Raw genomic sequence first — 144,179 nt, forward strand, 5'->3', positions numbered from 1 at the left:
AGGCACAAGTAGCAAACCTTCGAATTCCTCACTTCCATCCCTCTAGCTGTTGTCCTCCATTGCGTAGGTTGTGCAACAGCTTAAGTTTTACATCTGTCCCTGAAGAAGAAGGAGGAACTACCATCTTGACAGTGACTCAAGAAATACAGCAGATAGTAATGGGATTCTGTTGATCATAGAGAAGGTATTGAGCTATGTAAAAATACTTTATATTTGATTTGAATATTGCATTCATCAGCAGATGACGTTTTTAATTATACAAGTGATTAAAACAAAAAATATGGCTCTATATTACTCTTTTGGCTTAATTCTGAGAAAGGGAATCTAGAATAGAGTTCAGAAGTATTCTCTTACCCAGATGTCATTGGAGTGGAAATGAGCGTTGGATGCTCATGATTTTGGATGTTAATTGTTTAACAAGTGTTGAACAGCTAGGCACTATGTTAAGCTCCAGGGATATAAAGATGACTAAGGTATGTCCCAGAAGAATTCCCAGTATAGTGGGGAAGCAGACACAAAACCAGTTAAGTTAGAATAATGGAGTGTTAGAACGTAGGTATAAACACAGAAGAGGGATGGCTGAGAGTTGGGCGACTTGGCAGGGGAGTCAGACTTTCATTCAGCAGAGGAGGCAGAGAGCAGCCCATGGAAGGGCATGGGGGCTCCCTGTTCATTTTGCCTGGAAAGTAGAGGGAAGGGGTAAAAGGAGATTCTGGAGGAGTAGGTTGCCACCAGGCCGTCTCTCCTGCTAAGGAGTCCTACAGGAAAAAGGTGGCTGGTGGAGCTTTATCAGCAGGGGAGAGAGACATGATAGGGAAAAAAAAAATTTTAATTAGGAAGATAAATCAGGTGGCAGTTGGAGGAGGATGGACTAGAAATGGCCAGTCTGGGATCAGGAAGACCAGGCAAGACTTCTTCAGTAGTCTCCCGGCAGGAAATGATGAGGGCCTGAACCCGCAACCTGCCACATTTAGTGACTGCTCTGCTGGAAGTTCAGCCCTCCTCCCAGATGAGTTTTAAAATTTATGAATTTATTAAGAAAAAAAAAGCGCGAGAGAGAATTGAGTGAGCAAGTGCCAAGTGAAAGGGCCTTTACCAATCCTCTTCCTTTGAACTAAATTCATTAGTGAAATTTGAGAAACTGTGGAGTTTCAAAGAATTTGAAACTGGCGTCTCCCCTTCTCTGCCTGCAGTCAGTTTTTAAGTTGCTGTCATCTTAGCTGACAGAAGAAGAAAGCTGTCTTTCGGCAGGTGAAGGCAGCCAATGAGAGCTGTGAATCAGGCTTTCAGAGTAGGTGGTGTCCCTGGACCTCCTGGGAGGCAAGACTCGGCTTAGGAAGGGTACATGAATCAACTTGTTGAAGCTTTCTTACTTGTCGAAGCACCCTTAAATAGTCCACACCTGGAGTTGTTTCATCTTCATACGAGAGAAAGTGAAAATGGCTCCCAAAGGTCCAAAATCTCAAATAAACTCTATAAAACGTAGGCATGGCTTGCTTCTGAAATTGAAATGCCTCAAGCAGACAGAGACAAACAACGTGTATGTCCTGCTGCTAATAGGTTTGTCTTTCGTTGTCTGTAATGGTTGTTCTTTGAAGCTGACACAAATGAAGACAAAGTGAATTACATCTGACTATTCTAAAAGACAAGATGGCCAGATTATTCTATTTTTTGGTTGTTCTATAGTTCAAAATGGTTTTCTTCAATTGCTAGGAAAGAGGCAGAGAAATCACATTTCTGTGGACTGATGGTCCTTGTGGATGAGTTTCGTGGTGGTGTGGTGGTGGTAGTGGTGGTGATTTAGCTGGCAAAAAGCCCTGGCAGTATTCGCAGGCTTGTGGAGAGTACTATAGCTGTCAAACCAGCTCAGATGATAGTGCAGTGTTGTCGACAGTGTTTCGGGTTTCTCTCCCTGCAAAAACCCCTTCCTTTTAAAACAAACAGAAAGACCATCCTGTTCAGTAGTTGCCTAATGACTGTGTACAACAAAATGCAACGACAATGAGGCAATTAATGCATTTATAATTCCATGTCTGACAATTCCAGTTTTCTCCTCTCCAAGTGGTGAAACAGGAAACATCCCATCAGGAAGAACCTGAAGGTGCTATCCAGTAACTTTGCCTCGCCTCACTGATTGCCCTCAGTCAGAAATCTTGACTTGCAACTTTAGAGGGTGGATCTCTGAAAGAATTTCAGAGCTTACACAGAGATGAGGTGTGTTGCTCTCTGATGAGAAGAAAGCTGGCTGGAACGCTGGAGATCTGGCTGTGACTGCTCTTCACAAGCAAGGGGCATCTTTTGTGGACTGAAGTTTCAGAAAGGTAGGCACCGTTTCATTGATGTTACTACTTGAGAACTTTCAAAACCAAGTCGGCTTTGACTCTGTGTGTGTGTGTGTGTGTGTGTGTGTGTGTGTTTGTGAGAGAGAGAGAGAGAGAGAGAGAGAGAGAGAATGATCAAAATGCTCGTTTTTGGCCTGGTGCTCTGGGAGAGACGCAGAAGAGAGAGCTCTGAAGCCCTTTGCTCCATGAACTTTACTTCAAGAAGTCTTCAGTAGTCGAGAGTTAATGTTGAGTCCAAACTTCCACCTCTGTCCTGTGCCCCTTGCTCTTTGGCAAGTTTAAACTGATTCATTGCAAGGATAGGAATAATTCTTCAGAGAGTGAAATCACATGAGCCGAATGCTCAGGTGGCATAGCTTGGTTTCTTAGAAAAGCTTTGACTCAAGGTGAAATGAAAAGGGTGACCCCAGATCTCCAGGCGGCATGGCAAAGGCCGTTTCAGACCATTTCAGAATGTCTTAAAGTTGGAACAAGGCAGAACTTGGTCACCACACAGGGCAAACTTTTCTAAGCTGATTCTATCTTGAGGAAGATACTCTCAATGTCATGTCCAGGAAACGTTAGCTGATTAGTTCTAAAACTGCCAGCCTTGTACAGAGAAACAAAACAAAGCAAAACTTTATTTTTTCTAACCCAAGCACATGTTTAGTGAGGATGTTCTCTTAAGCACTTTTATTTCCAGAAAAGCCTTACACTGTGCAAGGGAAAGAAATTTTGGGGACTCACCAGATGATGAATATTAATTTATGCATTAATCCACAATGCTCAAGTGCCTTCTATACTATGAGTGACAGTTCAGATTTAAATAGCACCTTTTCGTTCTTCTCTCTTTTTTTAAAAAGCGATTTACACTTAAAATTTCATCAGTAGAATTGCTGGACAGAGGGACAAATTCTTTAAGGGGAAAATAGGCATGTGTTCATACAGATAATAATTATATAGTCTTCGCATTAAAAATATTTTTGCCTTTTCTAAAAGCGATCCAATCAATTTATATAAGTTTGAGGATAACTTTGGCTTAATAATAATCTACATTTATTGAGTCCTTGCTGTGCTTATATGCATTTAATGAGATAGGACTCATATTATGCAGTTTTCAGAGGACGAAATTTAGGCTTAGCAAGACTTATAGTGGCATGGCAGGGAAGTGAGAAAGCCGGAACTCTGTTGCCTTTCTGCACACAGTGGTATGTAAGATTGGAGACTATCCTATTCCACCACCTTTTCACAGAGTCCTTGTTGTGTGGATGAATTTCTGAACCCATGATAAAATGCAAATATGCTGACTTGGTATTTTATAGCAGAAGACCAAAAGTCAGTCTATAATTTTCTTGTCCTGTTGGGTGAAGGCATGGTGTGATAGATGGAACATGGGCTAGAAAGGCAGGCAGATCTGGATTTGAATCCTTGCTTCCTGTTTACTATTTATGTGACCTAGGCAAGTCAGTGAAATTCTTCAAATCCCAGTTTCTTTATTTATAAGCTAATTATTATAACATCCATCACACAGGGTTGTTTGTTATAAGGAATAGAAAGATAAAGTGTACAAAGTGCCTTCTGCATGACTGACAAATGGTAGGCTTTCCACAAATCATATTAATTTCTCCAGTTATTTGCTGATGCTTCGGTGTGCTGGATCCTGTTCTGGGCGTGGGGGTATCAGCAGTGAACAAGGGAGGCAAGACCCTGCCCTCAGGGAGCTGACTGGTGCTTATTTCTTATGTCATAGAGTGACTGACTTTCTTTGATAATCGCATTGTGGTTATTGCGATCCTTCACGGCGGAGCTGATCCAGCTTTGATGTAGCCTCAGAAGCAGGGTTGTAAACATCCTTTGCTGAGAGTCCTCCAAAGCAGAGTAAAATCAGGCAAAAAGGGAAAACACCAGATATTTCTTTTTCAAAAGTTAGTTTGTTGTGCTAATCATTGCAGAGTTACAGGTCAGGAAAGATATGTTTTTATGTGTGTATTCATACACACACACACAGAGTTCGTCTGTTTCCTGGGCTCCCAAAGCCACAGCAGAAGCATTGCCAGCACAGTGCACATGGGAGGAGGGTCTGGCTCTAAAATCTCATGGAACAGAGTGCAGTGTGGCAACCATTCATTCACCTTGGGCCCCAGCCCATCAACACATCAGCACTGGGCTTTCTAAGGCCTCCCCAGTGTGAATTTGGGGATGTAGTACAAAGATTGAACTGGAGATAATACGCGTTTATAAAGATGGATTTGAGATTAGAGTGATTGACTTATTTACTAGCTAAAAGCCAGCAGTCAGGTTTATCCAGTAGGCAAGTTGGCATCAAGAATGGTGTTTTGGTAATCTGTCCCTAGCTTTGAATCCCAAGGGACTACAGATCATAGCAGAGAGAAAGGAGGGGAACACGGGAAAGCTCCCACTGGAATCAAATGCAACTGTATTCTTCCTTTCCCTGGAAACACCTGTACATCCAGTACACTTACTTATTGGTCTGACACAGCCTGAATTTCTAATTTTATTTACTTGGTGGACCTGGAGTGATTGAAGAAATCTTTGTGTCAGCCCTAGACAGACCGGAAAATTGGCACAATGAAAGAAGACATTCTAAAACAGAAGGAGGTATTTTTCTAAGTGCTGTGTAACAATCAATCTCATCATTTTATGGGTCATACTATATATGTTGCTTTAAGATTGTGTCTTATAGTGGGGACTTTAAGTGCTGAAAACATAAACTAAGCTAAAAGCCTAATTAAAATAAATTAGGACTTAGGTATAAAAACCTCAGATGGCAAGTGAACAGAGAGATTAAGAATCTTTGACCTTTTACAACACTGTCACCGCCAAAATTCTCCACAGAGGTTGTGGATGGTTGACAGATGTTCGATTGCAAATGGACTTCAGCCATCACTGTGTTTTTAAAAGTTGAATTATTTCCAAATTTCATTATTATCATACCTTAATGTCTGAGGAAGCCCATTAACAAATGGAAGATAGCCCTAGTGGGAAGGAGACTTGACCTTGAGACACACTTCACCTTTCCCAAGTATGAAAATTTAAGATTTCTTAGGCTGTGAGTGTCCACATGCTGCTCAAATACAAAGTTAAAGGTTTTGGTTTGTTTTAATAACCATTTCTTCTTTATTTTTTTTTTTCCCATTTGGTCACTGGAAAGTCTTTGGAGTGGGTTTGTGCTGCATTCTTAAGGAGAGTAAACCAAACAGACCGGAGGCCTTATGCATAGCTGTTACAGTACAGAAGTTCCAAATCAATGGAAAGTTTCCTTTTTATTGTTTCCTCAATGATATCTCTAGGAAATACCAGGAAACTAAGATATTTAACCAAAATTTCCAAATCCGTCTGTTCAGGGTTGGTACGCACACCACACACACGCATCATGTGCATATGCACAAGGAAAAACAAAACCAAAAGATACATACTTTTTGTGTGTGTGCAACAAAGGTTTATTTCTTCTCCTGTCACAGACTGTGCCGCCTTCTTCCATCTCGTAGCTATGCCTTCTCGGACATGTGTTACATGGTCACAGGGACCGGAGAAGGGAGAAGTGGAAGCATTTTTTTTTTTTAAGATTTTATTTTTCCTTTTTCTCCCCAAAGCCCCCCGGTGCTTAGTTGTATATTCTTAGTTGTGAGTCCTTCTAGTTGTGGCATGTGGGATGCCGCTTCAGCATGGCTTGATGAGTGGTGCCATGTCCGCGCCCAGGATTCGAACTGGCGAAACCCTTGGCCGCCGAAGCAGAGTGCACAAACTTAACCACTCAGCCACGGGACTGGCCCCAGTTTTTTTGTTTTTGTTTTTTTTAAATTGAGGTGTAATTGACATATAACATTATATTAGCTTCAGGTGTTACATAATGATTCAATATTTGTATATATTATGAAATGATCACCAAATACATTTCTCATTAATTGAAAACTGTAAATTTCACAGCTAAGGCACATGTTTAGGTTATTTGAAGAGATAAAATATTACATTAAGGGGCTTGAAATCATTTTTATTTATTGCATCCATGTTCTAAAATGAAGTATTTAGTGAGGAAAAATCATATGCCATAATCTATTTATTCTCTATAGAGTACTTGTATGCAAGAAAAAGGTCTATTTCTTTTATTTTGATTCCTTTGCCAGATTTGATTCCTTAGCAGATAGTCAATAAATATTTGTTGATTAGATTGATCTTGACACAGGCTGAACAATAAAGTAATCATTTCAAGATTTAAGCAAAAATTCTGAGAGCATTTTCTTCAATAATGAAGATTACTTGACATCGTTTAATAACTAAATTGACTTCAATTTCTTCCCCTCAAATTTTGTTTTCTTGTTTGATATCCGATTAAAATGTTAAAAACATAGGATATGCTGATGCTGAACAAAAGTCAAATTGTGCAGATTAGCAATTTTCACTTGTAATGTTCACATCACAGGCTTATTATCATATTCTACTTTGGGTCAAAGTTACAGGGTCTCGTAATGTCTCTTCCTGTTTCATTGGCTTTAATTGGCCTTCCCTCACTTGTTTCCAGTGGAGATCTGCTTTGTGTGGGGTTCTGGTCTATAACCAGTTGTGGAAGAGTAAAACTGCAGAGCATTTCTAGATGATGACTGTAAAATAATATGCAAGTTGGTTGATCCTAAGTAATTGTTCCAAAGATGATACTATTGCAGTGTTTTTCAAAGTTTTTTTGACTATCACTGATGGCAAAAAATACTTTCTACTTCTCAACTTAGAACACACACACACCTTAACTGAAATAAAAGTTTCACAAAACAATACTTGATGCATATGGATGTTTTCTCTTCAATTCCATTCAACTCTATAAAATTTGTGGTCATGACCTACTAATTAATTTTGTGACCCACTGATAGTGGTTCTCAATACTCGCTCAAAATAAAAATCAACTAGGGAACTTAAAAAAAAAAAAAACTAAAGCCAAAAGCATAGTAGACCAATAGAATGCACTAGAGATTCCAGAAATAAACCTCCACATATTTGGACCCTTGGTTTATGGCAGTGTTGATACTATAAGGAAAGGATAGCCATTTGAATATCCATATGGGAAAAAATGAATCTTGATTATAACCTCAAATTTATACAGATCTAAATGTTAATATGGATGTGACAGGTGAAACAATATAACTTCTAGATCTATACTCTCCAATGTGGTAGTACTAGCCACATGTGGCTACTGAGTCCCTGAAATGTGCTGGTCAATTAGAGATATGTTCTAAATGTAAAACACACACCAGATTTCAAAAACATGCTATAGAGAAAGGATTCAAAATATCTCATTAACAATTTTTATATTGATCACATGTTGAAATGATAATATTTGGGATATATTGGGTTAAATAAAATATATTACTAAAATTAATTTCACTGTTTCTTTTTGCTTTTTAATATGTAGCTACTAGAAAATTTTGCATTACATATTTGGCTCTCATATTTTTCTATTGGACAGCATTATTCTAGATGATAAAACAGAATATGTTCATGATCTTAGGGTAGGCAGTAATTTCTTTAAAAAAAAGTACTAATATAATGAGAAAGCTCTATAAATTGGACTATATTAAAACTAAGAACTTTCTATCAAAGCATACCATTAAAAGAGTAAAAGACAAGCTGCAGAGGGGGAGGAGATGTTCACCATACATATGACCAACAAGGAGTCATATCCAGAACAAATAAACAAGTCCCTCTAAAAAGATAGGCCAATACAATAGAAAAATGGGCAAGAGATTTGAACAAGTACTCCACAGAAAAGCCTATTCAAATGGCCAAGAAACATGGCATATGCTCAACCCTATTAGCCATTAGGGGAATGCAAATTAAAACCACAACAAAGTGCTGCTACTCGCCTACCAGAGAGGCTAAAATTTAAAAGACAGATGATAGAAGTGTAGACGAGGATGTGAAACAGTGGGAACTCTCATACACTGACGGAGGAGTGTAAATTGGCACAGCAGCTTTGGAAAACTGTTCAACAGTATTTATTAAACCTGAGTGTACATATGCCTTGTGGCCTAGCTTTTCCACTGCTATGTATATGCCCTACAGAAATGCACATATATGTTTACCAAAAGACATGTTCAAGAATGTTCATAGATAGCAGCATTATTTGTTGTAGCCCCAGACTCAAAACAACCCAAATTTCCATCAACAGTAGAATAGAAAAATAGATTGTGTTATAGTCATATCATGGAATACTAAACACCAATGACAATGCATCAACTAATGTTACATGCATCAGCCTGGATGCATCTCAGTCATAAATGTTAGGGAGAGAATCCAGATGCAAAGGAATGCATGCAGTATGATTCCATTTTTATACAGTTCAAGAGCAGGTAACATTAACCCACGGGGTTAGAAGATAGGATAGGATAGTTGGGGAAGGTGGGGCAGCGACTGGGAGGGGGTATTGGGGGGCAGGTAATATTCTGTTTCTTGATCTGGCTGATGATTATAACACAAATGTGTTCCCTTTTGTCATTTCTTACTTTGCTATTTGTATGCTGTACTTCAATAAATATATTTGTTAAGCAACAATAACAATACTGATGCCAGGTCAGCGTCTTCAGAGATCCTGATTTGGTTGGTCTGAACAAGGGGAAAGCATGGCTTAAAAATCTCTCCCAGGTAATTCCCTTGTAGAGCCAGGGTTGAGAACCCGTGCACTAATGTGTCACAACTGGCCCTTTGAAAAACTGTGTGCTTTAATATAAGCATAATCGTTATACCAGGCTGTGCTAGGTTCTTGTTGCCTTTACTCAAGTTACACTCACTTGGAAGACATAACTCACACTGATAAATCTTAGAGGGAGAAGGAGTCAGAAAGTTATACGCCTTAGAAAGCGAGTCAGGTAACAAATCAGCAGTGGGCCAGGCTAGAAGCTTATTGCTCACTTAATAATCCTGTGATTATTGCCGCTTCTTCTGATTTTTCAAGTGAAGCTGCGAATCTGGATTTTTCCGTGAAAATCCCTGAATTTTAAATGTTGGCTTGAGTTGTTTTCAAGCACTCTACAGGTCAAACAACACTGATTGGAAGGCCCGGTTTGACCGGCACCAAGTTCTACCACCAGTGTGTAACTCTGACTTAAAGTTTTAGAGTTAGATGACAACTTACAGGTAGAATTTTAAGTCTGGTAATTACTTCTCCCTTTTCTGCTTCCGCAGGGATGTTGTGAAAGTAAACATGACACTTTTTATATATGTGTATATACATATACACACACACATACGGTACGTCAGTTCCTTGGTAGTAAGCTATCGTATACGCTCAAGATAATTATCATGATTTACATTTTATTTTATTTTACTTCTATTGTGTTTTCTTAATTTTGATCTCGGAAAATTACATCTGTGACTCAAAAGTTTCTTATATGATATTGTTTTTCATGTTCTGGGGAGGAGTGGTGTTTGGTCAAGGCAAGGACGATATTATTCTCTATGAAATTTTGCAGATTCATGTTCTTTTCTTTCTGAAAGGAGAGGTGTTGAGTGGCAGTTTCACTGGACAGCACCAGGTGGTGAAGAGCCTCACAATCTGAGATGGTATTTGCCACCTGTGCTCTGGCCTCACCCCCGCCTCCCTCCTTCCCATTCCCGCATATCTGCTGCTCTAATCGGGAGGGAGGAAAGCTGGGTCTGTCCTGCAGGTTTCCAGTTTCCAACCTCTCACCTGTAAGAAAAGAACCTTCAAAATCATGATGATTTCTTTGATGATTTGTTTAAAATCATCAAAAATGACAATCAAATATGACAATGTATACATATGGTGAAGAGTTATTCACAAAGCATCTTCGCAAATACTGACTTGATGAAAGGCAAGATCAGGTGACATAAAGAGAAGCTGCGTTTTTACCCTCAATGCCTACATTTGAGTGTGGCCCTGTGTCACCTTGAGGAAGTCGCTTTATTCCTCTAAGCATTTTTCACCTGTAAATTGGGAGTGTTAATTTTTATTGTTTTGAGAATTCAGTGAGCAAATGCTTGTGGGAGAAACTTTGTAAACTGTGATATATTTTATAGTTATTAGTTATAATATTAATCATCTCATAAATTTCTGTAATGGTCTATGAAAAGGTGATGTTATTATTCCCAATTTTCAGCTGCAAAACCAGATGTCGATGACAGTGGGCATCTGACTCACATCTCTTACACTTTCCCCTGTACCAACAGTCCTTGCCTACATGGGGCTTTGCCCCACAGCCCCATCCTCCCAGGGTAGCCAATTCCTAGTGGGTCAGTAGAGAACTCAGAAGGGGTTCTTGACCAAGGCACACCCCCTTCCTTTAGCCTCTAATTTTCTACATCTTATTACCAAAACTGTTGCTAAATGTAAAACCACTCAATCACAAACGTGTTTCCCCTGCCTACTTTCTGGTCAAGTGAGAGTCAATAGTGAAGAGGTAGCCTGCTGGGGAGCAGGACTGGGGAGCATTAGTAAGCCAGAGTGAATAACTACTTCCTGCTAAGCAAGAAGGTGCTTTCTCTGGGAGGGAGTAGTCCAGCTGGACAGTCAGAAGTTATATGAGGATCTCTGTTTTGGTCAATCTACCAGCCCCTCTGGTGGCTACACAGCCTGAACAGATCCTTGGCTTCTAGAATTCCTGTCACCCAGTGGACAGGTGCACCCCTAACATTGGAGGGGCCTAGGCAAGATACGTACGAAGGCATCTGGCCCTCAGCCTGGCCCTGTCCCTCCTCCCAGCCCAAGTCCTGTCCTGCTCAGCTAGAAGCCTAGTGTATATGTGTGCAGACATCCCTGTGTGTGTGTCTAAGCACAGGTCCTTTCTTCCCCTCCCCACCTGTCTCCGTTTGGCCATCCCTAGGCCTACGAGTACACTGTAGTGTCACTTTTAGGAGGACAGACCTGACGAAGGGCCCATGAAGACCTTGGGTGTGGGCTCTGAGCTGTTTGGGTGGGGAATTTTAGGGTCCTCAGTACACTTAGCAAGTCTAGAAAGCATGGGGTGCAGTGGGCATGTCCCTTTGGGCCTGTGGACTCCTAACTCCATGGGAGGGAAGTGTGGCCAAAGGAGAGCCAGAGTAGGGTCTTTTAAAATAAGGTAAGAGTGTAAGAGTGGGGCTGCTCCTGGTCATCAAGCTCAGTGTCCTTTGTACACTGTTGGTGGGTAATGGTGTCACTGACTCATGCATCACAGAGTGACAAAGGATGAGCAGTTTCAGAATGGCTATGGAATATGTGAACGTAACTCCTCTTCTATTGCAACACCCCATAAACATCCACCTAACAGCACAGCAAAGTTGAAATTGCTTAGATTTCATAAGGTGGCAGATAAGTGACATTCCCAACCTCATAAACAAGCAGGAAGAAAAATTTGCTGAGAAACAGCTTCACTTGGCAGGGAAGAGAAGCAATCCAGGACTCCCTCCTCCTGAACAAAAGGGCTTCAGTGAGGCTCAGACAGCATCTCTTGGCATATTTTAAGAGAATCCACATAGATTTAAAGTAACATCTCTCTTATATATATTTCAGACAATAATTATACTTGGGTTATTTAGAGTTGAATATCATATGATCCATTTGTTCACTTTCTTTGAGAACATTCCCACCTTAAGACATTTATATTTAAATTTCACTAACATTAATGACCCAGAGGAACTCTGAATCCCCTCATACAGCACGTGGAGCCGGCAAGTTGGTCAGCTCAACTCCAATTCCATCACTCTCTCTTCTCAAGGTTCACATGTGGTCCTGCTTCACAAAATTCAGACTAGTCCTTCACAGTAGCACTTCTGCCAACTGTATTTTTTGGCAGAAAAAAATTTGAGGAAATATCCAATAAGTCTTAGTTTAAAGAAGAAGAAATTTTAAAAAGAAGGTTTAGGAACCCATAGACTCCAAACCAGGATCAATAGAGAAGTAACCAGAAAATCACATTGGACATGTCTGCCCTTCCCCGGGAAGAAGGAGTTGACTGCGTGCCAGACGTGGCACTTACCTAGGGAACTCGGTATTATTGTTAGTGCAGTGTTTTCTCTTATCTATAGCAGCTGATTTGCGTTAATAGGCAGAAATCAGAGAGACTAAGATGAAAATCATATAAATACATATTGGACAGAAATTTAAGGATGCCCTTGTGGAAAGAATGTATATTTGAAAAGTCTGGAAACTTAGGGAATTTTTATTTTTAAGTATGTTACATTTTCATACAATATACCCAGGACGTTTTTTCTTCCAGAGGCTTTTGCAGGCAAAATATCTCTAAATTTAAAGCCATAGATTTAATTATTAATCCAGAAAAAAGTATAATGAATAAAGGAAATCTTTTCTCTCTGTTCCACACTTTGGAGATACCCTGTATGTGTCTCTGTCTCTGTCTCTCCCCCATCTACTTAAAATCTGGGTGTTACACATTTTTATTTTCTTTAAGGGGCTACTTGTGTTATATAGAGGCTAGATGGGAATGACTAATTCTTTTCAGTTTTGAGATCTTATGAGTTATTTTCTCTTGGTGAATAAATAGCAAGGGTTCATGGCCATGGACAGAGGGAGCACTTGCCCTGGGCAAGGAAGGGAGATGACCCATCCCTATTTGCTCAAGGGAGAAAACGATGATTCCAGCAGGTCCCCAGTCTCCCAGCCGCATGCTAGCAGTTCTTGCCAGAGGAAAATCTTGCCTTTTATCGTTCTAACTTTTTTTATGATTTCAGTCAAAAAAGAAAGCCATTAAGAATATATAATTGAGATTATTTTTCTGCGCTCCTTCACCACCTTCCTGCCCTCTGCTGTCGGCCCTCACACCCACTGCACTCCACCCTCATCTGAAGATTACCAGAATCTTTGTCATCTCATTATTTCCCAAGGGGTGCCTCATTCTACGGGGGCAGCAGGCTGTATGACAGGAAACCCTGCCTTTAAGGATTACATAACATATATTTTAAACTGTTAAATTTGGAGCTTGTTTCATCAGAGTGCCTTAGTAACCCCAAGTCCTTCCTTAAAAATAGCTTGGCCTCCTCTTCATCTGTGAGAGAGACAGATGTTCCAAATTCCTTCTTGATCAAGATGTGGCCCCACACCCTCTGTAGATCTCACTCTCTTTCATAAAATGATTCCTTTGGTGACACTGCCCAAGACGAGTTCCCTGACGTAAGAAATCCTGCTGTCCCTAAGGAAATGAGTTACCCTGTCAAGTCACACTCATCCCTCAGAAAAGCTGCTCCCCCACCAATACTCAGTCTGGGTAACCTCAACAGTCATCAGGGTATTGTAGGAAATCAGTGAATGATGGCTGTCAGTGGTACCACCTGGAAGTCTACAGTGCCATTGATGAGAAAATGTAAATAGTGACTGTAGTACTAACACCTATAGTTTATTGGGCACTCACTCTATACCAGGCATCACATAAAGTGATTTAGACACATGACTTTATTTAATCCTGACCTAGACTTTCAAATATAAAAATTATTATATATAAGTGAGAAATTCAACTCTTAGAAGTCACTTGCTCTACCTAGATCATGCAGCTGGAAGCGGGTGAAGATGGGCATTCCAATTCCCAAACCCCTATTCTTGATAAGCCAATAGGCCTTGGGTTCCCACATATCCTGTCCTGTAAATTTTGCCCCAGTGTGTTGTGAGGGGAGGTCTGGACATCCCTCCAGCTGAGTCTGATCCTTGAAAAGGTTGGCACTAGACACTGTGCAGTCATCCTCTCCAGGACTTGTCCCTGAGTTTTCTGCTTAGCACAGTTTGTGCCCATTGTGTAGGCTTCCTTACTGAAAGAAGGATATAAAACCAGTTATCTTTTCCCAGAAGCAAGAGATGTGGAGATCACTGGGGGAAGGCGGCTGTGAAGGAGCAGGAGGGTATCCCATTGCTCTCCCTTTGGGAGTCTTTTTAAACTTAGTATTTAATCTTATTATTTAAACCAGCCTGACATTGGATTCTTGCCCACACCCGGTGAGGTTAGGATAATAAGATAATATTATTATTGATCCAGAACTTTCTGTGTTATGGTATTTGCATATACCTAGTTACTCTTAAAACATGTACAGCAGGTAGAATTAGCATCATTTAACAGGTGAGCAAATGAAGATTCAGAGATTGAGTAGCCAAAGACCTCTTAGCTATTAGTTGATAGGGATGGCCATAAAACCTGGGCTTTCTGACTCTAGAGCCATTGTTTTTTCTGAAGTGTTTCAGCTGTTTGAAAGACAATGAGCTCCTGGTGTGATGTGTGAAGCAGTTTCATTGACCCTTTTTACCTGGGACTAAATGGCAGGAAAGCTCCTGCAGGACCCTTCAGCAGGGCACAGAAAGTCTTTGCAGACATTCAGCCAGTCCTGTAGTCTCTCGAATGGGAAAACTTGAGACAGAATCAAGGCCTCACCTCAGACTGCTCTGTGAGTCACTGGCAGCTAAGGTTCCCAATCCCTTGCTTTTGCCAACATCACTCACTTGTGCCTGAGACTAATAACAGGGTAGTCTGTGAAGCAAGATGGGTGACTCACCAGGCAAGGGAGGAGAGCTTGCAGGGAAGGACTTGGTGGAGAGGAGCAAAATACTTAATAGCAATTAGAAAGGAAATGCTGATGTGATGGTAATTGGGTTAACATTTCTTTGCGTTGCAACACCATTGCCTAGTTACCCACCTATTAATTTACATTTTACACTTCTAAGGTTAACTTAAAAAAAAAGAGGTGGGGAAGGAAATTCTACCTTTGATGGCAGAATTATCAATTATCAATCCTATGTAACTTTAGTGTAGATTTCCTCCCAATCATCTTGGACCCCTTTTCTTTGCATTCCTCTAAGACTTATCTATTCTGTAACTTTGCTTTACATTCTTCTGACTTCGGTCATACCTGTTTTTCTGCAAGTTCTTATGCATGTAACCAAGTCTAAGTAAACTTCCTTGGTCACTTATCTCTCTTGGTCCTGAGCTGGGCTTTGGCGATCTCTGTCAAATAGTGACTAGAACAGAGATGAGCCAGACTGGATAAAGGTGAAGAGGCATCCGGAAGAACTACCTTTTGGCAAATACTGCTTCCTTAAACTGCATTTTCTGTCTTATCTTTATTACCTCCAGAATCTAAAGTCATTTTACAGGTAGATCTCAAGAGCCTGTCTTCCTATTGACTAAGGAAGCCATTTTTTATTTTCTTTGAAATTGTTAGAATACAATAGAATTCAATGGGTAGCTGTTTGTGTGTGTAAGAAGGTTTTACCTAAGTAACAAACTTGTCTTACTTCAAATCAGCTATTAGCTTTTGTATATGAGCATTCACTTTAAAAAATTAGCCTCTTAAAAAACACATGAATGTGAAATAAATCACCTTAATAACACCTTTTAGTCAGAGAAAGTTGGGTGTGTAGTGGGACAATAATAATTAAAAAATTTAAAACACGTAGAATTTTACCATTTAGCAATCAATTATTTTTATGTTTCCTTATAGTTTTTGTTTTCACATACATGCACAGACACATGTATGTATAAAATAGTATAACATAGTGAGATCATATACCATCATATGGTCATAGTATAGATAGAATCTTGAATTTTGGTTTTCTTTTTTTAACATGTTATAAACACTTTACATGTTGATAAATTTCATAATTTTTAGCATTAGCTGACTATTATTACATAGAATTAACATTGCAAAATGTACTTAAACATTCCAGATTTTAAAAAATCATTATTTCTAACAATGAAGTGTTATTTATTAATTATAAACATTTTTTTGTCCAGTTTTACATGTATTCCTTGGTAGGCTTGAACATTTTAGTGACTCCTAAAATTTATTATCCAATTTTCCAAAGGTCAATATCATTTATGTTGTCACTAGTAGCATATAAATGTAACAGTTTTACATTTATATGTAAATGATAATATAACACATTTATATCATAGTTATCACTGAATATTTTTTATTTTTTTATTATTATTTTTTTCGCTGAGGAAGATTCACCCTGAGCTAACATCTGTTATCAGTCTTTCTCTTTTTTTTGTATGTGAGCCACCACCACAGCATGGCCACTGATGAGTGGTGTATGTCTGTGCCTGAGAACCAAACCCAGACCTCTGAAGTGGAGTATGCTGAACTTAACCACTAGGCCACTGGAACAGGCCCCATTGAATATTATTTTTAAATTAACTTCTTCTAATTTAATAGGTGTTAATTATAGAATTTTAGGACCTGAAAATTCATTTAGTTCCTCTCTTTAGAAGGACAACATAATATTTAATAGTTTGACTCCAGTTTATCATTTAACAGGCATGTAATAAAGTGATTTACAAATATTTACTCATTTTATCATTTTAACAACCCCATAATGGAGATACAAGTATAATCTCTGTTTTGTAGGTGGGGAAACTGATGTGAAGTTAGTTGTCCCAGGTCACATAGCTAAGTAAGTTTCAGAACCAGGCTTTAGACTCAGGCAGTCCAGCTCCAAAGTCCATGTGCTTGAACTCTGTGTTAAACTGCCTCCCCTAATATCTACTGAGCACTTACTGTTTGTACACCAAATATATGCCAACTTAAGGATGCTACTGTAAGCAAAACAGGTGTAGTCTTTGCCCTGTGGATCTTGAAATTGGGGGAGGGAGCCAGACTTAAATCAGCGTACAATTGTATAATTACAAATTTGGTACCTGTTATGAAGAAGAACAGGGAGGGATGGCAGCACCTAACAGGAGTATTCCATTTAGCTGTGAGAACGATGGGGGAGCAGGGGTCATGGAAAGCCTTGATGAAGATCTTAGAGACTCTTAAATTGAGACTTGTAAGATAAGGAGGAGAGAGTGGGATGGAGATGGTTAGAGAATTCTAGGTATAAGGAATAGTCTCAAGCCTGGAAATAACTGACCATTTTGCTTTCAAGGGTCAGAAAGCAGACCCGGCTTGTGGGAGGACAAAGTGAGGGGAAAGGTGGCACAAGTGAGCCTGGAAGAACAGACCCGCTGCCGGTGGTCCACCCTGCAACAAGTTTCTCAGTGACAGGAGAGTGTGCGCAGGGAGAGGGCGGTGGGGAGCTGCCTCCAAACACAGCTGGAGTCACTTCGAACAATCAGCCTCTGGCAGAACCATTCCCAAGTGGGGTTTCTTCTGCACACAACAGCAAACAGTAACTCTGCCTTGGGCTTTTGAGGAATTAAACTTCACTGGCTCAACATTTAAGTTAGGAAGGGGTGATTTAAGTTAGGAATCTAGATCAAGGCCTATTGTGAAGTTTTATTACAGAGCCAAGAGAAACACGGCCTGAAGAGAATAGCACTAGGGGATAGCCCCGGCTTGAAAGAGAACTTGACCCCATACAGATGCCACGTGCCTGGTTGGCATTTTAGTGGTTTATTTGTTTTGCTGGAAAAATATCCCAATTATGTTTACTAACAATGAAAAAGTATTGCCCTAGTAGAAAGTGACAGCTGGCTCTTGGGAACATTAACCTAAGCTTTAGAATCAGTGGGAGCAAAAGGGCAAAACCACAGTTCCTGAAATATCAAGTCTTCATTTCATCTATAAGCAAATTCTACATAGAGCATTAAAAGGGAAAAATGAGAAGGCTCTCCCTTGTGATTTGAGTTTCAGAGGCCTTTTTGACTTGCTCAGAATAACTTTAGCTTTTGTTAATTAATGTTAGAGTAAGCACATAAAGATGGTTGGACTTTTCCATCAAGGCAGTCAGGGTCCAATCAGGATTGGAGTAACAAAGGACTGGCTAGTAGGAAGAACTCTAAGGAGTGTAGGAGTCCCAGCTGTAGGAGTAGGCTAGCTCCAGGACTATAGGAGTAGGCCCCCCCAGGGCTGATGTGCAGACCCTGATGGAGAGAGCACAGAGGAGTCACTGTGGTACCAGCAGAACTGCCTAGAAACCAGCCCTCTGGAACTTGCTGGAAATCTGCCCTCTAGTGTGCTGAGGAGAGCTGTTCATTGAGAAGTGTCTCACTGGAGACTCTGCCACAAAAATCCTAAGGGAGGTGCCACTGGAATCTGCTGGCTGCTGGGGCTGCTGGAGCCTTCCCTGGGAGCACACAGAGCCAGAAAGCAAAACCCTTTCCTCCCACAGTGTCTCTCCACCACCCTCTATGAAGCTTCAGGGCTAGCTGGCAAAGGGAAACAGGTAAAAGGACCAGACCCATTTCACAGAGCGGGCAGAAAAGGGTGAACTGGGAGCTGAGAGGCAATACATTGATAACTGGCACAAGCTCCCTACAAGGAGCCCAGTAGGCAGAGCAGATGCTTGGGATGCCCCTCACTAGGCAGAATATTAACGGAAACTCAGCCTCCAATGGACTTATTATGGAAGAAGTTGCTTAACATTTTTTTTTTAATTCAGTTGCAGGAGTTCTTTTTATATTCTAGATATGAGTCCTTTGTATTGCAAATATTTCAAGTATTTTCTCCCAGTCTGTAGCTTGCCGTTTTTTCTCTTAATGGTATTTTTTGATGAGCAGATGTCTCCAGATTTTATAATCTACTTGGAAGCAATATAAAGTATAGTTCTTGTTTACTTCTTCCTTGTTATTCTCGCCTATGTATTAATTAGAGTTACAGTCTATGCTGTTATAACAAAAAGGATGCAAAATTCAATGACTTACATAAGATAGACATTTATTTCTCTTGCATGAAATAGTCCAGATATGGGTGGACCAGGGCTAAAGTGCTAACTGGCTTCCAAGATTGCTCCTATCCTGTCATCCCCATTTCCAGCTGTCAGGAAAGAAGACAGAGAGAAATCAGGATATGCAGCTTGCTCTTTAGGGAGATTACCCAAATCAATTCCACTCCTGTGTCATTGACCCAGACATAGTCACTCACAAACACATCTATCCACAAGGGAGGTTGGGAAATGTTGTCTCACATGGCAGGGCAGCCAGGTGCCCAGGTAAAACTTGGAGGTGAGGGAAGGGGGGCCTGTAACTAAAAGGCAAAATGAATGGGTACTTAGGACATCCTGATACCCATCAATGATATCTTTGAGGCAATCCCATTTTTTTGCTACAAACACTCTGAATTTTTCTTTTTTCAGTCTCTCAGTCTGTTATGAATTTCTTCGAGCCTTTAAATTGATATAATTATAAAATTTAGTATGAGGGAATTACTTACAGTTGTTTTTATCTTGTTGTAAATTAATTACTTCTTTACATAAATATAGGATTTTTTTTCTTTTTCTTTTTCTCTTCAGTTTTCTTACAGCTATAAGCCCAGGCATTTATAGGCTTTTTACACATTAACTTAATCATAATAAATATCCTTCAGAGTTAAGTTGCTCTATCATTTACATCATCTCATCCATTTGAAATGGCACAATTTAAAATGCTTTCAGAATTGATATTTACAGTTGGCTCAGTCCTTACGGTGTTCACAGGAATCAAGTAGCTGCTAATGTTTTCCTTCATGTCTTATCTTAAAGGCATAGCCAGTTTTTTGGCAGAGTTAGTAGAGTTAATTCCACAGAAAACAAGCAGACTAAAGGTAGATAAACATATTTACCTAACCCCCTGCATTTAAATTTTGGAAATTGTTTTGCAGCTAATAAAGATGAAGTTGTTTGTAGATAATTAAATTAGATATCATTTTTGGCCATAGCATCACTCCTTGATTGTTCACAAATCCATTCCAGCCTCAGTAAACCTTCCATCCATTCATTCAACAAATACTTTGTGTCTACTGTGTGACAAGCTTTGGGTGTACAATAGTGAACAGGCCGGGCAAGGTCCTTGCTCTTCTGGAGCTTTCTCTTTGCCAGAGAACCCTGGTCCCACTCTAATCTAGCTGGTCACCCAGTCTCCAAAGCTCTCACCAACTCTCACGTCCTCCAACCATAATAATACTCAGAGATGGTGAAGATTTTCTGTTCTGTAGAGATTTTTTCTTGTCACTCTCCTCTATCCAAGAGATACATTCTATAGAGTTATCTTCTGAACTGATGTGGTATTTACAGGGGGATTGGGTGGATAATTAGCCAAAGCTGTCCAAAGCCTCAGCCTGACTTGGAGTGCTTGCCTCAGCAATAGTTCAAGTGCCACATTTTTAACACTTTACAAAAATGTTGTTTCAAATAGTGATAAACTTGTGGCCAAGATGGTTTTATTTCTTTACTCCTAAGGTCAAATTTAATGGTGTTCATCAGAGGGCATGGCTCAGTAGGCTTCCTTCACCCCGTTGGGTTCTGTATCCATGAGGTCAGAAAATAGAGAGTCATCAAACCTACATTAGTTAGATTGTCTTCCTGCAAACTACTGTCAGCTGGAGTTGAAAATCGCGTTTAAAAATTCCACCGTGTTGACAGGTGGGAAAACACAGCTGTGCCGTGATGCCATCTCCATTCCTGATGCTCCCCCAAAGAAAAAACATAGCTGCAGGTGTTTTTCTTGCAAATATTTCTTATTTTAAAAAATAACTTCATTTTTTTATATAAATAAAAATTGTTGGTCCTTCAGATATTTTTATATGAATAGGACTTGCAGTACTTAGATAATATACAAGGGATGAGAAAAAGGGGACTTCGACTAGTTGATGAGGAAAAGAGGGACCGGGAATGGCCAAAGAGTAAATAAATGCGTTTGCTTCCAAGAGAACACCAAGCAGAGAGACTGAAGAGTTATCAACAGCTGACAATGTTTCAGTTTCCAGAAAGTCCTAGAGTTGAGCCAAATGAATAAAGATGAGAAATGGGCTGTAAGTTTAATGTGACAGTCGGTGGGCTTCTCAGACTGTCCAAAAAGTGACAGAGTCACAGGCAGGTCTCTGAATGACAGATTCATTGTTGCAAATGCTCAGGATTTGTTTTTAGGGCAGTAACTTGTGGGGTTTTAAGAACGCAGGTCTCTCTCCATCTCAGTATTTTCTAATTCTCTTTCTATCTGGGTATTGTTTAAGTATTGCAATATGTAGACAGCTTACACAGTATAAAGGTCGTGTTCCACTCACCGTGTAGGTAATGTTTTGACATCTACCAAGCGTCTTTTTAAGGCTGTGTCAGGGAGGCCAGCAGCCTCTTTTACACTGGACAACCACCACCAAAGCCTTAAGTAGTGACTATGAGCGCCGCTGTGAGTCTTGAAATTGAGACAGAGCAGGAGAAAAAATGGGAGAGAAGAAGGAAGAGACAAATGAGTGCCCATTGTTGGCAAGATGTGATCAGAAACTAACCAGAGGGAGAAACTGACAGACGCTGCAGGCCATTTGCCCCTGCTCAGTCATTCAAGGGAGTTACTGCTTCTCTGTGTAAACTTTAGGAGAAAATACTAAGAATAGACACTTCCACTAAATTTAAGGTTCTGACAACTGAATTGGAGCTGCCAGTTTCTCCTCAAGGAGGGTGGGGAAAATGCTAGGTGTATCAGTCAGCGTTCCCCGTTGTAGGAAACAGAATCCACTACTTTCCATCCTAAACAAAAGACTGTATTGGAAGTGACTCGCAGCACCGAAGGAAGGGTGGTGGACCAGACCTGGTCACAGTTGAAACCTAGAAACCAAGGCGATCAGGAAGGCCAAGAAGCTGAGAGACAATGACTACTATCTTTTCAGCAGCAGCAGTCACTGCCTAGGCAGGATGCCATCTGCTGCTGCTGGATACCACTGTCTGTTCCAGATTCAAAGTCCTGAGAAAGCATCCAGCTGGCCAAGCCTGGGCCATCTCAGGCCAACTGCCAGTAGATGGAGAATTGTCCATCTTGACTTTCACAGTGGGAAAGACACTGACCAACACCCCAGACAGTGATTTCCCCTGCTACTCAGGGCTGGGTGGTGGGCTATCTCCAAAATGGCACATCCAGTACACTAGGGTCAGGGAAAGGTGACTAGGAAGGATGCCAGAGGTCCTGACACAGGCTTGTGGCCTTAGGAGCAGCTATTGGGAGGCTAAGGGAGTGTGACTTGTTTCTTGCTAAGAGACTCGAACGGCAGAGAGGGTTAGAGGAGAGGGTCTGTCCCAGTTCTCTTTACCTCATTTCTTTCTCTGCTTAGCCTCTGCTCTCATCTTGAGAGAAAATAAAGGGATGGTCCAGAGGCTGGCTAGAGGTGTAGCCTGGATTGTCGAAGCCCACTGCCTAGAGCTAAAATGTTGGCCTATGGATGTCTATTAAACATCCTTATACTCAAGGGCTGTCATCTAGGAGAGCCACTTCTCCTTCAGGAGAGACCGTCTGTTTTTGCTTTTTAAAGCCTGCTATTCTTTTTTCTCCTGAAAGTCATGAACTTGGAAATCGTGCTGAAGTCTGAATCCGGATATAGTATTTCCTTGATTTGTTTATTTTTCTGGGTTCGTGGGCACAAGCTTGACTCAGGTGTATCTGGGAGGTAAAACTTAAGTCCCATAAATGAAATAATAGGAAGCTTTAGCATGAAGTTTAGCATGAGCCATGGACTAAAAGGTGTAACGGTTAAAAAGGGATGAAGCTGGGAAGAAGAATTTTTAACTCTTTTTGTTTATTGAGATATAATTCACATACCATATATTTCACCCATTTAAAGTGTGCAATTCAATGTTTTTTAGTATATTCACAGAGTTGTGCAACCAACACCACATTCAATTTTTGAACATTTTCATCACCCCAAAAAGAAACCCTATACCCATTAGCAGTCGCTCCCCATTTCCCGCCACACCTACCTGCTACACCCTGAGGAACTACTAACCTACTTTCTGTCTCTGTAGATTTGCCTATTCTGGATATTTTGCACAAATGAAATCATCCAGTCTGTGACCTTTTGTGTCTGACTTCTTTTACTGAGCATGTTTTCAAGAGCCATCCACGTTGTAGCATGAATCCTTTCAATCCTCTTAAGTGTATACCTAGGAGTAGAATTGCTGGGTCATATGGTAGCCTTACGTTTAACATTTCAAGGAACTGCCAGACTTTTCCACAGCAGCTGTACCATTTTACTTTGCCACCAGCAGTGTGTGAGGGTTCCAGTTTCTCCACATCCTGCCAACACTTGTTATCTTTTTGATTATAGCCATAGTAGTGGGTGTGAAGGGTATCTCTGGGGACGGTTTTTATTTGCATTTCCCTCATGCTAATGATGTTGAGCATTTTTTCATGCACTTATTGGCCATTTGTATATCTTCTTTGGTGAAATATCTATTCAGATCCTTTGCCCATTTTTAAAGTGGGTTATTTGTCCTTCTATTATCAAATTATAACAGTTCTTTATATATTCTAAATACAAGCCCCTTATCAGATGCATGATTTTCAGACATTTTCTCCCATTCTATGGGTTGTCTTTTGATGGTGTTCATCAAGGTTTTGATTTTGATGAAGTCCAATTTATCTATTTTTTATTTTGTTGTTTTTTGCTTTTGGTGTCACGTGTAAGAAGGCTTTGCCTAACCCAACATCATGAAGATTTACTCCTATATAGTCTTCTAAGAGCATTATAATTTTAGCCATTATATTTAGGTCTGTGCTTCATTTTGAGTTAATTTTTGTGTGTGGTGTGAAGAAGGGATCCTCAACTCTTTTAAAGCAGCAATAATTGGTGTTTGGTGGCAGCACATGGAGAAAAAGTGAGTAATATATATTTAGTATTTTCTCAGTTTGAACTACGTTTTCCAGGGGGCCACCCTCAACTTCCAAATTCTTTCTATCTCCCTTTAAATCTTTTTGGCTGTTGGGTATTAAAGGTACTATGGCTTTCAACAGACCTTGATTCATTGCTTGCATGTGCTGCACAAGGGCATTGTTTGGAGTGACAACCTCTACAGAACCATTGTAAGCTATTTATTTAGTTATATTTCACTCTGGACAAAATAATCTGTACTGCCTGGAATTCATTTTAGGAGTGAGTCAACTACTTTGTATAAGAATTATTATAACAATATCAAAAGAAAAACTAACTCTCTGCCATTACTGTTTATCCCCTGAGTGCTAGTCTGTTAAATTTGGTGCCAATAAAGTAATGAACATGCTGAGGCAAACTTCTAGGAAAACATATGTTTGCCCTTGTAGGCATATCTTGTTCTGATACAGTGACGGACAAGGCCTGACACAAGGTTTGTCCATAACAGAGAGACTCCCATGGCCTGGGTTGGTTTTCATAATCTGTAGAAAGTTTGAATTTTAGTTGGAGTTTGACTCAGCTCTTGTTCTGAGCCAAAACTGTGTACTTCAAAGCCAACTTCCTGTCTCAATTTCCTCTTTTGGCCAGTTACGTCAGATGGCCCAGGCAACCAAGCTTGAACCCTCAGCTCCCTTACCAAAGTGTGTTAATTCTTCCTTCCTAACTATCAGCTCTTTCATCAGTCCTCACTGGGTCCTCCCAAGTCCAGATCCACATCAGTCCTGACTCGACTGTCGGCTCCCAGAAGTCTGGGCCCAACCCTTTCCTTTCTGCAGCCCCAAAGCCTGATAGACGGGAATTATTCACTAAATCTTTCTTGATTATCTTTACTCCACCATACTTGCACAACTTTGCAACTGTATTAATGGGACTTACTGTCCCCCAGGGTAGAAATTATAGTAAAATGATGAATACATGACAAACAAGGCAACTTTTGTCCGTCTCCACACGGGCCTAAGTTCATGCTACTTCGGATGAGCATGTCTCTGAGCTGTAATGAGAGGTGAAATGATGCAGGGAGTTATCTCACCAGAGTTCAGTTGTTGGTTTTGGTGGCGATTTTTCCGAAGGATATTGGGGTCCACACTCGGAATTCTTCCCTGTCTGAACTTGGAAGTCTGTAGGTTAGTATTCCACTCTCTAATCCTCACCTCTGAGTCTTCCCTTTCTCTCGGCCCTTCGTCCTACTCCCACCACACTTGTTCTTTGACCGTGGGTGTTTTGAGTATTCTGGGTTTTTTCTCTCACTGTCACTTCTGTCTTGGCCTTCTTTTTTTCTCTACCTTGTTTTGATCCCATAGGTAATCTCATGAAGGCTGTTATTATCAGCATGTTCAGTTCCCTGATCCCACTGCTCTAGTGCAAACCTTCCTACTTCTCACTGCGTCTCTTACTTTAAGCTCCTAATTGCGCTCCAGTCTTTCCACCTCCTGAAAGTGCTCCATAGCACTGCCAACAGCGCGGCTATGTATGTGCCTGGCCAGGAGGCTTGTGGGGGTTGAAATCCAGACCTCTTTTCACTGGGTAGAAGGGCTGTGTCTGCCCAGAGAGAGAGACACCATCCTCTAATCGGCACAGAGACTATATGGGCTCACAGGGGACCTGGCTGCCAAAGTGACTTTTCTAAAATACCTGACCATGTTATTCCTCTGCCTGATACTCCTCAGTGGGTTCCATTAGCTCATGTCCAAGCTCCTTAGCATGGATTTCAGACTCTCTATGACCAAGTCCTACCTGTCTCACCAGCCTTTTGATGAGAGTGACCATGTAATTTATTGCCCAAACTGGATCACTTCTGAAAGAAAGGAGGCGCTATTAATAATTATGCCACAGTGATAAATGGAGACTGTCTGGGCACCCATGTGCAACCCACCATCCCACATCTTGGATTCCTCTGCTGTAATAGTTCCAAACTGCTGGTAGTGTTCCACAGGCACCGTGTCGCATACAAATCAAGTGGTTTTGATAGAGTTATTTTGACCACCCTGTTGTGTATCTGAGGACATTTTGACTCCTTTCTCTGATTAACTATTAAAAGATGAAATCAAAACATCCTGAAAGTCAAAATGTCAAGATTAAAAGGGTCACAGCCTAATCAATGAGATTAGAACATATAATTCTGTGTTCTGTTTTTCTGGTTACTTGATCATAGTACTTTCTCTCCTTAAAACTCCTGTTCCCTCCTCCCCATTTTCCTGAATTTCTCTGGTTTATTTCCTCTTATTGTTCAAGACATCTCAAGGATCATCTGTTCCAATCATCTTTCCCTGACAGTTCCAGGCTGGACTCAGCGCCCATCATCTTGTTCCTACAATACCCTATATATACTTTTATTGTACCCCCAAAAATTGTGTCAAAGTTGCCTGTTCAGACCTGCCTTGCCCATAGGACTATAAGGTCCTCAAGGCAAGAATGCTGTCTTTTTAATCTTTGTATCCTCAGTGCCTAGCACAGTGCTTGACAAATAATAGAATCTCGAATATTTGTTGACACGGACTAATTTGAACTCCTTATTGTAATATGAAGTTAAACGTGCTTGTTCTTTATCTCCTAGAGAAGTTCTTAGGATACTAGTGAAGATTTCTACATATTTGGAGCTTTCGTGAGGTTGACCTTTGGCAACTGTAGAGATTATTGTTAAATTATTTTTTATATCACAAAATCGTATAAGAGGAAGATACGTACCCATACATTAATGTATGTTGTGCAAACAGTGAAAGTATGTACAGTGGTGTGTGAAACTTCAGTTTGCCGTGCCACGGCCAAAATTGTTCTGAGAGTATTGGCAGAATAATTCTTGTTTAATGCAATGAAGAGTCGTGAAACCCATTAAACAATAGTGTTCTGTCCTTGCCTTCTTTTCAGAACTCTCTGGTTTAGGTATTTTGAGTAAAAGGTGCTCAATGTTATCTCAATTTTAAGTATTTGTTTTACAGCCCTAATGTGTTCTTTTTTCATCTCTAGAATGTTTCAGACGATTAAAGAATGGTTTTGGTTGGAAAGACTCTGGCTTCCTCCGAAGATAAAGTGGTCAGATCTTGAAGATCATGATGGACTCGTCTTTGCAAAACCCTCTCATTTATATGTGACAATTCCATATGCTTTTGGCTTGCTGATTATCAGACATTTCTTTGAAAAGTAAGTGGTATTTGTGTGTCTTTCCTTCCCATTCCCTGTCTTTGACCCAACTCTAGAGCAATAGAATCTTGGTAAGATCCTTAAAGAATCTGTTGTTCCGAGGTGCCACCAGTGAGCTACAGATTCTCGGGGGAATTCATGAAATCAAATGTACACCAGACATTATCTAGAAGTGAACAAATAAAAACTAGAAACGTAGTCCCCTCAAATGCTTTAGTTTTACAGTGAAGAAAATTGAGCTCAAGAGAGGTTAAGGATCATAGAGCTTATTAGTGTCAAAGACAGTGCGGGAACCCGGTTCATCTTTCACATACCATGCTGTCTGGCACAGGATACACACGCCCAGAAAAGCAGCGTTAGAAGTCTGTGACCAGGGGATGCCGTATCATTTTAGGATGCCTATGAAATAACAAAAATGGCTCATTAAAGTCCAAACTTAATATTGCTGTCTAGCATAGTTTATTTTAAGGGTTTATTGAAAGTTTTAATAGCAGCACTTCATTCCAAAGTATAAGGAAATCAAAGGAAAAAATCAATTTGCTTTCTCAGAAAAAGTAAACTTCTTTTCTTTTTCGTAGTTTAATTTAAATATATATTACTTCCAACCTTTTTATTAAAACTGTACAGTGTTATGATAACAGGAGACAAATGTTCATCTATAATCTCTGTAGTTGTCTCTATTTCAAAAAACTGTTATTAGCACATTAATTTTTTTGGAGCAAAGAGAATATTCAAATATCGAGTTGGAAAAACTTAAGACAAAATATGATAAAGATCATTTTGTCCAAGACTAACTGTAATGAAGGTCATATGTTTGTAACCATTTGCAGGGTCCTTATGTCAAGAGTTAGTTTGACCAACTCTGTTTCGTGTGGACTCTCCCAAAGGTGGTTGTACAAATAACAACTTCACTGGGGCCAACAATGTGCTATTCCTATTGAGAGGAAGAGGCTTTCTCCCTGGACACCACTAAACCCTAGCTAAGAACACTTGAAAATTTTCTTCTTTTTTGACAGTTAATTCTACTTTTAACTCACGTTTGAATTTGTCAAAGAATTCTTAAATAAAGTAGAATTTTGCCACTGCACTTCCAAATTAGCAAATTACTCTTTACTATCCTGAAATACTTGCTTTTCTTGCATAGTGTCTGGTGATCTTTAAATGTGGCATCCAGGTGCTATACTTAATTTCATTGGAAATTTCCTACTTTTTGGTGGACAGCTCCAATTTTTACATTTTGATCAAGACAGTGAACTAGAAAAATTCTTTTTGGTTGCCAAAGCAGCACAGCTGTGGAGGACAAACTTATTATGTCTTGGTCTTGGCCTTGCCAGCAACAATCAGGAAGAATCTAATCCTCTTTTAATTCCTAGGACCATTCTTTCTGCGTCTCAAGGGCTTAAGTAGAGTCTATATCATCTTTCCTATCTTCTTATAACTTTAACTCCCAATAAGCTACTCTTAGCTTTTTCCATTCTGTGACTCTCCAGAAAACTATATGTTGTTCCGCTAGTCTCATATCACTGTTTTTTTTGTCTTTTCACTTTATTTTTTTAATTTAAATTTTTGTTTTTATAGCAGTGACATTGGATTCTAACATTATATAACTTTCAGATGTACATCATAATATATTTCAAATTCTGTGTAGATTACATCATGTTCACCACCCAAAGACTAATTATAATCCATCACTACGCATATGTGCCTAGTCACCCCTTTCTCCCTCCTCTCTCCCCACTTTCGTATCACTTTTAATGCGATAGAAGGAAGGAAAATTTAACATGGGAGAGAGATCATGCTTTTTGAAATATGTTTACATTTTTTTCCAGGGATTCTGTATCATTTGCATTAGATTCAACCACTTATAAATAAAACATTATTTATATCTTTAATTTTAATATAAACTTATAGTTTAAGAAGAATATAAAATTGCAGGTGGTATGATCTCAGTGGAGAAAATGAGAAGTAAGTGACCTGGCCATGGTCACACAGTTAGTATGTAAGGGGTAGATCTGGGACTTGAACCCATGTGTTATGACACCAGATTCAGGATTGTTGGGTTTTTGTTTTTCCCTAGACCAGTACTTTTTGGAATTTTACAATGAAATACTCCTCAGGGGAAAAAAAGAGTAAATTAATATCTCTTGGGAATGCAGAAGAGATGTCTAAAGGGATGATAGCAAATGTGAAATTTTCTGAACTATGTTAAAAATGCATGTAAATTTGACAATATGTTTCAGTATATCCTATGATATGTTTGTCACAAGAAGGCTTCCTTCTTTTGTTCCAGCCTGTATTTATTTTATACTTTCTTATTCTATGAAGTGACCAGGAGTTGTGATTTGGCTGGCCCATTTTTATCCTTTCTGCTAGTCAGAAGCTATTTAAGATCAAGAAGTATCGTCTCTTCCTAGAAAAGCAAGAGTAGAGAGACAGAACTAATAAAGAACAAACAAGTAGATCATTTGAAAGTGACTGACATTTGCTTTGTATTTAGGATTTCCTTTCCTTACAAGTTTTAGTTTGTGGCTTGTTATTTTGATTTTCTTTTTTTGCGGGGCGGAGGTGGTCTAGAATAACAGTTTCTAACTAGTTTATCCAGACTGTTCTATGCATTCTTTTATGTGTCCAAAGTGTGATTTAAAGGAGATCTAAGCTACTCAAATGTAAACACTTGTGGAATAAACACGTTATCTTGAAGTAAATTGTAGCCCCAGAAGGGTCCAGGGCAGAGGTGGAGTAGCTAAAATCAGAAGGTAATCTTTTTTTCTATTACTTACCTAGACAATGAATAGACTCCCCACCTCTGCCATTTCCGCTTAGCAACATAAGGGCATGATGAGATAGTGTGTCCATTATTCTTTAAATAAAGGTAGGTATAGCAATTTACAGGAGTTGAAAAAAGGATTTTTACTGACTGTCCGCAATTGAAACAGTCTCAAAATACGCACATTAGCCTTAAGTGTTACCTGAGACTTCGTTGCTCCAGATATTTTGTTCTCTCATATAAAACCCTCTGATTAAACTCTGGTCAAAGAGTCTTTGAATCTTTAGGAACTGGGAATCAATCTTATGCTAGTAGGCTATTATTTCTATTTAAGAGATGTATTTAAACTTCAAATACTTAACATCTGCCTAGGTCTGCCTTCCTTTTATTCTACGAAAGAATATCAGAAAAAAGAGTGGGGAGGGCCATCTGGGATTGCTGGCTTTTGGCTCACAGGTAACTGATGCAGTGCTAGATGAAGAGAGGGCTTCTGAAGGCTCAGTTCTGCATTAGTGGCAAACCTAAGAGACTCATTCCCTGGTAATTAACCTAACTTTGAACCATTGACATGGCAGCTTAAGTTTACATTCTTTTTTCTTCCTCTTGGACATTTTTTTTCTATTCAATGTCAATAAAATGAAAGTTCAGGCAAATTAACCTCTAAGGTCTTTCTAGAGCTAAGATCTGTCATTTCCCTTCTCTTTTCAGTTCAGTTTATCAGATATTTGTTGTGCTTCCTTCTTCTCTCCTTTTTCAAAATAGATTTTAAATTAAGTACCCATTCATACTTAGTTACACTTACATTGATGAAGTGATTGATTTTCTAGATTTATTTGAAAAGGAAGGATAATGCTGAAGTAGAAAACTGTATTTATATACTTCCTCTGTTCTATTGAAAATGTTATTTCCATCTTTGAAGGCTGGACATGTTAACAAACAGAACCATATTTCTCTTTCTTGTTTAAATTAGTGATTTTAATGTAGACGTATTCCTCATATCAGAAAATGTGCTATGGATATAAATGTTTATCCGCTGCATATGCTTATCCGTATAGTTATCCCTCACATGACCCTCTAGAGGGGAATATTATACTTCATTTGGCTTTGAGATTTGTCGTATTCCCTTTCTGCATAAATCTTCTTTGGCTCAATTCTGCTGTGCTTTTTTATTTTTCCTAATTTCTTCATTTCTAACCCTTGAGGAAATAGCATTGAGTGAACATGATTGAGAACACTTTCATATTAAACCATTCTGTATTTGTGTTATTCTGCTAATAAAAGCAATGATTGTTTTCCCCAATAAAAATTTTCAACTAGTAGGTTGGATAAGTGAACCAATTCCATTATTTATCCGAAACCCTGCCAACTATGTTTTTTGAGACTTTATTAGTTTTAAGGACATCTTAGTTTTATTTGGACCTTTTATGCAAAGGGAGAATTAATCATAATCCTCAAATCATAGCATGCTGTCTTTGGTCTGTGTAAGACCTCTTTTGATTGATTGATTTGAATTAACTTTTTCATTAATTACCTTTTATCCCCATTTCCTAGTCCCATGCACCTCCCTGCTAGCTTCTAATGTATTTGATAGCTTGTTTGTATAGCTCAGTAAAACATATGCATAAATATAAAGTGCAGGTATTGTTAGTTGACATAAATGATATGATGATAAGACCTTATTCTGTTTCTTCTTTTTCTTAAACACAGCACTGTGTTTTATGATCTATCCACATTGCTCTATGTACATCTGGTGCATAATTAGTTTGTTTTTATATGTCTCTGAAATGTATGGGCCACTTCCAGGAGAACTTAGTCCATCTGGAAGTTGGGATCTGGAAGTTCTGGATCTGGTGTATAAGTATATTTGGATTTACATAAAATGGATTTTAGACCTGTGTAAGTATTTTACCTTTTTAAGTTATTGCGTGTATAAAAGTTTTCAAACTTTGCTCTCCTTGAACTTTTTTTTTTTGAGGAAGGTTAGCCCTGAGCTAACTGCTGCCAATCCTCCTCTTTTTGCTGAGGAAGGCTGGCCCTGAGCTAACATCCATGCCCATCTTCCTCTACTTTATATGTGGGATGCCTACCACAGAATGGCTTGCCAAGTGGTGCCATGTCCACACCCGGGATCTGAACTGGCAAGCCTGGGCTGCCGAAGCAGAACATGCACACTTAACCGCTGCGCCACTGGGCAGGCCCCTCTCCTTGAACTTCTGCAAGGCAGGTGTTGGTTATAGATAGCCCAATGACAACATGAACCAATGACTGATCTTTCATTTGGAATTAAAGTTACTGCTTGAGTTTTCTGGTGTCATTGCAGATTCATTCTCAGATTTTGAACTTACTTCCTTTCATATTTTTGTAGGTTTATTGGTCTACCTCTAGCAAAAATGTTAGGCATTAAAGAGAAAGTTCGAAAGATTATACCAAATGCCACCTTAGAGAATTTTTTCAAACATTCCACAAGGCAACCATCTCAAGTAAGTACAAATTCTTTCTTTTTAGATTTAAAAGTCTCCTTTCTCAATGTTTCAGTCATTTATGGCTTTCCTCTTCTGTGCAAGATATCTGTTTCAGTTGACCGGCAAATGATTTGATTCATTTGGATTTTTTTCTCTATTGACAGGTTATACAGTGTTCTGAGCATAATATAAAATAACAAACATTAATGGTTGAACTATTGTGTTCAACTATAGTATTAAACTCTAACAATCAATGCCATAATTTGGGTATAAAGATCAGAATTTAATTTGTGTGTGTGTGTGTATGTATGATGAAGGCTGGTGCTGAGCTAACATCTGTGCCAATCTTTCTCTATTTTTTGTATGTGGGATGCCACCACAGCATGGCTTGATGAGTGATGTGTAGGTCCACACCTGGGATCCAAACCTGCAAACCCTAGACCGCCAAAGTGGAGCACACGAACTTAACCACCATGCCACCAGGCCAGCCCCTCAAAATTTAATTTTTAATGATAGGATATATACAAAGTATACTGATCAAAAAAGACCATTGCTAAGGCAGAGTAGCCCATATCTGACACTTCTGATGATTGTGGCTCCATCAATATACATTACACACATTATAAAAGTGTCCATTGGGATGGCTTTCATGAGTAAGGCCCTTTATTTCATCCAAGGCTTCGCTGCACTCAGAAATATGCTGTGCTCCTGCCCAATCTCCAGAAATAGAATTTCTAGGAGAGTCAGAATTGTCTTCACAATAGAAGATGCACTTTATGAAATATTGTGCACTGCATGTTTACGTACCATAGAAAATGTTTTAATCTAATAGTTATTAAAAAAAGTTTCTAGGGAGGTCTAATTTCATTATACCTCCATAGTTAAAATGAAAGATGAAATAAAAACTCTAAAATTGGCACATCCTCTATGAGGAATACAAACAGCTATCACCAGTAATTTTAAAAGAGTATATACTAACACAGTTTTAGGATAGATAGATTTTTAAAGTCCTGAACTTTATTTACTGGATTCACTTGCTTCTACTATGACCATTTCTTTTGTCGGCCTGGTGGGCTCTGCGTGAAGAAGGTACATTGAGATTTGACTGCACAGTGCAAGGCATCATGTCCACAATTGTTCATGGCTAGCCTGCACTGTCTTTTGATTTCTTCTGCCCCCAGCTTCTGTATTTGACTTCTTTTATTTTCTAAAATGAGGACAGTCTGACAAGCCATTGCCACATGTCCTTTATTTCCACATGCCCTAAAAGGCTGCCGTTGTTCATCTAAATGCTATTGTTGCCACTGGTGATAATAGTGCCTAAGCATCATTTTACATTTTTCAAAAGAGAAATTATTTAGCTGTGTTTATGAAGAATTAGGACTCTTTCAGAGTCTTTATTATCCTTCTCTGTTTGTGTTTGAGAATAACTAACTTTGGTAATACCTTGTATAAAATGTGAAGAGCAGCGCTATGCTGTGTGTCACTTGCTGTGCTCGCTATAGCAAGAGCTTCCAGTCAAATTTTTAGGATATTTAAAATTATGTAGAAAATTTGGTCCTGATCAAGTTTCCCTGCTACAGAGAGAAAATAGCCATGTGATAGTTAAAGAAAAACTAATAAAAGCTGGAAGAGATTTAAGATTAGGTAATCATTCCTCTTCCTGATTGAGATGAGGGAATTAAGGTCTAATAAGAGGAAATGAGCTTTCCAAGGTCATATGGCTAATTATTGCTGAATCCAAAGCTGGAACCTGCCCCATGACTGCCTGTCCATTGCTGTTTCTACTATGCCCAAGTGATTTCTTTATCCTGAATAAAATGTTAACAATGTATGTCAAAGACTGGAGCTGTGTTTGTATGAATTATTCTAACTCAATTGATAGGACCGTTAGCATAATGTAGATATGATTTGATCATTTACATCAGGTAAAAGAAGAAATGTTATACATCAACCCCAAAGTGTTAGAAAGCTTTATCTACTAAATCAAGAAGATGAAGGAAAATAATTAAGACTCCTAATTTATATTGCTCATGGATTACAAAATTGAGGCAGTGTTTGCATAGCAGATCAAGATAAAAAGATGGCCAGTAAAATGCCCATAGATTAAAAGTACTAAAACTTAGGAAGATAGACTATAATAGAGGAAGGCAAAGTACATGACTTCATAGTGATTTCAGATGTGGAAACAAAATAATCTCACAATATCTCCACGTATTAATTTGGCCAATGTCACACAGCTAGCATTTTGCTTAATTTATGGCTGAGGTAAGACAAGTTGCTGGGGAAACTAACAAAAGTTTTGTACTAATTCAAGATATGGGTATTACCTCTAACAAAGAGTTTCAAAGCTGTCGGGGCAGAACCTTGCATTGGTAATACATGGAGAAAACGCCTGTCTTTATTAGAACAGTTGAGCAAAGGAGTCCCAGGATGCTTCTTCAGCGCTATAGATTGCACCAATAAAACAAAAACATTTCGCTATACACAGTATCGATTCTGGACTGGTTAGCACAGCCACGTATAACATGGTGTTGATGAGGGCCAAAGTACTGTACCACCAGTGAGAGTTTTGATCAATGATTTCTCACAATTCTTTTATGATTGTGTATGTGCAGCTTTGTGTCCATTATTTATATGTGTGTGTGTCTCTCTATATATTTATATCTCAATAACATCTTTAAGATGTGTTGGGAAAGAGCCACAATAACAGATCAATAGCTCTGTCTACCGGATCAATTATTCTGCTATTGATAAAATGGAGTAACATCAGAATTTATTATCTAACCCTTTCCCTCAGCAAAAACACAATGAGAACTAATGCAGAACAAATAAGTATGTAGTTCTGGAGCAGATCTAAAGAAAATGTTGCCCTGTAAGACTGACATAAAGCCAATTATTATGGTCCATAGGGCATTCCAGTTTGCTAGCTTGTCTCGTCCACAGATTGCAACATTCTTAGAGCAAAAAGCTCTCTAGTCCAATTTATTTACAGGTGAGACACATAGGAGTTGGAAGTTGGATGACTCCTCCACCGTCCCAGAGGGTTTGTTTTGAGTCAGGGAGCCAGGTCTCTTGGCCCCACTCAGTGCCATTCCTTCAGGATATACTGCTCCTTGAGGGTCTGCTTGGGAGGCCTCCCTTCGCTCTCCATAGTGTAGAGGCTAAAAATACAGATTGCGAGGACAGACTGTGCGGTCCAGACTCTGGCTCTGCTGCAGACAGTGTGTGGAGATGGGTGGAGTAACTGCTCTGAGCCTCAGTTTCCTCCTCCGTGAATTGAGCATGATAACAGTGCTTCTCTCACAGGGCTCTTGTGAGGGTTGAATTAAGGACTTAGAATAGTGCCTCACACATGGCAGATGCCTGGCACATAGTGAAGGTCAGCTGTTCTTATTTGTAGTCTGTGCCTATCATACTCTGACTTCTGCAGGAGCATTTTCAAAGGTCTTCCCAACTTAAATTATTCCAAGGGAACATCATTTGTTTCTTAATTATGCTTGTTCCCGTAACATTTTGCACAATTTTCTGTGCTTTGTAGGTGTTCAATAAATACTATTTCATGTATTAATAAGAAAATACTTCTAAACACTTTTGTTTGCAAGAGGATTTCTATCCCAAAAATATGGTAGTGTACAAGGCCAGTGTGCCAAGACTGACTTTCAACCAGATTCATCTGTGCTCCAAAACAGAAAAAAAAAAAAAAAGCTTCAAATCATGTTTGATTGCTATCTTCTAGATACATTTTTAAAGCAGATATCTGTAGAAATGATGAGATAATAAAATTGGGTTGTTCTCAGATCTGGGAAAATTCTAGTATGAGGGCAGGTAGGGACTTTGTTTGCTCACTGCTGATTCTCTAGCGTCTAGAATAGTGCCTCGCACTAGTGAGTAGAGGCTCACTAGGTATTTTTAATGATTGAATGAATAAAACTATTAAAACAGTTAAGTTAGACCCAGAGCCCTTTCAGTCGACAACCTTACAGGATATAGAACTAAGAATTTCAGAACATGTCCTGCTGTGGACCAAGTGAAAGGATGTGAATTATGTCCTCTGTTTGGGGGATCTGTTTACGTGTGAATTATTTTAGAAGTAAAAGAATAGTTTTTCTTAAATACTTTTCAGTCTGTGGTCTCCTTTCTGGGTTCCGTTGTATCTCTAGCACTGACCTAGCACATGATAATTTATACATGGAGGGGAGGAAGACAATTCCTCTACCCTCTCTAGGTCCTTCTGGCTGGCCTAAGAATTAAATTGACATTAGACAGAATAACAGGAAAAAATCATACAAGGCTTTGTAACATGTATACATGGGAGAAACCCAGGAAAACTGAGCAACTCACCAGAACGGCTGAGGTCGCTACCTTAAATACCATTTTTAGCTAAAGACAAAGGAGGGTGTTGGGGTAGTAATCGGGAGCTTCGAGGGGGAGGAAGGAGGCAGTTTACATGGAGATGGACATGCAAATGTGCCAACTATAGACAATGTGACCTGGGAGATACATTTTCTATTACATTATAGTTATATGTTAGCTCATATAGCTTATGTAGGAGCTTATGTATTAGCTCCTTCCTGGAACAGGCCCTTCTCTTTTAAATTCTTTTAGGCATTTGGAGGGGGATGTCAAAGTTTCTTTTGGTCTTTTGTTCTTAAAAATGATCAAGCCAAAGAAACACATTTTGGAGTGGCCAATTCTGATCCCCCACATAAAGTACATTCACTTCCAGGAGCCCCCAGAGCCTGTACTGTTCCTGTGAGGAAGAAGTGAACACTCATTGTTACTACCCCGTTTTCCACAGGGTGTCAGAGTAATGCTCAAGACATTACTGCATAGCTAGAAAGTGGCAGAACTGGATCCTCTGTTTTCAGTTGCCTGCCATATCCTATTGCCTCAATATGTGCTGTGTTCTTTCTTCCTGCCGGGGAGTGTGATAAACATGGTCTGTCTGGGTTAGAGAATCCAAACCTCCAAACTTGTCCTGCCGTGAGGCTGGGGCCTTGCTGTGAGAGCAGAGGAGCAGAGGCCTGGGACAAAAGGGCAAAGTGGACACAGTCTCCACCTCCAGTCTCACTCTCGCTTCTTCATTCTTTACACACTTCAAGGGGGGGACTTTAAAAATACAAACATCCTATAACCCACAAGATAAATCCCAGACAATGCCCTCCTTGTGGTGACCCCGGCCACATCTTCCCTCCTCTACGCTTTGTAGGTTTCTACCCTGCGCAAGTGTTCCCTGCTCACCCATGCTCTCATCTCCAGACCACTGCACATGCTGGTCCCTCTGCCAGGACACTCTTTCTTCTTTATCCTCTCTTCTTGCGGCATGTTTCACGGTTCAGCTTAAGTGTAACTTCCAGGAACTGTCTACATAAAGCTAGGTCCCATAGCACCCTAATTGCCCCTTATTTAACAGTCGTTGTATTTTGTTAGAATTCTCTGTGGGTTTTTTTTTTCTGACTTCTTACCAGGTAGACTTTACCCTGCGAAGGGGAGGCCAGCATCAGTCTCGTTCGCTTAGATCTCCCGTGCCTAGCGCAAGGCCTGCAAGAAGTAGGCAGCAATCAATAGTTGCCAACTCAGTCTCCTCAAAACAAAACAACAGTGAGTGAACCCTTGACCTATAAAAGAATAGGAATTAGAGAGGGCAGTTTACAGGGAAACCAAGTGCAAATGGGCCATATCCTGTTTTTGTTTTGTTTTGCTTTCCTTATCTCAGTTTAAGTAATAGGCTAGCAGTTTCGTAGGCACATAGAAGCTGCAGTTAGTCTTCAGCATGAGAGCTTCTTTATGAATTTTATCTACCATTGCCATGTGCACCTGAACAATTATATGAGCTATGCACAAAAAAATAGAAGCTAGACAGCTGATGACAAACTGTGGCATCCAGCCATCAGGCCCTTGGGCAGGCTTTGTTTGGCCCTCGCAATGCAAGTCCACAGTTGGTTTAAATGTGCTTTGAGATATTGGTCAACGTTAAAAAAACCTAGCAACTTCACATCGAAATCCTGGGACTGCTCTTTCACTCCGGGAGCCGCCAGCCAGAGAGTGGTCACAGCTGCTCCCTGGGGACGGAGCATGTGCATTTCTGTTGGCTGCATCCATGTGGCTCCTGCTTATTTCCTCAATACAGAAGCTGAGAGTCCGTTTTATGCAATTTTATTTTTCTCATAGTAAATTTAAGAGGAAACTGAAATATTTCTTGTACTCACATTGGGAAATGAAAGATTAAGAGGGCTAGTGTTTCAAAAAAAAAAATTACAGAGCTTATTTCATTGTAGAAGTGGTGAGTACTGTAGGTTTAACATACAAAACATGCCTGTGTTGAAAGAACACAATTTAGAATCCCACTATGAAACAGACCTGGTCCATTCAATCATTTCTGTTTCTTATCTGGCCCTAGAAGAACTTCAAGTTTGTGACCTTTGAGCTAATCCATCATCCATATTGTTTCCAATTTTAAATCATAACCTATAACTTCTTCTTCCTAGAAGAGAAGCAATAATTGTTATTATATTCTTCAGTCACTATTTTTTGTGATAGGACTTATTTCAAATTAGTTTGAAATAGGCTCTACATCTGATTCAATGTGAGTGCGATGGCCAACACCTGTGTGAGGTTTTCCTGTGGGAGCTGTTGGAAAGGTTATGTGAAATAACAGAAAGCACACTAGCCTAAGTTCTTGTCCATACTTTGCTACTAATTCTACATCTTGGACAAGTTGCTAAAACTCTCAGGGTTCCACTTTCCTCATAGGAAAAATGGAGATTGGATTCAATGGACATCTTAAACTGTACTTCTCTGCCCAGCACCTAGGAAGCACTGAATAAAATTGAGCTGAACGAGTGTGCAACTTGAACTTATGGGTTGCTACCACCTTATGGAGAATTGATCTGACTTAGTAACTTAGAGTGCTGGGTTACTAACCTTCTCTCTCTTTTTTGTTGTATGTGTGTGTGTGTGTGCACTTGTGTTTGTGTGTGTGTGATTCCATAAGCAAAACAGGTAAATTCACTGGCTCAACATCTAATGCGAAATCTCTCTATTCCCCAGCATACAAGCTCTTATAACCCAAACTCACTGTCTCTTAAGTGCCTGCCAGTCTGATTCTGCTCTTCATCACTCATTCATTCGTGTCATCTCTTTTCAGGCTGATATTTATGGACTGGCAAAGAAATGTAACTTGACAGAACGCCAGGTCGAAAGATGGTTTAGGAGTCGACGGAATCAAGACAGGCCTTGCAAGGTGAAGAAATTCCAGGAAGCTTGGTAAGAAGGACAGGAAAAGCTTTTGAAATGATACAATTTTATACAAAGCAAAACAGTCATCTCAGAAAGAACACTGAAGTTGGAGCAGAAGAAAGGTTCGAGTCCAGATGTGTCACTTACCAATTAGGTGTTTTAGGCTATTTGCTTGTTGCCCTCTCTGTGTCAGTTTCCTTCTCTATGAAATGGGACAAGTTATGAACTCTCTAAGATGAACAGGAGATATTGTGTACTTATCTTGAAGTCCAGAAAAGTAATTAAAATGTCTTAACTGGTATTTACCTTTTCTAGGGTAGAGATTGACCCTAGTTCACAAGACTTTATCACCTGTTTCCAATCACATTGTAATTATTATATCACATTATAAGAGCAGAGAATGTCTTAGAGGATGTCTGTTCTCCTTGCACAACACTAACTGAGAGGACTTCTGTCTCAGTTGGCTCATTTTTCTCATCCCTTGCCAGTGGATTGGATGGCCAGTTCCTCTGGGTTTCCCGGTTTGTTTAGAAGAGGGGTCAGGGTGGGCTGGGACACCAAGTAGGATTTTTTGCCAAAGCTTGGCTACTTTGATAGGTTCTGAGGGCAGTGAAGCTGCCTTGCACTTATTTTTGGTTTCATTTGAGCTCTGTTTTTTCCCCTCTTGTAGAATATTGTGGTACTTTAGGTCACTCCCTTGGCAGAAACTGACACCTGTGCAAAAAAGGTAGACTAGGTTATTGCTCCTGCTTTGTTCCTGTTTACATCCAGACAAATGCGTGTTGGTTGGGTTGTGTTTAATGACACATTCTACACACCAATAGTATTCCTTCTTTCTGCCTGTTTCTTAAGGTCCTCACATTGCCTAATGACTTTCATCAGATATTTTTGTTTTGATGGTGAAATGAATAGAGAGCTGATGTAAGACTCTCAAATAAATAAACAGAGCCTGTGAGAGGCTAAGCTTTAGTGGCTTCCTTTAATTTACCTATACATTCCTGAGTACTCTCATCCAGCTGTGGTGCTGGTGATGTTTAGAGGCAAAGACCAAGTCTTCAGGGTGTCTCGAAACAAACCCTCATTTCTCATCACAGGCTTCCATTGCCTTCCCACAGGGACTCAAGGTGTATGGCCTGGTTTGTTTTCTAACTAGCTTCTCTCTTATTTTTAGCTCTGGAGAGATTGGTTAATACTGTATGGCCACTAATGTCAGCTTGGCATAAGTGAATCTCTCTAAACCATCGCTACAAAACACTACAAAATAGAACTGGTCTCACATTACATCTTCCTGTTCCCTGCTGACGTTCATTCATTCTTTCTGGCAGACCAATGAAATTCTCTGGTAATTTCATGTACTGTATAGTGCCTTACAGTTTATAAGTAATGTTTGATCCACCACCAATGATGTGAGACAAGTCAGGGAAGGTGGGGTTAGCCTTCTGTAAGAAGTGAGAAGCTATTAAACTTACACAGGCTGTCTGTCAATTGTATCTCAATAAAACTGAGAGAAAAAATGAATGAGAAACTACATGTCCATTCCAGTTTAAGGAACTTGCTCAGGGTCACCTGGCTGTTGGCAGGGCTCTTGCACTCAGGTCATCTGACTCCTTTTCTGATACTCTTTCTGCTCCATCGAACCACCTCCTGCCACCTAATGCTTACCTCTTAGCAAGCAGGAACCCCCTACATCAATTAAGTGTTTGGGTCAACAGGGCCCAAGTTTGGGAATCTGGCTGTCAGTGAGACCATTGAAAGTTGGCCACAGAATTCAGGTGAAGAGAGTTTTGCGTTGCCCTTATCAATCAGTCAGGCAATGCACAGGGTTGTGTTGACTATCTTCTCTGTAAGTGGTACTATCCTAGACTGTGTGGAGTTCTAGATTTTAAGAGGGAAGTAAAAGGGGGAGGCATGGTCACTAGCGTTAATCAGCTAATGAAGGAGACGAGACTATCAATTACGAAACCAAAACATCTATTGTTATTCCACCCCAGTGGGGCACATAGACGTATATACCTGCAATCCACAGTTGTGTTTAGATTCACTGTGGGCATTAAGAGGAGATGGCAACAGTAGGGCTGAACACAGCTGAGAGACTTTTTAGAGGAGATTAGACCTAAGCTGGACCTTGAGGATTGGGTTGGGATTTCCATGAGAAGAGAAAGCAGGATTTGAGGGCTGTATGTTTCAAGTAAGATAAAGGCACAAAGCGGAAAATTATACATTGTATTCAGGAAATAGGAAGGTGCCAACGTATAAAATTTAAGCTTTATCTTATTCTTTAGCAATATCACTAATTTCCTTGAAGTCAGATAACTGTTAAAAGTTATTATGGACTAAATAAATAGACAAAGCAAAATGTCAAATTATTTAATTGTATAGGGATTGCACTTTATTCCATCAACTATAGGATGTGCAACAGGAATCATGGCAGGAGATACCTAGTCCCAGGCATCTTGGAAATCTCAGGAAACTTATTTCCCAATGCCGAGCTTTACAAATTACTCTCCAACTGGCAGACGCTCCTCTATAATATCAGGATGAATTAGCCTCTAATACCTTAAGTTCAGTGTGTTGTTTCCTTGCTTACTTTCATTAATGATGACCCCTAAGCCCTGTTGCACAGCCTTCAGGATTTCAATCCATAATGGATCCTTTATTCTCAAATCAATTTCCATATTAGCTGACCACTATTCTTTTAGAATAAGCATTTCCATCTAGCAATGAGAAGTTTATTATAAAAATACCTGGTAGTTGGGGCCGACCCAGTGGCGTAGTGGTTAAGTTCATGTGCTCTGCTTCAAAGGTTCAGATCCCAGGCACAGACCTATGCACTGCTCATCAAACCATGCTGTAGTGGTATCCCACGTACAAAATAGAGGAAGATTGCTACAGATGTTAGCTCAGCGACAATCTTCCTCAAGCAAAAAGAGGAAGATTGGCAACAGATGTTAGCTCAGAGCCAGTCTTCCTCACCAAAAATAAATAAATAAATAAAAATACCTGGTAGTTTCCAACTACCTGATGTATACAGGCAAGGGAGCTCCTCAGTGCTGGAGGGAGGAGTTCTCTTTCTACTGGGTGGACTGCCACCGTACCCTAGCTGGCTCTGGGCAGAGCCACAACCTGCTCCAGTCAGCCACTCTCACTGTTGGGCCCCAAATCTGGCCCTGTCAGCTTCTCTCACCATTGGCCTGAGTTCACTCTGTCAAGTTCCTCCCTGACTTCACCATGCAGTCTTATCTTCTTTCACTTATTAGCATCTTAACCTAACACTTTCTGGATTTTTTCCCAAGAGTTTTTTTTTCCCCACAATTTTGTTTGTCTCAGCCTTTCCTGGAGAAAAAGTAAGTTTGAGTACCTTAGATTCATTTGAAGCAAGTAAAATAGCGTCGACAAGTGCGTCACTATTCGTCTTGTTACTAGTGAAGGACAGCAGTACTTAACTTTTTGGTTTCAGGAACCCTTTGTTCTCTTAAAAGCTGTTCAAGACTGCAAAGAGAATTTGCTTGTGTGGATTAGACCTACCGATATTTACTGTATTAGAAATTAAAATTGAGACATTTATAAAACATAAAACTACACAAGCACACGATTCATCAGCTCTCAGAGCAATGATGCCATCACCTGTCATGTAGCCTCTGGAAATCTCCACTCTGTGCTTGTGAGGGAATAAGAGTGAAAATGGCAAATAACATTTCAGTAGTATTATGAAAATATCTTGATGTCAGGGCCCCTAGTGCATGCTTTGAGATGCCCTGGTGCAGTGTAATGACAACTGATAGGACTGGTCCAGAAAAATGTGAAACTTGGGTTTTACTCTTGCATCTGGTTGTTACTGTACAGCCTTGGATGAGTTGTACCATCTCTCTCAACCTTAGTGTCCTTTAGTAGTAGTCATCTTATCTACCATTTAGGGTTGTTGTGAGAGTCAAGCAACAATCCATAAAAAGGGGCTAATTATAGAACCTACTTCATGAGCTTGTTGGGAAGGTAAAATGTGCTCACATGTGTGTCCTTAGCACAGTGCCCAGCACAGAGTCAAGAGGTCAGTAAATGTTTGAGAAACAAATAATATAAGATGTGCCCTAGACATATGGCTTCCTTTGTGGCTGGCAGGTCTTATCATGTCCTCTGTTTTGTGCTTCCTGTTTGGCCAAGATTATCCAGGGAGCCAAGGAAATGCTCTCTACATCTAAGAGTGGGCCTTCACTGGACCAGCCGTAAATAAAACAAGTTCAGACTGGTCTCAACTGGATCATTTGGTAAAATGCCTTTTGGGTATTTTTTTGGTTCAACTTTCTGTGTAATTGAACCCTGCTTTTTTCTCCATCAAAACGAGCCACAAAGAACACCTGTCATCTAGCTTAGAGGCAGTGACAACGTTCAGGAAATTCTGCTGGATTCAGAGTCCAAAGACCTGCGCTTCCACTTCAGCTGTGTTACTGCTCAGCTGTGTGAGCTGAGGAAATGGCCTAGCCCTTATGAGCCTGATTTTTCATCTACTAAATGGATATATGCCTATATTCCTCCTTCTCACTTATCTGTGTCTGTTGGGAAAAGCACTATCAGGCATTATACAAATGTAAGGAACAAATATTATTTTTAATATTATTGTTACTTCAGCACTCAGGTAAAATAGCAGTAATTTTTTAAAAACTTTTATTTTGCAAAGTTATAAACATATGCAAAAGTAGGAATACTAGTCAAAGAGAACTGTGTATATGTGATGTATCAGTCACCAACTTTACTAACTCGATGCAATCCTGTGTCATCTGTGCTTCTGCCTGCTTCTTTCCTCCACCACAGATTTTTTTGTGTGAATTTTTTTTCTCTCCGTTTTGTTGAGATATGATTGACATACAGCACTGTATAAGTTTAACGTGTATAGCACAATGACTTGACGTACATATATTGTGAAATGATTACCACAATAGGTTTAGTTAACGTCCATCAACTCATATAGATATAAAAAGGAAAAAGAAAAAAAAATGTTTTTTTCTTTGTGGTGAGAACTTTTACTCTCTTAGCAACTTTCAAATATGCCATATAGCAATGTTAACTATAGTCACCATACCGCACATCCCCAGTGCTTATTTACCTTATAACTGGAAGTTTGTACCTTTTGACAACCTTTGCCCAATTATTATTGAAGATTACTTTTGAAGAAAATATCAGACATTCTATGATTTCATTTGTATTTTCATATGTATCTCTAGGAGATAAGGACTCTGTTTTAAACATCAGTGCAATACCAGTATCATAACTAAAAAAATTTCTTTAATAACAGCAAATATTCAGTGTTCAAATTTCCTTGATTATCTCATAATTTTCTTTACAGTTTATTTATTTGAATCAGGATCTAAATAAGACCCAAGGATTACATTGGGTGGTGTGTCTTTTAAGTCTCTTTATCTGTAGGTCCTTCTCCATATACGAGAAAAATGTTTTCTTTCAAAATCTGCTTTTCAGAAACAAGACTAAAGTCTGGCCACATAGAAACTTTTTCACTGGGAATTAAATGGGGATAAAATAAATGATTAGATAATACTAATATCAAACCATTGTTTATTGTGTGTCGGGAACTGGACTAGGCATAATAATAGTAGCTACCATTTATCGTTGCTTACTTCATGGTAGGCACTATGATCAATACTTTCCGCAAATTATCTTCAATTCTTTTTACATTTTGAGGTAAGTTTTGTTATTTCCATTTTACAGATGAAGAAGTGAAGTTTCCCTGAGGTTACCTAAATTTGTAGCCATCTAACAAGGGGCAGAGTTAGGATATGAACTCAGATTTGTCTGACTCCAGAATGTGCATTCTTTCCAAACTCTGTCATACCAAATGTTTTTCTCCTCAGATATCAATCACCTTTACAAGACTTTTCTTTCTTTTGGCAGCTGGCGATTTGCATTTTACTTAATGCTTACTGTTGCTGGAATTGTATTTCTTTATGATGTAAGTTGTCTTTTTTATATCTTTGATTGGAATTTGTCATTAATTTTTAAAATTCTTGCTTGTGAATTTCTTAGGATATAACACTTTCAATAAAATAACCAGCTTTTAAACCTTTAATCACTCTAATGCCTAGAGAAGTGGCAACTCCTCAGTCTTTCAAAGCCTTCATTAAGCTTTGCATTTACAAAGTTAATTTTTAAATCTAAATCTTTCCCTGTTTCCACTCATGCAACCTGTGCACCAACTAAACTGGACTTCTGACAATCTGCTGGACATACCTAGTACACCCTCACTTCTGGATTTTAGCACATTTTATCGCGTCTGCTAGAAATGTCTTGTCCTTCCCAGCTTTATCTCTACTGTCCAATTCCTTCCAGTCCCATAGCAAATGTCACCTCTTCTGTGAAGACTTTCACTACTCACCCATCAGAAATCAAATCTCTCCTTACTATATTACCTTGGTATTGTTTGTATAAAAAATTATTAAATGATTACCTCATTAAGTGATATATAAACTTAGTAAATTTTTCACAGAAAGAAAGTTCACCAACTTTTAGAGATTTCTTTCGAGATCCTTTCAAGAGTCCTCTTAAGATATTTTATTGCTACAGATATCTCAAGATATTTTTATTGCTGGGCCAGCCCGGTGGCACAGCAGTTAAGTTTGCACGTTCCGCTTCTCGGCGGCCCGGGGTTCACCGGTTCGGATCCTGGGTGCGGACGTGGCACAGCTTGGGAAAAGCCATGCTGTGGTAGGTGTCCCACATATAAAGTAGAGGAAGATGGGCATGGATGTTAGCTCAGGGCCAGCCTTCCTCAGCAAAAAGAGGAGGATTGGCAGTAGTTAGCTCAGGGCTAATCTTCCTCAAAATATATATATATATATATATATTTATTTTTATTGCTACAGAAGCAGTAATCTCATTGGTTCAGAAATAATTTCATTAGAAGATTCAGTTGTTAAAAGTAATTTTCTCTGTGAAGTAGCATTGTTTTTGGTCCCAGCTTCACTAGAAGTTATGAATGTCACAGGGATGTTGTATAGGAATGTGTATAAATACCTACAGAAGGAGAGACGTGCACCAGAAGCAACAGGAATATGATGAAAGTGTGTCTGTGTCTTACTGTGCATCTTTGCGCCTATCAATGACATTGGGAAAAGCTTAGATTTTCTGCTAAAATCAGCCTTTGACTCTAACAAACTTATTTTTTCTCTTGTTTCCTTGTTTTTCAGAAGCCTTGGACATATGACCTACGGGAAGTTTGGAATGGCTATCCCACACAGGTGAGTCCCTCTTGATAGAGTCCCTTCCTTACTGCAGCATTCAGGCCCCGCAAGTTACCCGCTGGGTGGGGTCTTAGTGCCCTCTTCCTACTCTCTGTTCACTTCTGTGCAGTCCTCTGGCTCATTCTCTATTGGAGCTTACTCATCCTTCTTCCTTAGTTATCCGTCACTTGTCTTATTGTTTTAGTTTCTTTACAGTTAATGTAATTTCGTCTTTGAGTTTAAATCTACTATCTTACTATTTATTTTTTATTTGTATTACCTGAGGCATTTCCTTTTTTTGTACTCTCTTCTTACTTTTTTATGGGACAGTCAAGTCCCATAAGTGCTTTATTAAGAAAATTATTATTCCATTTCTTCCCTATATTAGCTTTTCGGTTATGCATGTTTGTATTCTTTTAGTAATTATCCAAGAGATTACCATATGCATTCTTGAATTATTAGAATCTAATACAAATTAGTGCTCTTACCACTTTCCAGCCACTGAAAAATCAGGAGGAGACTCGTCCTTTAAATATGTAAAACCATACAAGTCATTACTATTACTATTTTGTAAATTAAATTGCCCTTTCTATGCTATTGCTTATATGCTACATTTCTAGTCTTCCATCTGGGATTATTATCCTTCTGGCTGAAGAAGTCCCTTTGTTTTGCTTGTCTGAAATGTTATGATTTTGCCTTCATTTTTAAAAGGATATTTTTGCTGGGTGTAGAATTCTAGGGTAGCACTTTTTTCTTGAGCACATTAAAGATGTCATTCCATTGTCTTCTGGATCCCATCATTTTCTTTATGAATTCAGTTGTCTGTTTAATTTTTGCTTCTTTGAACAGAATATCTTTTTTTCTCTGACTGATTTTAATATTTTGTCTTTGTCTTTTAGCAGTTTTATTGTGATATGCATAAATGTGATTCTCTTTGAGTTTATCCTTAGTGTCCAGAACACTTGTTGAATCTATGGCTTGATGTCTTCACTCAGTTTCGGAAAATTCTTAGTCATTCCTTCTGTTCCTTTCTCTCTGTCCTCTCTTGATTCCAGTTGCATATGTGCTAATATGCTAGACTTTTTACATTAAGTCCCACAGGTCTCTTAGGCTTTTTCCATCCTATTGTGCTTTAGTCTATTGGGAGACAGTTCTCCACAGGTCTCTTGCATTTCTGCATGTCATATGAAGTGAAGCACTGACTGCCTTTTGTTCTGTATTATCTTTTCAAAGATGTTTGTATAGCAAACAACCTTTGAAGATAGAGATGATGTCTCCTTCTGGAGCAAAGGGTAGGCATGTTACTGTCCATTATGAAAGATTCATGTTCCCTAGCTTGAGGTTCTTCTCTTACAACACCACCCACTGCATGTGCAGATGTCATCTGACCCTCTTTACTTAGCCCTCAGAGAATTGGTGATGGGAGAACTGGCCCAAATAATGATACTCTGGCAACTGCTATTACTGTGAGTAATAAACTATCCTTTGTCTCTGACCTAAGAGTCTCATATCTTCTACCAGCACCCATGAAACTGTGGCAAGCTAACCTGCAAGTAGTGTAAAATCTCCGACCTTCACAGTTCTGGACATTTTCCACTTTCATGTCCTCCAGTTCATGAGTGCTTTTTTCAGCAGTGTCTCTTCTGCTGTTAAATACATCTTTTCAGTTCACAATTTTAGTCATTGTATTTTTCAGTTCTCAAATTTTCATTTAATTATTCTTTTACTGGATCCAGTTCTTTAGTGAAAATTTTTACCTTTTAACCAAATATTTAAAGTTATTTTAAAGCCCAAATCTGATAAATACAGTATCTTGATTGCCTGTGGGGTCTGTTCTCTTTTTTGTTCCTGTCTCCTTATGCTTGATAACTTTTGATTGAATGACAGACATTGTATATAAAAAATTATAGATGCTCAAGATGATATTACCTTCCTTCTGAGAGGATTTACTTTCACTTCTGTTAGGCAGTTAGAGTAGAGACAGATCACCTTCGTTTTATCTGTGATTGAACTGATTCAATGTGGACTCCAGTCTTTGTGAGGGCAGATACATTTACAACTTACCCATATTCCTAGTGTGTCCTCCTACAGTGCTTTTTTTCTTTCTTTCTTTTCAGGGAAGGATTCACCCTGAGCTAACATCTGTTGCCAATTTCCCACTTTTTTCTTTTCCCCAAAGCTCCAGTGCGTGGTTGTATATCCTAGTTGTAAGTCCTTCTAGTTCTTCTATGTGAACTTCTGCCACAGCATGTCAACTGACAGATGGGTGGTGTGGTTCTGCAACTGGGAAGTGAACCCAGACTGCTGAAGTGTTGAGAGGACCAAACTTTAGCCACTAGACCAACAAGCCTGGCTCATCCTACAGTGCTTTTAAATAAAAGATCACAGTGTTTACCAGGACCCTGAACACCAATTTGCTGAATAGCACTATAAGATGCCAAAAGTCCTACTTAACTTCATCTGCTTCTTAGTCTCTGGGCTCCATTCTGTCTATAAATTGGCAAATTCAGACTTTATGCTATACACACAGATGTGGTTTTGTTTGAATTTATCCTGCTTAGGATTGTAGTACTTCTTGAATTAAGGATTCACTTGAAATAAAAGATTCACTTAATGCATTTTTCTTCTCCTTGAAATCTTGGCTCCACAGGTACTAGACCCCTTGATTGCTCTCTGACACCTTCCAACAGATGTTCTTTCTGTATTTTATCCAATTTTTTTAGTTGTTCTCACTAGGAGGGTTAGTCTCATGCAGGCTTATTTGTCATAGAAAAAAGCAGGAACTCTGTCTCATTCTTTTATGGCCTTGTTGAGGAGGATGAATTGACCAGAAAATTATTCCTTTTGTTGTGTTAGCTTTAGTATTAAAGAATCAAATAAGGTTAGACCATAAGGTACTTAGGCATTATCTAAGCTAAACCCTAATCTTATCATCTTCTATCTCCAACTTACTCTTAACTATTGGTGTGTAACAAACTATCCCCAAAACTTAGTGCATTAAAATAACAACCATTTATATGCTCATGATTCAGGTTAGCAATTTGGGCTAGGCTCAGCTGAGCAGTTCTTTTGCTCTGTGGTATTAGCTGAGTTCATTAATACAGTTCCAGTCAGTTGATAGGCTGGCTAGGAGATGGCTCATGTCCCTGGTACCCTCATTTATATTTTTGGCAGTAGGCAACTTAATTCTCTACTTTGTGGCCTCCAGCAGGTTAGCCCAGGTTTCTTACATGGTGCTTATTAAGTCTCTGCTTGCATCATACTTTCTTGTGTCCCCTTGACCAAAGCCCAAGATCAAGTTCATGATCATGTGGGAGGGGACTGTTCCAGGGCATGAATATCAGAAGGTGAGATTTGTTGGAGACATTAATGTTACAGTCCATCACACCAAGAAATATAATCTCTCAACTTAGCTAAAATAAGCACCCCCACCCAGCAATCAAATTATTAAGGAAAATTCTAGATGTAGAAATTTTATTCTTTTTCTCAGAAGACCTTTTTAGAGTACTTAAATAATTGTGTATGTTGTCCCATTTGAGAATGGGCCAATTCTGATCACCATCCTGTCACCAGAAGAGAGGATAGGAAATCAGATTTTGAGTAGTATTTAAGAAACATAAAACAAGGTAAATTGTGGGACCAGCAGAACAGACTTGCCATTGTTGTTAAGCAAATATTTTTAATTGTTTTTTTAATTTAACTCTTAATAAACTAAAATAAGGCAGTTACATCTGTTGTTTTAACTTTAAAAAAATTAACTTGATTTTGAAATTCTTGTCTACTCTTTTAGAATTAAAATGCCTTGGAAATATTATCTCCAACTCCTTCTTGGAGGCTGAAATGTAAACCATCATTATTTTGGGAAATTTTGTGGAATATAAATAGATATAAGTGGTTTTAATGCCTTAAAATGAGTCATTTATATGGCGACATTAAAGTAGTGTGTACTCTCCTTTTCCTTAGCCCTTGCTGCCATCCCAGTACTGGTACTACATTGTGGAGATGAGTTTTTATTGGTCTCTCATATTTAGGCTTGGCTTTGATGTCAAGAGGAAGGTAAGTGTCTTACTTACAAAGCTACTTTATCCATTTTTTTGAAAATTTTCATCCCCTTGCCCAAAATGCTAATCTTTAAATTGTGTTTTTATGTGTTTTTAGTTTCAGTTTATAGCTTTTAATAGCACATAGAATAGTGAAAATTATACTCATGGCTTGGTGCCTTGGTAAGTATTTGTAATGAAACATTATAGACACTTTAACCTTGAAGCTCCATTCTTGTTCCATAAGAAAAGAACTCTCCTTTATGTTTTCTGTTTCTCTCTTTTGGTTTGGGAATTTAATGTTCTTCAGTGCAAAGCAGAAAAGTGCTAGTAGTTTTAATTCTGCAGCCACATCTTTTAGTTGATTACAAACCACTTTATATAATTCTTTTGATGTATTCAAAGACTTTGAAAACATTTTTTCCTTAATTCATCCAAGATCCTTGTGAGAAAACTTTGCTTCAGGCATTATTAGCTTGCTTTGTTTTCAGGGAAACTGAGTCACAGGTGTGCTGAATGCATCCTCTGAGGTCACAAAGTGAGACATTTTAGGAGCTGTTTGGTTATTACTGATTCCTGTTTGCTGGTACAGAAAACCATAGTAGATTATTCTCAATGCAGTCACAAGATTTCATCATATACCTTGGCAACACAGATCAAAAGATGAATACTCTTGACATATACTTCATGTGCTACCCTCTATGTGAAAGCAAAATTTGTATGATAAATAAAATTAAGTTGAATTCAATATTAAGGAGATAAAACTAAGTTGGGTTAACTAAATGATGTTTGTGTGAGTGTTGGTGTACATTATCCATCACTAAGGGGCCCAGTCAACTGCAGTCAACAGGAGATCTTAAAAGAAAACTTATAGAATGTAAGTATAAGAATATACTCTGAAAAAATCTGGTAGAAATGATCTCCTTTTCCGTAAAATTCAGTAATAACTATAGATAAACTGTTATTTAGTTTAGGCTAAGAATACATTGAAATTTAATTGGTTGAGTCATTTTCTCAGGGCGTAAAATTGCAAATAATCATTTTTTTAGAAGGTCTTCGTAGATATATTTAGGTAGGTTGATCCTGTAATGATCCTGTCTTTCTCCCACCTTTGATTTTTCAGTAGTTAATTTCTTTTCATTATTTGCAGGTGCATTGAGCACCTTTTCAAAAATTAAATGTAGATACAGGTCATTTGTTTATAAATACATCTCTTCAGAGACATAAAACTACTGGGAGGTGGATAAAGCACAGCCTGTGGAATCGGATGGCCTGGGTTTGGATCCCTGGCCTCACCTCTCACTAATATCTTGAACTAGTTGGTTAAACCCCCTAAACTTAATTTCCTCATCTATAGAGTGGAGCCAAATATAGTTCCTATTTCCTCTAGTTGGTGTGAGGATTAAGCAAGTTAATCCATACAAAGCACTTCCTAGTATACAGTAAGTGTTCAATAAATTAGGCTATTATTATTATCATATTTACTGTGTTACTTTGGCCACAAGGAAACTGACATCTTTAAGTTTTTAAAAACATCTCTATTGAGATATTCACATACCACACAATTCATCCATCTAAAGTGCAGAATTCAGTGGTTTTGAGTATGTTCTTGGAGCTCTGCAATCATCACCACAGTCAATTTTAGAACATTTTCGTCACCCCTAAAGAAATCCTGTATTTTTTAGCGGTCACTCCTCATTTCTCCTCACCTCTCCAGCCCTAGGCAACTGCTCATCTACTTTCTGTCTCTAAGGATTTGCCTCTTCTGGTAGTTTCACAGAAACAGAATCATATAGTGTGTGTTTTTTGTGTGTCTGTCTTCTTTCACTTAGCATAATGTTTTCAAGGTTGAATGGGATATGCTGAAACATGTATCAGTACTTCATTCCTTTTTATTGCTGAATAATAGTCCATTGTATGAGAATACTATGTTTTGTTTATCCATTTATCACTTGACATTTGAGTTGTTTTCCTTTTTGGATATTATGAATAATGCTGCTATGAACATTGAAATACAAGTTTTTGCATGGACATATGTTTTCATTTCTCTTCAGTGTCTACCTAAGAGCGAAATTGCTAGGCCCCATGGTAATTCTGTTTAATTTTTGGGGGAACTGCCAAACTATTTAGCAAAGCAGCTGCACCATTTTACATTCCTACTAGCAATGTGTAAGGATTCCAATTTCTCCACATTGTTACCAACACTTATTATTGTTCATCTTTTTCATTATAACTATCCTAGTGGGTGTGAAGTGGCATCTCATTGTGGTTTTGATTCCCATTTTCCTGATGGCTGATGAGGTTGAGCATCTCTTCATGGGCTTATTGGCTGTTTGTATATTTTCTTTGCAGAAAACTTTCAAGTTCTTATGCTCAATTGATGTAGCTTTCCTTAGTCTGGATTTACTAATATAGTTACTCCACTTTCATTTGTTACTTAATTCACGTGCAGTAACTCTTATTTTAATGGTTGTGCAGTTTTTCTTTTGTTTTATTTTGTTTTTAAGATTTTATTTTTCCTTTTTCTCCCCAACGCCCCCTGGTACATTGTTGCATATATTTTTAGTTGTGGATCCTTCTAGTTGTGGCATGTGGGACGCCACCTCTGCATGGCTTGATGAGTAATGCCATGTCCATGCCCAGGATCCGAACTGGCGAAACCCTGGGCTGCCGTAGTGTAGCCCAAAAACTTAACCACTCGGCAACAGGGCCGGCCTGATTGTGCAGTTTATTACATCATATGTCTGTCTTTTTCCCTTTTTGGAATTAGCCAGGGAATAAACACTGTGAATGTGCACAGGACTATGCTTACATGTGTATGTATATGAAGTGTGTGTGTGTTCATAGATCCAGTGTGGGGGCGTGGGGAGAGCAGCAGATGTTAGGACTTAAATGACAACTTCTCAATGCTGTTTTAAAGTTAACTGACTTATCAGTGAGGATAATACTTGTCTTATTTCCCTCATCAGGATTGTGTTTAAGAATTAAAGTGAAAGTATTTTACAAATTTCAAAACATGCAGATGTACGTTATTGGATTTTTAAAATATTATTATTACTAGCTCTTCCAGTGATTAGGAAATAACTGTATTTGCTTAATGGTTTCCATTTTCCCCTTATTATGTAGGATTTTCTAGCTCATGTCATCCACCACCTGGCTACTATTATTTTGTTCACCTTCTCTTGGTGTGCTAATTATCTTCGCATTGGGACCCTCTCGTTGATGTTGCACGATGTGGCTGACATTTGGCTGGAGGTAAATGTTTGCCATTAAAAAACTAATAAGAATACCACATCCTGGGTTTCTGTGACTCCCCACAGGAAGAATTGTCTGTGAGTGATCTAGCAGGGCTCTTCGTCCTGAAACACCCAAAGTCCACGGATGACTCTGGGTCCCGAGATCCTTCAACCTCAAAAAAATGAAACCTTTTAGTTTTTAGTTTCCAACCTTTCTCCATGGCACTTGAGAGAGGTTGATTTGTGGGATTCTACTTATTAAAGTTGCGTGCAGATACTAGCTCAATAAGTAAGCTGAGATATTTGAAGGAGGAATAAACTCTAATCTTTTAAAAGGAAAACTGGGATTTATGGCATTATGGATTCTTAATGTTAGATGGCACCATATATGCACTTAAGCCAAAGCTGAATTCCCACTGAATGCTTGCACTGCCCAGCACTGATCCTCCTCCAGCTTTAAGGAATGAGAGCTGATGTTGATTTAAATGACATTTATTTTCTAAGGAAAGAATGTTTTGGAGCAGGAGACACTAAAACAAGAGTCTTCCTAGTCCAATACCACACAAAATATAAGAAACAAAGGGGGCCAGCCCAGGGGCGTAGCAGTTGAGTTTGCACACTCCACTTCAGCAGTCCGGGCTTTGCCAATTCAGATCCTGGGCGTGGACCAATATGCCACTTATCAAGCCATGCTGTGGCAGGCGTCCCACACATAAAGTAGAGGAAGATGGGCACAGATGTTAGCTCAGGGCCAGTCTTCTTCAGCAAAAAAGAGGAAGATTGGCAGCTGACGTTAGCTCAGGGCTAATCTTCCTCAAAAAAAAAATATATATATATATATATGAGACATTTTTTATATATATGTATTTATTTATTTTATTTAGTACATTTATTTAGTATATATAAATAAGTATATATACATAAGAAATAAAGCAAAATGAGGATTGTTTTCTTTACATGTTTCTGCTACGTATTTGTTCCTCTTTACCCTGAGGCAGTGGTCCAATGGTCCCCTTAACTGCCAGCTCTCCTGCTGTACTTAGAACCACCTTTCCTAGAGTTCAGATTTAACTTTACTCATTTATAATGAAGCAGGGAAAATGATGCTAACCCATTTTATATTCAGGATTGCCTCTTGAAGAGCTAATAATTGAGTATGGGTTGATATGAAGAAGTTAAATTAAATTTAGTAGGATCTTGTTCTTCTAGAGCAGAGTTCAGCAGACTTTTAACGGGCCAGATAGTAAATCTAGCTTTGTGGGCCAGATAGGATCCCTTGTCACATAGTCTTTTTCTGTTATTTTTTTCTTTTCCCTTTAAAAAATGCGAAAACCATTTTTAACTCAAGAGCTGACCAGCTTTACCCCATAGGCTGGACTCGAATTAGCCAAACACTGTTCTAGATGTAACCAGAAGTCATTTGAAGCCATTGCAAAGAAAATGGCTACTGTTAAAATATTAGCTGTGTACACAATTTTGTTTCTTGTATGTAATTGTAATTAGACATGTAAATCCCACTCTAAAGGTCAAGATTATTGTATGTGCTTCGGGCAGCAAATGGCTTAGCAAAAGAATGTGCCAGTTTTCCCATGTGTTACTCTCTGAATATAGCCAGCTCTGTTATAATGACCTCTTTCTCTGATTGTATCTCAGTAAGCCTGCCTGATAATGAAGACCTCACTGGCCATGACTTAAGGATTTTATGCTACTCTCTTGCTTCTAAACCCTCCAGTTCAATGACCTTTGGTGTGTGTTCACTGTAAAATCAGCTTCACTGTGTTGTTTGATTTTGGGACTGGGAGTAAGCACAATGACTTGTCCCTGCCTGCCCTCTCCTACCGTGTCATTGACACAACATAACTCCCTAGGTGACTTGGGCAAATCACTTAATGCTTTGCTTTCTATCCTCAGCTGTAACTTGAGAAGTCAGATCTACCTCTTAGGTATATTGTAAAGTTTAGCTCATTACTGTTTGAAAATGTTCCGAGGTCCTTAGGTAAAAAACAGAAGAAAAATGAAATGTTAAACTCAGAGATCCCTTCATGGATAAACTATGAGAACAGCTTCATGTTGTTAATGATCATGAATCATTCTTGATTCACAAGTCATGATCTAATTTGAGTTTCAATGAGCAAGCCCAGTTTCTTCTATCAGCTGGTGGTAGAGACAACATTAAGTAGTGGCATGGGGCCTATTTTTTATATTCTCCAGGGGTGCCTATTCCACAGCTTCCTCGAGTGGTTTGTTTTAGTGTTTGTCCTCTCTGTCAAGTTCTAATTGAACCCAGACATGGTACAACTTTTGCCCCTTTTTAGACCTTCCTAATGGTGGAGCCTATTAATCTTTCATATTCCTCAAGATGGTTGGTGGGTCATTTATTAGCTTGCTCTCTGCAAGGAAAAACAGCCTGAACAGCTACAATTCTTATTCATAAGCAACCTTTTGCCTTCTTCATGCATCTTCCTGATCTTCTCTAATTTTCCACATGTTCAAGATTGGATCCACAACCCAACACTTTCAGAATATCCTGACTGATGCTAAACAAAGGAGAGGGGTTACTGTCTGATGTCCATCTTTGCACAGTCCAGAATAGGCTGTGTCTGTATTTGCTCAAAGGAGTGCTACTTTGCCCTCCCAAGTGGGCTGTCTTCAGGTCTGTGCACATCTCCAGCTACCCAACTTGGCCTAGCCTGTGACCCTTCAAATGGCTCCCCACTCCATTCCAGGCACTCTGAACTTCTGGTCTCTCTCCCCATACCCATCTCCCACCCACCTGGCGTCCTAGCCTTCTATCTCAGCAATTGAGGCTATTCCTTCTTGGTCCTTCTGCTAACCCCAAAGTCCGAAATATTCTTACCCTGTGTAAGTATGGGAAAGTATGGAAAATGCAATATACACTCTTCCTAAAATGTAAATATGCTGCCTCTCTTGTTGTAGAGGGGCCTTGAGCTTCTGGAGCGATTTCAGTTCTGAAACAGCCCAGGCCTAAGTCACGTTCCCCAGTGGGATGATCTGCACTCAACAACTCCTACTCCCCTCTCATCCCCAACTCCAGACGCTTTTCCATTCAGCCTTGGGCTCCACTGCATAATGCGAGAGAGAATCCTCATCAATTAACCTTCTAATACCACATTAAACAACCCTTTCTGTAATTCTTTTTATTCAACACAGATAACATAAGCAGAATGGACTAACATAAAGTAAGCAGGGAAAATCAAAAAGTAGTGCTTGAAATTTTATTTCAACCAGGACAGGGCACCAAGAGTTGCCTCCTAACTCTACCTCTTCTATCATCCGCCTTAAAGTAGCCTCCTTGATTGCAATGTCCCCAGCCCAGCCCAGGACTTCACTCATATCCCAACCTTTCTTCAATGGAGCTTTCTTCACAGTTAAATGGAGAAATTAAATAAATTCCCAAATAAAATGCATGCTAAAATTAATTATGTTAATTGTAGTGCTTGTGAAAGACAGGAGTGGTATTACAGTCATTTTAACCTATCCTTTTTTTAACATTATATTATGGAAAATTTCAAACATTTGACAAAATAAAGAGAAGAGTATAATGGACCCAGTGGATCCATCATCCATCTTTAACAGTTACCAATATGGTAAATCTTTTTTCATCTATTTCCCCATCTGCACCCCACCCCCCACCTAGATTGTTTTGAAGCAAATCCCAGACATCATTTCATTTATAAATATTTAACTTAAAATTTTTATGCTAATATCACTTTATCTGAATGCAATTTCTTTCTTTGTTTTTAGTCCGCTAAGATGTTCTCTTATGCAAGATGGAGGCAAACCTGCAACATCCTGTTTTTCATCTTCGCTGCTGTATTTTTAATCACCCGCCTCATTATTTTTCCCTTCTGGTGAGTAGACAAGATGCTGTGCCATGCCTTTGGTCACTGTGCTGAGGTGGCCCTGGCACGTTGTCAAAGTCAGAGCATTGCCTTTTCTTTCTTACATTGATCTCTAGTTATATGTGCCAAGTTCAGTTGGAGAAAAGAATATGAACTACTAATTTTTATAAATAATTAAAACAACACCTTCCAATGTGGAAAACGCTTATTACAAAGGGAGATGGAAAATGTGTAACCCAACGGGTAAGAAGCAACTCTTATTCTATGTCTTGTCTCATGAATAAGCATCTTTCTTTGTGATTAGCAGCTTTTGTAGTTATTCAGTGAAATGTCACTGGACAATTATCAGCTCTTTAAAAGAAAGGTGTGTCCCATGTTAAAATTACAGTAATTATAACCACCATTAATTGAATGCCAGACACTGGTTTAGGCCCTTTATATATCTTGGCACTAATCTACACAACAAATCGTAAAGATAGGTATCATCACTCCCACTTCACAGACGAGGAAACTGATGCACATTTCATTCTCTTTGATCACTGGTCCTACCAATGGTTTGGAGATCCTTTTAATATTGATTGGCTCTTTTTCAGTCTATTGATTTTGTTTAGCCAAGGGCTGGCAATGAAGAAGCTATATTGTGTCTCCCCTGACAGTCACTCCTTTGGCAAGCATAATTTTCCATGTGTTGACTGACAGAAACCAGAGGGAAAATGTGAGGAAGACTTTGATGTTTTGGAAGGAACAGCTTATAACCAACCATAGTTTGGGGCCAGTCTAGGAGTTTCAGATCCTCTCAAGAGAAAAAGTAGAGCTATTAAAGATTCTAGGTTCCAGGGGAAAGAGATGGAGAACCAGGTTCCAGGCCTGATTCTTGGTGAATAGACAGTACCCTTGACCAGCACCCAGAGAAGTCTGGTCTGATAGGTCCAAGGATGCTGCCCTACCTGTGGAAACCAGCTGCATTCCTTAAACAAGAACTGAGTGTCTTGATTAGATATTTTCTGGAGAGGAGCTGCAGAGTGCAGTGGCTAAGTGCATGGATGGAAGCAGTCCTGGGCTCAAATCCTGGCTCCCAATTACTACCTGTGTGATCTTGGACAGGTTAGATCATTTCTCTGTGCCTCAGTTTTCTCACCTGTAAAGTGGAAATAAGGGTTGTCAGGAGGCATACGGAAGTAATACCTATAAAATAGCTTAGAACAGTTTCTGGCGCATAGTAAGAATTCAGTAAATGCCAGCTATTATTACTAAAATTATTGAATTTCTCAGAAATTGGAGTTCAATCTGGAATCAAATCTGAGATGCATGTTTAGCATACTCTTCTTGGTTGATGAGCGACATTACCATGACTTTTGCTTTGGCTGAGCAAATGTGTTTGTGAAATTAGAATGCTGTGTGACAACAATTATTGATAGGATAAGTGTTGACTTGCAGATAACACTTGAATTGTGGCTTTTCAGTGTGACTTTCATGGCCCTGTAACCTGAGCATTTGTCCATCGACACTGCTCACTGTGTTCCGTGGATGCTATGTGTTCCAGTTATGTGTAGCTGCATACTGCGCCTTCTGAAATCTTAGTGGCTTGAGACAGCGGTGAGCAAACTTTTTCTGTAAAGTGCCACAGAATAACTATTTTAGGCTTCGAGGGCCACATATGGTCTTTGCTGCATATTTTTCTTTGTTTTGTTTATTCTTCAACCATTTAAAAATGTACCAAAACCAGCTTAACTCACAGGCTGTAGTAAAATTGGTTGCAGGCTAGATTTTACCACCAGGCCATAGTTTACGGACCTCTCTCTTAAAACAACAACATTTATTGATTATTATTATCTCTTATGGTTCTCTGAGGTGACTGGCCTCACCTAGATAGTTTCCACTCATGTAGTTACAGTCAGGTGGTGGTTGGACCATCAGATGGTAGCCAGAGTTGGAATTTTCCTGAAGGCTCTCTCACTCACATGGTTGAGGTAACATATATAAAATCAGCTGATCAATGGTGATTGTTGGTTGAGACCTCAGCTGGACCTGTCAGCTGAAACACCTGCACACGGCCCCTCCATTGGCCTGACCTCCTCACGGCATAGCAGCTGGATTTCAAGGGTGAGCAGCTCAAGAGAGAGAGGCAGATGCTGTATGTCCTTTTATAACCTGCGTTTAGAAGTCACATCATGTCACTTACAACCTCATTTTCTTCACTGGATCCAGATCACTAAGGCCAGTTTATATTTAAGGGAAGGAAAATTAGCCTCCTTTTCTTGAAGGGAGTAATTTCAAAGAGTTCGTGAATGGATTTTATTTGTTTAAAGATTTTATTCTTTTTCCTTTTTCTCCCCAAAGCCCCCCAGTACATAGTTGTATATTCTTCATTGTGGGTTCTTCTAGTTGTGGCATGTGGGACGCTGCCTCAGCGTGGTTTGATGAGCAGTGCCATGTCCGCGCCCAGGATTCGAACCAAGGAAACACTGGGCCACCTGCAGCGGAGTGCGCAAACTTAACCACTCGGCCACAGGGCCAGCCCCCGTGAATGGATTTTAAAAGCACACACCGTGGAAGCTCTCCATCTGAGAAGCTCTCTGAGAAGCTTCTAAGTATTGCTGTTGTGGTTGACTTTTAATTTGGCAATGACGGACATTTGCCTCAGACTTTCCCCTGATGTCTCAAAGTCAACAAGAAGCTTACTCTTGCCCGGTACACAATTGAACATGGTGTTGGAGTTGAGTGAAGCACAGTTGGTGTGTTACTTTCCCACACATCCTCGACTTTAAAAATCCTAGATTTAAAAGCTCATTCTCTTGCCAGCATTTCTGGATTTCAAGGAGAATTAGTTGCATGCATTTGGCATTTTCTTGATCTTGATGTTTCACTGAATTTACCAACCCACTACAGAGGGCAGCCAATACCACTGTTTGCTGTCTTTGGAGAGTTGGATTGCAAATAAACCATTATTAACAGACTTGACTATAAAAATTTTTTGCTGGTAAAAGTTTTTCTGTACTGACGTTGGTCCTTATTGTTCGGAAGATTGAGGAAAACCTCATCAAGCTATTGGAAGACTGGGAGACGGATTTTTCAGTGATTTTTGAAAGAATCAGTTGCAGTGTATTGTTCTAGCTTCAACAGTCTCCCCATCAACTTGGACATGTTACATAGCCATTGCGTGGTGCCAAAGAGGAAAAGTCAGTTCCTTGTTGTTAGCCTGGCCCAGCCATCTGTCTAAAACTTGTAACTCTGCCGACTCACTTTTCAAGGATATTTCACTAGTCCAGTTTTGTTGGGAATTTACTATGGACCAGACAACATGCAGATAATAGATCTATTTCAAGCTGCAGACACGTGAGATCTGCTTTGGGAGGCAGTTTACAATCTACTTGCTCTGTTCTTCCCCACTGCTTTTCTTGCATGTTTTGTGGTGAGATCAAGGGTCGAGTGGGAGAAAGTTGACTGGGGTGGTGCCCATCTGACATTTGTCTGTTCCTGTAACCATGTGTAGAAAATCGATGTAACTAGCTATTGCTGCCACTGACTGAGAATGGACGAATTAAGATCCCTGTGAAGAGCAGTAGGAGAGGAGAAGAGGGGACACAGTTCTACCTAAACCAAAGGAAAGTCATCAGAGGAAAGCAAAAGCGTTTGAGGCTGGTGGAGATACAAGCAAAGTTGAGGGTAATGGACAACTCCAGTTCTTTCTCTCAAGGTTGCCAGAAAATTTTCTCTCCTCATAAGGCCTGGGGCCTTGGTACTGAATAAGTTGAGGGGAGAGCACAAGTCTAATGGTGCTGTGGTCAGTTTCCATGCCCTCCTGGGATGGTGCAATGCCTATTGCACAGCCACCAGAGGAAAGGAGGGGCTTTGTGCAATGCGAGAATGGCTCTGTTGAAACTGGGGCCGCCCCTTTGAGCCACCGCTTGCAGATGCGTATCTCAGAACTAGAGTTTCCAGTTCTACTCCTTATGATGAAGGAGGGAGGAAGAATTCCCCCGCATGTGTTCAATGTCCTGTTCATCAGCGTGCCTTCAGAGGGGCTCCTTCCCTCACACCCATGTGCTTGGCACATCGTTTGCTGCTGATAAATTTATAAGGACAGCTACAACAATCACCTTCTTCAAACCAAAGAATTTTAGAATAAAGGACCTTATTCATAATTTAGTCCAACCCCTTTACTCATTTATTTATGTGGAAATAATTTCAAGTTTACAGGATAATTTCAAGTATATTACTGAGAACTCTTGTATATACCCTTTACCCAGATTGACCAGATAGCATTTCCCCATTTGCATTGTCATTCATTTTTTTTCTCTCTCTCAATACACACACACACACACACACGCACGTGTACATGTATATGTATATACATATTTTTTTCTGAACCATTTGAAGGTTGCAAACGACATATCCTTTTAGTCCTAAATACTTCTGTGTGTTTCCTAAAAACAAATACTTTTTTTTTACAAAATCATAATATAGTTATCAATTTCAGGAAATGTAACAATCTATCATCCATATTCCAATTTTGTCAGTTAATCCTAATGCCTTTTATTGCTTTTCCCTTTCACTACTGGATCTGGGCCAGGGTCACATATTGCATTCAGTTGTCATTCACCAGGAACAGCTCCTTAGCCCTCTTTGTCTTGCATGTCATCAAGGTTGTTGAAGTGTGTAGAACCCCCCTATTTATATTTCAGGTGAAGAGTTAAGATACCCAGGATCACACAACCAGTTGTGAAAGAACTAAGACTAGAAACAGGGGATTTGAAATACAAGACAGATATGTTTCAAATTAAATTACTAAATTGGATGATTAGGAGCAGGCATCATTTGCCATCCCTAAGTATTTATTGTTTTCTTCACCTACACAGTCACTTTGACATAAGACATCTCTGAAATAGAAAGTAGGCAATTACTCACCTGTAGAACCAGAATTTGTTATCCCGAAAAGGCTTACTGCTCACACCTACAATTAGCAAGATAAAAAGACCTTTAACTTTCAATTTTCATTAGAAAAATACAACTTTTTGGTGGCTTCATTATCTAGTCCAGTAAAACCAACTACTATTTATACTAACAATGGGATTTTTTCCAACCATCTAAATTCCAGTGATTGAAGGAGTGAAGAGGGAAGCAAAGCTGGAGACAGGGTAAAGGCGCGGCTTTGCAGTCCACGTGCACAGTAGTAGTGTGTCCATTGGGACAGACTGAAGGCCAGCGGACAGAGCAGAGCAGTTCTGGGAACTGAGGAGTGCAGGAGTCTCTTGGCATTCTGTGTGAAAAGGGAAATTCCATTCAGCCTATAAGATAAGTGTGCAAGTGTTTGTGTGTTCATGCATGTGCTTGCACACATAACACACGTGTGTTAAGGACAAAGCTGGGAAGGGCAGATGTGTTTATTTTTTTTTCTTCCCGTTCTTCTCTTAGCAAAGGAGAAGAAATTGAGACTGGGAGAGGGGACCATCCTTTAGTGAGGATACTGAGACCCATAGAAAGAGATCCTGAAAATGTTACTGCAGCCCCCCAACCTGCTGTCCCCAGGGCCACAACAGCTACTCCTTTCTGAACTCCTCTCCACTTCTTGGGCCTCCTGTCCCCTCTGTCGTCCCACAGAAAATGTTCAGTCAGCACAGAGTCCCTGCTGCTCCTGAGCCTGCTCCTCATCTCTAAAGCGGCTTCCTCCTCCTCTCCCCTCAGCAGAAATTCTGGCCCGTTCAGCACCACTCTTTCCTGGGTATTGCTCTCACTGTACTGTTGATGTCAGCCCTCTGTGGGGGGCGGAGGGGGGGCAATCGTCATCAGAGTGGTAGTGATAGTAATACTTATAACTACCAGTTTTTGAGTGCTTATTGTATGCTGAACTCTCCATTTGTCAATTCATTTAATCCTCATAACAACCTGATTAGGTGAGTGGTGGTGTTTTCATTTTACAGAAGAAACAAGCCCAGGAGGTTGAGTAACTTGCTGAAGATCACAGGGGAGCCTTGATCCAAATCTAGCGGACTCCAGAGCCCCTGTTGTTGACCTCTCCTCTCTACAGTGGCTCAGCTCTCTCTGAAGGCATTTTCATGTCAATGGCAATCTCTTCCATTTCTAGGACTCTACAGTTTGCAAAGCCAGCCGTATGGTTCCCTGGAGCCTCCCAGTCAGAGGGGTGGGGTTAGTGACACCCTGTCCAGGGAATGTGAGGCTCAGAGTCTTCTGCAGGTTATGAGGCAAGACAATAGTGGCCTCAGCTCTGGAATCCGGCTCTGATGTTTCTGGGCAGTCTGTCACTCCCCTTTATAACTGGCAGAGCTTCCCAAAGCTCTTACAATGAAAGCCAAGCCACAAAACTTGACTTGCAGGACCAACATGAGACGGCTCCATTTACCTCTCCCACTTCATCTTATACGACTCTTCCCTGTCAGTCACTTCTCTCCCTTAAGCCACACTGGTCTTCTTTTAGCCCTTGAATTTTCCATAATGCATCATGCCTGAGGGCCTTTGTACATGTAGTTCCCTCTCATCGGAACCTTGTTTTCTGTGTCTTCTCTTCAACTAGAAGGAACAGGGAAATCTTAGTCCAGTAAGAACTTGGCAATATGCCCCTATCCTTTTTTCTTTCTTTGTATGGATCACAAGGAGTAATTGTATGTTTAGGTAATTATTCACATTCTCTGGTAGAATATGTACAGGAGATATTTTTGAGTAGTTCCTTTCTTAATTTTGACATTGCATTTTACAATTGAGAAAATGAACAAAGAAGTGACTCAAGGTTGCATAGAGCCAGGATTTTAAGTGGTAGAGCCAGGATTTTAGGAAAATATGTTTTTAAATAATGGGAGTGAGAAAAGTCTTTTAAAGCATAACATGCAAGTTAGATATAAAAGAAACAATTGATAAATTTGGTTACAAAAATATTTTTAAAATTGATGCCAAAAAACCCATAAACAACGTTGAAAGAATCAGACTTTGTGATGATATTTAACATGATAAAAAATTATGTTGATATCCTTAATATATAAAGAGCACTTATGAGGCAGTGGCAAAAGTAAATACTTTAATAGAAAAATGGACAGATACCATGAACAAGCAGTTCACAAAGTATAAATCAAAATAATCAAATAAAATAACCAATTATATATATTAACTTTATAAGAAATAAAAATATAAATATAAATAGTGCAATGTTTTATTTATTTATTTATTTTTGTGAGGAAGATTGGCCCTGAACTAACATCTGTTGCCAATCCTCCTCTTTTTTTTTGCTTGAGGAAGATTAGTCCTGAGCTAACATCCATGCCAATCTTCCTCCACTTTGTATGTGGGATGCCTTCACAGCATGGCTGACGAGTGGAGTTGATCTGCATGCAGGATCCAAACCCATGAACCCGAGCCACTGAAGTGGAATGTGCAGAACTCTAACCACCTGGCCATGGGGCCAGCCTCCCAGCAGTGTGATGTTTCAGAGAGAGACTAACAAAATACGATGTTGGTCAAGATCTGAGGATCAGGTGCTCTCATACACTGGGTGCAAGACTGTAAATTGGTACAGTCTTGCTGGAAAGCAGTCTAGTATATTGCTCCAAAATGAAAAATAAGTATACTCTTTGATTCAGGATTTTAGCTATTCTCAGAAAATAATCAAGTGATTCTATCAAAATGTCTTTACAAGTAATTCTCAAAGTGTTCTTTATAATGTAATGAAAATTTGGGAACAAGTTAAATGTCAATAAGGGATAAGGTAAGTAAATTATGATATCTATAAAATGAATTTCTGTGCAGCTGTTGGGATGGTATATAGTAGGGGTTGGCCAACTATGGCTCACAGGCCAAATCTAGCCCACTGACTGTTTTTGTTAATAAAGTTTTATTGGCACACAGCCACACCCATCAATTGGTGTATTATCTATGTCTGCTTTCACACTACAATGGCAGAGTGGAGTTGTTGCAATAGAGACTGAATGGTCCAGAGGCCTGAAATATGTACTATCTGTCCCTTTACAAAAAAGCTTGCTGACTCCTGCTATTAGATATGTTCATTGACTTGGAAAGCTCTTTGTAACATAGAGTGAAAAAGGCAGGGTACCAAATCACAGGCATAGTGTGATCCCTGTTGTATAAAATCATGTGGTGATGGGGAAGGGGAAGAAAAAAAGACCTTGAAGAATGTATTTTAGGAGAGATATCTCAAATTATGTTCACCAAAAGGGACTGGATTTCCTGTGAGTTGTGAGATTTTAAGTGATTTTTATTTAACCTCTTTGTATTTTTCTGTGATGCCTAAGTTTCTAAAAAATATTTGCATAAGTAAAATGGATAATGGCCATGATCTTTATTATATAGAGTTCAGAGTTTATGTACTTGTTTTTTGAATGGATAAGAATCTTGAGTGGTAACTCACAAAAGAGGAAATAGAGCTACTAAGCAGACATAGGGACTGTCAGAATGTTGCAAATAATGCAAATTGAAATTATTTTGCTTTTTAAATTAGCAAATTTTAAAGCCACCTGATACTGGTTGGAGGTTCAATGAAATACTTTCATAAATTGCCTGTGTCCATATGAAATACTTTTTCATAGATTGCTTGTGGCCTTGTAAATTGTTGTAATTTTGGAAAATAATTCGGCAAAGTTTTAATAGTGTTTAATATACACCTTGAATTTATGTACTTTTAATGCACACCTTGAAACAATAATCTCATATTTAAGAATATACACTTCTAAAGAAATAACCTTCAATTTGGGGAAGACTATATACTCCAAGTTGTCCAAGCAGTGTAAAATGTTTTTGATTTAAAGCTAAATGGAATTGAACATCAAATCCCACAAGTGCTACTTTTACTACTGTGGCAAAAACCTCTCTAGGACAATACCAAGTTGGTGGGAATGCAAAACAGCTACTCTGGAAAACAGGTTTTCAGTTTCTTATAAAATTAAATATAGGCTTACCACGTGATAACCGGCAGTTCCACCCTATGCCTTTACCCTTGAGAAATGAACACTTACGTTCACACAAAAACCTGTACATAGATATTTATAGCAATTCTATTTATAATTGTCAAAAACTGGAAACAATCCAAATGCTCTTCAGTGAGTGAACAGATAAATGGTGCTACATCTGTACAATGGAATACCACTCAGTAATAAAAAGGAACATGCTCCTGATACCCACAACAACTGGGGTGAATCTCAAAGGCACTGTGCCGAATGAAAAGGCAGTCTCAAAAACTGACCTGCTCTGTGATTCCATATACGTGTGCTTCTTGAAAAGACAAAGTTAAAGGGATGGAGAGCAGATAAGTGGTTGCCAAGTGTTAGGCAGGGAGGAGCGTGTGACTGTAAACGGATAGCGCAAGCGGGTTTTTTGGGATGATGGAACTGTTCTGTATCCTAATGGTGGTGGTGGTTACACAAACCTATACATGTATTATAATTCATAGAACTGTAGGAGAAAAGTTTTTCTTATGCTTTGAAAAACCAGTAAAATAAAATTTTATTTTGTAGTTACTTCCAAACAGAATAGACAGAGAAATGGATGTTGCACTGATTGCAGAAAGTGTTCATAACTATTTCATGAAAATTGTACTTTTTTCCTAAAATAGTCAATTTTACTGTATGTTAATTTAAAAAATAAAATTAAAATAAATAGTTTAGCAAAAAACTGGAAGAAAATACACAAAAGTTACAATATTATTTGTTTAAAGTGATGGTATTATAGATAACTTTCTTTTTCTTATTTTCCCAATTTTATATGAATAAATTATTTTTATAATTATAGTAATGTACCTATAAACAAACTTATCCAAAAACTCTAAAATTATAGTAGTGTATGAAATTTGGGAAGGGAGCAGATAGCCTTTCATACTGGAATAGTATCTGAAGGCTCTGTGCATCCTGGGTCCTCAACGGGAGTTCAGATTGTGTCCAGGAGTCTATTTATGAAATTAAGAAAGTATGCAATTCACTTTAGAAAGTGGAAGTGAAGCGGGAGTAATAATGGAATTTTTGCTTCTTTAAAAGCCCATTTGCTCTGGAAAATTTATTTTTGTAGAATTCCCCATTTACCTTTGATGCCAAGTAAATGAAATTGTGTTATAAAGGCAATAACTGGATGTAAACATACTTCATCTCACTTGTTCTGAACATTTCCACCACCTCCTCCTGGGAGGGTGAGTAGGGTTAGCGTATGCTCTCCTGTTTGCAATGAGGAAACCGAGGTACAGAGACATTACAGTATAGGCAGTGTGGCGATAAAAATTCCATTTGCTTTAACTTTTCTCCCAGGAGGCAGACTGTATTTTTGTGTGTGATGTGCCAATAATGACATAAAAGGCAATATTATCATATTGTTTTCTCCTGAGAATTTCTTGAACATCATTAGAAATGAAATGAATGTTGTATACCTTGGGAGAAAAAATTATTTGTTTTCTCAATAGAAATTCACAAGTGCTTTGTCTGTAATGAAATACTCCCCTCTGTTTGGTTTTTCAGGATTTTATATTACACACTGATTCTGCCTCTGCACTACATTGAGCCTTTCTTTGCATACTTCTTCATCAACTTCCAGCTCATAGTCCTGCAAGCTCTTCACTTTTACTGGAGTTACTTCATCCTGAGGATGCTCAAAAGATGTGTGTTCATGAAGGTAAGGGCTGTCTGAGTCTACTACTCTTAACAAGCAGATTTCATTGCCAGATTGAAGGTGAGTCCAGACTGTGGAACATTCTAGTTAATTTATAGTTAACCAGAATTCTTTTTTTTCTTGATTTGATCATTATTGATAAAAATTTCTCTAAAATCTAATTAGATTTTTCATTAAGTGGGTCTCTAAGGTGCTTTCATGAAATTGCTTTTAGTAGAGGACAAGTTATTTTTAAGAAATTTTTATCCAGAAATTGATTGCTACTTTTTAAAGAACGTCCTAATGAGTCTAAATTTGCTCTAGTTTGGGACAACCATATTGGTGATAGTTGAGTAATATTTCAGGGCCTCATGTTTACCTTTGCTGAGCATCCAGTTTGCACACAATATTCTCCCCATGAGCTGAGCTTTCTCCTACTCTCTGAAATCATCATTTGCCTATACTTTTTTCCTGAAAACTTCTTCCCTAAATAATATCAAATCAATAATACATTTTAGACGGTACAAGGTTTATTTTGTACTGCTATGAATTCAGTTCTGGGCTTTAATTCCAGAACAGGAGAGGAGACGGCTGCAGAAATGAATAATACAAAATCACCACCTTTGGGTAAACAGCCCACAGTCTAGTGGGGAATACTCACCTACTTGCAACTACCTCTATTGTACAGAACGTCCTGTGCTAAAGAGAGGTCACAGAAACTTGCTGTGGAAGAAAAGATAAAAGAGAAATTAATTGACTCAAGGGGACCAGGGACAGTTTCACTGGGTAGACGGAATTTGATTTGAGCCTTTAAAGCTAGTAAAAAAAATCAGATCACAACCCCTTTGTATGGAAATCATACATCTGAGGGAGTTTTAATTAAAGATCTTTCAATGTGAAGGTTACGGCTGGCCCTTTTTCAGGTGTTACCATCCATGTATAACACAGCGTTATATCATCATCAGAATGAGTGACTTATATGTAACAGGTATGTTGGTAATTTATCTGATAAGGTCATTTTTTTGGTCAATTCTCTGATCAGTTCATTTTCCTACTTTAGTAAATGTGTCTGAAAGATTGTCGAAGAACTGACAAATGAAATGGACATTGCAATAATTGACCTCTGGGTTTTCTGCCATCTCTGAGCTTCTAGATTTGGACAGAGATGCAGGAAATTGGGCTACATTTAGATTAATCTCAAACCAAATCCTAAAAGTTGTTCTGTTTTTTTTTTTTTAACAAAATTACTGACTTGAGCTCGTTCTCTTCAGAGTAGACCCTCCCTTAAAGTTGGAGTGCCAAGAAAAAAAACTTTCATTGAATGTTTCTTGTTCATTAATATTCTAAACAGTTTTTCTATGATCTCTGCAAAAGTTATTTTATCTCGAAGTCATGAATAAAGTTGAAGGAGCTGAGATAAGGTTAGGAATTTGAGCAGTTAGACGATCTGCACACCCAGGGCTGGAGTGAAGGGAGGCGCTGAACTGAACCTGTCGTGCCTTTGGGTCAAGCCTTCCTGGAGCTCCTAGGAAGAAGCTGTTCATTATCAACTCGTGAGTGACAATAATTACAGGCCTGGAAGGGACCCAGGCAGAATAAAACTTGGAAACCAGAAGATACTCTTGTTTGGTTTCATCATAATTTTTATATTTCTCATCTCTGTTGGGTTGTGCCAGTCCTGATTAAAAACCCAGCAGGTTGGGGAGCTGTGGACAGGAATTCCTGATTTCTCATGCTGTACTTTGGAAAAGCTGTTTCCAATTGCAGTTTGACAGCAGTAGTGGAGGCCCCCGCGGCCCTAATCCTTGCAGTTCGTATGACTTCAGCTGGCTTGCATGTGCACTCTGTTTTCCATAGCAGTGGCAAAGCTGGCTGTGAAATCAGCTTATTCCTCCAAAGCCATAAAGCTTCCTTTTAAAGAATGCTATTTGAAGGCATGGTTGCACTGCAAAGGAGAGGAGAGGGAGAGAAGCAGGAGGTGAAATTCTTAGAGGAACAACTAACAAGTCAGTTTTGAGTTTTCAATTCCATTTAATAAATCTGTAGCATTTAATACACACCTCAGTTGTTCCTAGGGAGACTAATTCTTGCATATTTTAAAAATGGCATCGCAGAAGTTCATAGGCCTCTAAAAATCTCTTTTAAATCTTATTACAGATTGAGCAATTGTCCCTTCAAGTTCTTTATGCCAGGCAGCCCTTTTAATAAGTAATTTTGAATATACAAATAAATAAATAATTTGGGGAAACACACCACCCTGTTTTGGGTAAAAAGTTACAGAATAATGTATGAATCTTTTTGTGGTCTCCATAAATTTGCACTGTAGACTAAAAAGAAGAAAGTGATTATACTTCTTAAAAATAGTAATTTTTATAATATTCACATCTTATGTTCCCTAAGGGTCATCAAATGTATGTGATGAATGAGGACCTTTGCCATTTACTTCTGTTGTCGAATACCTTAAAATAACAATATCAGTATAATTTCAGGACACTAACAGATATGGACCATAGTGAGCAGGCATCTTGCTGCTTGAGAACAAGACTTGGCACTGAAACATAACTGGCTCCTGTGGAATGGGTGATTTTGTGGCAAACTACCAGCCCACACCTCACATTGGGAAGTATAACAGGCTGACGTATTCATCCTGTCATTCTCTTTGCGAACATAAGAAGTGCTTTCAGAGGGAATTAGAAAGAGCATAGCATGCTTTTGTTTAATATTACTTAAGAGAACTTGATCATTCTTAAGCTTTTATTTTCTTCTTTCTAAATATCATACTGGTTCCTAGCCAACTCAAGCATGTCTCTGTAACATCTTAGACTGGTACATAGCCAAGACATGGAGGGAGGGGCTGTAGCATACAGTGTTAAAGCCAGGATGGAGAAACTAGCCCCTTGGCAACCTGCCTCAGCCATCTGCACTCGACAGACAGTATCTCTCAAGTTCACAGAATGACATTTTACATGCACTGAGCTATTGTAGTTAAAGAAAGGAACCCTCTAAGAAGCATGAGGAAACTGGGGCCTCAAGCAAATTCACACAATAATTTTATGGCAAAGCCAAGGATAGAACTGGAGTCTCTTAACTTGTAATACTTTAACTTTTATAATTATTCTTTATTCAAATTCAAGGAAGAAAATTATTAACCAGAAAATTAATTTAAAATACTTGTAAGGGATAAAAAGTAGTGAGGACATAAACAAATTGAGTAATCAGGATAATAGATTAAAATACAGCACAAGTCCTTTAACTTATTTTTTTAAAAGCATAAGGAAATGTTTTGCAATTATTTAGTAATCCCAAATCACTTCCAGGTAGAGGAGTTAGGGTAATAGCCAAGAGGCCAGGCTCTGTGTGGGTTCAGATCACACTCTCCCACTGACTGGCTGTGCGACCTTGGGCATGTTACTTCTATTCATTGCCCCAGTTTCCTCATCTGTAAATGGAGGTGATGTTATTAGTACCAGCCTTATTTGAGAAAACCCTTAAAACAGTGTCTGGCCATAGTAAGCATGGGATAAATATTAGCTGCCATTATCGTTGTCATTATTACTGTTTACTCAGATTATTTGTGTCAAATCACAGAGAGCCTGTGCATTCCCAGTAGCCTGGCAGCCAGCTCCCCGTCAGGTCGTCTCTTTCTTTCACTTAGACTGTGCTGCAGCTGAGGTCAGATGTCAGAGTCCTTGACTTGCAACCGAAGGCTCCAGTGACAATTTTCGACGTTGTCTTCTGCCAGTTGACTTTCATGACTCACATTCTAGATGATCCTTTTTGACACGCTCTCTCAGATGTCAGCATGTTAGGGAAGAAATACAGAATCTGTAACATCTGAGAAGCCCCAAGTCTCTGTTGTTAGTAGCTAACAGTGAGTCTGAGTGTTCGGCCCTTTGCTGAACCAGACTTCACAGAAATACCACAAAGACTGACGATTGAAATAGGCTAGTATAGAAATGCTATAAGTTTATATTTCCATATTTCTGAATATTTATACAGATTAACTAGTTTAACAATCTACACAAGAAACAACAGAATTTGTGACCTTGTAATGATAACACAAATAACTGTGCAAAGTTGCTTGGCTTGAAGAATTTCAAGTTGGAATATTCTTCAACACTATACATTCAGCCCAGCCTCAAAACGGAGAATCCTATAGAATTTTAGAACTAGAAGAGACCACTAAATGTCTACCAGGACACCATGATCCTCTCCTCAAAGCGCTACTGTTATGTTGCAGTTTACCCCTCACTTTCACATAAAATTGTGATCTCTATTTTGTAGAGGAAGAGAGTAAAGGTGAGTGAGAAGGCATATGACGTGCCCCAGCTCACGCAGGAGTGGGGATTCACGCCCGTGAAGCCTGAGCATTTAGAGCCCATGTTGCTAATGCTGTGCCCTTCTGCCTCCCTAGTCATTCTCTACTGTGAACATGTGTCCTCTGAATATGAGAAATACATATTTCATATGTGCGTGTGTTTATATGTGTTTCTCTATGTGGACACATACACACGTATATTTAGCATGGCTTATCCTCAGTTCTCACAAACTTCATCATCTTATCATTGACTTTGCTCAGTTGTCTTAGTTATCATTACTGTGCAAGTCATCAATGAATTCCAGCTCTTCATGGTGGGCAGTCTTTAGAAAATCTCATTAAGGATATTACCACGAGGGGATTTTCTGGCTTAAAGCAATTACAAACCTGAGTTTTTATAAACCCGAAAGGGTAGACTTGTTTAAAGAAGTCCAGGTAGAATATGCTACCATCTGCATGGCTCTAAGATAACAAAAGAAAGAAAATGTGTCATGAGGGAGAGGCAGGGCCCACAAGTAAACTGGCCTCTTCACAGCTCTCTGCCCCCAACAGAATTCCTGTTGCTTTGCCCTCAACTGGGAGGCCTCCGTAATAGACCCATAGGCACAACAAGGGCACTGAGATGAATGCTTGGGAGAAGACCCAACTTCACACTCACAATTTGAGATGGAAGCAGCACAGAACTTGAAGGAGGAGTTCACCTGCCCAATGGGGAAACGGAGGCTCAGAGGGAGAAAGGGGCTTCCTAAGCCTGTGTGAATCAGGACTAGACCCCACAGTGACCTTTTTAGTTGAATATCTCTTTTCTACACCAAGACAACATTGTCCAGGCATTTTCTTATACTGGAATGTTCAATATCTTTTTCCAACCTATTTGGATATTCTTCTCTTGTTTTTTTCTAAAATATTTCTTCTTTCTGTTAGGATAGTCATTGTGATTGCACACATCCAGATGCTGCAACACTCCTGCTGCTGCTGACGACAACAGCATGTCTTTTCAGCTCTTAATTCCAGGCAAATTGACCTCTGATGGAGAAAGGTTATATCAGGATTTTTAAATACGTAAAACAAGATTTTGTTTCAGTTTTCCTTAATACACCCTGTTTCTTTGGAACTAGGCACAGAAAGCAGCTGAATGTGGATCGTTACCTCTAGGAGATTTCAGCTGTTAGGTGTCTGTTTAAAAATGGCAAATCTGACTTCCCTGCAATTGCCCATGAATTGTGTAATTATCCAAGGATTTTCCATACTTAATTTATCACATATTAGCTCCCTTTGTGCATACTCTTAAATGTCTTGTTTTACGTGTTTTCTAGCAATGCTTTCTAAGACACCAGTTCTTTGGAGATGTTGGACCACTCAAGTCCGTTGATCCATCGGAAGTCAACCAAAGCCATTGTAAAATGCAGGAACTTGTTCAAATGAGAGCTATCCAATGAAAGCATTTTTGAGGATAGCAGTGTGTTCTCAAATCCTGCCTTTCTTTCTTCTGTCTCAAAAGTCGACCCTGATGTTCCCCTGAGCCATTGATCATATCTTGCTGAAGCTGAAAAGCAGAGTAAGGGATGGGAGGTCTAAGTAAAAAGAGAGATAAAAGAAACTCTGATACCTCTTGTACTCATGATTTTAAAAATCATTTCATGAAAATGGAATGAAGTTTATTTATATATTCCTGAAAGAAACAGATATTCTTTATTTTATTAGTAGAGAAACAGACACACACCCACACACATACATAAATGTATACACAGATGTCTTATATGGAACTTGAGTTTCTATTTCTGCATCAGCCTAGACAAGGGGACAAGCACAATCCATGGCTTGTTAACAAATCTGCACATTTAGACCAGTATATGAAAGTTTTATTAATGGGCTATTTGGCCATAGAGATTGGTACAAGCAGGTGTGGGGGGAGAGTGTCCCTGTTAATCTCCCACAATTTTCTGTGGCTATGCCCCTCCTGTGGCCACCTCCTCACTCTGACTACATAAGTCTCAGAGTAGAGCTTTATGTAACACGAAAGAAACCTTATTCCTGAAAACTAATTCAGTTATAGATATGGGTAAAATAAATTAGTTTTTTTTTTTTTTTTTTTTTTTTTTCTGAAACAAAAACAGAGCTGAATTTATTGCTTCCTTAAGTAAAGTAGAATTCTACTGGACAGGCTTAGTCTTTCTTATGTAGTATTTTGGGGAAAGGTTTTGTTTGAACTGCATTGGTTACAGAGGCAACGGCATGTTGACATCAGTTTTAGAAAGGTGATTTTGCTTAAAGAAGTGGGAATAGGTTGACTCCAGCATTAGCAGCCTATTTGGTGTTGGTTACAGAGGAGAGGGTGGGTTGACACCACTGGGCTGAGCCAGCCCTCCACTAGCTGACTTTCAAACTCTTAGGCTTCCACTAATTGATTGGCTTTCACAGGTGACTTTACTGTAGCAAGTTGCTACTGAATGATTAGGCTTAAAAGCAATTCTGACATTGCTTGTTATGATGCTCTAGAACTTTTTTTTTTTTTTTTTTTTATTAATGTTATGATGGATTACAAGCTTGTGAAATTTCAGTTGTACATTTTTGTTAGTCATGTTGTGGGTACACCCCTTCCCCCTCCGTACCCTCCCCCCACCCCCCCCTTTTCCCTGGTAACCCCCGATCGGATCTCCTTCTCAATATACTAATTTCCACCTATGAGTGGAGTCATATAGAGTTCGTCTTTCTCTGACTGACTTATTTCGCTTAACATAATGCCCTCGAGGTCCATCCACATTGTTGTGAATGGGCCAATTTCGTCTTTTTTTATGGCTGAGTAGTATTCCATTGTGTATATATACCACATCTTCTTTATCCAATCATCAGTTTCTGGGCATGTAGGCTGGTTCCACGTCTTGGCTATTGTAAATAATGCTGCGATGAACATAGGGGTGCAACGGACTCTTGAGATATCTGATATCAGGTTCTTAGGATAGATACCCAGTAATGGGATGGCTGGGTCATAGGGTATTTCTATTTTTAACTTTTTGAGAAATCTCCATACTGTTTTCCATAGTGGCTGTACCAGTTTGCATTCCCACCAACAGTGTATGAGGGTTCCTCTTTCTCCACAACCTCTCCAACATTTGTCGTTCTTGGTTTTGGATGTTTTTGCCAATCTAACGGGGGTAAGGTGATATCTTAGTGTAGTTTTGATTTGCATTTCCCTGATGATTAGCGATGATGAACATCTTTTCATGTGTCTATTGGCCATATTCATTTCTTCTTTTGAGAAATGTCTGTTCATGTCCTCTGCCCATTTTTTGATCGGGTTGTTTGTTTTTTTGTTGTTAAGCAGTGTGAGTTCTTTGTATATTATGGAGATTAACCCTTTGTCGGATAAGTGGCTTGTAAATATTTTTTCCCAATTAGTGAGCTGTTTTTTTGTTTCAATTCTGTTTTCCCTTGCCTTGAAGAAGCTCTTTAGTCTGATGAAGTCCCATTTGTTTATTCTTTCTATTGTTTCCCTCAACTGAGGAGTTACAGTGTCCGAAAAGATTCTTTTGAAACTGATGTCAAAGAGTGTACTGCCTATATTCTCTTCCAAAAGACTTATTGTCTCAGGCCTAATCTTTAGGTCTTTGATCCATTTTGAGTTTATTTTGGTGTGTGGTGAAAAAGAATGGTCGATTTTCAATCTTTTGCATGTGGCTGTCCAGTTTTCCCAGCACCATTTGTTGAAGAGACTTTCTTTTCTCCATTGTAGGCCCTCTGCTCCTTTGTCGAAGATTAGCTGTCCATAGATGTGTGGTTTTATCTCTGGGCTTTCAATTCTGTTCCATTGATCTGTGGACCTGTTTTTGTACCAGTACCATGCTGTTTTGATCACTGTAGCTTTGTAGTATGTTTTGAAATCGGGGATTGTGATTCCGCCGGCTTTGTTTTTCTTGCTCAAGATTGCTTTAGCAATTCGTGGTCTTTTGTTCCCCCATATGAATTTTAGGATTGTTTGTTCAATTTCTGTGAAGAATGTTCTGGGGATTCTGATTGGGATAGCATTGAATCTGTATATTGCTTTAGGTAGTATGGACATTTTAACTATGTTTATTCTTCCAATCCATGTGCAAGGAATGTCTTTCCATCTCTTTATGTCATCGTCAATTTCTTTCAAGAAAGTCTTGTAGTTTTCATTGTATAGATCCTTCACTTCCTTGGTTAAGTTTATCCCAAGGTATTTTATTCTTTTCGTTGCGATGGTGAATGGGATAGAGTTCTTGAGTTCTTTTTCTGTTAGTTTATTGTTAGTGTATAGAAATGCTACTGATTTATGCACGTTAATTTTATACCCTGCTACTTTGCTGTAGTTGTTGATTATTTCTAATAGTTTTTCTGTGGATTCTTTGGGGTTTTCTATGTATAAGATCATGTCGTCATTTTCATTTTGATTTATCATGTGGGCTTTAGTGCCTGAATGATTTACGATGCAGATGGCGTTATTCGTGTTCTGTTTTGGGAACAGCAAGTATGTCATTGTGGAACTCTAGCCTCTCAATGGGGCTAATTTTCTGCAAATGGTGTCTTCTTGCCACATGTAACAGACTCAGGAAATCCTAAAGAGAGCAGCGCTGGGCACGCATACTCTCTGCCTGGCTCTGCAGCCCATTCTGAATGCGTGCCCTGAGATTTGTCCTTTCAGTCAGGCCTCAGCCTCAAGGTTGCTCCAAGCAACTTGAGTCCTGTATGTATGCTTCTGTAATATTTTTGATGTAAACCAGGAAAACTTGGTCATGTCTTTCAAAGGAATGGGATTGGGTATTCTCACTCATTTGGCTGGGTTGAGACCACTGACCCAGTCTCTCAAGCTCTCCATTGAGGCCTGACCACAACTGAGTCATGGGCTAAGGTCAGAGCTGGTCCTACACAGTAGTCACAAGGGGTAACTACTTATATCATGATTTGATAGAAGCCTCTAAATCTACCTGCACACCCAAAAATCTCCTTTACCCACTCATATGGGTGCAAGATGGTATGAAGAATGTGAAGACAGTGCAGCCTCTGGGAAGGCTCCAGGATTTGGCTGTCCAGTAAAAGAGAGTAAGGGGGGAGGGTAAAACTCAGTGAAGGCGTAGAGGAGACCTGAAGCCAACTTTGCCCACTTTCTGTAGTCATTGTTTCTTCCTCATATCAGTTGCAAGTATTTGTGTGTGTGTGTGTGTGTGTGTGTGTGCATAAGCAGGAGGATTTCAGGGGTGCTCTGGGGTTCTGCACCTGTGAGGGAGTGAAGGGAGCTGGCCCAGGCAGAGGGAGAAGTTGAACTGTAATGCAATTGCAACAAAGGCCTCAGTCAACCCTACAGAGAGCTCTAGAGTTGGGTGGGCCTTCAGAGATGTCCCACTTGAGGCAAAGGGACTGGACCTCTGTACCTAGACATTAACCTGTCGCTGAATGTAGGCTGCCCTCTGGAGAGGGAGCATAACTCTGGGCAAGGCAGCTCCCTTCAGCCAAGGATAACACAGAAAGGGACACAGCTGTGAGCCTCCCGCAGCTGGAGGGTTAGAGCTGCAGTCCTGAAGGGGCTTCTGGGCTGTGCACCAGTATCCACCTGGCCCCATCTCTGCCTGCCCTACCGCAAACCTAACACGAGTCTCCACGAAGAGGACTGCGTTTACCCTCCGTAGTGAAGCACTAGGAATCAGACAGCGTGGGTTCCCAAACACTTAGCAGCAAGGCCTTGGAGAAATCCTTTATTGTTTTACCCTCTGTTTTCTCATTGGAGTTGATAACTGCTCTACCTTCCTTACGGGGTTATGGTAAGGATAAAATACCAAGGTATAAGTGAAACTACTCTCTAAACCGTGAGGCGTGGAGAAATCTGTGGTGCTACAAACCATAGAACTAGACACTCCATGTTTCTGAATCAATCTCAATTCCAGTAGTTTTGTCCTATTCTCCCCTCACTCCCAAGATGCTTGTTTCTCTCATGCTGTCAGTCTTTGAGCTGTGGAAAATAAGGAATTGAGCCCTAGCCCACCCAGGAGGTGCTGAAAGACTTTGCTGAGGCGTCTGGTGAGAAAACGTGCCACTTAGAGCTTTCTGGAGTGGGAAGGAGTGGGTGGGCTGTGGCTGCTGAGCTCCTGGACGCTGCCCTGTGGTGGGTTTGCAATCACGCCGGGCCTTGCCAAGAGGTTTCAGAAGGGTGTTGGGAGCGGAGCACTGGAGGTGGCAGATCTGCTGATTCTGAATGCTTCATCTGCTTGCTCTCAGTCGCCAGTGGAGAAGGCAGCGCCCCAGCCCCCAGCCTCCACAGGAGGTCCTAGCAGTCAGGCTCACGTCTCCTCCCTCTGAGTGATGTGAATTCTGGAGGCATCTGTGAAATCAAGAGGCCTGCCTCTGTCTCAGGGTTTCTTAGCAGTGGCACTACTAACATTTTGGATTGGACAGTTCTTTGTTGTGGGGGCTGTCCTATGCATTGCAGGATGTTTAGTAGCACCCCTGCCTCTACTCACCAGGTGCTAGTAGCACTTTCACTCATAGTTGTGACAACCAAAAATGTCTCCAGATGTTGCCATATGTTCCCTGGGGGAAATAATCACCCTGGTTGAGAATCACTCCCTATCTGTACATATGTCCATTTCCTTCTCTGTGGAGGTAAATCATGCATTCTTCACCAAGCACAGAAAGAGCATTGTTTATAGATGTTTCAAAGGCTTCGTTTTGTCGCTGTATGTATTTATTTACTCCTGTCCTTTGTGTTATTGTTGTTATGCATTTTAATTATATATTAATATATATTTATATATGAAAATATACATTTGCATGTAAATGTTAATTATATATTATAAACACTGTATTATATTGCTTTTTTTTTTGGCTTTAAACATTCAGTTATTTTCCAATGTGATAAAAAAGTTAATGTCTTTTGTATCTCCCTACATATTTACCATTTCTGGTTTTCTTCATTCCTTTGTGTAAATACAAGAATCCATCAGGTATCATTTTTTTTGTGTCCTTTTTCCTTCATGAAGACACTCATTTCTTGTAGTGCAGGTCTGCTGGTGATTAATTCTCTCAGCTTTTTATCTGTTTTGGTCTGAAAAAGTCTTTTTTTTTTCTTTCACTTAAAACAATTATTTTTGCTGGGTTTAGGATACCAGGGGATTTTTCTTTTCTTTTTTCTTTTGTTCACTACTTTAAGGACGTTGCTCCATTGTCTTCTGGCTTGCATACTTTCTGGTGAGAGATCTATTATCTCTTCTCTTTGCTACTCTAAATAATAGTTTTTTCTTCTGGCTGCTTTTGAGATTTTTCTCTAGCACTGGTTTTCAGCAATTTGATTATAATGTGTCTTTATGTGCTTTCCTTTATGTTTATTCTGTTTGGAGTTTGTCAAGCTTTGTAAATCTGAGTTTATTGTTTTCATCAAATTAAGATTTCAACGAATTTTTTAAAATTTCTTCTGTGGTCCCTTCTCTGCCGTCTACTCCTGGGACTTCAATTACCATTTCATTGCCTACAAGTCATTGATGTTTTATTCATTTTCAGTCTTTTTATTTCTCCTCTATGCTTCATTTTGAATAATTTCTATTTCTATGTCTTCAAGATTTTTGATCTTTTCTTTTGTAGTGTCTAATCAGTAGTTAACCTCATCTACTGTATTTTTTTATTTCAGATATTGTATTTTTCATCTCAATAGATTACATTCTTGTCTTTTTTATATCTTCCATTTGTCTCATTATGTTCATGTTTTTCTCTACCTCCTTAAATATATGGGGCATATTTATAATGGCTATTTTAAACATCTTTCTCTGCTAACTCCATCATCTCTGATATTCCTGAATTTGTTTCTATTAATTGAATTTTCTCTGGTTATGTGCCATATTTTCCAACTTCTTTGCAAACCTGGTAATTTTTGATTTGATGTCAGACATTTTGAATTTTACATTCTTGGATGCTAGATTTTGTTGTATTCCTTTAAATAGTGTATTTGTATGTGTTACAAATAGTGCATTTTGTTTTGTATGCAATTAAGTTGCTTGTAATAAGTTTGATCCTTTCAAGTCCTGCTTTTAAGCTTTGTTAAGATGAGATCAGATGGTGAAATTTTAGTCTATGGCTATTAATTGGAGTCCTTCTTAGTAATCTCCTTGCTGCCCATATACTAAGTTCTTTCTATTCTGGCTGGTGAGAAGACAGCAAATTGCTAACCCAGTATGAGCTCCAGGGGTTGTTTTGCCAGCTCCTTTCTGGTGGTTCTTTGCCTGGCTTCAGGTAGTTTCCTCCCACACATGCACAGGTCAGTACTCAGCCAAAGACTGAAGGGGACCCCACTGCAGATCTCTGGAGCGCTCTCTCTGTGTACCTTCCTTCTCTCCAGCATTCTACCCCACAAATTCTAGCTTCCTTGGCTTTAGTGAACTCCAATCTCTATTCCTTCAACTCACTGGCACCACTGGTCTCTGTTTGGGTTCTTTGCTGTGCTTCAGCTTGGAGACTTCCTCTAGGCAGTGAGCTGGGGCAGTCGAAGGGCTCCCCCACTTCATTTCTCTTTTCTGAGAAATCACAGTCCTGAGCTGCTTATAAAACAGTGTTTAAAAACTATTATTTCATGCATTTTACACAGTTTTCTAGTTGTTTAGCACGCTAGGATAATCTAGTCCCTGTTTTTCCATCATGACCAGAAGCGGAAGTCACAGTATTTTGCTTTCTAAATAATGATAGTTAATATACTTCCTGAGACAGACTGTTTCATTTTTCAAACAAGTATAACTGTTAGGTAGTTCCTTCTTTGTTCCTGATTTTTCCCTCTAGGCCAGTGCTGTCCAATTAAAATATAATGTGAACTACAAATATAATTTTAAGTTATCTAGTAATGTCATTTAAAGAATAATAAGAAACATGTGAAATTAATCTTAATAATATATTTAACAGTATAAGCAACATATCATTTCAATTTTTCCTGATGTATATTTTGCCTAGTAGGTATTTTAATCAGGGGAGGATTATAGTTATATTTAAGACTAATATAGTGATTTAGCAATCAAAGTAAAAAATTGTTAATGAGACATTTTTCATACTAAGTCCTTGAAATCCAGTGTAGATTTTACACTGAGAACATATCTCAATTTGGACTCACCACGTTTTGAGTGCTCAAAAGGCACATGTGGTGAGTGGCTACCACACTGGTTATTGTAGGTCCTGGCTCTAGAGTAACAATTCTACTTCTCTTCTGCTGCATATGGGCAGGTAGTGGGATATATTCCCATGTGTGTTCTGTTCCCATGGGATCCCTCATGTTATACTCAGTTATAATATGCTGGCTGTACCCACTGCCCTTTCCACTCAATAAAGCTTCTCAGCTTGTGAGCAAGGGAGGATGACACTATCCTAGGGATAGCTGCTCTTTTTTTTTCTTCTTAAGCCAACCATTGCCTTGTTTCTTTTTCTTTTCTGCAGAATTCTTCATTTTCTTCTCTTATTTCCTTCATCTTCATTGCTCATCTCCAAGTATCACCTCTTCTCTATATGCCTGATTCTCTCCCACAAGCTCTGCTTCTCTGAGGCTGACACTTCCTGTCTCACACTTTGGAACTCCTTCTCTTTAATAAGGGCTATGAACTACCAGGTCTCAGCCTGTGCATTTATGATTTCCCTTTTCTTTCAAGGGGTGATTTTTCTATGCTGCTTCTAAGTCCTATACTCCCACCCTGCTCATTTTTCTAACTTCCCTTTCCCCACTTCCCCAGCCACAAGCTAGAGGGCTGTTGGAGCTCATTGGAATTTGTATATTCTTTCTTCTTCTTATAAATAATTTGGACAGTGTTCACACTTTCCCAGGAAAATTAAAGGCATGTGTCCATGTTAATTCTATAATTATTTTGAGATAGTGAGGGGGAAATTTGGAATTAGGCTACCATTGTTCTTCAAAGCCAGAAGTCCTCAAGTAAATCATTTGCAAACTTAGGTGCTTAAAGTGTTTTAATAACAGACTTCTTACCACATTCCTCGAAAGTGGTCTTATCAAATCTCAGTTGTGGAGGACTGTGCAGAGTGGCATGGAACCACATGGTACCCCTTAGATACCAACATTATGCCTTACCACCGCTTTCTGGCTCTATTTCTGCAGGCTAAACATTTCCAGTTCTTTCAACCATACCTTGTAAGGTATGCTGTTGAATCTTTTCACCTGATCACTCTCTTGTTTCATTTGATCCAGAGTCTCCTTTGAATAAACACAGATTTCTAGATAAGGTCTGCCTAATACAAAATCAGGCAGGTCTGATGTCTCCTTTTGTGAAAACTCTGCTTCCAATGATACAGTCAAGTTTTGTATTGAGTTTCTGGTAGTCACATTATTCTGTTAATTCATATTGAGCTTGAAATTGATTAAAGCCTCTGTGTCTTTTTCACATGGGCCAAGCCACAATTCTTCCATTTGGGGATTGTCTGGTGATGGTGGTGATTTTTGTTGAAAGTTACATTCCTTCTTGTTAAACTCCATTTTGCTTGATCAGCTTACCATTTGAGCCTTTTGTTTAAGAATGGGGAAGCCTGACATTCGGTGACAGGTGCATAAAAATTCCTGAGGACCTTTTGTCTAAAAGGCCTATTAAAAGAATTCAGGAATGTTCTATGTAAGCCAGCTCATGAAAACGTCATGATTATTTTGCCTGGTATATATTTTAATCAAGGGAGGATTGCAATCATATTTAAGGCTAACACAGAATAAGGTATACCGCTTGCACCCAGAAAAAGATCTCCCAGAAGTCCCACATTTTATTTCCGATCACCTTGTTACATACTGGCTGTGTTGACTAAAATGGACTAGAATGGCCTGTAGAGCTTTAAAAGGAAAATACTCATGGCCAGGTCCTAACTCAGACCAATTAACTCAGAATCTATGGGGACAGGACCCAGACTTTAGAATTTTTTTTTTTTTTACTATTTTTTTAATTTTAATTTTTGTTTTTATAGCAGTAACATTGGATTCTAACATTATATAACTTTCAGATGTACATCATAATATACTTCAAATTCTGTGTAGATTACATCATGTTCACCACCCAAAGACTAATTATAATCCATCACCACACATATGTGCCTAATCACCCCTTTCCCCCTCTCCTCTCCCCCCTTCCCCTCTGGTAACCATCAGTCCAATCTCTTTTGCTATGTCTTTGTTTGTTTTTGTTTTTATGTTCTACTTATGAGTGAGATCATATGGTATTTGACTTTCTCCCTCTGACTTATTTCACTTAGCATGATACCCTCAAGGTCCACGCATGTTGTCACAAATGGCTGGATTTCATCCTTTCTTATGGCTGAGTAGTATTCCATTGTGTATATATACCACATCTTCTTTATCCATTCGTCCCTTGACGGGCACCTAGGTTGCTTCCAAGTCTTGGCTATTGTGTATAATGCTGCAATGACCATAGGGGTGCATGTATCTTTATGCGTTTGTGTTTTCAAGTTCTTCGGATAAATACCCAGCAAGAGAATATCTGGATCATATGGTAGATCTATTCTTAATTTCCTGAGGATATTCCGTACTGTTTTCCATAGTGGCTGTACCAGTTTACACTCCCACCAGCCATGTACAAAGGTTCCCTTCTCCCCACATCCTCTCCAACATCTGTTGTTTCCTGTCTTGTTAATTATAGCCATTCTGATTTGAATGAGGTGATATCTCATTGTAGTTTTGATTTGCATTTCCCTGATAGTTAATGATGCTGAACATGTTTTCATGTACCTGTTGGCCATCTGTATATCTTCTTTGGAGAAATCTCTGTTCAGATCTTTTGCCCATTTTTCAATTGGATTGTTGGTTTTTTGGTTGTTGAGACGTATGAATTCTTTGTATATTTTGGATATTAACCCCTTATCTGATATATGGTTTGTGAATATCTTCTCCCAATTGTTAGGTTATCTTTTCATTTTGTTGATGGTCTCCTTTGCTGTGCAGAAGCTTTTTAGTTTGATGTAGTCCCATTTGTTTAATTTTTCTTTTGTTTCCCTTGCCTGGTCAGACGTGGTACTTGAAAATATGCTGCTAAGACCGATGTCAAAGAGCGTGCTGCCTATGTTTTCTTCTAGAAGTTTCATGGTTTCGGGTCTTACATTCAAGTCTTTAATCCACTTTGAGTTGATTTTTGTGCACGGTGTAAGATGATGGTCCACTTTCATTCTTTTGCATGTGGCTGTCCAGTTTTCCCAACACCATTTATGGAAGAGACTCTCCTTTCTCCATTATATCCTCTTGGCTCCCTTGTTGAAAATTAGCTGTCCATAGATGTGTGGGTTTATTTCTGGGCTCTCGATTCTGTTCCATTGATCCTTGTGTCTGTTTCTGTGCCCGTACCATGCTGTTTTGGTTACCATAGCTTTGTAGAATATTTTGAAATCAGGGAGTGTGATACCTCCAGCTTTGTTCTTTTTCCTCAGGATTCCTTTGGCTATTTGGGGTCTTTTATTGTTCCAGACTTTGGAATTTTTAACAGTCCTCTTCTTCCCCCAGCTTAAGTGATTCACTCGGCCTCTCGGGTTGAAAGCCACTAGATTAGGTGGAGAAGACCAGCTGTGTGTGCGTGTCCTCTCCACAACTAGACAAGCGTACGTGGATCTCTGCTTTCTAAAAAGGAGAGATAGCTGTACTCTTCCCCATCTTTGTAGAGTTTGTTGAAGTGACCACAACAAATACTCCCATCTTGCAGATTTTGACAAGAGCAGTAGACTTCCATGTTACATAGATGTTCTATGCTAAAAACATCCTTATAAATGAAAATTCAGACTGTTGAAACAAGCACTTAGATATTCTTTGTAGAAATCAGAATTCTTTAAATAGGACAATTATCTGGAAAATTAAAACCACGACTTATTTTACAAAATGAGTTAACTATTTTAAAACAACTGTCTATTATAGAAATGAGATATATTTGTAACTTTATATTGCCTTTCTGGACTGAAAAGACTCATGACATACAGAGATTAAGGAAATCAAAATTATATGAAATCATGGAGTTTTAAAACTTGAAAGACCCTTAGGTGACCCTCTGCTTCAACTTCTTCTTTTTATGGAGAGCAGTAAGCTAGAGAGGGTCTGTGGCCTAACAAACCACCTGCTAAGCACAGCCCCTGAGAGCTGGTCAGAAGTGCGACATCCCAGGCCCCATGGAGACCTTCTGAAGGAGAGGCTGTGTTCTATCAAGAACCCTAGGTGACTCAGAGGCACGTTAAAGGTTGAGGAGCACTGGTCTAGAATTCATGTTCCACATTACTAAAAGGAAATGTCCGTGTGTAGCCAGGTTTCATAGAATCCAATTTAAATTTAATGCGACTCCTTTGAGGAGGAAAAAAAAGGAAAAACTCAGTTGTTTTTTTCTGTGACCTTGTCAGCTTGGATAATAAGAACTAATATAACAAAAAGGAATGTATTTTGATAGTAGTTCAGAAAATTGAACTTTTTGACTGAATGCACTTCTTTTTTCGTAGAGTTAAAGCTAAAAGTTTGCTTTCAAAACAGCATAAAATGCTTATTATATTGTTCTTTGTTTCATTGCCAGCTGTGGATTTAGATGTGGAGCCATTCAGAAAACAGTGGGACGTTATGAGTCATTCATGACCTCCTGGGCTTTTGACATTATTGTAAAACCACAGATTTCCAAGCACAGAGTTTAGTTAAGGCATTTCAAAAACACAGCTCTGCAATTTTATTGAAGCTGTGGTTGCAGATGTCATTCCTAGAGGTGTATGGAAGTGCTGTGGCGCAGATTATTCATTTATTGGAAATGAACATTTTATCCTATTAGCATTGGTGTATGTTTTCCTCCTTGTCAAAGTTTATTTTGTTTGGTAATCCTTGCAATAATTTTTGAAGAATACAGAACAGGGTCAGATACTTACCTTCACTACTTGACAAATCATGATTAATTGAGAAAGATATAGATATAGATATAGATATATATTCTGGAATCTTAAATACAAGAAAAAATTACACAAAAAATAAAGCCCAAAGTGTAGACATCAGAGTTTGACTCTAAATTTGTTGTACTCACTTGGTTTTTTTGTGGAGATAAAAGTGGTAAGTTTGGTATTAATTGCGTGATGCTGGTTGTGTTACACACACAGTGCAATGCAGGGAGACGGCTGTAGATAGGAATATGTTCTCATAAAATACGCAGGATGGTGAGGGGTTTTGATGCTGTCATATGCGCAGCGACGGAAGGAAATGGGAATTTGTAGCTTGAAGAAAAGTTAATTATTTTTAAATGTTTGAAAAATTGATCAATATTTGAAGGAAGTACACACACTCCCTTTGGACAAGGAGGCAGATTTTAGCACCATATGAAAAAGGAAGCAGGTAATGAATTACTTGAGATGTTCAGGCAGGACTATGTACATCTTTTTTTCGAGTTATTAAAAAGGGCATACCAGCATCAAATAGAAACTAGATTAGATGAGCTTAAAAGCCCCTTCCAAACCTGGAGGCCTTTGGGCAGTGTTCTTTCTTAAGTAATACTCCCTCTATATATTGAATGTTGCCATTCCAATCCAAGCCACTGGCATTTCTCCCCTGGACTGTGACCACAGCCTCCTAAGTATTTCACCTATGACGACTCTGGACTCCCTCCAACCAATTCTGTGCAGCAATGGGGAACCCTCTTACATGTAAACCAGCTCCCGAGAACGGACACCTTGTCTGTTTTGGTCACTGATATGCTCCCAACTCCTCGAACAGTGCTACACAGTGCTTTTGAATTGGATTTAGAAGTAAATTTGAACTTCTGACCATGACCTCTGAAATCCATAATCTGATCCATGCTTGTTCCCTGACCTCATCTTAGGTCATGCTCCATCTTTCTTACCGTGTTTTAGCCACACTGGCCTTTCTGATCCCTGAACATGCCAACATTTTTCCCATCTCAGGGCCTTTGCACATACTATTTCTTCTTAAAATGCCCTTTACCCTATTGTTTCCCAACCACTCCTACTTTATCTCCAGGTTATATCCTTTGAGTTCCATTTCCTTAACAAGGCCTTCCTGGCATCACCCCCATCTGAGTGAGATCCCTGATTTACATATCATGTTTTTCTACTTCATAACACTTATAAATATGAAGTTATATATTTATTGTTATGTATTTGATCCCTGAGGGTTTGGCTCTTTCAATAGATTATAAGTTAGTTGAAGACAGAGACTGTTATACTCCTGATATCTTACACAGACACAGAAGCTCAAGAAATATTTTTGAATCAGTGATTCTCAACCTGGGCGATTTTGCCCCCGAGGGACATTTGACAATTTCTGGTGACACTTTTGGTTGTCACAACTGGTTTCTAGTGGACAGAGACTGAGCATACTTACTGCTAAACCTCCTAGAATGGGCAGAATAGTCCCCACACACAGAATTCTCTGGCCACAATGTCAGCAGTGCCCAAGCTGAGACTCCTGGGATGAATGGGTGAGCTCCACTTCTGCTTGATTCCTCTCCGTGGTTGGTGTTGTCCCCAAATTATTCCTTGCTTTCCCATCTGTTAGTGTCATCCCTTCCAGAGAGAAGTTAGGTTTATGCAGGAGCAGTCACACTAGTTTTTGAGAAGCCAAGCTTTCCATAGTTAACTGGTTAGCATTTCTTCAGATGTAAATATTGTCAGTTTAAAATTACTCAAATGATAATCAGAAATGATTGCCAGCCATTTCCTTTTTAAATAAGGCAACTGCATTTGGAAAGTTCTGATGGATTGAGAGCATGAGACTGTAGCTAATTGTTCAGTTATAACCGAGAGAAGATGATGACTTTTGTAGCACTCTGCACTACGACCTTCAGTTCCTCCGTCAGTATGTACAGTTGTGTTGGGAAGGGCACACCAGGTGAGGTTGGGTTGACCATGCTGAGCAGTCATTGTTCGTTCATTCTAATTCGCTAATGATTGTTTCTCCCTCATCATTTTTTCACCTCTTGACCTTGTTGAATGTTGGGTCTAAGCCAGCAGAACTGTTCATATCCTAGAGGCAGCACTTCTCACCTCCTGCCTTGTACACACACCTTTATCTCCCCGGGAATCAGATTCCAAGTTTGACTATACAGCTTCTCATCTCTAGTTCAAGCCATCCTCCATGTGAGCAAATCTGCCAAGGTTACTACTTGTTAAACATTTCGTCCAGCTCTATAGTCAGTCTAGGACAGTGCTTCCCAGCCTTTATCACCTCAGGGCCCCGGAGAAGTGGATATTTGTGCAGCACACTCAAGTAAACTGACGTGGCAAAGCAGGAGGAGACTAGGGCTGTGGGAGCTGCCCCACAGGCCTAGGGGATCAATATCTCAGCATATCTTTCCACCCCTACCTGGCACGTCAGTTGGGAAACTCAGGTATAGAAGAGCCTCATGTAATGGCATCTCAGTTCTGGGCCAGTAGGTGATAATGTCATGTATTTCCTTTGAAAGCGGGCTGGCGGATTGGAGTTGTCTAAGAACAAATCATACGTTGTCTATCCCTAGACAAGGGCAGGCGAGATACTTTGTGACTTTTTCTTATTGAGGAATCTTGCCAACAATGGCAACTGGCTCCTCTGAGCCAGGGAAGCAACACTGTCTCACAGGAACTATCTGAAGTGACTGGCAGAAGTCCTGCAGCAGAGGTCAGCAGGGGTCTTTTGGGACCCAAACCTTTGCCACTGCGTCTCAGAGGGCCAGCCTGTGCGGCACAGCTCAGCTGACTGCTGACCTCTGTACTCAGAGGTCCTAGGTGGAGTTTGCCAACGGGCCGAGCCAGCTCAGAATCTGGAGCTTGGCTGCAGAGATTTGAAGCAACTTGGAAATCACTGAAGACAAGAGTGCAGGGGCCTTTATCAAAGAGCTCAGCTAAGTGCATAGGCTGGGGAACAAGGGCGCCCATAAAGGGCAGGACTGGAGAATGGTCTGCAGGTTTTTGCCTGGAGCAACTGAGTGACTGGTGGTGCCATTTGCCGGAATATGGAAAAGAAAAGGTGGTGATAGAGGAAGAGACTAGAGTCTGATAAGACCGTTAGACAGCTCAGAGGAGATTGTCTAGCTACTGATCATTTGACTTTGAGCCTGGAAGAGAGGTCCACACTGGGATATAAATTTGGGAGTCATCTGCATTTAATTGTTTTTTAAGGTTGTGGTATTAGATTCATTTGTTTACTCACTCATCAAATATATACTGAGTGCCTACTGTGTGCTAGATGAAATCACCTAAGAGAAACTAGAGAAGAAAGATGGTACCTCCTGGTATATTCTACCCAACCCTGTTCTCCTCTCTCCCCCTGCAGAGGGAACCCCTAAAGCTGGTGTCTTCCCACCTGTGCTTTTATGTGCTTATTATTTTTAGATATAGCCACAAACATTACAGTATTGTTTTCTTGTTTTTAAGCTTTACCTAAATGATATGATCTAGTATATATATACTTGTGCAACTTGTTTTCTTCACTTATTAAAGTATTATTCATATTGATATATATAACTCTGTAGATCAATTCATTTAACTCCTGTATAGTATTCCATCATATGACTATTCCCCAGGCTGTTTATCCTCCTGTTCATAGTCAGTGCTACCATAAATGTCCTTATGTGGGTCTCCTCGTGTGAGAGTTTCTCTGTAGGTGCAATTGCTGAGTCAAATTTACTAGATGTGGCCAGTTCTTCAAACCAAGCGGATGTTTCTCTTTCCCCATAGCCTCACCAGCTGTTTGTTATTATCAGACTTTTCAGTTCGATGAATGTGAGATTTTTGTCTCATTTTAATTTGCATTTTCCTGATTATTAAGAGTAGGCGTCTTGTATAGTTCATTAGTCAATAGTGTTGCCTCTTCTGTGAATTGCCTGTTCATATCCTTTGCCTGCTTTTCTGTCACATTGGATTTTTTTCCTTTGTAATGGTGCATATGAGTTCTTTGTTAGATGCTAATATTTGAAACAAACTTTAACGTTTAAATTTTAATACACATTTTCTGGGTCATATACTTAATCCTGTCTTGCCATGGTTATTTCCTAAGTGTTGCTTATCTAAATCCTAGTGTTTTTTTTTTCAAAATTGTTTTGCATATCTTTGTCCAGTTAGAGTTGTAGATCTTTCAGGCTATAGAATCTAAAACTGTTTCTAAAGGATGAAAAATGTGGAAATTTAGAGAATATGCTAATTTTAATGGTTTTAATCCCTAAAGCAAATTACATTTATGAAATTAAATCATTTTCTACATCTGTCACAATGTGTTGATTACTACAGACTCTGGTGCATTTTATACTTATTTTTAGGTAATACAGAGAATATGAAAGAAATCCATGCGTTTATGTCAAGAGCCATGTAGTATGATCTGAGCTCTGCTGCCTCTGCACGGTGTCACTGAGCTGGGTGGGACTGAGTCCTGGAGCTTTTATCTCATCTGGACAATGAACATGCCTGCCCAGACACTCTCCAGAATCCATCTAGCCCTAAAACCCCTTTTTCTCTTAGAAGCTCATTTTTAAAAGCCTGTGAGCCTTAGCAAAATGAAATCATTTCTTAAGGAAGTTAGCTACGTTGATAGCAGCAGGCGTAACGAAAATAAAAACCATCAGTGGAAAACAGAATATATTCTATTTTGCACTGGTGAATTGGGACAATTTAAAAAGCAACTTTTGAGTCTGGTTCTGAAATTCAAGAGGAGGCATTCTATGTATAGAGAGCAGTCACGAAAATTGGCTGCGTTTTCCTTCTGCAAATCAGAGGACCGTGAATAAGCCAATCTTAGGGCATGGTTTTTAGACACTTGGATTCAAACTCCCCAGAACTTGAAAGACTTCGGGGACTGCTTTGACTTGCACTCAGGACTGTAGGAAGCCGGGGCTGTAGTCTTCCTCCTGGTATTCTGTATCTGACAGACACCAACCAAAGCTAATTACTGTGCGATATTACAGGTTCAAGCATTTTTTTCATGAGCCCCCCTCAAAGGAAAAGATGAGTAGGAGCAGTTGGAAGTGTGTCCATTACTTTGGGGATACTCCAGTGCTCACATGAGTGTCTTTGGATGTGCTTCAGTCCAGCTCTGCGGCCCTGCTCCTAGAACACACCTTTCAAAGGAGAATTTTGACGTCAACATCACTTTAATCTGGGAAGGTCGTTTTGGTCCCAGTTTCAGGGTTTTCTGTTGCTCTTAGTGTATGGGATGCCCTCAGACTGATTGCAGGTCTCCCTTCATAGGTGCTGTGATTTCACCCCATCCTCTGAATGCATGTCTTCTCTGCCCTCTTGGAGTGCCATGCTGGTGACATTCACCAGCGCTGGTGCCGTTTAATGATGTGGTGGCTCCAAAGCCTCTATTAAGACTAATAACAAGGTCTCTCCTAAACAAGTAACTTGTTCCTCATTCTTTTCACCATCGTTTTGTGTAAGCAAAAGGAGTTGCTGTGGGGGGAAACTCTTAAAAGACCTTGCAAAAATTATATTCATCCACTTCCAATTATGGGATGAATAATATTGTTAACAATGTGCTCTAGAGAACCTAGGTCATTTCTGGAAAAAGCTGATTGAATACTAGATATCTTTGCTAATTCCAGAAGGAAAATTATCTAAAGTCATCAGAATAGAAAATACTGTCCGTAACAGCGGCTGCTGAACCCTTCTCCAAGGGCAGGCTCAGTCGGGCAGTGATGGTGAGCGTGTATGCTGCAACACACTTTGGCAGGTGTGGGAACTGTGAACCAAGTAGCTGCAGCCCTTTGGCCGCTGAAGCCCAGATCTACCCTGCACTCTTAGAGAAGGTTTTGGATCCTTGTTTGTGCATGTATTTTCTTGGGCCTTTAATAATTCATGGGAGGGTTCAAAGCCAACAGTTTGCATAAGACAAGTTCTACTAGCCCAGGGACAACTAAGAAGTGGGGAAGGCAGGGATGCTGGTGTGCAGAGGACAGTAAAAGGGGAGGGCAATACAAGAAAAGAAACTGGATGGTTCCAAGAGAAGGACTCACTGCTGCTTGTGCAAGCAAAGTCTTGGCATTCCGTCAAAGCAGATAGATAGATTTCCAGAAAACACTGTGGCTTGACTTTTAGCAAGTATGTAGATTCCTTGTTCTCCTAGAGTAAGCTTGACGTGTTTTTTGTTTGTTTGTTTTATATATATATATATTTTTTTAAACTTTTAAAATTGAGTTCATAATAGTTTACAACATTGTGAAATTTCAGTTGTTCATTATTACTTGTCTGTCACCATATAGGTGGTCCCCTTCATTCCCTGTGCCCTGCCCCCAGCTCCCTTCCCGTGATAACTACTGAACTGTTCTCTTTGTCCACGTGTTTGTTAACTTCCACAAATGAGTGAAATCATCTGGTATTTGTCTTTTTCGGTCTGGCTTATTTCGCTTAAAACAGTACCCTCCAGATCCATCCATGTTGTTGTAAATGGGATGATTTTGTCTTTTTTATGGCTGAATAGTATTCCATTGTGTCCCACATCTTCTTTATCCATTCATCAGTCAGTGGGCACTTGGGCTGCTTCCATGTCTTGGCTATTGTAAATAATGCTGCAGTGAACATTGGAGTGTATTAGTCACTTTGAATTGTTTATTTCATGTTCTTTGGATAAATACCCAGTAGTGTAATAGATGGGTCCTATGGTATTTCTATTTTTAGTTTTTTGCAAAATCTCCGTACTGTTTTCCATAGTAGCTGCACCTGTTCGCATTCCCACCAGCAGTCTATGAGGGTTCTCTCTTCTCTGTGTCCTCCCCAACATTTGTTATTTTTTGTCTTAGTGATTATAGCCATTTTAACAGATGTAAGGTGGTATCTTAGGGTAGTTTTGATTTGCATTTCCCTGATAGTCAGTGGTGTTGAACATTTTTGCATGTGCCTATTGGCCATCTGTATGTCTTCTTTGGAGAAATACCTGTTCATATCCTCTGCCCATTTTTTGATTGGGTTGTTTACTTTTTTGTTGTGTGAGTTCTCTCTATATAATGGAGATTAACCCCTTGTCAGATATATGATTTGCAATTATTTTCTCCCAGTTGGTGGGTTGTCTTTTTGTTTTGATCCTGGTTTCCTTTGCCTTGCAGAAGCTCTTTAGTCTGATGAAGTCCCACTTGTTTATTTTTCCTTTTGTTTCCCTTGTCTTACAAGACATGGTATTCAAAAAGATCCTTTTAAGATCTATGTCAAAGAGTGTACTACCTATATTTTCTCCCAGAAGTTTTATGGTTTCAGGTCTTACCTTCAAGTCTTTGATCCATTTGGAGTTAATTTTTGTGTATGACATCAGATAGTGGTCTACTTTCATTCTTTTGTATGTGGCTGCCCATTTCTGCCAACACCATTTATTAAAGAGTCTATTTATTCTCCACTGTATGTTCTTAACCCCTTTGTCGAAGAGTAGCTGTCCATAGATGTGTGGTTTTATTTCTGGGCTTTCAGTTCTGTTACATTGACCTACATGCCTGTTTCTGTACCAGTACCATGCTGTTTTGATTACTATGGCTTTATAGTACATTTTGAAGTCAGGGCTTGTGATGCCTCCAGCTTTGTTCTTTTTTCTCAGAATTGCTTTAGCTATTTGGGGTGTTTTGTTGCCCCCTGTGAATTTTAGTATTCTTTGTTCTATTTCCATGAAGAAAGTCATTGGGATTCTGACTGGGGATTCTGTTAAATCTGTAGATTGCTTTAGGTAGTATGGACATTTTAACTATGGTTATTCTTCCAATCCATGTGCATAGAATATCTTTGCATTTCTTTATGTCATCATCCATTTCTTTCAATAATGTCTTATAGTTTTAATTGTATAAGTCTTTCACCTCCTTGGTTAAATTTATTCCTAGACATTTTATTCTTTTTGTTGCAATTGTAAATGGGATTGTATTCTTGAGCTCTCTGTTGATCATTATTGAAGTGTAGAAATGCAACTGATTTTTGTAAGTTGATTTTGTACCCTGCAACTGTGCTGTAGTTGATTATTTCTAATAGTTTTCCAATGGATTCTTTTGGATTCTCTATGTATAAAATCATGTCATCTGCAAACAGTGAGAGTTTCACTTCTTCATTTCCTATTTGGATTCCTTTTATTCTTTTTTCTTGCCTAATTGCTGTGGCCAAAACCCAGTATAATGTTGAGTAAGAGTGGTGAGAGTGGACACACTTGTCTTATTCCTGTTCTCAGAGAAAGGCTTTCAGTTTTTCCCTGTTGAGTATGACGTTGGCTATGGGTTTGTCATATATGGCCTTTATTATGTTGAGGTAATTTCCTCCTATCCTCATTTTGTTAAGAGTTTTTATCATAAATGGAGGTTGGATCTTGTCAAATGCTTTCTCTGCGTCTATTGAGATGACCATGGGGTTTTTATTTCTCATGTTGTTAATGTGGTGTGTCACATTGATTGATTTGCAGATGTTGAACCACCCCTGTGTCCCTGGTATAAATCCCACTTGATCATGGTGTATGTATTTTGTATGCATTTTGATGTATTGCTGTATTCAAGTTGCCAATATTTTGTTGAGAATTTTTGCATCTATGTTCGTCAGCAATGTTGACCTGTAGTTTTCCTTTTTTGTGATGTCCTGGTCAGGCTTTGGTATCAGGGTGAGGCTGGTCTCATAGAATGTGTTAGAAAGTGTTCTCTCTTCCCTAATATTTTTGAATAGTTTGAGAAGGATAGATATTAAGCCCTCTTTGAATGTTTGGTAGAAATCACCAAGGAAGCTATTTGGTCCTGGACTTTTGTTTTTTAGCGTGATTTTGATTACTATTTCAATCTCTTTACTTGTGATTGATCTATTCAGACTATCTATTTCTTCTTGATTCAGCTTTGGGAGGTTGTAAGAGTCTAAGAATGCATCCATTTTTTCTAGATTGTCCATTTTGTTGGCATATAGCTTTTCACAGTATTCTCTTATCATCATTTGTACTGCTGTGATATCTGTTGTAATCTCTCCTCTTTCATTTCTAATTTTATTTATCTGAACTTTTTCTCTTTTCTTCTTTGTAAGTCTGGCTAGGCATTTGTCAATTTTGTTTATCTTCTCAAAGACCCAGCTCTTTGTTTCATTGATCGTTTCTATTGTCTTTTTTGTTTTTGATTGCATTTCTTTCTGCAATGATTTTTCTTATTTCCCTCCTTCTGCTGTCTTTGGGCTTTGTTTGTTCTTCTTTTTCTAATTCTATTTCTAATTCTAATGAATTTTTCTAATTAAGTTAGGTGTAGTTTGAGATTGCTTATTTGGGACTTTTCTTGTTTGTTAAGGTGGGCCTGTATTGCAATGAATTTCCCTCTTGGAATCACTTTTGCTGCATCCCATATGAGTTGGTATGGGATGTTTTCATTTTCATTGTCTCCAGATGTTTTTTGATTTCTCCTTTAATTTCTTCAATGATCCATTTGTTGTTCAGTAGCATGTTGTTTAGTCTGGACATCTTTGTCCCTTTCTCAGCTTTTTTCTTGTGGTTAATTTCTAGTTTCATAGCATTGTGGTCAGAAAAGATGCTTCTTATTATTTCAATCTTCTTAAATTTATTGAGTCTTGCCTTGTTTCCCAGCATATGGTCCATCCTTCAGAATGTTCCATGCGTACTTGAGAAGAATAGTATTCAGCTGTTTTGGGATAGAGTGTTCCATGTATATCTATTAAGTCCATCTGGTCCAGCTTTTCATTTGGTTCCTCTGTTTCCTTGTTGACTTTTTGTCTGGATGATCTATCCATTTAAGTGAGTGGAGTGTTGAGGTCCCCTAATATTATCATGTTGTTCTTAATGTCTCCCCTTAGGTTTGTTAATAGTTGGTATCTGTACTTTGGTGCTCCTGTGTTGGGTGCATAGATTTATAAGTGTTATGTCTTCTTGGTGGAGTGTCCCTTTGATCAATATATACTTCCCCTCTTTGTCTTTCATTGTCTTTTTTATCTTGAAGTCTTCTTTGTCTGGTATAAGTATGGCAACACCTGCTTTCTTTGGTTTGCCATTAGCTTCCATCCCTTCACTCTGAGCCTGTGTTTGTCTTTAGAGCTGAGATGTGTTTCCTGGAGGCAGCATATTCTTGGGTCTTGTTCTTTAATCCATCATGCCACTTTGTGTCTTTTTATTTGAGAGTTCAATCCATTTACATTTAGAGTGATTATTGATATATGAGGGCTTAAGGCTGCCATCTTATCAGTAATTTTCTGGTTCTCCTGCATTTCCTTTGTTTCTCGTCCTGTGTATTTCGGACAATCAATTTGGTTAGGGAGATTTTTATGCTGGATTTCTTAGTTTTCTCCTTATTTATTATTTGTGACTCTGATCTGCTTTTTTGTTTAGTGGTTACCACAAGGTTTTTATGCAAAATCTCATAGATGAGATAGTCCATTTTCTGATGACCTCTTATTTCCTTAGACTAAACTGATTCAGTCCCTTTCCCCTTCCCCTCCTGGGCTGTTTTGTCACATGTTATTCCATCTTGTGTTGTGAGTTTGTGTTTAAAATGACAGTGTCTTTGTTTTTGGTGTTTTCCTTCCCTTTATCTCTAATGGTTTGCATGAGGATTTCCTAACCTGTTCTGCTGGGTAGCTCCAATTTTCTGATTTTGTCTACTGATTTATCTCCTTATTCAGGGCTTTGTAACCTCTTTCTTCTTGTTTTTCAGGTATGAGGACCTTCTTGAGGATTTCTTGTAGGGGTGGTCTTCTGGCGATGAACTCCCTTAGCTTTTGTTCATCTAGGATTGTTTTTATTTCTCCATCATATCTGAAGGATATTTTCACTGGATAGAGTATTCTTGGCTGAAAGTTTTTGTCTTTCAAAGATTTTAATACATCATTCCACTCTCTCCCAGCCTGTAAGGTTTCTGCTGAGAAATCCACTGAAAGCCTGATAGGGGTTCCTTCATAAATTACTTCTTTTGCCTTGCCACCCTTAGTATTTTTTCTCTGTCATTGTCTTTTGCCAGCTTCACTGCTATATGTCTTGCCGTAGGTCTGTATGCCTTGACAAAGTTAGGAGGTCTGGTGGCCTCCTTCCCCAGGTTTGGGAAGTTCTCCACTATTATTTCTTTGAACAAACTTTCTACTCCATTGTCCTTCTCTTCTCCCTCTGGAATACCTATAAACCTTGTCTTGCATTTCCTAATTGAATTGGATAGCTGTTGGAGACTTTCTCCATTTCTTTTTAGTCTTAGTTCTTTCTCCTCTTCCATTTGAAGAATTTTCAAATGTCCATTCCTGATTTGCTGGTTTGGTCCTCCATGATATCTGCCCTACTGTTCAGGGAATCTATGTTCTCCTTTATCTCAACCACTGAGTTTTTCATCTCCGATATTCCTGCTTGGGTCTTCTTTATAGTGTCCATCTCCTTTGTGAAGAAACCCCTGAACTCGTTGAATTGGCTATCTGTATTCTCTTTTAACTCCATGAGTTTTTTAATGATAGCTATTTTGAATTCTATGTAGGTTATATATTTCTGTATCTTCAGGATTGATTTCTGGATACTTGTCATTTTCCTTCTGGTCTGAAGATTTAATATATTTTTTCATACTGCTAGATGGCATAGATTTGTGTTTCTGCATTATGGTAGTATTTAATTGCCACTTTCACCCTTTGCCGCTAGGTGAGGGTCAAGACCTGCATATTCTAGCCCACTGTGAACCTTGTGACAGCTCCAAGTTGCTGGGCTGTGGTACCAGGGGTAGCTGGTCAGGGGAGGGATGTTTTCCTCTCCTCCTTCATCTTGGGGGCTTCTCGTTCTGCCCTCGATACCTGGTCTCTTGGAGTGTTGGCTTGATGAAGACACCTCCATGATAGTTAGTCCCCTTTGTGAGAGGCTTTTCCCTGGGGTGTGAGGGACTTCAGGGATCTACAGTGTTCCCTCAGAGGGCCACTGCTCCCTCTATGCTTTCCTCCCTGTGGCTTCATGTAATGCCTATGTTGCTGTCCTTCCGTGAAGAAGAGAAGCATTGTCTTACCTTGATCCACTTACTTGGGGGGGGGCCTCTAGCAGGTCCACCTTCTGACATGTGGCTGCATGGGTCTCTCAGACATCTTTAGGGTTGTGTGCATGTCCTCTGTTGGAATATATATGTCCTTTTCATTGTATCTTTGAGGGGAGAGTTTACTGGGAGAGCTCACTCCACCATGGCACTGACATCACTCCTCAAGCTTGACTTGTTTTTGATTTCTATTAAGTGTTGTAATTACTGGGAAATATTTGCAGTTGTTAAATGGTGCTTTGCAGAATATGGATTGTGGTTTATATCTTAAGCTTTTCTGATTTTAGCTGATTATAAACTTTTTTTTCTAACATACTTTAGGCAGTGTTTTTCAAACTGGGTTGCAAATCATTAGTAGGTCACCAAATCAGTTTCATGGTTCTTGATCATCTTTTTTTTAATGAAATAGAATAAAATTAACATGACAGTGTTTGTCTCACATAGTAAAAATAATTAATTAGGGTTGATTTTCATTATTTCAAATTTTATGCCTAAAAGTCAGTCCTGATGGTACCATGGGTAAAGTCAGATAGGATGAGAAGGTGTGGTGAGTCAGCTGGTGCTCAGCTCAGCAGGAAGAGAGGAGAGGGTGCTTTCTTATACAGAGGGATGACCTCAGACAGAATGGGGCGTCTGCCTCCTAGGTGCCCTGTGTCTCAAGTATCTGTGCAGACAATTCGTAGAGCACTGTGATTCAAAGGTGTCTAAGGTTAGAGCAAGGGTTTTCCAGGCTGCCTCTCATAGCTGCGTGGCCTTCTTAAAGTTACTTAACTACTCTAAGCCACAGTTTCCTCTCTTTTAAAGTAAAGAGAATGGCTCCTATGTCCTATGGTTGCTGTGGTGAGGAAATGTTACTGTTCATACTAACTGCTTAGTCCAGCACCCAGCACTTGGATGTTTATAGAATAGATGTTTATAGCACTTTTATTCACGATTGCCAAACTTGGAAGCAGCCAAGTTGTCCTCCAGTAGGTGAATGAATATGTAAACCTGTGGTACATCCAGACAATGGAATATTATTCAACAATTTAAAAAAATGAGCTATTAAGCCATGAAAAGACATGAAAGAAACTTAAAAGCATATTACTCAGTGAAGCCAATCTGAAGAGGCTACGTACTATATGATTCCAACTGTATGACATTCTGGAAAACACAAAACTATGAACACATTAAAAAGGTCAGTGGTGCCAGGGGTTAGGATGGGAGAGAGGGATACATAGGCAGAGCACAGAGGATTTTTAGGGCAGTGAAAAAAAGCCCTATAAGAGTGTCATTGCTGTTACCGTTATAGGTGGCATATACAAGATAAAATTGAATATAGAGTGAGATTTTGTTAATATTTGAATGCCACTCAGTTTCCAAGTTACATTATTCAAGCTTGTAGAATGTGCAACCACCTATATATTCATCTAACTCTTACCAGCAGGAATCCTCTCTGAGCTTGATTCACTGTCTAGGGCAGTGGTTCTCCACCCTATTGGACCTGCATCCCCTTCACTAGCCTGATATCGAATTCCTAGGTAATGTAACTCGCCTATAACGATAATTTCAGAAAACAATATCATGCCCCAACTATAATAAAAAAGAGATAAGATGAAAGGCATTTTTTTTTTTTGAGGAAGATTAGCCCTGAGCTAACTACTGCCAGTCCTCCTCTTTTTGCTGAGGAAGCCTGGCCCTGAGCTAACATCTATGCCCATCTTCTTCTACTTTATATGTTGGACACCTGCCACAGCATGGCTTGCCAAGCGGTGCCATGTCTGCACCAGGGATCTGAACTGGCGAACCCCAGGCCGCCAAGAAGTGCAATGTGCGCACTTAACTACTGCTCCGCCGGGCTGGCCCTAAGGCATTTCTGATAAAATATCCTTTTCGTGTGTAACATGTGTATGACTACACTCAAGAACATACTCCAGTGGACAGATGCTGTGCTTGCTTATATGTAGACTCACGGTTAATGGGGCAGCTGCAAGCACAGACTGACACAGGCATGTTGTACTGGGGACAGAAATGCCACTGGTAGTGTTGCCGTCAGTCACGTGGTTTTCTGAAATTGTAAAGTTCTGAACAAAACAAAGTATAGTTTTCCTTTGATTTATGTAGATAGTTGCATTCCTGGAAAATTGAGAATATATTAAAACCAGGCAAGAATTGCTGTGCTTGAATATAAAATGGAATTAGGTTCAAGGCTTGGATAATTATAAACAGGGTTTCACCCACACACAGGTCAGCAGGACATTTGGATGTCATGCACATTGTAGGATGCCCAACATCCCCAGCCACTCCTCATTAAGTCAGTAATGCTCCCCAAACTTTGTGACAATGAGATTCCATAAATTTCCAAAAGGCCCCATATGGTCCAGGACCTCTTCCTAGAGGTGAGAGTGTTGGAGGATGTAGCTTGGTGCGATGGAGAACATCCTCAAGGACCAGTTTATTTCTCAGCTAAAGCAGCTATTCAAGTCCTAGAGAAATAGGCAGGTATATGCTGGTCTGCTTTTCTGGAGAGAAATTCATTTCTTTGCTCTGATTCAAATTTCCCCCTGTTCCCTACAATAATCTTCTGAGGAAGACTAGGAGACCAAGGGGCACCATCCGTGATGTCAGCCAAGCATGGCCCTTTCCTGAAAGACTCTGTCTGCATGGGGAGCACTTCTGATCCCAGCTCCCAGCATATCACAGAAAGGTGGCCTTTCTCTGCTGCACCTTAAATGATGAGAAGTCAGTTTACGCCTCAATGTTTGCAGTTAGCTTTTTTATTTTGAGACCGTTTCTGTATTGTTGTGGAAAAGAGTATAATGTACAGAGAAGAGCCCATGAAGTTACATTTCTGTAATTAAGCCAGCAGAATGTGTGTACTTTGATTTTTTTCAAAAGCTGTGTTTGCATGAAGATTGTACACAGAGGAGGTGTTTGGTTACACATACCATGAGAATCTGTGGAGGTGGTCAGTGTTAGTCTGCAGGTCACAAAAGGAAAAAGTAACTAATATGGTTATGGATGTCATTTTGAAAAACGATGTGTGAAGAAACAGCCTCTACCTTCCATATTTTGTTTCTTTCCTAGGCTGGGTTTAATAGAAATGTTTGTGAACTGGATTAGAGGGGGAGGGGCATGTCCAACACTGGCCCCGCCCAGAGCTTGAGTTCTTCATATTGTTTTAATAGTTCATACCACCTTTTATCTTTCGCAATGAAGTCTGGTCTGGAGCAGTTCCATCTCCCTTCCTCAGGGACAATGTTATTCCTCTAGGAGTTTTCCTCACAAAATTCCTTTGAGAACAGTGAGACAAGAGGAGAAACATTTACTTTTAATTAAGAACTGTCCTTGAAGGAGCAGCTGCATAAAGAAAATAGAAAACGTCCTGTTACCAACAATGAAAATGTCCCGACAACCAAAATGCCCACGCGTAGTATTTCACTTAGCAGATGTTTGTTGGGAAAAGCATAGTGTTTGCTTTCTAAAAAGAAATACTTTTGAGTTTTATTTTTAAACTTATCAGTAAAATTGGTTTCTTTTCTGTTGGTGTACACTTCTGTGGATTTTAACAAAGGTATAGATTTGTGTAGCCATCATCATAATTAGGATACAGAATAATTCCATCACCCCAAATGACTCCTTCCTCCACCCCAGCTCCTGGCAGCCACTTATCTGTTCTTCATCTCCATAGTTTTGTCTTCTCAAGAATGTCATGTAAATGACATTAGTGTGTATACAGGAGGTAACCTTTTGAAAGTAGCTTTTTTCACTCAGCATAATGCCTTAGAGATTCACCTAACTTCTTATAAATGTCAATAGTCTGTTCCTATTTATTGGTAGGTAATATTTCATTATATGGACATACCACAGTTTATCCATTTACTGGTTGAAGAACATTTGGGTTGCTTACAATTTTGGGCAATTATAGATAGAGCCATTATAAACATTTGTTTTTTTGTGAACATAAATGTTCTCTTGGGTAAACACTCAGGGGAAGGATTGCTGAGACATACAGTAAATGTATATTTTATAATAACTGTCAAACTGTTTGCCAAAGTGTCTGTACCATGTTGCATTTCCATCAGCAATATGTGAGAGTGCCTTCCAGTCACTCTATGTCCTTGTCAGCATTCGGTATTGTTAGTATTTTTAATTTTAGCTATTCTAATGGGTTTGTCATTGTATCTCATCCTGGTTTTAGTTTGCCTTTTCCTGATAGCTAATGATGTTGAACACCTTTTCATGTCCTAATTTGACATCCTGTATCCTCTTTGAAGATGTGTTTATTTTGATATCTTTTCCACACTTTCTAATTTATTTGGTTTTTTTCTTACTGTTGAGTTTTGAGAATTCTTTATTTTGCATATAAGACAGATATGGGATTTGGAAATATTATCTCCCAGTTTGCAGTTTATCTTTTTATTCTCTAAATAGTATCTTTCATAGAGCAAAAGTTTTTAATTTTGATGAAATCCAGTTATATCAATTTTTTTAATGGAGTATGCTTTTTGTACCATGTCTAAGAGCTCATCACCCAACCTAAGGTTATGGGTTTTCTTCTAAAAGTTCTATAGTTTTATATTTAGATTTACAATCCATTTTGAATTGACTTTTGTATAAGTATGACACTTAGATCAAAGTTTACTTTTTTGCCCATGAAATTCTAGTGGTTCCAACATCATTTGCTGAAAAGACTATCCTTTCTCCACTGAATTGTTTTTGCACCTTTGTCAAAACTCAGTTGGCCACATTTGTGTGAGTCTATTTCTAGATACTCTATTCTGTTCCATTGATCTATTTGTTTATCCCTTTGCTAATATCACCCAATCTTGATTGCTGTAACATTATAGTAAGTCTTAAAATTGGGTAGTTTGAGACCTCCAATTTTATTCTTCTTTTTCAGAATTGCTCTCGCTATTCTAGTTCCTTTGCCTCTCCATATAAATTTTAGAATCAGCTGGTTTATATCTATAAGAAATCTTGCTGAGATTTTAATTGGTATCGCATGGAATCTATAGATCAGTTCTGGGAATAACTGACATTTTTACTATGTTGAATCTTCCAGCCCATGAATATAATACCAGCTCAATGCAAGGTTGACATAAGGGAAGCCATATTGTAGAAAAGAAACCATGTTATAACTTTGAATGACCTCTGACTGACTAACCCTGCTGGATATGTACCCTCCAGGAGATCTACCTGCTCTGTAGATTTTATGACCCCTGCTTGTGTATGCACCTCCTAGCTGCAATAAGATGATAACTTTGTTCTTTTGAGTTCCTTAGGAATGTGATGACCCCCGGACAGACAGTCTACACTGATAGCCATCATCAATGACAACTGAAAGATCTGATGTGGTGACTCCCAGTCAGGAGCACCAGAGCATCAACATTCCTAACCCCCCTCCCTATCACCCACTGGCCTGTATAACTGCTTTGAGATTCTGTGCCCCCTTAAGGTGGTTCTTTAGGACACTAGTCCCCCAAGCTTCCAGTTTACTAGCTTATAGCTTAATAAAATGCCCTTTCTCAGCCACCATCTTGCCTCCTGACAATTGGCTTTTGTCTTGTGGTGAGCAGATCATGCCCTTTGTGTGGTAACAAATATTGAATGTATTTCCAATTATTTAGATCTTTCATTTCTTTCATCAGAGATTTGTAGGTTTTATATACAGATCCTAATACATACTTTGTTGGATTTATACCTAAGTATTTTATTTTTTGAAACTATTGTAAATGTTACTCATTTTTAAATTTCAGTTTTCAGTTGGATGTCACTAGTCATGTTAGTTTCCTATGGCTGCTGTGATAAATCACACAAACTTGATAGCTTAAAACAACAGAAAATTATTCTCTCACAGTTCTGGAGGCCAGAAGTCTATAATCAGTTTTGAGCCTAAATCAAGGTGTGGCAAGCCTGTGTTCCCTCCAGAGGCTCTAGGAGAGAACCTTTTCTTTGCTCTTCCAACTTCTGGTGGCTGCAAGCATTTGTTGGCTTGTAGCTACATCACTCCAATTTCTACCTCTCTTTGCATATTGCCTCTCCCCTGCTTCAAATCTCCCTGTGCCTCTCTTGTAAAGGCACTTGTGGTAGCATTTAGGGCCCATCTGGATAATCCAGGATAATCTTCTCATCTCAAGATCCTTAACTTAGTCTCATCTGCAAAAACTTTACCATATAAGGTAACATTCACCAGTTCCAGGGGTTAGGACCTAATATCTTTGAGGACACTTTGCAGTATTCTACATTAGTGTTTAGAAATCAAGATTGTGTGTGTGTGTGTGTGTTGACCTTATGTCCTGCAGCCTTACTCCTAAACTCACTTATTAATTCTAGGAGTTTTTTGGTGGATTCTTTAGGATTTTCTACATAGATAATCATGTCATCTGCTAATAGGGACACTTTTCTTTCTTTCTTTCCAATCTATATGACTTTTATTTCTATTTCTTGCCTTATTATATTGCTAGGAGTCCCAGTTCAATGTTGAAGAGGAGTGGTGAAAGTGGACCTTCTTACCTTATTCCTAATCTAAAGGGGGAAAGCATTCAGTCATTCACCATTAAACCATTAAGTATCATGTTAGCTTCTATTTCTTCTTTGGCTAAGAAGGTTTTCTTTTTGTAATCACGAATGAATGTTGAATTTTGTCATATGATTTTTCTACATCAATTGATACAATCACCTATTTTTTCCTTTTTTAGATTATTAATATGATGGATTACATTCATTAATTTCCAAATATTGAACCAGCCTTGCATTACTGGGACAAATCCCACTTCATTGTGATATATTATTTTTATACATTGGTGGTTTTGACTTGGGTTATTTTGTTGAGGATTTTTATGTCTCCGTTCATTAGAGATATTGGTCTGTAGTTGTCTTTTCTTATACTGTCTTATTCTGGTTTTGGTATTGGTAATTCTGGCCTCATAAAATGAGTTGGGAAGTCTTCCCTATTCTATGTTCTGGAAAAGAATATGGAGATTTGGTGTTATTTCTTCTTGATGTGTTTCATAGACTTTGCCAGTGAAATCCTCTGGGCCTGATGATATTCTTTTTCAGAAGATTTTTAACTGCAAATTTAATTTCTTTCAAAGAAAGAAATTCTTCAAAAGAATTTCTTCAAAGAAAGAAATTAAATAGTTACAAGACTATTCAGATTACCTATGTCACCTTGAGTGAATTTTGTTAGTTTGTAGTTTTTGAAGAATTGGTCCATTTCATCTAAGTTGTCAAATATACATGCATGAAGTTGTTTATAGTTTTCTGTTGTTGTTCTTGTAATATCTGCAGTAGCGATAGTCATCTCCCCTTTTTATTTTCTGGTAATTTGTGCCTTCCTTCTTTTTTCCTTTGTCAGTCTTCCTAGTGATTTATCAATTTTGTGGATCTTTTCAAAAAAACAGGTTTTGGTTTCATTGCTTTTCTCTGTTGTTTTTTCTGTTTTCGATTTCATTGACTTCTTATCTTATCTTTCCTTTTGCTTGATTGTGGCTTATTTTGCTCTTCTTTTTTTCTAGTTTCTTAAGGTAGCTCTTCTTTTTTTCTGGTTTCTTAAGTTAGAAGCTTGAATTATTTGAGTCTTTTCTAATATAGACATTTAATGCTCTAAATTTCCTTATTAGCACTAGGTTAGCTACATTTGACAAATTTTGATATGTTGTATTTTCATTTTAGTTCAAAATATTTTCTAATATCCCTTGAGACTTACTCTTTGACCCATTATTTCTAAGAGTGTGGTTTAATTTCTAAGTGTTTTGAGATTCTCCTATTATATTTTTTATTTTGATTTCTAGCTTAATTCCGTTATGACCTGACACATACTTTGCATAATTTCAATTCTTTAAGTGTGTTGAGGTTTGTTTATGACCCATGACATGTTCTATCTTGGTGGATGTTTGATTGTTTGGATATTGGGTTTTCTGTGAAGGGAGCCATACCTCTAAACTGGGGCCATTTGTTTATTTATTCACTCAAGACTCTTACTGGAAGGTTGTCACTCACAGCCCATTCTTTCCTTTGTCTAGAGCACACAGGATGTGAGGAGTGATGATGAGGAAGAGGAGGAAGAGGAAGAGGAAGAGGAGGAGGAGAAGGAAGAGGGTACCAAAGACAAAGAGAGCGACTGTTTGAAGAATGGCCTTGGGGCTGACAGGCACCTCATTCCCAATGGTCAGCGTGGCCATTAACTTGAAACCCAGTAGCTCCTGGGGCACAGTGAGCTGCAAGGGCTGCTGGAAGCTGGAAGTGCTCCCCCCATCTCTGTGGCCTACAGGACCCCAGGGGCCCCAGATTCTGCCCTTCCCTTTTTCTAACCACCACCTTCTTTTTGCCCCCCGCAAGATGTATGTAACAAAATATTGTTAACTTGTGTTAAAATGTTAAGTGTACACGTCCCCGAGGATTTTACTGCAGTCAGGACTCAGACTGGACAGAGATTTCAAGATTTCTCCAGAGAACCGTTTTAGTTCTGATTGTGTTCATTCATGCATTTGAGACTTTGGGCTTTTTCAGGAGCTCACTTCATTGCAGGCTTTTTTCCTTCCCACCTTGCCTGTCCTCAGGATGGTTTGAGAAGTGCTAAGTTGACCCACTTTTTCTAGGTGTATTGGGCCACAGAGAGCGCTCATCTCCCACGAATGAGCGAGAGGTGGCAATGGGACAGTGGCAGAGGGACCAAACCAGGAGCTGGGCTTCCAGGGCTCACAGGCCGCTTCCTGCCATGGGCAGTTTTTAAACCTTCCAAGCCTTGGTGCTCCATCTCTCCAGTGAGAGAGTGCTCCCTGCCCTGCCTACCTCACGAGGTCAGAGGGAGGACCCCATGGTAGAAGTGACAGTGCAGGCCACCAACCACAGTGTTCTTGTTACCTGGCCGTCTTTCACTGTGAGTCCAGCTCTGTGGGGGAGAGAGAAACATGGCTAAACGTGCACTGAATGGGCCTGAATGATCTTAAGAAAATTCCTTTTAAATGTGTCTAGAGATACCTGGAAATGCAAATACCCAGACGATTGTTTCCCTTTTATTTGTTAACTATTTATTTGTTAGCCACCCAAGGGTAATTCTCAAATTCCTGGAATTTTCCCTCAGGCCCCATGGCCCAGGGGAGGGAGTTTGGGCCCTATTCCTTCCTGACTTTTGCTGGGCCCTCACTTTTCCCTGCTGCTGCCCTGAGCCTCTCCCTGAGCTTCAGTGGCTGTTGGGTCCCCCTGGCGCCTCTCCTGGGGAAGTGGACCAGGTCAGGTTGCTGCCTGAGCCGTTAGCACCCCGGGAGCCGGAGCCTCTGGGGCTGCCCTGCATCTGAGCTCCTGAACACAGGAAGCCTTGGAGCAGAGAGAGGAGGCTACGCTGTCCATCTCTGCTACCCAACCCAACCAGACTGCCTCACAGTGAAACACAGCAGTAAAAGGCTGGAGAATTGCCCTGAGCAATGTCCAAGGGCAGGTGCTAGAGTCAGTGACAGCTCCCGGGCCCACCTGAGGAGGACAGGGACTGGCAGGTCAGTAGCACTCTTGGCCCCCAAAGGGGGCACACTCCTGAGCCCAGTGTGTGGGGCGGACCGCAGAGACTTCTTCCATTTCTGCCTGCAGAAGGGAGGCAGAGCCTTGCAGAGAAGGAGCCCGAGCAGATATGCAGCCTCCCTTCCCCACCCCAGCCCCTCACATTTTTTTTGGTCACATTTGAACCTTCATCCTGTTTTGCTTGGGGCCTGTATTATAATGCCAGGTGGGAGCTGGGTCTGTGGACTGCTAGAGCATCCGCACAGGCTCCCCTCCGGGCGGCCATGGCCCTGGAGCGAGAAAGGCACTGTACATAGAAACGGTGTCAGTGTTTTTTGTTTTTTAATAAAAAGCTGTTTTGAAAACTTTCAGGCTCAACCAAAACCAAAACCAAAAACCCTTGAGAATTCTTCACTCAACAAAATCTGTTTTTGAGGAATCGTTAGAACAAATAGAAAAATGTGTGTCGAGTTTTCTCTGCCTAATATTTGCTTTTATGAGCAGAGTAATACATGTACTATATGTATAATGTTATGTGATAAATCTCAAGTGCCTCCACTCATCTGGGGGCTTAGCTGTTGAACTCTTGTTAATATTATGTTATTATTATTTTGGTGGAAGAAGATCACACTAAGATAATATTTTTTATGTTTCCAGTTTACAGACTATTTTTTCCTTGATATCTTTTGGTCTTACCAAATATCTTCTTGCTTAAGGTAAAAAATTGTTTCTTTGCTGCTCTATCCTCCAGTTCTTTATTTCTTATTTGAACATTGAAGATAAAATTGTGTTGTGCCCATTTCAACTCTCTCTGATACAGGTGGAGCCCTAGGCTACCTCTTAAGCGTAGATATGCATTTTTGTAACATCCTTTAGGGCTTTTGTGGTTACTTTTTAAGATAACTTCTCTTTCTACAGGAAATAAGGGCTCTATACCAGATGACTTCATATAAATGCAGTCCGGTGTGCCACCAATATTATCGTAACGGTGATGGCCTACAATAAAACCAAGACAGCAGCCAGCATGCGTGCTGACTGAGTAGATGCAGCACACACATTTCTTGGCTTCTTGGAGATCATCACTGGTCTCATCAAGTAGTGGACACAAAGATTTGGCAGTCCTCTATAAACATCCTGCCAGGAATCAGAGGGAATAGCAAGGAGAACAAAGCCAAGTTAGGGCATTAGGGCAGCTGGTCTTGGGTACCAGATGCCTGATTGGGCTGAGCCTCTTGGTTATGGCCAGTGTAGACACACAGATACCTATGGGCTGGAGTCTACCCAGGTCATGGCATCTGGGCCCTGTGACACAAGGCACTGTTGAAGTACTAGGAAAGGGGACCAATCTTAAAAGTCTTTTCTCAGCCATCTTTTCTGTACCCTTCAAAGGTAGAGGAAGAAGTGGGGTCGAGATTGATGTTCCACTGGCTGTCCATCAGAATTACCTGTGGAGCTTCAAACACACCTGGCCTGTTGCCTGCCCCACATTTTGATTTAGTATTTCTGGTGTGAGAAACAGAAATCCGCATTTTCACTGAGTCCCGGTGCATCTGAAGAACTGTCAGGATTCTGTGTGACCCCACCTGCTTGTATTCCTACTAGCAGTTTCATACACTAATAGATGGGAAAATGCAGTGATATAGAATATTTAATCCAAAATAAATCCCGATAAAATAACAAAAGAGAAAAGGAAACATGAGAACAGGCAAGAAAAATAGAAAACATTGTGGGAGTTTTACAATGGTGCATACAATGGTAACTTTAAACCCAAATTTATTAGTCGTTACATCCAATGTGAAAACAAAGAGTACCAGATTGGATTTTTAAAAATCCCAACTATATGCTGCTTATAAGAGATACACTGTAAACATAAGGAAAAAGAAATGTTGAAAGTAAAAGGACAGAGAAAAGTGTACCATGCAAACTCTCTCCCCAAAAACCTGACGTGGCTCCTCCAATGTCAGACCCAGGCAAGAGGGACTGGTGGGCATGAAGAGGAGTGTTTCCTAACAATGAAAGGGATGGATCCACCAGGATATATAAGAAATGTACATCTGATTACACTGAAGAATATAGCTTTTAAAAATGTAACAAAAAATTTTACAGAGTTAAAAGGAGTAACAAAATCATAATCGTGTTTGAGTGGTTTCAGCACACCTTTCATATCTGATAGAACAAGCAGACCAAAAAGCAATAAGGACATAGAGGATTTGAACAACGAAATGAACAAAATTGACCTTTTTGACATATACAGAACACTGTACCCAACAATTGCAGGATACACGTGGAGGAACATTTCAAGTGCACATGGAACATTTACCCAAATTGACCAGATGATAGACCTTAAAGCAAATCCCAAAACATGTCAAAGGTTTGCAATCATATAGATTATGATCACTGATCACAGTGAAATTAAGCTAGAAATCTAAAACAACAAGATAAATAGAAAAATCACCACATATTTTTAAGTTAAGCAATGCACTTCTAAATAAGGTTTACAGCAAAGAAAAAATCACAATGATAATAAAACATTTTAAACTGAATTATAATAAAAGTAACAAAATGTATATAAGATTCAACCAATGACAAATTTAAATTATTATGAAAATTTATAATATTAAAAGCTTTTGTAAGAAAAAGGCTTATGAAAATCAATGATCTAAATGTCTCAAAAAAAGTAAGAAAGGAAATTAATAAGATAGGAAACGTATCATAGAGTATCAAAAAAGCAAAAGTTGGTTCTTTAAAAGAAAAGTTTATAAAATCCTAGCAAGATTGATCAAGAAAGACACAACCAATATTAGGAATGAAAGGATCTGTCACTATAGCTCAAGCCAACATTGAACAGATGATACAAGAATATTATCAGCAACTTTATGTCAATAAATTTAAAGATGTAAATAAAATGTTTACGTCCCCAGAAAAATACAACTTGTCAAAATGCGCACAGGAAGAAATAGATATCTAAAGAGTCTTCTATACAAAACAAAATGAAATCTGAAATTTTAAATCTGCCCCCAACAAAAAGAATCTTTAGACCCGGATAACTTATCCAGTGAATTCTTCCAATATTTAAGGAAGAATTAACACAAGTATTACACAAACTTTTCTGGAGACAAAAGGAAGAAACACTTCCATGCTTGTTTTATAAGGCTAGTGTAATCTTGATGCTAAAATCTGACAAGAATTTTAGGAGAAAAAACCCCAACAACTGTAGACTAAGTCATTCATGAACATAGAGGCAAAATTCCTAAATGAAAGCAAACTGAACTCAGCAACATGTCAAGAGGTAGTGCGTGACAGACAGGGTGGGATTATTTCAGGAATGCATGGTTGATTTACTATTTAAAAGTCAATGTTCACCATTTTAAAAGAATAAAGGAAGAAGCCGTATCTTCAAACGCCTTGGATAAAATTCAACATTCATTTATTAAAAAAGGAAAAACTCACAGAAAAGTAGGAAGGAACCGCCTTAATCTGATAAATAGCATCTTCAAAAAGCATAAAGCCAGCATCATATAACGCTATACTGGTGAAATATGGAAAGCTTGCCCCCCGGGATTATGACTGAAGCAGGTATGTTCATTATGTTCAAGGATGCTCATCATCCTGAGCATATTCTACATTGTATTTTTCATTTTTGTCAATGTAATATTTCAAGAAAGAAAAATTGTGAGGCTCAAAAGGAAGAAATAAAAAGTGTTGTTGCAAGTGTAAATGCAAAAAAATCCCAACACACATTGTGTATGTGTTTGCATGTAAGTGTGTGCATGTGTGTGTAAGTTTATACAGAAATGCCAAGGAACAAGTCTGGCCAAGAGAGGCTTAAAAGGAATGAAGTGGGAGAACTCATTCTACTAAATACCAAGACTTATTGTAAAGCAGTGTGAAATCAGTACAGGGTTAGACAAATAGGACATTGAAATCATATGAAGTCCAGGAGCAAACTCATGCATATATGGATGGTTGCATATCCTTAAGGATAAAAATTAAACTTGACCCCTACTTAACACCATACACAAAATAAATTCCAGGTTTTTTGTACTTCTAAGTATGAAAGGTAAAATAATAAAGCTTTGAGAGGGCATCTTCATGGCCTTAAGCTGGACAAAGAGTTCTTAAACAAACAATACATAAAGCATTATCTATTAAGGAAAATATTAATGAATCAGATTAAATGAAAATAAAGAACTTCTATTTCTAAACAGACCATTAAGAGAATGAAAAAGCAAGTCATAGAGTGGGAGAAAATATTTGCAACACTTAGAACTAACAAGGGGTTCATATCCGGAATATATACAGAACTCCTACCAAAAATAAACCCCCCAAACTGACAACCCAATAAAAAAATGAGCAAGGCACTTAACCAGACACTACAAAATGCCATATCTAAATGTCAAAAAAACATATGAAAAGATGCTCAATCTCATTAACCATTAGAAGGACTGATAGTTCCAAATGGCAATCACATGGAACAATTGGAACTCACACACTGTGGGAGGAGTGAAAATAGTTATAGCCACGCTGTGTCATCATTTCCTAAAATTGAATATATGCACGTATTATAACGTAGCAGTTTCACTCCCAGGTACGTATCTGAAAGCATTTACACAAATGCCGAAATAGTGCATGTGAATGTTCATATCAGCAATGTTTCTGATAGCCCAAACAGGACACTTCCCAAATATCCATCAACAGTAGGATGGGTAAGTAATTTGTGGCATATTTACACTATGGGATACTATGTAGCAACGAAAATGAACAAACTGGTATTTGCAACAATGTGGCTTTGTCTTACAATCTTGATGTTTTGTAGAAGAATCTAATGGAAAATGAATGCATACTTTATGTTTCCATTGTTTATAAAGTTCAAAAACAGACAAAACCAATTTATGATAGTAAAAGTCAGGGTAGTGGTTACCTTTCGAGAAGGGAGGGCCTGTGGCTGCATGGGGCCCGAGGTGGCTTCGGGGTACTAGGGGCATTCTGCTTCTTGATCCGGGTGATGGTTGCATGAGTGTGTTCTGTTTGTGATAAATCATTGAACTTATTATTTGTATGCTTTTCTGTATGTATATTATAATATTTTTAAGTTGTTAGAATGAAAAAGAAAAAGCTAGCTAGTTTGAAGTCCTTACCTTCCTGAGACAGCTGATGTTATTGACCACAGCCTCTTTTTTATCAAAGCTTTCAATTCCCAAAATCTCTTTAAAATATACATAAAAGCTCATAATCTCACTACCAGCTAATCCGTATCAGCATTTAAAATAATGATAATAAAAGTAATACCTGTGCATAGTTACAACATTCTAATAATGCAAAAATAATGTAAAAATGTATCAAATGAAAACTGAAAAGCTCTCTGTATAGTCTTTCTCCCAAAGGGAAACACGTCTAACATTCATTGTGATTCCATCCAGAAACATTCTTGTGCCTATTTTAGCCTGAATCTGTTGTGGAATGCTGGCTCCCCAGACATCCCCAACACAGCCTGTTGCTAAGACAGACCTGAGCGAATTGCTCATGGCAGTAAGACAAAGCACCCAGAGAGACTTGGCATCATCCAGCAGGGAAAGGGCAAGGTCGAATTGTCCTGAGAATCTGAAGTTTGGCTTATCGGTGCTTCAGTGCCAAGACTCGATTAGGATCGGCTAAGGATCATGATGTAACAGTTTAGCACCAGTGAAGACAGCCCCACAGAGATTTTGAGGTGAGGGGTTCAAAGAGTTTCTTATGCAGTAAACTATCTGTTGAAGCTTTTCATTGAAGAGCTGATGAGTCTTGTGAGAAGGTTCTAAAATGATAAGTACAGTTATCTTCTGGAATAATAAAGTTATGCTACTGAAGACAATGGAGTAGTCATGTTAACGGGAACAGTGAGCTGTTAGGGTAGGTGGTTTGGGTTCTCAGTATATACCTGGGTTACCTCTGCTCTAACGTGCCCGGATGAGGGGATAATGAACATAGAAGCATCATAGAAGCGCCTGCTGTGTGTGCCTTAGAACTGTGACCACCCAGAGGCTAATTTGCACTAAGGTTCCATCCATATAGGCTATACACTATACAATATATTTTTTTTTCTGGTGAGGAAGATTGGCCCTGAGCTAACATCTGTTGCCAATCTTCCTCTATTTTGTATGTGGGATGCTGGCTCAGCATGGCTTGATGAGCAGTGCGTAGGTCCACACCAGGATCCAAACCTGCGAACCCGGGCCGCTGAAGCAGAAGTGGGAGCTTACCCACTCCACGATGGGCCGGCCCTACATTATGCTTTTTAAATGCAAAAATCGGCACTCTGAGTCCACATGTTGTTTTGTTCCTTGCTTTTTTCTCATCAACGCCTTGTAGAGATCTTTCCATATCAGCATATAGAAATCTACTTCATTTCTGTAAGAGCTGCCCAGTAATCCTTAGAAATTTAGCAAGTATTTAACAAGTCTCGCATTGTTGCACTCTTGAATTGTTTCTAGCTTTTAGCTCTTACAATACTGCGATGAACACCCTTGGAGGAAGTACCTAACCCAGGCTGCCTGGGTTAAAATCCCTACTCTGTTACTTACTGTGTAACTTTGGGCGAGTCTCTTGATCTCCTCACCTTCTGTTTACTCATCTGTTAAAAGGGCCCAGAACCTTTGTGTTATGCCATTTTGAGGATTAGATGAAACGATTCTCATGAGGCATGTTTTATCCCACCTTCATATAGGAAGCATTCAATAGGTGTTAATTCTTCTTATTGTTCTTAATTACCGCAGGGTAAATGTCTACTAGTGGGATTCTGGGTCAAAAGGCACATGCAGTTTTCATTTTAATGGATACAAATTGCCTTCCAAAAAAGTTGTACAAATTTAAGTTCTGCTGACAGTGTTGAGAGTAGCTGTTTCTCTGAAATGGGAATCATCAACCTTTGACCTTTTTGCCAATCTAAAGTTTTAACGTCTTATTGTTGCTCCGATGTGCATCTCTTCAATGGGAGGAGATGAAGCATTTGCGTTTCTTTTATTTGCTTACTCACTTTTCTGTTGGCTTAGTATTCTTTTCCTGATAGGTGTCTGCAACCTCACTCTAAATTAAGGAGATTGGCTTCTTTTCTATTATATGTAACATAAAATTTTCCCAGTTTGCCTTTGGTCTTATGACTTCATATGTAGTGTTTGGGGTGAGAGGAGACAAACATGAATTTTAATTTTTTTCTCCAGTAAAATATTTCAAACTTTTCCTTAGCAGTCTCTGGAGTCTGCTTCCTGCTTGGAAAGTCTTCCCTAAACAAAATTATACACAAAACTGTTACCGGCTACAAATGTAGGTTCTTTACCTGCCACACAAGAGGGGCCAAATAAAAGCTGGAATGCCAGGCTTATGGCAAGGAAAGGGTTTTTATTTCGAGTGACATCAGCTGGGTGACGAGAGTGAGCCCTCAAATTTGTCTCATCTCCCAAAAAGATGGGAGGCAAGGGATTTTAAAGGTTTCAAGGAATGTGGCTATTTGTAGGGAGGTGGGGGGTGTGGGGACCTGGAATTGGCCACCCCAAGATATGTCTCTTTGGCATCAGGATTATTTGAGGCTGATTGCTTTTGATAAACTGGGACAGGGAAGGAGGCTCTGAGGAATGGAACTTGCCCTTTGTTAGGACACATTTACATTTGTAAGGTAAATCTCTATCTGTAAAGGTGCCTCCCTCTCTGTACCAGGAAGAAGAAAGGAGATGACCTTCTCTGCAAAAACTCTTAATCAATGCCAAAGGCAAGGACTTAAATCTGCATTTTATTGTGCTTGTCTGGTAACCTCCTGTAACTGACTTCCCTCCCCCTCCCAACTTTGGCATTTCTTTAAGGATTAAGCATCTTTCCTTAGGGAAGGAACTGATTGCTGCGCTCACCTGTGACCACCCAGCTCCAGATGGTAGACTTGCCTCCTGCTACGCCCACCGAGATAGCAGACCACTACCTGCTGTGTCCATCAAGCACTGTGCCAACAGGGCAATCTTGAGACTATTGTGGGAGGGACTTTTCAATCACATGTGAAACACCCTGTTTGGGGGTATATAACCACTATGTGCACCCCACTTCTTTGGTGCCCTTTCTTCCTTCGGGAAGAAAGGCCCTGGGCCATGGTTCCTCATAAAGCTTTGTTTAATTTTCTCTTGCTATTCTGTCTCATGTTAATTTAATTCGTTCTCCAGCCAGACGAACCCACATTTGGGAAGAGGAAATGTCTTCCTCCCCTACGGGGGCCTATGGCCTTGCTGATCGGCGCTTCCCCACCAGCCTGCGTTTGGCCTTGTGAGGCTGCTTGTAGGCAGGGGGATGGTGAGGTAAGGGAATCCATAGGTAGATAGCCTTGGTTGTCTGCCTCGTGGTGGAGAGAGGATTCCGGTACCAGGAAGCTGAAGAGTAAGCAGGCAAAGGGAAGGAGTGCTTTTGGTTTTAACCCATATATGCTGGGTTTGATGTAGCAGGACTGATATCAAGACTGGTATCAACACCATTCACGTTTCTTTTCACAACTTATATGGATTCCTTGATTCTTTGCTCTGTCTGGTATTTATTTTGGTGTAAGAGGCAAGGTAGGGAGAGATTCTTTTTTCTTTTTTCTTTTTTAATAGATTGCTGATTGTCTCAAGGCATTTGCTGAATGCTCTCTCTTTTTTCTTGTGTTTGAAATGTCACCCTTAAATTCCCATATGTATTTTGTGTCTCTCATCCCTATTGGAACTTTCATTCTGTTCCACCAAAGTGCTTGTCCTATACCCAATTGTTTTAATTTGTATAACTTTATAATAGATTTTAAGATGGCTTGGTCAGTGACCCATCTTTATTGTTATTTCCAAATTTCATTGGCCCATCTCACATTTTTATTTTTGTTTGTTTTATTCTCAATATTAATTTTATTACAAACTAGAAACTGGATGGATTCCACATTTCTTTTGTCAGATTCCCCCTGCAAATCCTGATGGTATGCTATTTTAAGATTCCTTTGAATTTATGATTAATTTAGGGGAGTTTACAAATTACCATTTTAAATCTTCCTATCCAAGACTAAGCTGTGTGTTCCTGTTTAGTTAAATCCTCTTTTATGTCTCTCAGTACAATTGGGAGATTTTGTTCCTATAGACCCTGAACATTTCCTTTATACTGAGGTGAGGTATCTTCTTATTATTGTAAATAAGATTTTTACTGCCTTTATATTTTCTTTTATTGTTTAATATTTAGAAAAGCTACTGATTTTTGTACGTTAGTTGTGGAATCTGACATTCCACTCATGTTTTTAACAGATTTTCAGCTCTTTGTAAGACTTTTTTTTAATTGAAAAACATCAGTACTGGGTGTTGAATTGCATTTCTTGGGGTGCCAATCTAGTTGTTGCTCTTTGCTCTGTTGATCTGATAATACCAGTTTCTTCCTCTTCGACTAATCTGGCATTCAGAGGGCCAACTCCTCTTGGTCAGAGTGTGTTGTTTTTTTAATTTACTGAGAGATTTTTTTTTGCTAATATTTTGTTTAAGATTTTAGCATGGATTTTCATAAAAGTATTTTTCTACAGTCTTCTATTTTGTGTTCTTAATGCTTTTTGTATAAGTAGTGTGCTGAGTTTATAAAGAGAAATTTGGACAATTCTTTCTTGTTCCTGTTTTATTGTTTATTGTTTATTATTTATGTATTATATTATGTATGTATAAAGTAATACCCAAAATAAGCAATAAAATAAACAATAAATAATAACAATAAACTTATCCAGGGATGTAACGACCTTTGGGAAAAAACCTCTGCTGATATCTGTTGCCAGTGAAGAGAGAAAGGGCTACTCTATAGTCTCAAGGACTACAACTCCGGATGGTCAACATCCAAAGACCCCCCTTTTTCAGCCCATTAACTGTATAAACATGCTTCAAAATTCTGTAGTTTTAAGATGGTTCTTTAGGACACAGGTCCACCATCTTCCCCCTTGCTGGTAAGCTGTAATAAAAAGACCCTTTCTCTCTTACCACCTTGCTCCCTGACTCTTGGTTTGTCTTGTGGTGAGTAGAAGACCCACTTTGGTGGTTAGTGTTTATTTTTCTTTGTCTGGCTTATTTCACTCAACATAATAACTCCAAATCCATTGATGTTGTTGCAAATGGGACGATGTTGTCTTTCTTATAGCTGAGTAGGATTCCACTGTATATATATAGCACATCTTCTTTACCAAGCCATTGGTTGATGGGCACTTGGGTTGCTTCCGTGTCTTGGCTATTGTGAATAATGCTGGAATGTACATAGGGGTGCATAAGTCACTTTGAATTGTTGATTTCATGGTCTTTGGATAGATATCCAGTAGTGCAATAGTTGGGTCCTATGGTATTTCTATTTTCAGTTTTTTTGCAAAATCTCCATGCTGTTTTCCATAGTTGCTGCACCTATTCACATTCCTACCAGCCGTCTATGAGAGTTCCCTCTTCTCTACATCCTCCCCAACATTTGTTATTTTTTGTCTTAGTGATTATAGCCATTTTAATGGATGTAAGGTGGTATCTTAGGGTAGTTTTGATTTGCATTTCCCTCATAGTCAATGATGTTGAACATCTTTGCATGTGCCTATTTTCCATCTGTATTTCTTCTTTGGAGAAATGTCTGTGCATATCCTCTACCCACTTTTTGATTGGGTTATTTGCTTTTTTGTTGTTCAGTTGTGTGAGTTCTTTATGTATAATGGAGATTAACCCCTTGTTGGATATACGATTTGCAATTATTTTCACCCAGTTGGTGGGTTGTCTTGTTGTTTTGATCCTGGTTTCCTTTGCCTTTCAGATGCTCCTTAGTCTGATGAAGTCCCACTTGTTTATTTATCCTCTTGTTTCCCTTGTCCGAGAAGATGTGGTATTTGAAAAGATCCTGTTAAGATCTATGTCAAAGAATGTCCTACCTATATTTTCTCCCAGAAGTTTTATGGTTTCAGTTCTTACCTTCAAGTCTTTGATCCATTTGGAGTTAATTTTTGTGTATGGCATCAGATAGTGGCCTGCTTTCATTCTTTTGCATGTGGCTGCCCACTTCTCCCAACACCATTTATTGAAGAGACTATCTTTTCTCCACTGTATGTTCTTAGCCCCTTTGTCAAAGATTAGCTGTGCTTAGATATGTGGTTTTGTTTCTGGGCTTTCAATTCTGTTCCATTGATCTATGTGCCTATTTCTGTACCAGAACTATGCTGTTTTGATTACTATAGGTTTGTAGTACATTTTGAAGTCAGGGCTTGTGATGCCTCCAGCTTTGTTCTTTTTTCTCAGGATTGATTTAGCTATTCGGTGTCTTTTGAGCCCCACATGAATTTTAGGATTCTTTTTTCTATTTCTGTGAAGAAAGTCATTGGGATTCTGATTGGGATTGTATCGATGCTGTAGATTGCTTTGAGTAGCATGGACTTTTTAACTATGTTTATTCTTCTGATCCATGTGCATGGAATACCTTTGCATTTATTTATGTCATCATCGATTTCTCTCAAGAATATCTTATAGTTTTCATTGTATAGGTCTTCTACTACCTTGGTTAAATTTATTCCTAGATATTTTATTCATTCTTTACAATTATGAATAGGTTTGTATTCTTGAGTTCTCTTTCTGTTAGTTCATTACTGGAGTATAGAAATGCAACTTATTAAGTCCTCTTTGAATGTTTGGTAAAATTCACCAGGGAAGCCATTTGGTCCTGGACTTTTGATTTTTAGGATATTTTTGAGTAGTGTTTCAATATCTTTACTTGTGAGACTTTTTTTGGTGGTGGGGGGGGTGTTTTTGATTACTATTTCAACCTCTTTGGTTGTGATTGATCTATTCAGATTATCTATTTCTTCTTGATTCAGCTTTGGGAGGTTGTAAGAGTCTAAGAATCTATTCATTTCTTCTAGATTGTCCAATTTGCTGGCATATAGCTTTTCATAGTATTCTCTTATCATCATTTGTATTTCTGTGGTATCCATTGTAATTTCTCCTCTTTCATTTCTAATTTTATTTACCTGAACTTTTTCTCTTTTCTTCCTTGTAAGTCCGGCTAGGCATTGTCAATTTTGTTTATCTTCTCAAAGAACCAGCTGTTTCATTGATCCTTTCTACTGTCTTTTTTTGTTTGTTTGTTTCATTGCATATCTTTCAGCTGTGATTTTTCTTATTTCCCTCCTTCTGCTGACTTTGGGCTTTGTTTGTTCTTCTTTTTCTAATTCTAATTCTAATTCTAATGAATTTTTCTAATTAAGTTAGGTGTAGTTTGAGATTGCTTATTTGGGACTTTTCTTGTTTGTTAAGGTGAGCCTGTACTGCGATGAATTTCCCTCTTAGAACCACATTGCTTCATCCCACATGAGTTGGTATGGGATGTTTTCATTTTCATTTGTCTCCAGATATTTTTTGATTTCTTCTTTAATTTCTTCAATGATCCATTGGTTGTTCAGTAGTATGTTGTTTAGTCTTGACGTCTTTGTCTCTTTCTCAGCTTTTTTCCTGTAGTTAATTTCTAGTTTCATAGCATTGTGGTCAGAAAAGATGCTTCTTATTATTTCAATCTTCTTAAATGTATTGAGGCTTGCCTTGTTTCCCAACATATGGTCCATCCTTGAGAACATTCCATGTGCACTTGAGAAGAATCTGTATTCTGCTGTTTTTGGATAGAGTGTTCTATATATATCTATTAAGTCCATCTGGTCCAGCTTTTCATTAGGTTCCACTGTTTTCTTGTTGACTTTTTGTCTGGATGATCTATCCATTCATGTGAGTGGAGTGTTGAATTCCCCTACTATTATCATGTTGTTGTTATTGTTTCCCTTTAGGTTTGTTAATAGTTGCTTTCTGTACTTTGGTGCTCCTGTGTTGAGTGCATAGATATTTATAAGTGTTACATCTTCTTGATGGAGTGTCCCTTTGATCATTATATACTGCCCCTCTTTGTCTTTCATTGTCTTTTTTATCTTGAAGTCTTCTTTGTCTGATATAAGTATGGCAACACCTGCTTTCTTTTGTTTGCCAATAGCTTGGAGTATCATCTTCTGTCTCGTCACTCTGAGCCTGTGTTTCTCATTGGAGATATGTTTCCTGGAGGCAGCATATTCTTGAGTCTTGTTCTTTAATCCACCTTGCCACTTTGTGTCTTTTTATTTAAGAGTTCAAGCCATTTACATTGAGTGATTATTGATATATGAGGACTTAGGACTGCCATTTTATCATTCATTTTCTGGTTCTCCTGCATTTCCTTTATTTCTCATCTCGTGTATTTTGGACTATCAATTTGGTTAGGTAGTTTTTTATGCTGGATTTCTTACTTTTATCCTTATTTATTATTTGTGACTCTGATCTGCTTTTTTGTTTAGTGGTTACTGCAAAGTTTGTATGCAAAATCTTGTAGATGAGATAGTCCCTTTTCTGATGACCTCTTATTTCCTTAGACTAAGCTGATTCAGTCCCTTTCCCCTTCCCCTCCTAAGTTGTTTTGTCACATCTTTTTCCATCTTGTGTAGTGAGTTTGTGGTTAAAATGACAAGGGTGTCTTTGTTTTTGGTGTTTTCCTTCCCTTTATCTCTAATGGTTTACATGATTATTTTTTCTAACCTGTTCTGCTGGATAGCTCCAATTTTCTGATTTTGTCTACTGATTTATCTCCTTATTCAGGGCTTTGTAACCCCTTTCTTCTTCTTTTTTTTTCGGGTATGATGGCCTTCTTGAGGATTTCTTGTAGGGGTGGTCTTCTGGCGATGAACTCCCTTAGCTTTTGTTCATCTAGGATTGTTTTTATTTCTCCATCATATCTGAAGGATATTTTCACTGGATAGAGTATTCTCGGCTGAAAGTTTTTGTCTTTCAAAGATTTGAATACGTCATTCCACTCTCTCCAGCCTATAAGGTTTCTGCTGAGAAATCCACTGAAAGCCTGATAGGGGTTCCTTCATAAATTACTTTCTTTTGCCTTGCCACCCTTAGTATTTTTTCTTTGTCATGGTCTTTTGCCAGCTTCACTACTATATGTCTTGCCGTAGGTATGTATGCCTTGACAAAGTTAGGAGATCTTGTGGCGTCCTTCATGTGAATTTCCATCTGTATCCCTAGGTTTGGGAAGTTCTCTGCTATTATTTCTTTGAACAAGCTTTATACTCCATTCTCCTTGTCTTCTCCCTCTTGAATACCTATAATCCTTATGTTGCATTTCCTAATTGAGTTGGATAGTTCTTGGAGACTTTCTCCATTTCTTTTTAGTCTTAGTTCTTTCTCCTCCTCCATCTGAAGCATTTCCAAAATGTCTATCCTCAATCATGCTGGTTTGTTCCTTGATGATATCTGCTCTACTGTTCAGGGACTCTATATTCTGCTTTATCTCAACCATTGTGTTTTTCATCTCCGATATTTCTGCTTGGGTCTTCTTTATAGTTTCCATCTCTTTTGTGAAGTAACCCCTGAACTTGTATTGGCTATCTGTATTCTCTTTTAACTCCATGAGTTTTTTAATGATAGCTATTTTGAATTATCTATAGGTTATATATTTGTGTGTCTTCAGGATTGATTTATGAGTACTTGTCATTTTCCTTCTGGTCTGAAGATTTAATATATTTTTTCATACTACTAGATGGTGTAGATTTGTGCTTCTGCATTGTGATAGTATTTGATTGCTACTTCCACCTTTCGCCTCTAGGTGGGGGTCAAGAGAGTATATTCTGAGCCCACTATGAACCTTGGGACAGCTCCAAGTTGCTGGGCTGTGGCTCTAGGGCAGTAGGTCAGGGTGAGGGGGTGCTTTCCTCTCCTGCACCATCTGGGAGGCTTCTCCTGCCCTTTCTATCTGGTCTCCTGAGGTGTTGGCTTGGTGAAGACACTCCCATGATAGTTAGTCCCCTCTGTGAGAGGCTTTCCTTTGGGCTGTGAGGGACTTCAGGGATCTATGGTGTTCCCTTGGAGGGCCACCACTCCCTCTGCACTTTCCTCCCTGTGGCTTCATGTAATCCCTAGGTCACTGTCCTTCTGTAAGGAAGAGAAGCTCTCTCTTGCCTCAATCCAGTACCTCGGAGGGGCTCCAGCACCTCCAACTTGCAACGTGTGGCTGTGTTGGTCTCTCAGACGTCTTTTGTGTTGTATGGGTTTCCTCTGTTGGTATATGTATGTGCTTTTCATTGTATCTTTGGGAGGAGAGTTTACTGGGAGAGCTCACTCTGCCATGATGCTGACGTCACTCTGTATTTTATTCTTTTTGTTGTGATTGTAAATTTGGACTGTATTCTTGATTTCTCTTTCTGCTATTTTGTTGTGTATAGAAAATCAAGTGATGTTTGTATGTTGATTCATCCCCTACAACTTTACTGTATTTGTTTATTATTTCTAATAGTTTTTTGGTAGATTCCTTAGGATTTTCTACATATAAAATCATGTCATCTGCAAATAGTGACAGTTTTACTTCTTCCTTTCCAATCTGGATAACTTTTATTTATTTTTATTGCCTAATAGCTCTGGCTATGACTTCTAATACTATGTTGAATAAGAGTGGTGAGAGTGGGCATCCTTATCTTATTCCTGTTCTTAGAGGGATAGCTTTCAGTTTTTCACCATTGAGTACGTTGTTAGCTGTGAGTTTGTCACATATGGCCTTTATTATGTTGAGGTATTTCCTTCTATACCCATTTCATTGAGAGTTTTATTAAAAATGGATGCTAAATCTTGTCAAATCCTAAGATGATCATACAAATTTTATTCTTCATTTTGTTAATGTGGTGTATGACATTGACTGATTTGTGAATGTTGAGCCAGCCTTGCATCCCTGAAATAAATCCCCTTGATCATGGTGTATGATCCTGTTAAGTTACCGTTGTAATCAGTTTGCTATATTTTGTTGAGGAATTTTGCATCTATGTTCATCAGTGATATTTGCTTGTAATCTTCCCCTTTTGTGTTGTCCTCGTCTGGTTTAGGTATCAGGGCAATTTTGGCTTAATAAAATGAGTTAGGAAGCATCCTTTCCTCTTCAATTTTTTGGAAGGGTTTAAGAAGGATAGGTATTAAATCATCTTTGAGTGTTTGGTAGAATACACCACATTTATAACTAAAAAGCTCCCAGAAAAGAAATATACTATCTCAGATAGTTCAACTGGGAAATTTTACCAAACATTTTAAAAGATTAACACCAATTTTACACAATCTCTTCCAGCAAATAGAAAGGAGAGAACACGTCTGAACTCATTATATGAGGCCAGTATTACCTCAATTAATTACTTCAAATTACCTCAAGTATTACCTTAAAGATAGTACAAGAAAATACAACTATATATCAAAATCTTCCATGACCATAGGTGCAAAATTCCTCAACAGAATATTAGCAAATCAAATCAAGGAATGTATTTTTAAAAATAATATATCATGACCAAGTGGGATTATTCCAGGTATGTGAGACTAGATCAATACTTGAAAATCAATTACTGTAATCTACCACATCAACAGGTTAAGAAAAAAATCATATGATATATCAGTCAATGCACAAAAAGCATTTGAGAAAACCCAACAAACATTCATTATAAAAACTGTCTCCAAATTAGTAATAGAGGGGAATTTCTTCAACTTAATGAAGAGCACCCACAAAGAAGCCTACAGCTAACATCACAGTTAATGGAAAGACAGAGTGCTTTCCCCTTAAGATTGTGATCATGGCGAGGATGTCCTCTCTGAACACTCTTGTTCTGACTATCTACAACATGGTATTGGAAGTTCTAACCACTGTAACAGGCAAGAAAAAGAAATAAAATGCTTACAGATTGAAAAGGAAGAAATAAAACTCCTTATTTGCAGATGACATTATTGTCTATGTAGAAAATACTAAAGAATCTATGAAATCCCCACAAAATTCCTAAAACTAACATATGGATTCAGCAGTTTACAGGATAAAAAAAATCAACACACAAAGAATTAATTGGATTTCTATTCATTAAAAATGAACATAGGGAAACAAATTTAAAACACAATATCATTTATAATCACTGCAAACAAAATGAAAAACTTAAGACCTATAAACTTAAGAAAACACATACAGTATCTGTATGGTGAAATTTACAAAATGCTGAGGAATGAAATCAAGGAAGACTTAAAACCTGGAGGTAAATCCCATGTTTGTGAATTGGAAGATCCAACTTAGTAAAGATGTTGTTTCTTTCCAAATTGATTTCTAGATTTAATAAAATTCCCATCAAACCCCCTCCAAATTTTGTTTTTGTGGACATCAATAAGCTTGTTCTAAAATTTTTATGGAAAGGTATGGTCTTAGAATAGCTAAAACAACCTTGAAAAAGAATACAGTGGGAGGAATAACTTTACCCAATATTAAGGCTCACCAAAGAGCTCCAGTAGTCAAGACAGTGTAGTATTGGCAAAGGGACAGACACATAGATCAGTGGAACCAAACAGAGAACCCAGAAATACATCCAAACAAATGTGTCCCACTTATTTTGACAGAGGTTAAAAAAGCAATTCAATGGAGGAAAGAATGTCTTTTCAACAAATGGTGCTGGAACAAGCGGACATTGAAATGATCTTCAACCCAAATATCACACCTATGTGAAAATTAACTCACAATGAATCACAGACTAAAATTTAAAATGTAAAAATGTAAACTTTTAGAGAAAAAAAATGGGAGAAAATCTTCAGGTTCTTGGGGTAGGGAAAGAATTCTTAGACTTGACACCAAAAGTGTGATCTATAAAAGGAAAAATAGAGAAATTAGACTTCATCAAAATTAAAAGGTTTGCTTTGTAAAAGACCTGATTAAGAGGATGAAAATACAAGCTACAGACTGAGAGAAAATTTTTGCAAATCACATATTTGGCAAAGTACTTGTATGCAGAATATACAAAGAACTCTTGAAACTCAATATTTAAAAAAGCAAACATAGGCCAGCCCCATGGCCTAGTGGTTAAGTTCAGTGCATTCTACTTTGGTGGCCCAGATTCTGCTCTTAGCAGTGGACTCACACGACTCTGTTAGTGTCCATGCTGTGCTGGCGGCCCACATACTAAAAAATAGAGGAAGATTGGCACGGGTATTAGCTTAGGGCAAATCTCCCTCAGCAAAGCAAACAAACAAACAAACAATTGAATTAGAACATAGGCAAAAGACATGAAAAGATTTTTCACCAAAGAGGATATACAAATGGCAAATAAGCACATGAAAAGATGCTCAACATCAATAGCCATCAAAGAAATGCAAATTCAAATCACAATGAGCTATCACTTCATACCTACCAGGATGGTTAACTAAAAAATGGTAGTAACATTAAATGCTGGTGAAGATGTGGAGAAACTAGATCACTCATTTGTTGCTGGTAAGAATGTAAAATGGTAATCCACTCTGGAAAACAGTTTGGGAATGTTTTTCTTTTTTTTTTTTTTAGTGAGGAAGATTGGCCCTGACCTAACACCTGTTGCCAATCTTCCTCTTTTTACTTGAGGAAGGCTGTCATTGAGCTAACATCTGTGCCAATCCTCCTCCACTTTATGGGGCATGCTGCCACAGCATGGCTTGATGAGCAGTGCTAGGTCCAGGCCTGGGATCCCAACTTGTGAACCCTGGGCTGCTGAAGCAGAGCCCATGAACCCAACCACTATGCCACCAGGCCAGCTCCTTGGCAATTTTTTTAAAAACTAAAAATGTAACCACCATATGAACCATCAATTGCAGTCTTCCCTGAGAAATGGAAACTTATGTTCACACAAAAATCTATACACGAACATTCACAGCAGATTTATTCATCATAATTCCAAACTGTAAACAATTCAGTGGTCCTTCAATGGGTGAGTGGTTAAACAAACTAGTACATCCATACCATAGAATTCTATTCAACAATAAAAAGGACTGAACTATTGATATATGCAACAACTAGGATAGATCTTGAAGGAATTATGCTGAGTGAAAAAAAAATCTCCAAAAGCTGTGTATTAAATTCTTTCATATAATATTAAATTAATGTAATTATAGGCATGGGAAACAAATTCATGATTTCTAGGAGTTAGGGTTTCTGGGGAGAGGTGGCCATAAAACGGTAGCCCAGGGGAGACTTATGGTGAAGCAACAGTTTTAGATCTTGACTGTGATGATAGTTGCACAAAGCTACACATGTAACAAAATTGCACAGAACACGCACACAAATGAGCGCATATACAGCTGATGAAATCTGAATAAACTCTGTGGGTTGTACTAAGGTCAATTGCATGGTTTTGATATTGTACTATAGTTATGCAAAATCCTATCTTTAGGGGTACAGGGTGCTCATGACCTACTGTATATTTTTTTCTAACTTCCTGTGAATCTATAATTATTTAAAAATTAAAACTTTGTTTATAAATTTGCTTATCAAATAATTTCAACCTCTGTGTCATCTCAGTATTAGCATTGTTGCTTGTCTTTCCTCATTCAAGTTGAGATTTTCCTGACAAGTGATTTTTTTATTATATCCCGAACACTTTGGGTATTGTGTTCTGAGACTCTGGATGTTATTTAGATCTTCTGTTTTGCCAGTGCCTCCTTACTGCCCAGTGGAGGTGGAAGTCCAGTTTCCCCACTTTGACTCCATTGATGCCCAGGGGCAGAAGGGTGCCTTGTTACTGCTGGGTGGAGGTGGGAGCTCAGGCTCCCCACTAGATGTATGCTGATACACTGACACCACCCTGGACTGTAAGGGCACCTCTTTGCTTCCCCACTTGGCTTCCACAGACACTGCAGAGTGAGATGAGGACTCGTTATCATCAGAAGCTGAAAGTCTCAGCTCCCGCCCTGGGTTTCCTCTGACACAAGCCCAGCGTGGGGAGGGAGCAATGTGCTGGTGAAAATCTAGACTCCTCCACTTATTTTTTGCTGACAGAAGTGGGGGCCGGCTCCATTCCTCAATAAAATTTTTAAAAGTTTATGAACATTGTAAACAAAATAAAATCAGTATAGTCCTACCTCCACCTCTAGGTAGGATGGAGTAGGCCTCAGCAGGCTACCTGCTGAGAACCAACTAGAAAAGGTGAATAAATTTAAAAGTCCCATATATAAAAGCACTGGAGAGCTGCAGAAACAAAGAGGACTAGAGAGAGTGAAAGTTCGGGGAAGAGAGGCCCTTCCAGAAGGGAGCTGAGAACTTCTTCGGCCCTGGGGTACTTGCTGACTCAGCGCAGGGGTAGGTCTCCATTCTAGGAAGTGGGTGAGCCAGATGCAGACGGAGTCTTACCAGCTATATGCTGCTGACCGGGGATACACTTTAAATACAAGGACATAGAAAGGTTGAACTAAAAGCGAGGGGAATAATTTACCTTAAAAATACTATCCAAAAGTGATAAAGCAAATACTGACAGAACTAAAATGACAAATAGGCAAATTCACTATCACACCTCTCTTGATAACTGACAGAAGAAGCAGACCACAAAAAAAGAGAAAAAAGGATATATAGAGATAGAGAAGATCTGAATAAGGTAATTAACAAATGTGACCTAATAAACACATAGAGAACACTTTACCAAACCACAACGGAATTCACGTTCTTGTCAAGTACACATGGAACACATATCAAAATTGACTACATGCTGGGCCAGGAAGAAAACCTCAATAAGTTTCTTTTTCACAGGACAGAGTATGTTCCTGTCTGCAGTGTATTAAACCAGAAAACAATAATATGGGATCACTAGAAAATTCCCAACTGCCTGGAAATTAAATACTATATTTATAAATAACCTATATGTCAAAAGTTAAAAGCAAAACTTGAAAATTTTCTTAAATGAATGCTAAAGAAGAGATAATGTCTTCTAACCTGTGGGCAGTAGCTTGAGCAATGCCTGGAGGAAATTTTGGCTTTATGTGCATATATAGGAAATGCAGAAAGGTAAAAAATTAGTGATATTAGATGCCATCAAAAGAGCTATAAAGAAAGAAATCAAACTTAGGAAAGTACAAGGAATGAAATAATAAAGACAAGCCAGAAATTCATGATGTAGTAAATAAATGTGCATTAGCAAAATCAACAAAGCCATAGGTTGGTCCTTTTCAAAGAATAATAAAATTGATAACCTCCTAACAAAACTAATCAAGAAAAAAAGAAGGAAAACACAGACTACTAATAATACGAATGGAAAGTATCTACAGATTATACAGACATTAAAAAGATAATGAGGATATTATTAATAACTTTATGTAAATAAATTTGACAATTTTCATAAAATGGACAAAAAAATCCCTTAAGCCAACAGAAGAAGAAATAGGAAATCAAGACAGTCATACATCTCTTAAAGGAAAGGAATCTGTTATTATAAACCTTCTTCCTACAAAGTAAATTCCAAGCTCAGACAGCTTTCTTGATTACTTTTCCTAAACATTTAAGGAATAACACCAATCTCACATAAATTCTCCCAGATAATAAAAAAAGGAAATATTCTAACACTATTATGAGACTAGCATAATCTTGATTCCAAAAGCTGACATGGATATTATGGGAAAACTAACCTCTAGACCATCTCTTTGATTAATATAGATGCAAAATCCTTAATAAAATATTAGCAAATCCAATGCAAAAATATATAAGTCATGACTAAGTGGGGTTTATTCTAGGAAGGCACTCATGATTTAACATTCAAAATTGAATTAATTCTATTTATCACATTAATAGGCAAAAAATGAGAAAAAATCATATGATCATCTTATTATATGCATTCTCAATAAAGATGATATTACTCTCAAGGGAATAAAAATTGGTTTGTGGGGAGTGAAAAAATCCTATTCTAAGTCCAAAGCACAGATACAAACAGTACACAAACAGATATATTATTTAAATTTCACAAAGGGGCAAAAATTAGGAAAAAAATGTTTAAAAGACTCCTGGGTATGGGGGGAGAGGATGTAGATAATGAATAAACGGATTGAGAAAGACTGTCTTATTAGATGTAGAGAAAGCATTTGATGAAATTTAACATCAATTCATGATTTTAAAAAAAGTCCTCTTAGAAAATTGAGAATTAGATTTCCTTAATCTGAGAAAGTACATCTATAAAAAACATCACCAAACAGCATAGTTATTGGGGAAATACTGAAAACTTTCTCCCTGAGATCCAGAATGAGACAACGATGCCTTCCATCACTATTTTGATTTAACATTGTACTGGAGGTCCTAGCTAGTGAATAAGATAAAATAAAAGATAAGATAATGCAAAAGAAATGGAAATAAAGAAATAAAATAATTATTATTTTCAAATGTCATGATTATATACGTAGAAAATTCAAAAGGGTCTACTTACAAATTATTAGAATTAGTAAGTGAACTTACTAAGGTTTCTGAACATAAAGTCAACATACAAAAAATCAATTGTATTTTTATATGGCAGCAACAAAAAGAAAATAAAAATTTAAACCATTTACTATGGCACCAAAAAATAAAATACCTAAGAATAAACATAACACAAAATTTCTGAGACCTCAGTACCAAAAACCTCATAACTTTATTGTGGTACTGGCTCAAGGACAAAGACAAATGAAGCAGAATAGAGTCCACCAGCAGACCAACACACATCTAGGAACCTATGCCACACTGAAATGGGAAAATGGTGGTTATGTATCAGTTTGTGTCCAATCAGGAGACAGAAACCTCACAATTATTTAAACAGGAGAAGCTTAAGATAAAGAATTATAAGCTGTGATAACAGAGAAAGTATAAGATATAAGGGAATCTAGGCATGAGGGACAGTGCCCAAAGAGGAACAAACTTGGAAGGGGGGTTCCAAACCCAGGCTGGGGTTCAGATCTCTTCAGAGAGGCCATGGTTGCAGCCTCATGGATAGCAGAGAAGTTCTCTGGTTTGCCCAGACCAGAGCTGGACCACAGTTCTTGTGAAAAAAGGAAGAAACCCTCAGGGAGCAGGTGAGCCACAGCTGGAAGGCAAGCATATAAGTGTGCAGAGGATGTAGGGGCACTGGCATAGGTGAGAGGTCACAAGTTCACAGTGTCCGTGTCCAAGGGAGCCATGGGAAGGTGGGCACCAGGTTGGGCTGGCATTGTCAATTTGCTGAGGCACTGCACACACTGGGCATGTGGCTTAGGCAAGTACCACTGGACGTCCTCACACTCATGCTGCTGAGAGTGTAGCCACTAGAAGCAGAAGGAGAGCCCCTTCTCCTTGCAGTGTCCCTCCAGTGCTCTCTACTGAGAAGGGTTAATGTGGTGCTCACTGTAATGGAGAACTGCTTAAGGAGCTCCATCCACTATCACAGAGAAGTCACTGAAAGGTGACACTGGAGCTGAGAGGCAATGAATTGATACTTAGCACAATTATTTTCAATAAATAGTACTGGTTCAATTGGAAACACACATGGAAAAATCTTTCCCCCATTCCTGCATCATATGCAAAATTAATTCTATAGATAATTAATCCAAATGTTAAGGATAAAATAACTGTAGAAGAAAACATAGATTTTAGATTTTCTAGTTTTTAGAATGTTTTCTAGATTTTTAGAAGAAAACATAGCCAAATATTTCCTAGGTAAGATATATAAAGCATTAACAATAAAGGCAAAAATTGGTAAATTGGACTATGTTAAGATTTAAAACATCTGTTCTTCAAAAGACACCATCAAGACAGTGGAAAGAGGAGGTGACATCAGCAACACAGCAGAGTCAGCTATTCCCTTTGTCTCTCTTCCTTTGATCTACAACTAAACGGACATTCATTTATCAGCAGATGATATTGACACAGCACATCAGGATGCCTGAGTGACCCATGCAACTATACATCTGAAGGTGGAGGGACTACCTTCTGGAGAGGCGGTGGAAATAGGTGAGCACTCCCTGGCTCCCAGGCAGCCCAGCACATGGGGGCAACTGCTCTCCTGGCTGGAGCACTCATAGCACTGTTCTGGCCCTGAGGAAGGGAGCACGCCTCGGCATGACTGTGGAAACAGGTGATGGCAGCCCTGAGCCCAAACTAACTCCCAGCTGCCACAAACACCCATAGTACTGCTGCAGCACCAAAGATGGGAGTGCATCTTGGCAGGACTATGGCAGCAGGCAGTAGCAGCCCTGAGTCCCCGTGTGATTGCTTTCCCACTCTGAGGGATGCCCAACAGGACTGCTGCTATCCCAAGGAGTGGCCAGGCTCGGACAGGCACAGCTGACAGGGATCACCATGGGCTCAGATTACACAGCCCTTGTCCCTCTTAACCCCCGTGGTACTAAGAAATACATTAATATTCCAGACCAGAAGGAAAAATACAAACACCCAGAAATAATTCCTGAGTGCAAAGAAATCCACAAGCTAAATGACAGAAAATTCAAAGCAGTGAACATAAAAAACTCAATGAGTCACAAGAGAATTCAGAAAGACAGTTCAATGACACCAGGAACAAAATTAATGAACAGAGGGAATTCTTCACAAAAGAGATCGAAACTATAAAGAAAACCGATCAGAAATGTTGGAGATGAAAAACACAATGGACAAGATAAAGAAAAATCTGGAATCTTAAATAATAGAGCTGATATTGTGGAGGGTAGAATTAGCAATCTAGAGGAAAGGAATACAGAAAGCTTAGGATGGAGGAGGAGAGAGAACCAAGACTAAAAAGAAATGAACAAATTCTCTAAGAAATATATGACTCAATTAGGAAATGAAACATAAGGATTATAGGTATACAACAGGGAGAAGAGGGGGAGAAAGCAGCAGAGAGCTTGTTCAAAGAAATAATAACTGAGAACTTCCCAAACCTGGAGAAAGGTCTGGAATTACATGTAAAAGATGCCATTAGAACTCCTAATTACATCAATGTAAAAAGACCTTCCCCAAGGCATATGTTAGTAAAGCTGGAAAAGTCAATGACAAAGAAAAAATATTAAGGGCAGCAAGGCAGAAGAAAATAACCTACAAAGGAACCCCTATCAGGCTTTCAGTGGATTTCTCAGCAGAAACCTTACATGCTAGGAGAGAGTGGAATGACACATTCAAAATTCTGAAAGACAAAAACTTTCAGCCAAGAATACTCTATCCAGTGAAAATATCCTTCAGATATGATGGAGAAATAAAAATGTTCCCAGATGAACAAAAGCAGAGGGAGTTCATCACCACAAGACCACCCCTACAATAAATCCTCAAGAAGGCCCTCATACCCGAAAAAAAAAAAAAAAGAAGAAAGGGGTTACAAAGCCCTGAATAAGGAGATAAATAGGCAGACAAAATCAGAAAATGGCAACTCTCTATCAGAAATGATTAGCAAACACTTAATAACTCTAAAGACAAAGGGAAGGAAAACATCAAAAATAAACATAATCACTTTATTTTAACCACAAATTCACAACGCATAACAGAATAAGTTGTGACAACAACAACTTAGAAGGGGAAGAGGAGAGGGATGAAACCTGCTTAGACTAACGGAGTAAGAGGCTATCAGAGAATGAACTATCTCATCTATGAGATCTTTTATGCAAACCTCATGGTAACCACTAAACAAAAAATCAGAACAGGGAAACAAACGATAAATAAAGGGAAAACTGAGAAAACCATCATAGAGAGCCACCAAACTGAATTGGCAATCTGAAATACATACGATGAGAAACAAGGGAAATACAAAACAACTGGAAAATAAGCGATAAAATGGCAGCATTAAGCCCTCATATATCAATAATCACTCTAAATATAAATGGATTGAATTCCTCAATCAAAAGAAACAGAGTGGTGGGATGGATTAAAAAACAGGACTCCTCAATTTGCTGCCTCCAGGAAACACATCTCAGCTCTAAAGACAAACACAGGCTTGGAGTGAAGGAAGGGAGCACAATACTCCAAGCTAACAGCAAACAAAAGAAAGCAGGTGTTGCCATACTTATATCAGACAAAGAAGACTTCAAGATAAAAAAGACAATGAAAGACAAAAAGGGGCAGTATATAATGATCAAAGGGACACTCCATCAAGAATACATAATGCTTATAAATATCTATGCACCTAACACAGGAAGCAATAAAATTCATAAAGCAACTATTAATTGACCTAAAAGTAGACATTAATAGCCACATTCTAATAGTAGGGGACTTTAACATCACATTGTCATCAATGGATAAATGAACTAGACAGAAAGTCAACAAGGAAATAGTAGAACTAAATGAAAAACTAGACCAGATGGACTTAATAGATATATACAGAATACTCCATCCAAAAACAGCAGAAGACACATTCTTTTCAAGTTCATATGGAATTTTCTCAAGGATGGATCATATGTTGGGAAACAAGGCAAGCCTCAATAAATTTAAGAAGATTGAAATAATAATAAGCATCTTGTCTGACTGCAATGCTCTGAAACTAGAAACTAACTATGAGAAAAAAGCTGAGAAAGGCACAAAGATGTGGAGACTAAAAAACATGCTACTGAACAACTAATGGAACATTGAAGAAATTAAAGGAGAAATCAAAGACTATCTGGAGACAAATTAAAATGAAAATACACCATGCCAACTCATTTGGGATGCAGCAAAAGCAATCCTAAGAGGAAAATTCATAGCAATATAGGGCCACCTTAACAAACAAGAAAAATCTCAAATAAGCAATCTTAAACTACACCTAACTGAACTGGAAAAAGAAGAAAAAACGAATCCCAAAATCAGCAGAAGGAGAGAAATAATAAAAATTAGAGCAGAAATAAATGAAATTGAACCCTCCTCCCACCAAAAAAAAAAAACAGTAGAAAGGATCAATGACACTAAGAGCTGGTTCTTTGAGAACATAAACAAAATTGACAAATCCTTAGCCAGATCCACTAAGAAAAAAAGAGAAAAGGCTCAACTAAACAAAATTAGGAATGAAACAGGAGAAATTACAATGGATATCACAGAAATACAAAGGATTATAAGAGAATACTATGAAAAATTATATGCCAACAAATTGTACAATCTCGAAGAAATGGACAAATTCTTAGACTCATATGATCTCCCAAAACTGAACCAAGAAGAAATAGAGAATCTGAATAGACCAAAGACAAGTAAAGAGATTGAAACAGTAATCAAAAACTTCCCCCAAACCAAAATTCCAGGATGAGATGGCTTTTCTGGAGAATTCTACCAAACATTCAAAGAAGACTTAGTACCTACCCTCATCAAACTATTCCAAAACTGAAGAAGACGGGACACTTCCTAACACATTTTACAAGGCCAACATCACCCTGATCCCAAAGTCAGACAAGTACAACACAAAGAAAGAAAATTGCAGGTCAATATTGCTGATGAATATAAATGCAAAAGTCCTCAACAAGATGTTCGCAACACAAATGCAGCAATACATCAAAAGGATTATACACCATCAAGTGGGATTTATACCAGGGACACAGGGATGGTTCAATATCTGCAAGTCAATCAATGTGACACACTAACAACATGAGGAATAAAAACCACATGATCATCTCAATAGATGCTGAGAAAGCATTTGACAAGATTCAACATACATTTATGATAAAAACTCTCAATAAAATGGGTATAGAAGGAAAGTACTTCAACATAATAAAGGCCATATATGATAAACCCATAGCCAACATCATACTCAATGGGGAAAAACTGAAAGCCAGCCCACTGAGAGCAGGAACAAGACAAAGGTGTCCACTCTCACCACTCTTATCCAACATTGTACTGGAGGTTTTGGCCAGAGCAATTAGGCAAGAAAAAGAAATAAAAGGTATCCAAATTGGCAAGGAGGAAACGAAACTCTCACTGTTTGCAGGTGATATGGTTTTATATATAGAAAACCCTAAAAAATCCATTGGAAAACTATTAGAAATAATCAACTACAGCAAAATTGCAGGGTACAAAATCAACTTACAAAAATCAGTTGCATTCCAGGGCCAGCCTGGTGGCATAGTGGTTAACACTGCACATTCTGCTTTAGTGACCCGGGGTTCACAGGCCTCGATCTCAGGCACAGACCTACTCACCACACATCAGGCCATGCTGTGGCAGGCATCCCACATATAAAGTAGAGGAACATGTGCAAGGATGCTAGTTCAGGGCCAATCTTCCTCAGCAAAAAGAGGACAATTGGCAGTGGATATTAGCTCGGGGCTAATCTTCCTCAAAAAAAAAATCAGTTGCAATACTACACTCTAATAATGAACTAACAGAAAGAGAACTCAAGAATAAAATCCCATTTACAACTGCAACAACAAGAATAAAATATCTAGGAATAAATTATTACTTCTTTTTGATGAAACTAGAAACTGCATTAGGTATTATCTGACTTCTAGATTTTCAGAATACATCAGTTTTGTGAAGTATTTCTTCTTCATGTTCTGTATTATTTTTTGGAGCAGGTGTTGGGAGATTTGAATATATGCAGCTGTCATTACCTTGACTACCTAACTCTCTTGTTTTTAAAGAAGAAGCTGAAACCTAGAAATAGAGTCATTGGTGAAAAGTGACCCAGCTCAGTATGGCAGAGCTGGGCTTAGAAACCAGGCAGTACTTAGCCCAGGACCATTCCTTTTTTATCTTGCAAAGTTTGTAGCACCAAAATCACCCCATCACCATAAATTTTTATTTGAAAATAAAATTTTTAAATTTATTTATTTTCTCAGCATAGGTGAGTTCTATTTGAAGAAAATCCTTCTATAGGAAACTCAGCTGAAGGGAAAATCCGGTCAATCTCCAAATGTCACTCTCTAAAATCTTCCCCTGCAGCTTTCCCTTAAAGGGCTCTATTTCGCTGCACTTAAAGCACAAATCAGTTAGCAAGAATTTGGTCTACATGCAAACATTCCAGAAATGAGCCAGTGCCTCAACCTATGTACACCTTTGTTCTCCTGACCCTTTTTTTCTCTATCAATTATCTCTTGCTATTCTTCTAAAAATAAGTCACACACCACTATGAGATTGGCTTGGTCACTGGGCACAATATTTGAATCAATTATAGCAGGATAAGCAGCAGTTACAATCAATTTTACTTTTGTATCAAGTAATGTCCTTTTACACAAGAGAAATAGGGTGGACTTGACTTCTGTATTAATGATGGATTGAATACAAGCATCTAATTTTATTCCTTCTCAAAAATCCACTAACACTACAATAACAGAACTTTTAAACAGGATGGGGAGAGCGAGATAGGAGTGTATAGTAATTTTGGAAGCTGAGAAGCAGATGAAAAAATCAAAACTGATTTAGCAGGCACAAGAGTGCTGAACCCTGGGCCAACAGTGGGGAAAGCTAACAGCTAAGTTGAATTACACTGCAGAATCTTTAAAATGAACAAGAAATTGCACTATCAGATACTTCTGGAGTTGAAAGTGAGGAGGGTCTTACCCTAAAATAAGGATAACTTGGATAAATGCTGGTGAGAACAGTTTCAACTCCAGATTCCTCTTCCGATTTCATGCTGCTGGGCCACTCTGCTCCCCAACCCTGTAGAAGCCTGAAAGTTTATTCTCTGAAGTGGATAAAACAGAAGATTTTGAAAGGGCACCACCAGGCACAATGTTGGCCGCACTGTATTAAACACAGGGATTAAGCTAGCATGTGCATATCGAAGGATGAATGTAGAGGCAAACTTTGTCTGTCTCCCAGAATGCTGAAGCCAAAATCTTACCTTCCAGACAGGCATTGGAGAACTCTTCTTTGGAGAATCTAACCAGGCCAAGAGGAAAGACTTCAAGATACCGACTTCAGTATCTTGACCCAAAGTATCTCTCTTACACCACTGAACAGCAAAGCTCAAAGTCAACAAGCCCCACCAACAGGCCTAGAGCTTCAGTGATCATTTGAGTCTTGCACTCAATCAGAAGCAGGTGGGGGAGCATTATCAGCCATCTGAGAATACCTCAGACAAATGTGTTTTAGTTTTCTAGGGCTGCCATAACACTGGGTGGCTTAAACAACAGAAATTTATTTTCTCACAATTCCCATGGCTAGAAGTCCAAGATCAAAGTGTCAGTAGGGTTGGTGTCCTCTGAGGCCTTTCTCCTTGATTGGAGATGGCCATCTTCTGCCTGTGTCTTCACAGGATCTTCCCTCTGTGCCAGTCTGTATTCTAATCTCTTATAAGGACACCAGCCATATTGGATTAGGGTCATCCTAGTGACCTCTTTTTAACTAATTACCTCTTTAAAGACCCTATCTCCAAATACAGTCACATTCTGAAGTGCTGGGAGTTAGGACTTTAACATATGAATTCAAGGGAAATGTCATTCAGCCCATAATAAGATGATAAAGACTAAAACAAACCACAAGAAAAATGCAACTGAAGGAAACACTATGTAGGAACAAGAAAACTTCAAAAACTATGCTATTAATCTTAGAGACATAAGAGAAGATATTGCATCCATTAAACAAGAACAAGATATCACACAAAAAAATTCAAAGAATGCAAAAGTGTTCTTGAAAGTTAAAAACACGATAGCTGAAACGAAAAAGTCACTAGAAGGATTGGAAGACATTCCATCCTCAACAGAAGATGTTGAGGAAATCTTCTAGAAAGTAGATCAGAAAAACAGAGAGGGAAAACAAGATGAAAAATTTAAGAAAATTTTAAGACCAATTCAGGAAGTCCAATATCCAAATAGTAGGATTTCCACAAAGAGTGTGCAGAGAAAACGAAGACAGGACATCACCAAGGAAAGAACTGATGAACTGCAGGACTTCCCTTGTGACTAAATTGTAAAATGCTTCAAAAGACCATCACTCCCACCCTAACAATGAGAACAAGGAAGATAAATACAAAATCATGGTTTTGAAATCTTATCAAAGAGCTGTGTATGCAAAGAAACCTAAATGAATCAAATTCCAGAAAAATCATGAGCCCTTCCTAGGAGAGAAGATATCCACAGTTGATTTCACCTTGGGTAGAGTGGTGGGAGGAGGAAGAATCTTCCATAGATAAATATAACATCCATACGTTATGGTTAATTACATATATGTTTAATTACTTAAAAAAAACAAGGTGAAAAGTCAATTCAATGGGGAAAGGAAAGTTTCTCTTGCCTCTTTTTTTTTTTAAATAAATGATGCTGCAAGAACTGGATAATGACATGGGGAAAAAAATGAACCTATTCATGCCAGGGACAAAAATTTATTTGAAATGGATCATAGATCTAAACGTAAAAGCTAAAACAATAAAACTACAATAGAACAGGAAAATATGCTTGCAACTTTGGTGTAGACAAACATTTTTAGATTGGACACAAGAAGCCCTAACCATGAAGTAAAATATTAAACTAAAAATATCTGCTCATTAGAAGACATGATTAAAATACCCAAACACTGGAAATATCTCCAAATGTCCATCAACAGGAGAACTGATACATACATTAAAGCATATAAATATGCATATGATGGAATCTACTCTGCACTGTAAATGAATAAACCAGTGTTATGCTATATAACATGGGTGAATCTCAAAAACATTATGTTGGGTAAAAGAAGTCAGACAAAAAAATAAATACTGCATAAGACCACTTATATGATGTTCAAAAATAGGCAAAAGTAATCTAAGATCATAGACATCAGAAGGTGGTTGCCTCTGGGGCAGAAGGAATTGACTGGAAAGGGGAATGATGGAACTTTCTAGGATGATAGAAATTATCTATACCATGTTTGGAGTGGTGGTTACACAGGTGTATACTATTCTCAAATTTTCAAAATGAACACTTATTGTTTATTCATTTTATTGTTTGTAATTATATATTAATCAAATTGTACTGAACTCTCAGCAAACTGGGAATATAGGAGAACTTCTTCCTCTTGATAAAAAATAGCTACAAAAAGCTACTGCTAAAATTATATTTAATGGTGAGAAACTAGCTTTCCCAATAAGATCAAGAACAAGGCAAGGAAGTCCCCTCTCACTATTCCTTTTCAACACAATACTGGAAGATGTAGCCAACGCAATAACACAAGAAAAGGAAATACAAGTCATACAGATTGAGAAGGAAGAAAGAAAACTGTCTTTGATCTCTGACGACATGATTATCTATGTAGAAAATCCAAAAGAACCAACAAAACCTCCTATAACTAATAAGTGAGTATAACAAGATTGAAGGATACTGGTTAATATAGAAAAGTCAATCATTTTCCTACATATCAGCAATGAACAAATGGAATTTGAAGTTAGAAACTCAATACCATTTACATTAGCACCTCCAAGATGAAACACTTAGATATTTATGAGGAAAACTATAAAACTCTGATGAAATAAATCATAGAACTAAATGAATGAAGAGATATTCCATGTTGATGGATAGTAAGATTCAATATTGTCAAAATGTCAGTTCTTCTCAACTTGATATATAGATTCGACACAATCCCAATCAAAACGCCAGCAAGTTATTTTGTGGATATTGACAAATTGATTCTCAAGTTCTTATGGAGAGGCAAGAGACTTAGAATAGCTGACACAATATAAACAAAGTTGGAGGACTTACCCTACACGACCTCAAGAATTACTGTAAAGTTACAGCACTCAAGACAGTGTCGTATTAGTGAAAGAATAAACAAATAGATCAGTGGAACAGAAAGGACAGCCCAGAAATAGACCCACACAAATATACTCAATTGATCTTTGACAAAGGGGCAAAGGCAATAAAATGGGGAAAAGGCAGTCTTTTCAACAAATGGTACTGCAACAACCAGATATACACAGGCAAAGAATGAATCTAGACACAGACCTTACATCCTTTATAAAAATTAACTCAAAATGGATCATAGGCCTCAATGTAAAGCAAAAAACTATAAAACTCCCAGAAGATAACATAGGAGAAAATCTAGATGACCTTGGGTTTGGTGATGACTTTTTAGATACAACACCAAAAGCCCGATCCATGAAAGAAATAACTGATAAGCTGGGTTTCACTGAAAATAAAAACTTCTTCTCTGTGAAAGACACTGTAAAGAGAATGAGAAGCCAAGCCGCATACTGGGAGAAAATACCTGAAGAAGACACATGTAATAAAAGACTGTTATCCAAAATATACAAAGAGCTCTTAAAAGTCAACAATAAGAAAACAAACAACCAGATTAAAAAATGGGCCAAAGATGTTAACAGACATCTCACCAAAGAAGATACTCAGATGTCAAATAAGCATATGAAAAGATGTTCCGTATCATCCATTAGGATGATGTCATTAGGCGAAATGCAAGTTAAATCAGTGAAATAACAATATATACCTATTAGAATGGCCAAAATTCAAAACAATGACAACACCAAATGCTGACAAGGATGTGGAACAATAGGCACTGTTGTCCCTTGCTGGTGGGAATGCAAAATGGTACAGCTACTTTGGAAGACAGTTTGGCAGTTTCTTACAAAACTAAACATACTCTTTGTATATGATATGGCAATCATACTCCTTGGTATTTACCCAAAGGAGTCGAAAATTTACGTGTACACAAAAACCTGCACATGGCTGTTTATAGTGCTTTATTCACAATTGCCAAAACTTGGAAGCAAGCAAGATGTCCTTCTGTAGGTGAATGGGTAAATAAACTGTGTTACATCCAGACAATGGACTATAATTCAGCATTAAAAAAAAAAAAAGAATTATCAAGCCATGAAAAGACATGGAAAAATTGTAAATGCATATTATTAAGTGGAAGAAGCCAATCTGAAAAGGCTATATGCTATATTATTGAATTATACAACATTCTGGAAAAGGCAAAACTATGGAGACAGTAACTATGGTTGCCAGGGGTTAGTGGAGAGGGAGGGGTTAATATGAGACTTTTCAGGGCAGTGAAACTATCCTGTATGATACTACAATGCTAGATACATGTCATTATATATTTGTCAAAAACCACAGAATGTACCAATCCAAGGACACAGTGGTCAGTGCAGTCACTCGTTTTAGAGCTCTCAGGGAAAAAGCCTGGCCAGGGTCCACCGCTGGGAAAGAGTCTGTGGTCTCCTGCACGGGCCAGCTCAGCCTCCCCAGGCACCCACGAGGGGCACCTCACGTGTGCTGCTCACCCAGCACAGGCCTGGGGGGTCACAGCGAGTGTATGACACAGATAGAGAGGGAGTGCAAGCATGCACAAGCAACCTAGGGGGAGAGGGAACAGCAGAGCAAACCAAGAAGGTGAATGAGAGAGAGAGGGAGGAAAGGTGAGCGCTCGAGAGACTGAAAGAAGAGAGAGAGAGAAAGTGCAGCCGGGAGAGAGAGCAGGGGAAGGAGGAGCCAGAGGGCGAGAAAGAGGTGGCACGGGGTCGGGGAGCAGGAGCGAGCAGAAGGAGAGCCCGTGAGAGAGAGCAGGTCTCTGAGTGGAGCGTGCAGAAGGTCCCCTTTCCCCCTCTCCTGGCTTTCCTAACTGCCCCCTCCTTCAGCCCCCTCCACCCCCACCCCGGACCTTCTCTCTCTTCCCTCCTCGCCGGCCTCTGTCCCCTCCAGCCTGGTTCCCAGCCCCCCACCCCTCCTCTATTCCCTTCCAGCTCCACCCCCAACCCCTGTCCCTGACTACCCCGCTGTCCCCTACCACCCCTTCTCCTAGTGACGTAATTTGACCACGGCTCGGTGCACCGGTGGCTCTGTTCGTCTATCCACCAGAAGAGGCCCGCGTCCCTTCGGCCGCCCATTTGACCTTTGCTTTGGAGCTTGTGTTTCATCATCATAAAATATTTCCAGCCTGAAAAGGATGGGACGTGCTCATGCCTCCAGGAGAGCAAGCACCAGGATCAACCAAGTTCAAGGCCTACCCGCTTGCCCCCACACACCCCTGCCCGCTCCCCGCCACCCGCGCAGGGCGACCCACCGGCCGCGCCCTCGGCCCCGCGGAGGAGGACTGTAAAAACGCCCCCGGCGAGGCTGCCCGCCGCGCGCTCCCACGCGGCCCTGCGGCTGTGAGGCCCCGGCTCTCGAGATCCGCCGAGGCTAACGGGGCGGCGCGGAGGGACGGCGGCGCGCAGAGCCACTGCCCGTGGAGGCGCCGCGCGCGCGCCCTTGAACGCGAGGAGGGGCCGGGCCCCCACCAGTGCCGCGCGCTGGAGCGCAGGGCTGTTCTGGTCCTGGGGCCCGGGCGGAGGGCACAGGGACCCCCGGGCCTCTTCCCGCGGCGCCGGGGGAAAGGGAGGGAAGGGCGAGGGACACTGGGCTCCTGGCCCTGGCGTCTGTGGAAGTGGCTTTCAGTAGGGGCTTCGGTGTCTTCCCCGTCTTGAAGGTTCATTTGCGGCTCTGGGAAGCCTCAGTTCATAGTGCCTGCCTTCATCCCACGCTCGGCGCAGCTCCCACGGCTCACCCGTCTGCGGCAGGGGCTGGCGGGTCCCCGGGGAGAAACAGGCCAGGAAGCCACGAAATCAGGTCCCAGGGAAACAAGGAGAGACAAAGGGATGGATTCCCCCCTTCTATTCTTGGCAACAACTTCCAGAGGCTCCGGGGAAGGGGAATTCGATAACCATGTAACTTCACCCTTAGATAGCCCAGGCGCTGGCCCTTAGCCAAGTGCGTGTTTGCAAAGCTGAACTGCGAGTCATTTCTACAAAGTCCATTTCTCTTTCAACTTGGTGTGTCTGTCCGCCTATCCCTCCCTCCCCCCTCTTTCTTTCCCCCTTTGCTTTTGTTCCTCCCTCCGCTTCAGTTCTCTTTTTCTCTTTCTCTGTCCCTCTAGCTTTCTCTTGTACCACCCCACCCTCCATCTCCAGGATCTTAGTTGGAGAGATTCAATTTAATCATACTCTGCACAGCGTTACCGCACCAGGTTTGTTTTTGCCCACTGCCCAAAGCCAAACACAGAGTCCGTGAGAATGCAGCAGAGAGAGGGTTTAATCACAAGGCAGCCATGTGAGGAAGCGAGAGAATGTCTCAAATCAGCTTCCCGGAAAATAGGGACTCAGGGATATTTGTGGCATAGGGGCCAAGGTGGTCTGAAATGTGGAGTTAGGTGACTGGAGGTGAGGAGAGGTGAGGTAATTGATGATCTGTGCAAGTGTAGTCAGGCTCCATGCCTCTTCATAGGACACATGTTCACAAAATGGTGGCATTAGCATGATCTAAGGGTGGAGTTTTTAGCCTCCTGACATCAAAAGGTCACCTATGGGACATCTGTGAGGGCCCAGTTGATGAGTTGGTGATTTCAACTTGCCTGGAGTGGA

General features: G+C 39.2%; 1 protein-coding gene across 1 annotated transcript; it reads left to right on the top strand.

Annotated features, from left to right (window-relative positions):
- The first annotated feature begins 2,115 nt into the window (after positions 1 to 2,115).
- CERS3 (ceramide synthase 3) lies at positions 2,116 to 109,195 on the top strand. The gene is made up of 11 exons (XM_046653336.1): positions 2,116 to 2,321; positions 26,841 to 27,014; positions 32,147 to 32,261; positions 39,394 to 39,512; positions 45,387 to 45,444; positions 46,679 to 46,729; positions 50,675 to 50,767; positions 53,878 to 54,006; positions 57,753 to 57,859; positions 68,314 to 68,467; positions 106,672 to 109,195. Exons 2-11 carry the CDS (start codon positions 26,842 to 26,844, stop codon positions 106,831 to 106,833), a joined length of 1,161 nt encoding a protein of 386 aa, XP_046509292.1. The 5' UTR covers positions 2,116 to 2,321; position 26,841; the 3' UTR covers positions 106,834 to 109,195.
- The last annotated feature ends 34,984 nt before the right edge of the window (positions 109,196 to 144,179 follow it).

Source organism: Equus quagga, chromosome 2 (assembly GCF_021613505.1).
Source record: "Equus quagga isolate Etosha38 chromosome 2, UCLA_HA_Equagga_1.0, whole genome shotgun sequence".
Classification (NCBI taxonomy): Eukaryota; Metazoa; Chordata; class Mammalia; order Perissodactyla; family Equidae; genus Equus; species Equus quagga.

Coding starts and splice junctions, on each gene's coding strand:
- CERS3 (XM_046653336.1), top strand. CDS start 26,842: ATGTTTCAGACGATTAAAGAATGGTTTTGGTTGGAAAGACTCTGGCTT. Junction 45,445..46,678: donor GAATTGTATTTCTTTATGAT/GTAAGTTGTCTT, acceptor CTTGTTTTTCAG/AAGCCTTGGACATATGACCT. Junction 57,860..68,313: donor CTCATTATTTTTCCCTTCTG/GTGAGTAGACAA, acceptor TTGGTTTTTCAG/GATTTTATATTACACACTGA.